We start from the raw sequence: 144,179 nt of genomic DNA on the forward strand, positions 1-144,179 counted from the left end.
TTCCAGAGCTGTAAATGAGAAAAAGTAAAAATAAAACATTACCAATTATAAGCTTCCAAATTACCTCTCAGCTTCAGAATAACTTCCCATCAGTGAAGGAAACACAGATGATATCACCACCAGTAAAATGAGAGCAAAGAGAAGCACCAACAGCAGTGAGTCCAACCTCAGGGGTAGAAGTTTGCAACAGAATCTGAGCACTGGATTGGAACCCCGTGAGGGTGTATGGGGGAGAGAGAGAAAAAAATGAATAAGTGAATGGAGAAACCACTGGGGTTATTAAATAAGAATTAGCAAAGAAAACGCCCCATCAGAGCAACTTAAAAAAAAAAAAGTAGGATTTATAATCTGATCATGAGATGGTTTCCAGGTTGACCTCTCAGGTGTGAATCAGGAATAAGTGTGACCCGCATCATCAATATATCCATGACACACTCTTATTGTTTTGTGGATCTTCCCAACTCTCATGTTTTCTGAGTCTTTGATTCTGTGTCCCTCTCTCTCCCCGGAAAACAGGGTGTCAGAGAACATGCTCTGCCTGGAGTGTCAGCTATTCTCCTTGGTCAGGTTCATCACCAAGCCAGCTGCTAGCAATCTTTCTCACCTGAAAGACCTCAAGCTGCTCTCACCTGGGCGTTGGTTCCCACCAAGGAGCAGGAGGATGACACAGCTATATCTGAGAGAGCAGACTGTCCAACTCTTCTTGTAGCAAGTTTTGCTGAAGGCTGATACAGTGTGTCTTATACTCACTTTTCTCCTGGCCCAGGACTTTCTGACTTCACAAGGCAGCCAATGTTCCCAAATTGTCTTTATTCCCAGTTCTACTCTGAGGAAGAAGAGTTGAGTTTCTTCCTTGCGTGTACGTCTATCATCTCAGCCTGACTCATTGACCCTTACTACTATTTTTGTTTGATTCTGGAAGCTTCACTATGCCTTTGCCTAATGGGTCTGTTTATTTGATACCCCAGTCAAGTCTGGTCTGCTTTCCCAGACAAGTTACAAATGGAGGCCTGCATAAATGCAGCCTGTAGCCCCCAACTCTCTTCTTTGACATATTAAGAATGTCATCATTTTCGTAGCGTTTTTTCCTCTTTGCCAACTTTGATGACCCAAAGGAGGTGGAAAGTGTAGCCGTCCCTGACACAGAAGGGTTAATAATCACTGGAAAAGGCTTGCCAACAAACTGTGACCTGGAGGTGAGAAGGCCGGTTAACCAATGACAGGTAAGACCTCCAGGGGTAGGCAACCTAAGCCAGGCACGGTCGCCTGGGGGCACAGATGGAGACACAATATCGGGAGCAGAAGGGGCCGTTGCCTAGGAGGGCTTGCATGCACTGAAATAAAATATACGAGCACAGCAATAACATGATAATATCAAAACAGAGGCCAAGGGAGGGATCCTTGAGAAATCACTAAGAATTCTTGGCATTCACCAATCACATTGTCCAGAACACCTGTGTATGTTTAACAGATGTAAGCTATGTATATATTGAAACGCTGGTTATAATAAACTCAGAGGGCCATCAGCCCTCTCCGCACCTATCCTGATGTGTACATTGGATTGCGACACCGACAGAGTCTTTTCATATGGTATCTGGAGATGTTCCAAGTCAAAGCAGCAAGATACATACTGGGTTTGGAATTGGAAGACCTGGAGCCCAGTACTGTTTTCAGTCATAACTAGTTGTATAACCTTCAGTACACAGGTACAGCCTAGGTACAACCAAATTTCCTTGGGCTTCAGCTTCCACACCTGTTAGATACAAACAAGAATACTCAAGATGTGCTCTCACAGGACAGTGGAGAAATTGGAGCAAGACAATGAAGGTGGAGGTCCTTCAACATCCATAAATTCCTCTAGAAATGAAAAGGTTACGTTATGGTACCCAACTAAAGAAAAGTTATAGAGAATGACTCTATTCTCCTCCTTTGTCTTTAGACTCTTACATTAAAGGAAGAAATTTGGAAGAGAAATAAGTGGGGAGAAAGGTCTTGCAACTTGAAATTTAAGAGGAATTTTATTCATTCAATATTAATTGAGCAACTACTGTATATCTTTTGCTAAGTACAGTAGATTCATATCTGACTAAGATTTTGGTCCTCACTCAAAAAGCGGAAAGTTTAGTGAGGGACACAGATGGGAAAATAGACGAGTTCAATATAGTATTATAAGAGCCACGATCAAAACATACTTGTGTCACTACTGAAAGCACAGAGAAGGGCCATCGGACCTGACCTGAGACATGAGCTGAAAGAAGACGTCTCAGAGGCGTTAATCCTCAGGCAAATCTTGAAGAACCAAAATTTGAATGTTGATCTCTGTACTTGTGTTTCATCTTCCTTTTCAGATGGAGTGGGGAGCTGGCAAGTGGGGGCAGGCAGCAATGTTGCAGGAGGCTGAGCTGAGCCCTAGGCTCTGTCTTGAATATGGGTCAGCAAAGCATGACACAAATGGGTAAATATTAGCAGCAATGCTCAATGGGACATTTGAGTCATCCAAGAAGCAGGCAGCCCAGAAGTATCCCATAAACTCCAAATGGGCGAGATGAAAAGCCAAGAAGGTTCTGAATTTGTGAGCTTACCTGAAGGGTGTTATGACGTGGGGGAAGGAAGCAAGAATGAGGCGTTCACTGTCAGGTTAGAAATGAGCTCCATGTGGCTCGGGGCCATGCCTGGGGGATCAAGAAGCAGATCCTGGGGGAGCAAAGAGAGAGAGCTCGTTTACAACAGATTGTTTTCATGGATGATAACATTAACACTCAGAGAAAGATGAACGAAACCCACATGAGCCTAAGTTGAAGACACAGCATTACAGAGTATAAATACAGCTGAATCATTAAATGTTAGGGATCAAAGGGACCTAAATCCAGTCCAATTCTTTATTTTATGGATAAGAAAACAAAATCCACATTTGAAGTTTCCTGTCCAAAGTCTCACATTTAGTTAGTAGCAGAACTGAGACCGTGAACAAATAAAGCCACCATTTTTACTGAGTGCTCACTCTGTACCAGACACTTCATCTCTGATCTCCACAAGTCATCCCGTCCTGAGGAACCGGAATTCAGAGAAAGCAAACAGCTTACCTCGACTCACAGAGCCAGTAAGTCACGGGTCAGAGAGTTCAAGACTGGTCTGGCTGCCAAAAAAATCTGAGTTCATTTTGCTACACTGTGCTGTTCTGTGGCTCTCCCAGGGGTTAGAGAAATGCAGAGGTTCACACAGCTCCCAGATGTCCAAGTCAGGATTTGAACCAAAGCCTACGCCGTTCCAGTACTCTGAATTTACTTATATGGGCTAAGGTTTTTTAGCCCTTCTGAGCTACCCTAGCCTGAGTGAGACTTTATTCTCTAGAACATGTGCCATTAGACCAGCATAAAAAACTCCTCATCATGTCCCACAGTAATAGCGGCTGAGATATGGCTTTGTTTGACCCAAATTCAAGCTTTTTCAGCAACAAAAACATGAAAACACAACTTCAGACAAATGTTCCTCCACCAGCATGCTGTAATTACACATGGTTATTAAAATTGTCTTTTACTGGATTTTTCTTTTCTGTACATATGGAAATTGGATTAATTAAAATAATAAAACACTCCATCGTTTATATAACCCCACCGATACATATCAGTTTTCTCAAGACAAGAGGGAAAATAACTTTTAGAAGTAGCAATGAAGAAGGAATACTGGCAATTCTTGAATATGTTTCTGCTACTTTGGGTTAGGAGAGAAACGTAAGGGTTTTGGGTTTGGTGGACATCGGTGGGTCAATAAGCATTGAACTGAGATAGCCCTGAGCACTGGAAGAGGAGGCAGAAGAGCGAAAGACACAGACCCTGGACTCCTGGAGATTAGCACCTGGGAGTGGAGACAGGCCTCCTGGAGATAAAACCACAGTCATACAGAACAAAGCAATAGATTTATGGGTGAAAAAACAATATGGCAGAGTGTAGATGAAGTTAGGTAGGCTTCTAAGGGAACAAACATATGCCTGTTGACATTCCCATTCACTCATTTATTCATTCATTCACTCATTCATTCATTCATTCATTCATTCATTAAATACTTATGGGAACTTACTAGGTCAGTTATTATCGAGGAGCTGGAGAAAATCATGAAGTAAAACAAAAACAAAAAACTAGCCTCATGAAGGTCATGTTCTAGTGATTGGAAATGGGGGTGGGATGTATATACACACACTCATACATATATAGGTCAGGTGGTAGTAAATGCTATAGAGAAGAATAAAGCAGGAGAGAGGGATGGGAGGAATGCTAGGAGGCTGCAGATTAAACAGGGCGTCAGAGAAGGTGCTATTTGAACAAGAACCTAAAGTTTGTATGAAATCGAGCCATGTCATTATCTAGGGATAGAACATTCCAGACAGGGGATAAAATGTGTTCAAAGGCCCTGAGGTGCAGATATTTAAAAAACAGAAGATCTATGTAGATGGAATGGAGCAAGTGAGGGAGAAAGTAGTGAGAGACAAAGCCAGAGAGATAATGAAGGAACAGACCCCAGAGCCACTCAACAGAACTTTCTGTTATAATAAAAATATTCTATATCTGTGCTGTCCAATACAGTAGCCACTAGCCACATGTGGCTACTGAGCACTTGAAATGGGACTAGTGTGACTGAAAAGCTCAATTCTTAATTTTATTTAATTTTAATATTTTTAAATAGCCACATGTGGCTACTATATTGGACAGTGAAGATGAGCCTTGTAGGCCATTGTCAAGATTTTAGCTTTTACTCTGAATAAGATGAAAAGAAACTGGAGAAGAGCAGAGGAGCGACATGACTGACTTAGGCTTTAAAAGGATCCCTCTAGATCCTCCAACGAAAACAGACTGTAGGGTCAAGAGCAGAATCAGGGAAATCTGAGATAATCCAGATGAGAGATGATAACGTGGGCTGGATGGTAACTTAGCTGGGGCTAGGGGTGGGCAGTGCTGGAGATGGTGTGAAGTGGTCAAATTCTAGATATAATTTGAAGGTAGAGCCCATGGGATATACTGCCAGATTGGGTGTGGGATGTGAGAGACAGAGAGAAGTTATGAATGGCTCATAGGTTATTGTCAGAGCATTGCACAGAACATTCACAGGAAAAGATTCTGGGAACTGTAGGCTAGGAAACCTCACTTCTTCTATCTTTGGTGGCATGGAAAGTTCTAGATTAATTGGAGATCATGCCCATGTTGCAAGGTCACTTCAGATTAAGTGAGATCACATATGTGAAGTGTCTAGCATGGAGTTCAGCACTTAGTAGGTCCTAATATGTTAGTTTTCTTCTCCAGGAAGCCTGAGTACAGACCCTTCCAATAACAAGAGCCCTGTGGACTAGCAGGGGTTGGTGCTTTTCCCATAAAGAGGCAGAAAGTAAATATTTTTGGTTTTGTGGGCCATACAGTCTCTGTCACAACTACTTAACTCTGTTGTAGCAAAAGCAGCTAGAGACACAAAACATAAATAAACAGGCATAGCTATGTTCCAATAAAACTTTTTTTCTAAGAACAGATAACTGTCTGTATTCGGCCTCCGGGCCATAGTTTGCCAACCCCTGGATTAGAGGAAATATTCATTTACTCTACAAGGTCACTTTAGAGAGACATATAGGGTGACCCATACGTCTCACTTATCAGTGACAGTCTCAGTATACAGCTGCTGTGCCAGCATAATTATTAATATAGATTCCTTTCACTATTAAGGGTGTCCCAGTTTGAACAATAAACTATGTGGTCATAAGCATACACCTCTTTGTCCTACACAGAGAGAAGATGGGGTAGTGTGATCGTTCCAGAGCTCTTTTGGTAGTTATGCATTTTGTTTTAATTTATCAAACAAAATTAAGTCTTATTGAGTGCCTATTCTGTTTGATGCCATAAAAGGACCAAAGCAGGACCAGATAATACATAGCATACCCCACTCTTTCATACCCAAAGCAGGCGTCACTAATTGATCATGGAATTCCATTCCTGAGCCAGCTCAAATACAGTCCCACCTTTTTTTTTTTAAGGAAGATTAGCCCTGAGCTAACATCCACCACCAACCCTCCTCTTTTCAATTGAGGAAGATTGGCCCTAAGCTAACATCTGTGCCCATCCTCCTCTATTTTATATGTGGGACGCCTGCCACAGCATGGCTGGATAAGTAGTAGGTAGGTCCACACTCAGAATCTGAATGGAGGAACCACAGGCTGGGTTCCCCAAGCACAGCATGTGAACTTAATCACTGAATCACCCAATTGGCCCCAGGGCCACCATTTTTTTCAACTCATTGCTCAGGGCAGCCACTACCAATCATACCACAACGCAATCTCGTTGTTATCCCAGCCTAAGAGGGCAGAGTATGGCTCCTTCTCACCAAGACTCATCGCCCAGCTGGGAAGATCAAGTTGCAACATATATAATTCTAAAGTAAGTCTGACTATGATACATAGTGCAAACAATAGATATGATAAGAGTTCTTATTGGAAATTTCCATTTTCTGAGCCTCCCATGAAATAGTGGTTTTACTTCCCTTAAGAAAATCACAAGACCCCTTAAGAATTTGCCAAGGGGATGCATGCTATAGTATTTCATGGTCTCTTTTTTTAGAAATTGGGAGATTGAAAAATGTCATCTCAGAGAGGACAAAACGACTGAGTTTAAAGGTTTGGCCAGTCGATAAGAATATCCTGAAGGCATGTTGTACAAAGAGCACTAAAATAAGAATTACAAAAACGACACAAAAGAAGTAAAATAAAAAGAATGATGACACTGAGCTCCTGCTTTTGATCTCCAAGGCTCTGGGCCCCCACTGGCTGACAGACCCACAACTTCTCAAGATGAGTGAAGGCTGATGTCGGCCCCCCACGCCCTACCTTGACTAGGCGGCTTCTTTTCTTGTAGTACCAAAAAAACACAGGTCCACTCAGCAGCCCTGCAAAGGAATACATAACACAGTTGTAGGGTGAAAAGCAGAATGTGATTGACCCTCTTTTATGAAAGGACCCTAAGTTTGTCTACAAAATGAGTTTATCTGTAAACTGACATATCTGTGTTGCTCACCTAGCTTGCCTCCTGTGTGACAGTGTGGGATAGTTTACTGTCAAAAACAAGAACCACGCATCAAGGTTTTCAGGCTCCTTTTTTAGCCCTATGACTTGTACAGAATAGCTCTCTCAAGGATGAGGTGATGTGTGGGTAAAAGGTGTGAGCATTTGTCAATTGTCTCACCCAAGGATCCCCACCACCACCACATGCACACACATACAACACATGCACACAAATCAGCTGTCTCTGGGGGACCCACATCTTCAAGCCTTCTGGGAATCATTTGTCCTTTACTTTTCAATCAGAACTACTGATCCTACTTTCTGGGGAAAGTCAGCACCGACACTCTTCCTCTTCACGCTGCCCCCTGCAATGTTTCTGAGGATTCCCACAGAGCTTCACCTGTCCCTTAGTCATCTCATCTTAGGGTTCAGCTTCCTGCTTCTGCTGAGCCCTCAGCCTCCCTTTGCATCCCTCCTCCTGCAACTGCTCTGTCCTTCCTGCTCGTCACCGGCCCCTCGGGAATCCACCTTAGTCTTTCATTCCACACAAAGCTCTGTTGATCTAGGGCAGCTCTGTACAACAGAACATCACTCAAGATTTGAAGCAATGGAAATGGGGACTACAATAATTTAAGACATAATCTCAAAATTAAAAAGCATGACGTTTTGCTCCAAAATGCAACCTTCCCTCTCACAGTCTCTCGCTGGCTGTGTTTCTTCCCTTAGGCACAGGCTTCCTGCCAACTTAGGGGCCTCTGGTTCTCTCTCGCTCCCCTTCACTATTTCCCTTCTCCTAGTTTCCTTGCCTCTCACATACCCTATCCCTTCCTACGGGACCCTTAGAAATTCAAAATTCCCCTCAATTTGTTAGGTTTATTGTACAGAGCATCCTGCTGTCCCCCTGTCTACCCTCCTCTCCTTTCAGACAATGTCCTGGGGGAAAGGGAGGTCAAGTTTCACCCTCTAAGAAGCCATCAAGGTAGACTCCTAATGCTCCACCTCCTCTGATGTAAAACAAAACCCTCCCCAGACTTCAAAATTGGTTACATTCAATTTTTCTCCTGTTTAAAATGGTAATTTTTCTTCCTGCCATGCAAAAAATTAAAGAGAATTTTGTTTCACAATTAATATGGCATCCTTTCATTCTCTACTTGTTGAGATTTAGGCAATGCCCTGAAAGAGAAGCGTTTAAAAAAATTCTGTAGTCCAATGGACCAGTTCTATACATACCCGAAAATAACTACAAGTTTCTGATGACACAAATATGCGTTTCTAGGTAGGGATTTTTTTTTTTTTTTGCCTTTCTTTAACAGTTGTTATGTATTCTATTCTCTTGAGATAAGAAAAAACTGAGTCCCAACAACATCAGTATCTAAAGAAAGCAGAGGATGAGGAATTGGCACCCAGAAGCTGTAATTTGGAAGCGGGTGCTGTCCTTAGATTGCTGGAGGTGGGCTGGGGAGGTGTATTTGGCTTTGCATCATGATCTGAAGTTAGAACTAGAAAAGAATAAAATTAGGAAGTGTTTCTTCCTCTGTAAAATGGAGGATTTCCAGATCCTGCCACTTCACCCTCACTCCCCAATCCCAGCAAAACAGAAAACGTCCTACACAGAATTTTCAGGAACATTTCCCTGTCCACCCTTTTGGAATGGTCTCAACAAATCCAACTCTGACAAGCCAAATGATGAAGGTATGCCAGAAGAATAGAATGGGGACAAGGCTCTGGTTGACTTGAGAATTTTCTGTAGTGTCAGGTGACTGGAACAGGGACATATTTTGAGGACTTCCTGATTCAAACTCAGGATTACTGAGTCATGGAGATGTCACTAAGGGAACATTAAGGATGGGGTAGATTTGGGATTAAGGATTGTCTTTTCCTTTCTGCCTCACTCCTTAGAAGGATAATAAATTTAGCTAACTTGTGTCCACCTACTATTTGAGAAGCTCTGTGCTATTCTATTTAGATCACTTATCCTTTACAATGAACCCATGAGACAGATACTATTAGATTCTATTATTATCTCCATTAGCTTAAAACAATTGGACAAATAACCAAATGAGTTTTAAACAATCTAAATCTAAACAGCAGTTGTGGATGGAGAGAGTTGCCCAAGGAAAACCCAACAAGGGGAGCCTGAAGCAGGAAGGGCGACAGGGAGGAGAACCAACATTTACTGGTACCTACTCCAAGTCAGGCAACATTTGTGTGTTTTCTCCCCTTGTTCCACAAAACTACAAAGGGTTATCATTATCCACATTTTACAAATGAAGAAACTGACTACAAAGAGTTTAACCATCTTGCCCATGATCTCAAAACTAGTTAGTGGGATTTGAAGGGAAGTCTGTCTAGTTCCTTTGTACCAAAATATCTGGGAACAGAGCTGAAGAACAATCATAATTCAACAGCTAGTTTTTCTAAGTCCTATTGTGAACAAAGACTTAGGATTTGCCTGATGAAAAGTCAAAGAATTACGGAGCTGCTCTTAGATTCACGTACCTGGTTTAAATCACACAGGTCTAGAATAGCTAATAAATGTCCCAGCCATGCCCCTGTAACTCAGAGTAACCTGATTCCAATTTCCTTGATCAAAAGAGAGCATGCTGGGGCCAGCCCGGTGGCGCAGCAGTTAAGTGCACATGTTCCACTTCAGATCCCGGGTGCAGACATGGAACCGCTTGGCAAGCCATGCTGTGGCAGGCGTCCCATATATAAGAAGTAGAGGAAGATGGGCACGGATGTTAGCTCAGGGCCAGTCTTCCTCAGCAAAAAGAGGAGGATTGTGAGCAGATGCTAACTTGGGCTAATCTTCCTCAAAAAAAAAAAGAGAGAGCATGCTGAGTCTATACTGCTGCTCTGGCTTCTGCCTCTATTGAACTAAATGGAACATTCCAAGAGCTCGGTGGATGGGACTTCACTCTGTTCTCAACCATTCACATGAGATAATAGCATGAAGCCACAGAGGTGGGAACAAAGCTGAGGAACCAGTCCCAGAAAGTCTACACCAGGATGACAACAGAGCCTTAGCATTTTGAGATCTAACCCTGATTTCTGATCCAAAGATGACCCTGTCTTTGAGGATGTCCTGTCTCTCTTCCTCCTTCAGACTTCACAGTCACCATGAACTCCCAAGTCAGCACGCAGGCACCAGCTCATAAGGCACCAAAGCTGCTTTCTCAGGTGTCATTACGAATAGCTGTAGGAGAAACAATCACATTTTTTTCATCACATGATTTAAAGAAATCATAGCTCTGAGATTTGGGGGGAAGGGATGTCTGTGTTCACGTGTTTGTGTGTGCATATCTGTGTGTGTGCAGAAGTGTGTATGTATACCTTGGTCCCTTGAATTTCTGCTGTCTTTTGAACAGATCTCAGGATTCATTTAACAGATGGTCTGCCAAGAGCCTGATAGAGCCTAACCTCCCACGTTAAATGTTTATGGAACTGCCAATCAGGGGTGGGAACAAGGTTAATAAGGATAATTCAAAAAATCCCAGAGAACAAGCAAGTCTTCTTTATTTAAAATACCAAATCAGAACATTTGTTTGTAGCACTTTATTGTTTTCAAAATGCCTTCACATCCACCATCACATTTGACCCCCTCAACCACCCTTCAATGTACATATTTATTTCAATTTTACACATAAGGCAAATGAGGCTCAAAGGCAGAAAGGATGAGTCCAAGGTCACACAGTTACTGAGGGGGAAAGAGAAGGTCTCCTCATTTCATGGTCTTCTGACCTCAAGTTTCATGTCCTTTTACCATTTCACCACCCTGCCTATTCCTATCCCCCAAGAGGCACAATGAGAATAATGAAAGGGACAGACAATCATTCTGGATAGGACTCCTCATCCTCCAAAGCTTTCAATACACCCTTTAAAAAATTAGAATCAAGGCCCGTCCTGTGGCCAATTGGTTAAAGTTCCATGCACTCTGCTTTCATGGTCTGGGTTCACAGACCTGCATCCCAGGCGTGGACCTGCTCCATTCATTGCCCATGCTTTGGAGGCATCCCACATACAAACTCGAGGAAGCTTGGCACAGATGTTAGCTCACAGCCAATCTTCCTCACAAGAGAAAAAAAAAGAATCAGAGGCCTTTTTTCCCATGTAACAACATTTTTTTCCTTTTCAAACTGATTTTTAAATACCAAGGACACCTATAATAAAATAAATCCAAGGAGGCAGAACAGTACATAAGAACAGGTCCAATTGTCAAAGATTTTAGGAAGGCCACCTCTCCCCAATCAGGGTTCAGCAAGAAGTTAACTATTTGTGGATGAGAAACTCTAAGAAAACTCTTCTTCCAATGCATGAAATATTTCTTTACTCTGACACTTGCACGTGAGTAGTGGAGACAAGGAATAGAATGTGGGTGTGCAGAGTGTCTTGTTAAATTTATAGCTGTCTGTGAATTACAGCTGTATATTTCTTTGCAATCCATGTAATGAAAAGAAGGCAAAAGCAGGAACCTATGAGTCAGCCATATGAACTCAGGAAATGTAGTAACCATGCTAAGAAGAGAAAGGAGAATCTATGTAAGGGTCACACACTCAATAGGTCCAGATGGAAACAGGGTCTATCAGGATCCTACAAGATGGCAGATTAGATAGCAGTCTCAAGGGGAGGGCTGGCTTAAAAGACTCTGGAAGACACAACTAATCTCAATGCTAAGGAAGCAATAGAAAACTGAGGCAGAGTATCCAGTGATCAGGACCTGCTGGATACAGTACTGGGAGAGAGATGTTGGGGATGAGTCAAAGGTAGAGAAAGGCTGAGGAAAGAAGGAATCATTATGACTGGATAGTGCAGACACAGGATTCCCTACTGTGTCCTAGAGTCATGAACAGACTACAGTTCTATTAGTACCCATAAAACATACGCTCTCCGGAGAGAATAATGAGCAATTAATTCCGGTTTTGAAGGCTTCAACTCATTTATAAGGAAGGTATATGAGATAACACAAAGAATCAGATAGTCAAATCAGACTAACATGAATCAGAGATCTTACCCCAGTCATCAAGTTTTTCTAATAATTTCAATGATACAGATAATCATGAGTCACAGTCAAAGCAAGGAAAGGCTGGAGACTTCTGATACTGTCCCCCAAGTCTCTTGGTCTTGCCACATCCGGTCACACTCCATGCCCAGATTAACCTATGAGTCTCTAAGCATTGTGTGCAGTTCACATCACTTACACAGAAGTAGTCATCTCGTGCTCAGTTAGTCACATAGCTTACCTGCCATTTTCCCAGGAGCTGTGACCTATAAACCCATAGGTTCAGGTTTGTTTAGGATAAGAGTCCTAGAATCCTTCTAAAAGTGTTCTATAGATAAAGACTAAGTTTCTTTTCTTAGAAGACTGGCACTAGCATGTTTATTAGGAAATTTGACTGAGTCTCTTGCCTTCTTCCTTTCCCAGGAGTATCACCCCCAATAAAGAGAGAGATAGCTCTGCAGGCCTCCTCCTGCTGACCCTTCCCTTCTAGCATATGACCATATATGAGATGGCTGTGAATGGTCCTGCTGGTTGACCTTAGCTCCAATGAATTTGTACCTTAAAGTATTGCCCTGCTTCTCTCCAGATTCTGACCAGGGTTAGAGTTGCAGGAGGTGAATCAACTTAGAGGACAGATGGTCCATTATTTCAACTGTTGTTTCCAATCAGTAACCGTAATTTTTGTTTGTGCAACACTTTTCACTCTAGAGAGCGTTTCCACTTGTATCATTCCACTAATATGCAAAACAATCCTAGAAGGCAGGCGAAGAAGATACTGCTTTATAAATGAGGAAACTGAGGATCAGCTTCAGCTAATCAGCGGTGGAACTGGGATTTAAGCCCAGGTCTGTTTGGTCCCCAAGTCCACGCTCCGTCCATTGTACAACACTGCAGGTGCTTTGAAGAGCAGACAGATGGTTTGACCAAAGTAGGGAGAAAAATAACTGTACCCGTGTTCCTCTCAAACTCCAAGCATTTTCCCCGTAACTCTGCTTGCACAAAACTTTTCTAACTTTGTCACGGTTGTGGTAAGGGTTAAGAGTGCTGTGATGGAGGACCACTCTGGCACCATGAATCACTTTTTTAAGAACACTCTAGTGGAAAGAGATGGATGGGCTATCTCTGCCTCCTTCATCGACCTTCTGACAGGTACGACACTGGCAAAGGGAATCAGATGCTCTTTCCTTCTCAGCCTTCTCTGTTCATCCTCTTCAACAGGACGTTGATGACTGGCTTCTGGCAGATAAATGAGCAAAGAGAAAATAAGAGGGATGGATGGAAAATTATCTTTATAATCAATTTATTCATTCAGAAGACAGGATGCTGTGCTGATCCCAAACAGGGACAAAAGCATAAACTGCAACATCCATGCCATTCTCCTGGTTTAGAGTCAGGCCTGCTTGGCTCCCAATCCCAGCACAACTGCTTCATCCCACAGCAGGGCCTTTGACCCATCAGCTGCCAGCCTGTCCTAGGACCACACCAGTTCTGAGTCAGGAGGTTACCTAAAGTTCTTGCCCAACACTCAATGATCCAGCTTTGTCACCTGGATTATAAGGTAGCACTGGCCTTAAACTCTGTTTAGGTTATAGAACTCCTCTTTTCTAAATCAAGTGACAACCTTAGGCCCTAGTCTGATTAATTGGCCTTCTGCCCTTTTGCCAGCCTAAGACGCCAATCTCTCTACGTCCTTCAACCACCTTACTCTTCCAGGTAGACAGGAACTAGAGTCTGGGTCCTATATTCATAATGTCTGGACACAAGCAAGCTTCCAAAAGCCTTCCCTGACGTGCTGACCACATTGGCTGGTTCACAAGAGCCATCTATTTTCACACTGTATTTCACCACTGTTGAGACATCCTCATTCTTTCCACTTGAAACCCACCTCTTGTATCACCCAGTATTATCACTTTATCTAGTGTTTGTTGCCGTGTTATTTAGGAACCACATCATACACTTAGGTTGCATTTTTTCCAGCTTCACACTGTCTCCTAAACTGCTAGTTCATCCCACTAAGCAGATAATCCCAGCTCTGGTCTCATCCCAGTCTACCTTACTTCACTGTTCTCAGCAAAAAAAAAAAAAAACAACAACCCATGCCTGGCTGTGTAAAAACAACCCGCACAGAAGAAGGTCCTTTGCCATTAAGGAAGTATTCGCCAATCTTTAGGGAGCTGAGCGACCCTACTTCATTGGTTTCATTTTATGATACTCCCTTCTCGTCCTAAAAAAGGTTTTTTGAATTAATTTTCAAATTAAATATATTTAATTACCTTTGAAAAAAAGATTTTGTGGCTACCCTGAGTAAAAAAAAAAAAAAAACTCACTAAAAATTTGGAGGTATTGCAAAACCAAAATTAAGGCTCTCTTCTTGAAGTTAATTTTCAGTCGGGGTCGAAACGCTGAGTGGGTTAGAAAGTCTTGATGATCTTTCCTTTCCTGGATCCTAATCAGCACCACCAAGTCATATCATCCCCCAAGTACATTCTGACTTCTTTATCAGCCAGAAGGAGAAGAGAGAAATCATCATTTCATCAAGACAAGTGTTCTGAGGGCGTGAGGGTGAGGAAGAGCACAAATCATTTATAACATCTCTTGGCAGCAAGATGAGGGCGCATCAGAGAATTCGGGAAGCAATGATGGCTTTCTGGACCCTGATTCACTCTCTTCACCCTTCTCAGGGAAATAGTCAGAAAGGGTAATAAACATCCAAATACAACAAGAGGCTCTTTTTAGCCTTCAATAAATAATTCAACAACTAATTCAACAGTAGAAGAATTTTTTAAATAATACACAATATTGGAGAGAGTGTAGTTTTTCAATCACTTACATACATTGCTGGTGGGGGTGCATTTTGGGACTTGGTCTGAAAAAAACAAAACACTTTTTGTAGTATGGCTCAAAAGCCTTTAGAAGTTACAACCCCTAAACTCAGTACCTCTTCTAAGAATCTCTCTAAAAGAACAACCAGAGATGCAAAGAACATTCATAAAAGCACTATTTATAATAAAGAAAAATCATTAGAAATGGTCAAATAAATTAAGACACACCCAAATCACAGAATGTATGTAGCCATTAAAATTATATTCTAAATATATTTAATGATGTAGGAAAGTTTTCAAGACATAACATTAGTGAGAAAAGCCTGAAACAAACAGTGTATATCTTGTAATCCTATTTGTATACAAGACTGTGTCTGGGAGCTTAGATTATAGGCGATAGAAAGTCCTCCTTTAGACTTTCCTATATTTTCTGACTACAGAGAATGGCTCAGACCCTGACCAAGCCAAGGATCAGACTCCCTGCTCTGTGACTGTCTTGTCTTTTCAGGAGGAAACTCCTTATACACAGACTCAACTCCAAAGTGATTTTGTTGCCTCCATAGGAGCTCACATTGCACCACTGGAGCTGGCTGTTGGGAAAAGAGAACAAGTCTAATCGTTCCGGAAATTTCTCAGCCACCAGCACGGCTTGAAAATGGGGCCCTCCTCTTCACAACCTTGGCCTTACATCTGGCCAGTTTACAATGCTTATTTTTGGAAATGCAATGGCTGAAGAATTTCATGAAAGCAGAAGAGATTTGTCGTTAGGCTGGCTTCTGGGTCCATGGCAGGTACTTAATAAATGTGGATAAACAAGAGAATGAATGACTGAACCAAGCAATCAATCAATTTATCAGCGATACTGGAATTTTGCCATACACGGAAGTTATTCAGGGAACCAGGATAAACCTCTCATCTGCCAGATTTCTCTCCTGTATCCTGTCGAGGTCTCCAGTGACAGACAGGAATCACTACCTATCAAGAACCTCAGGATCTTGACTTCATTTCAATTCTGTCCCCTGCCTTCCCCCCAGTCCTTTTCAGTCATGGGCTCATGGACAGGCTGCTCTATTTTGTGGCAAAATCCCATGGGTGCAGATGTTGAAAAAGGTACTTTGAGAGGATGCCTTGAACGCCCCCCTTCCTCTTATGAGGAACCGTGAGTGGCCCAGCTGCTGCCAAGGACCTTTCAGGCGGCATGATGAACAGCAGGGGTATTACAGCAAATTCTGAAGGGGAAAGGCAAAGTTTAAACAGTAGACAGCCCTGCTACAAAGTCCTAGTTCTGAAGACTGGAGGTGAGGTCGAATTCATGGTTGGAGCCAAGAGATCAGAGGATGAAGATGAGAAACTAAAGAAGATCATGACCAGGCAAATGGTAAGGGGCAGGGGTGGGGAGTAGTTCCAGAGTGGTAGCTACAAGCACACACAGTTGTTTTGTTTTATTTTTTAAGTGTTTGGCTAAACTGGCCTGGCATAAAGAGCAGGAGGCAGAGTAGACAATAACAATGAGGCAGGAGGAGTTGATCAGGTACTAACAACTCACTGCTTTGGTCCTAAATACAGTGGATTGTTCCAGAGGATTAGGAACCCCACTATCATTCCTTCTCAATGGCCAGGTGAAGCTCAGAAGTTGGGAGCCAGCTGTGGAGAAGTAAGAAAATATGCAGATAGAAGCCCCAAGGAAAATACCAAGCTTATCCCTTACAGCCACGTGGCCCCGATGGCTTCCCTTGTGTGTATACACAGTGCCTGGCTCTCAGTCAACACTCAGGAGAGGCTTGCTGAGAACTATGTGTTTGTTTGTAATATTAGGATGTTAACTAGGACTGCAGAGAAGAACGACCCAAAAATTTCATCTTCGAATAAGCATCCAGAGGGTTGGGGACTACAGGGGGAGACACTTGACCTGAAACTGCAGAATTAACACCTCAGGCAGCCATGGAGATGGTACACTCTCCCCAACTCTCTCATGAGCTGTATTCTCTCTCTCTCTCTCCCAGTTTCTTTCTGGCATTTACTCTGTTCCCTTTGTTTCACTAACCAATTTTCCTGTGTCGAGAATGTCCACATCCATCACATCCTCTCTAGATCCTCTCTCTGCCCCAGTTAGTGCTCTCTCTCTCTCTCTCTCTCTGTCCGTTTCCTGATTTCCAAGAGCAAGGATCTGATGGGTCCAGCTCATCTTTGAAGTCAAGGCCATATTATAAGTCACTGGCAAGCCTATGGTTCAACTGAAAAAAAGAGCAAATATCTACCTTGTAGGACCATTTAAGGAATCAAACAAAGTGAAAATGTTTAATGTACCTAACATATGTTGGGCATATAGACCCTTGAAAAGTTTTTCCCTTTTCCTCTTTCTATAGTCAGCCAAATTAAATTTTAAGTCTTTCAATTTTCCTCAGAACATAATTCTTAGTCCCTATTTAATGACGTTCATAACTGCCTGTGTGTCCCACACCCACTTCTAGGTGAAATTGCCCATCTAGAAGCCCAGGACATCCCCCTCCCTGTTTCCATTTCTGTTCAGAACACGATAAGGATCTGCTCTTTTTACAGATGAGGAAATTTAGACACAGAGAGGTTAAGTGAACTTTCCCATGCAGACAGTAAGTGGCAGAGCTGGGATCCGACTAAGCCAAGATCTTTGCTACTTTAATTGTACCACAAAAAACTGTCTTGAACAATGGTCAAATACTAATATGAGAGGGAGAGAGAGAAATTTCATCTAACCTGGCACAAAAGAGCCAAACTAAAATAATCAGAATCCCTCGTTTATAGATGTTTAAAATTTGTATCCAGGGATAGCTCTGACAGGAAGACTGCAGATCAAGGGAGAGACTCCAGGAGAAAGTTGTTGCCTGAAGCACACAAAGAAAAAATGCAAACTCTCAAGGTGTGATATCAGAAATAGGGTTGTTAAATCATACCTAGTTCAGCTTCTGGAATTCCAAAGTTTATAAAGCATTATTTTTTTAAGGCAGAATGCTTAGAGAAGGGATGAAATAATTTAAAAGAAAATTATTTGACCTAACCAGGTTCAAATGTACTGTTCTACCTATTATATAATGAAGTCATATAAAGCTTTACTGAGCAATCAAATTAATCATTGCCTCCCACTTGGTCCATCAAATCAATATGCCATAGATAAGGATCAGTTCAGTTTCTTCCCTTTTTGAGGTTGCTTCCTCAACCAGGGAAAACATTGATGCACTAATTTTGGATTATCTGTAATTTTCTCTAAGTGGGTTTCTAAAAAAATTATTCTTAATTGAGATTATCCTAATCCAGTAAGATGGTCATCATGGCTGGGAAATGCAGCCACTGTGGCCCAGTAGATCTTTAGATATGTGCAGAGAAAGAAATGCTCAGTGTGCCAACAACCCTTGAGTTGCGCCCATTGGCCCAAGTCTCTGGAGCTTAAGCAAAGATGATGAAAATGACATCCACTGGCCCACTGCCACTGCTGCCTGAGGAGCCAGACTTGTAATAAAACGATTGAATTTACAGGAAAAAGACTTCAAGAAGACAAGAGATGACCCTTGTCAATCAGGAGAAAAGATAGATGTCGCAGACGTCTAGTATAACTGGTGACTCCCTGAAGAGCAGAGTTCATTGCTAGCAAATAGGACATTAATCTAGCTGAGGGATTTAAGAGGAAATCCTGGCCACTTTGTTATTTTCATCTATTTACAGTTTATCCAATACTTGACCTTGAAGGAATCAGAAGTCGTGCATTGTTATCATATTGAAGCAGTGATGTAATTAACAAGAAAACTGAAAACAGACATAAATAAAGAATATAGTTTGTGGTAGAGGAGGGGATGACCACTCATTGAGGTCTTCTGGGTTTTACATATCACAAGAGGCTTTACAACAAGGGTTTTCAACCTCAGCGCTACTTATTGACATTTTGGGTCAGATAATTCTTTGTTGCAGGGAGCTGTCCTGTACACTGTAAGGTGACTAGCAAGATCCCTGGCCTCTACCCAACAGGTGCAGTAGCACCATTCCCTTCCCCAACTGAAACAACCAAAAACGTCTCTAGACATTGGCCAATGTCCCCTGCATGGGGAAATTTCCACTGGTTGAAAACTGCCACTTTAACAAAAATATTAATAGCTAATATTTATTGAGAGTGTACCACATAGCAAGTATTGATTTAAACCTTTTCTTTTATTTTTTATGCTTTTATGGTCAAATATGTTATCCATACAGAGTAATGCACAAAGCAAAAATGTATAGCTTAAGAACTTATCAAATAGGGAGCAACCATGTAAGCACCAGCCAGGTTAGGGGGAAAAACAGAAGAACATTACCATCTTTAGAATTTTCCGTTGAACCCTCTCCCAAGCTCTACCCACTGCTTGCCCCACAAGGTAACCATTATCTTAATCTTCCTTGTTTTACTTTATTATTTTACTACTTAAGCACATATCTCTAAAGCTTTAGTTTACCTTTCATGCAACATTTCTCAGGCATTTACTGATGGAAGTGTGCTATAAAAAAAAAAAACAGCAAATTGAAAAGAAAAATATTTGAGTTCAGGAAACAGGGAAAACAACACCAGAATCCCCAGGATGATGGGGAAGGGAAATCCCAGAATAGCAGTTGACATCCAGGATAGAAAGCAATCAGTCTACATTGGAGCAAGTAAGACAGTTCCAGGACAGAATTTTTCAAGAAAACGAGATCAATATAATGTCTGATGCATCTGAATATATATTGAGAGGTGAATTGGACAGCTGGTGAAAATTTGGACTTGATTTTGGGAAAGGTACATAGAAAACTATGTGCACAAACAAAAAATTTCACTGTGGAAAACAAAAAGCAGTGCAAAATAGTTATTGTAGCATACTACATGACTCAGCTAGAAATAACTTGCATTGTCATAGTGTAAACCTTGAGTATTGACCTAACTGATATTATGCTGTAACTTTAGTGGTAGGACAGAAGAACGGGAAGTGCGGTGATGGGGGGATGGGGATTGAGAGAGAGTTAGGAAGTCAATAGACAGTGCCTAACAGAAAAGTGCTATTTAAAATATGGTGGTAATATCAAAAGAATCCACTAAAGGAAATGAAAATGGTTGTCTCTTAGGAGGAAGAAATGGGGGCGGAGTGAGGGTTACTGCTTTTCATATCAAACTTTGTAACATGGTTTGACTATTTAAATCCTGTGCATATAAACCTTTGATGAAAACAAATACTTTAGAAACTGATTTAAAAAGAGTTACTTATGATGGAGGTGAATCTATAAGTAGTGCTTAAAGCAAAACGAATAGGAAACAAGTTGGTGTGTTCATAAACCCAGATTTAAAGTAGCTTTTCTTGAGTGACTATTTGCAAATAGGTAATAAGGTGGTTTGCGATGCTCCAGGAATGAAATGCAGTGGCAGTCAACTTGTCTCCCTCCATTCAAATAAAGACTTTAAGGGATGTGCCTTCAAGATTCAGAGCACTGAAGTGCAGGGAAATTAACAGGCTCAGGAAGAAAGCTCTTCTTCCCAGTGATATGCACTCACTTTCTAGATTTTAACACAACCTTTGCTTTCTAGGTCACACCTAGAAGGAAAACCATCAAGAACTTGATAACTATTTCAGTTATCTCAACCCTGAGAATCTCTGGCACCCGAAACCTTCAAATCCTTTATTTTCCCAAGGAGGGATCTGAGATTCCTCAGTGGCTGCTGAAACGTCCTCCCATTTCCTAGGGAGGACATAAGATGCAGCCGAGTGAGCACAGATTTTGGATCAGATCCAGTCTGGTTCGAATCCCAGTTCTACTCTTAATAGGTGTGTGATCCTGGTAAAATTACTTAATCTTTCTTAATCACAGTTTTGAAATCTAAAAATATAAGGATCATAATGCCTACCTTGCTCAATGATTCTCAAGATCACAGAGGGAATTTTTCTAAAGCCCTTGGCACATAGATGTTTCTCTAGTAAATTTAGCTAATGTTATAATTATTGTCATCCTTAAAATATAATAACCATTATTATTACCACTGCTGTTGCCAATGGTGTGATACCCAATCCACTGCACGGTGACTTCACATCGCAGCTGCTGCTTCCTTTGTCTCACTCTCCATGGCCTCTGATCTTGCTGAGGCCAATGGTGTTACCCATGCCATTTCTGCCAACTGGGCTCAGGATCTGTCTCACCACTGTCACTAGCAGCTTTATAAGGCTTCCTATAAGGTTATGTGCTTTTTAGTTTTTGTAGTCCTCCCTCTTAATGAACTTGAAACAAACGTTCCTGAGGGTTGGGTCAGAAAGAATTTAAATGACACCATTCATTGTAAGATAAGCATTCATTGAGCAGCTACTATGAACCCAACACCATTCTCTGTGCAAAACCTTCAAAGACAGATAAGCCATGGCCTCTGATGTTCAGAAGTTCAAGTCTGCTAGAGATTAGTCACAATCTACACCAGCATTTAGAAGCGTCCCTTTCTAATGCCACCCAGTGGTTTTCAGGTTTCCCGGTGGGGCAGATTGTGTTTTCCAAGATGACCACAAGAAGATCTCTCATCCCACAAGTTCTGCTTACTATATGACATTGTTACTCCCGCCATAGAGAGTTTGGGTCTAGGTTCCCTCACCTTGAATCTGGTGGGTCTGTGATTTTAGAGAAAGTGTTGCTGTATGACTTCCAAAGCTAAGTTGCAAAAGGTGATACATCTTTTATATGTAAACACACACCAACACACCAAAACGTATTAATTGAAAACAACAATAATCATTTTGCTCCTGAATCTTCAACATGAGAAGGGCTCAATGGGAACAGCTTGTCTTGACTCCAGGTGGAATGGCACCAGAGGGGGAGGCCAGACTGGACTGGAGGATCCACTTCTAAGATGGCTCACTCACACAGCTGGCAATTGGATACTAGCTGCCAGTCCCTCTCTTCACAGGCCTCTTAACGGGGCGAACCAGCTTCCTCACAGCATGCTGGCCTCAGATGTTTTACACAGCAGCTTCGGGCTCCAAAGACAAATCTCACAAGAGAACAAGGCAGAATACGCATGATCTTTTTTTCACCTCGCCTCTGCAGTGTCGCTTCTGCTGCATTCCGTCCACAGAGGCAGTCACACAGAGCTGCACAGCTTCAAGGGGAAGAAATCTAGACTCCATCTCTCCATGGGAGGAGCACCAAAGTCACATTGCGAAGAGAGCATTAGAATAACAGATAGTGTTGTGCCATTGGAGAAAATATCCTCTGCCACACTCTCAAGTTCTAGCACCCTCCTCTCTTTGTCAGAGGGCTGCCCTCAGGCTGCAGGAGATCATTTTGCCTGTGTGCCTGGAGAGAGCTCCAAGTGCCCAGGAAGTGTCCCCACTCCCAAAGTCCTTAACCAATTCCTGGCAGGTGCAGTGGTTCATCTTACTTGCCTCCTGATTGGGACAACTTTGAGGTGTGACCTGTACTGTCTCCAGACCTCCTCTGTGGATAGAGCCAAAGATCTCCTCTGGGGGCTTTCCTCAACACAACCCCCCTCCTTAGACTCTTCCTACCAGATCCCAGTTCCCACTGCCCCAATAACTTTTCCTAAAAATATTTTCACATAAATCCTCATCTCAGAATCTTCTTCTTGAAGGCCCTAGGAAAAGCCTATCTAAGACACATACTATCTCACCTTAGATATTTTTGTGGTTTGTCAAAAGAAGCCTTTAAGGAAATTTCACACTGCACTCCAGAAATAGTGGTCATTATTTTCTTCAAATGACAAGAGAATTTGCACATAGAGATGTTAACAAAAATACAAGTGGAAAAATGATTGAGGTATTAATTTTATTTTGGTCTCTGTACTTTTTCCCCCTCTCTCATTTTCATTTCAAGAAAGTAGCAAGGCTCTTTATAATTCCTTGTAACTGGGGGCTTTGCAGGGCAGAAAGCTGAAGTTTCTGGTGACCCATGTGATGACCCATATTCCTGTCTCTTTGAGAGCCCAAACTCCTTGAAGTTATACATCTCAGTGGAGAAGGAAGAAAAAAGAGGGAGAATTTCCTTGAGGGTGCTGAAAGAAAGAAATTGCCTCCACTGGGAAGAGGCTGGAGGTTGTCAGGACTGAGAAATGTGGGACTCTAGGACTGTTCTGGGGAAGGCCTTGAAGGGAGATGGTTTCATGGTGGACCTAGGGGCTCATTGCATGGGCCAAGAATCTGAGATCCCACCATACAAGGAGTGAGGTTTCCTACAAGGTGGATGGAAAACATGAAGGGTGGAACTGGAGCATGCTCTGCCAAAGAACCCCGCGGAAGGATCTAATACACCTATGGTTTTCCCTCGAGCATTGCAAAATGTCAAATTTAACCTACAGTTTAACATTTCCTCTCTCAACTCTTCAGTAAAGTGTAGCATCCCCACACAATCTTGACTAGTGCATGTTGAGGATAGCATAACCTGGTGATGCGTGCGGGAGGTAGTAAGGGATATGTTACTTGCTCCACATCCACCCTTCTTATGGAGCCCCTAGGGAGGGAGCCTTGTCCCTTCAAGCGGACTGTTTCAGGGAGTTCTACAAGTGACCAACAGCACGGCAAGAAAGGATCTATACCAATTAATAATGGTGGAATGTTGGATGGGCAGCTAGTAGTCTGAAGGAATCCATACTTGAACACAGAACAGATTCAACAGTGAATGCAACCACAAGCCACTCCGTGATTTGTTGGCAAATGGGATGATGATGCTGTGGCACCATCTCTAATATAGATATGATCTTAGCTCATTTTAAAAATGATCTCTCCTAGAAATGCAAGTACTTTCTGGTCGAACTTCTAAAATGCATTTCTAGTTAGAACTGCGTATCTAGCTTCGGTCAATCTTCACTATCTCGAACAACTTTAAGTCTCTAAATCATTGGAAATACATTAATTCACTAACAGAAGAGGCAAGGGAAAAGCCAACACAGTGAAAATAAGAGTCAAACTGTTGTGCTGGGAAAGCTTAAAAACGACAAAATTCATATTGTTTGAAATAACCCTCAGTTTTGAGGAAGGAGAAAAACTATTTAGAATGGAATACCTAGCCATCACATTTCCTAGGAAGGTTTCAATTTCCCCTTGTAAATAAAACAATCCGTAAATTCTATATTGCTCTGTCTTAGGTCCCTATGAATAAAGACAATGTCCGATTCATATTACACACTCCAAGCACCTGTCAGATGTTGAGATTCCTGCTGGTCCCTGAAAAAGAAATATTGACCAACGTTCTTAAGCTGATTCAAATGATGAATTGCCTTGGCTTGGATTTATTCTGAAAACACTACATTATAATAAAATGTTTTTAATCTAGTTCTAAGAAATAACCCAAATCAAATTTCTAGTCAACTGACTTATGAGAACAGTCTGCTTAAATAATGAAATTTGGGAACCTTGCGTGGGAGTGAGGCAAACTCAGTTTCACTGCTGGATTTTGGATTTCTCCTCTCTTATAGAACTTCTCAGTTAGCATCTTGACTGCCTATTTCTAACTCTCCATTGTTGCCTGCCAGGAACAGCTTTGAAGACTGTGGGATGAGCCTGATGCCTGGCTAATTCATTCATGATACCAACTTGGAACAGCACTAACTCTCCCCGTAGAGTTGACTGAGAAAAATTTTTGTCCCTCCACTTACAGATACTTACTGCTTGGTATGTTATAGACATGTAAGAGAAAGCTGGACTAAAGGAAGGAAGGAAGGGGAGAAGGGAGAGAGAGAGGGAGGGAGGGAGGGAGAAGGGGATCCTGCTATACTTTCCTAGTCCATTCACTTTCCTACTCTTTGAAAGGACTTTCTGGTACCCTCTCTCCTAAAACCCCCAAGACCCCTCCCACATTCTTACTCTCAGCCAATTCTCATTTTATTCTTCATGGAGAAATTGGAAACAATAGAAGTTTGCCAAACCCTTCTACCCACCTAGCATCTCCAAAGCCACATTTCCACCTTCTCACCTGCTAACATATGAATTAACCACACTCTTACTAAAAACAATCCCTCATCTTTGCACTTGATCCCATCCTCTCTGGGCTACTGAAGGATATTGCTCCAGAAATTCTTCCTTCTCTCTCCTACATCATCAAATCTTCACCCTCTATTAAATCATCTACACCAGTTTAGAAACGTTATTTCTCTCATCTTAAAAAATCCTCTCTAGAAGATCCCGCTTTCTTTCTAGCTGCCATTTCATTTCTCTACTTTCCTTGCAACAAAACTCTTTGAAAGTGTTCATACATACTATCTACAATTCTTCTCTTATTCTCACATAAATCCACTCCAGTTTGGCTTTTTCTACCACTGCTCCACCAATACTGCTCTTGTTAATGTCTCCTCTGTCTGCCTAAGTCCAATGGTCATTTTTCAGTCCTCATCTTCCTTGACCCATCAGCAGCATTTCACCCAGTTGTGCACTCCCTCCTTCGAAATCATACTTTCTTCACTTGGATTCCAGAACACCATATCCTCCTGGGTTTTCTCCTATCTCCCTGGTTGCACCTTCTTAGTCTCCTTTCCTGGTTTCTTCTTTTTCTGATGTCTTAATGTTGAGGTGCCCCAGGGGTTGAGTCCTTGGTCATTTCTTCTTCTCTAGTTATTCACACTATCCTGACAATTTCATCTAGCCTCATAGATTCAAATACCATATATACAATGGCTGCTTTCAAATTTACATCTTTGGTCTGGAGCTTTCTCCTAAATTCTAGACTTCAACATCTAATTCACTTGAATGTCTAATAGGCATCTCAAATTTAACATGTCCAAAACTAAACTCCTGATTTTCCCTCTCAAACCTGCTGCAAGACTTAATCATCTCAATTGATGGCATCTCCATCTTTCGCATCTTTCAGGTCAAAAACTCTGGAGTTATCCATGACTCTTTTCTTTCTCTCACACCACAATTCAATCCAACAGCAAACACTGCTAGCTCCATACCCAGAAAATCTCATCACCTCTCTGTCTGAGCACAGAGCCTGACTGGGCTTCCCGCTTCTCTCCTGGCCCTCTTACAGTCTGTGCCCAAACAGCAGACAGAATTATCCTTTGTTGATATAAATCAAATCATGTTATTTCTCTGCTTTAAACTCTTCTAATGATTTCCATCTTATTCAGAATGAAAAACCAAAGTCATTTGTGATCATTTACAACATTTAATTATAAGCCTGTCATTCATCTGCTCTTATCTCCTACTTTCCACTCTTTATTTACTCCACTCCAGACTCTCTGGACTCTGTCATTCATTGAGCACACCAGATATACTTCTACCTCAGGGCCTTTGCGTTGGCTGTTCTCTCTACTTGGCATACTCCAGGTGAGAATATACTAGAGAATATTCTAGAATACTCCACCTCCCCAGATATCCATCCACAGAGCAGTCTCTCACTGCCTTTAAGCCATTGCTCAAAAAAGCGTTTGTCCTAACTGCCTAGAAGAGTACCTGGAAGATAGCAGGTGCTTAATACGTATTTGCAGAAGGAAGGAATGGAGGGAGGAAGGGTGAGAGGGCAGGATTTTGGTCATTCTTGGACAATTCAGTTCAGTTGTCCTCTCTGGGCCTCCGTATTCATCTTGAAATGAAACAAATGAGATAAAGCAGATGAACTCTGATATCTTCCACTTCTATATACAATGATTCTGCCAACCATGTGAATCCAAGGGCGTTCACAAACAATGTAAAGAACATTTGGACCTTATTATGATGCAGAATCTCAGAACAAGTGGGAGGCCTGGTAGACTATGGCTAAGCCTCCTTCCCTCTTATTTCCAGCCTGCCATGAGGCTTTCTTGGCTGAGTCACTTCAGCCACCCTCCAGATGACACTGATCCCAGAGAAGCCGGAGTGTCTATCCCACGCCACCCCCTGATGTACAGGCTACACAACCAAAGACTTCTTCTTGAGATCTCAACACATGTCTCTTCCAAATTTAAGTCACTAGCAATTACCACTTGTTTCCTAGTTAGAGTGTGAGAGCAAGAATTCTGTCTTTGACCCTATCTCCCATTATTCCTTGATTTGCAGCCTCATGTCAGAGCTTCTGTGAATGAAGCCCCTGCCTGCTCAGTAGACCATCAGCTGCTCCATGTAAGCAAAGGGCCCTAGGAATCTCTCTGCTCTTGAGCACAGAGTCCCCGGAATAGAAACTGCCACCCTTGGTTTTCCTCCATCAGATAAATGCTATTTCCTGAAAGAATGATAAAGGCTGAGCTGTAGAAAACATAGGATCCTGGTCCTATGTCCAGTGGGACCCTCACTGATACAGCAAGACTAGATCAGCCTCTGCTGGCTGACTCCATCCCCACTGTAGGGGCCCATGGAGAATCGGTCGGGAGGATCCAGACTATCGAGAAGTCAGCAAGATACTGTGTCATTGTGTGAAGTGCAGATGCATCAGGGAGGCTTCTTAGTGTCACCCCAGGGTCACCCAGGAAAGGAAGTCTTTCAGCAACAGTAAGGCTGGGGCCTGGGTCTCATCACCCTACTCAAACCTGAAACACCACTTCTCCAGCATGGACCAAGTCACGGAAGTCGCGTGGTTTGGTGAGCCAGGCCAAAGCATCAAGAATTAAGGGATGCATATTCTCTAGCCAAAGACAAGGAAGCATATCTTTGTCCTGAGAACAAGTGAGTCATTCACAAAAGAGCCACCAAGCAGACCCAGAAAATGACCTGTTCCTAAAGGCTTGTCAAAGGTCAAATTTGCTGTGGACAATGAAGATGCAACTATGCATCTTCTTATAAAGTCTGAGCACTGACTCCTATAAGAGGTGAACTGGTCCTTCTGCCTGAAATATCTGCTACCTGCTTCTCCACCTAGAAAGCTCCTACTCATCCTTCTAGACCCAAATAAAATTTCCTCTGTGAAAACATTCCCAATCTTTCCCCAGCCTAAATACATGCACACACCCAAACACACACACACACACCAATAAATAATTGTCTTCTCTATAATATCTCAACACTTTGTTCACAATTTGACTAGTCAATCCACAAACATCTTGAAGAAATAGGCCTATACTAAAAATGCTTAATTGTGACGCTTTCTTATCTTGTAAATTGAATATACATTGTATATTTTAATGCTATTATCCAGTGATGAACATCTATAATAATAAGAGTAAAAAAATTTTTCAGAACAAGCAATAGCTAATATACATATACGTGGCCATTTCTCTTTGGTCCTCAAAATTAGCAATTCTCTTTTGCTTTTATGTAAAGATTTTACTTCCTTCCACAAGAAACAACTAAGAAAAAAATGCCAGACCGTGTAATGTAAGGTGACACAACTTCACAGTTTTTCTCTTTGCTTTACCTGATGAAAATTACTTTCCTGCTTAAAAAGTTTCAACTTTACCTCCACCCAAAGCTGCCCACACTTGCCAAGAACATAGATATCAGAGATAGAGATGACAGCCACATCAATGTTGAATTCTTATTCAAAGTCAGTTTTCAAGCCTGAAATCCTATCTTATGTCACTGCCATTTTGAAGATTGGAGAGAAGAAAAGTGCAGGAATGTTCAGTCCAGCTGGCTGGGGGATAATGAGACAGCTAGTTCCTGCAGCAAACTGACATTTGGTGGAGATCTATCAATTAGACACTGTGGCTTCAGCCCATGCATAAGCGAATTGTCTCTAGTCTGGTCCTCGCAGAAGGCGGAACAGTCTCTTCTCATGAAAGACACTTTTAAGGAGAAGGGGACTTGGATCATGAATGGGAACAACAGGGCAGTCTGTGGGAATGGACAAAACTGGGGAGTGCTCCTCCAAGCCAGGCGTTGCAAACTTTTCTGAAAGAGCATGTACTAAATATTTTCAATGTCGCAGGACATATGGTCTCTGTAGCAGCTACTCAACTCTGCCACTGTAGCATGAAAGCAGCCATAGACAGCACAAAACGGAATGCGCTTAGCTGTGTTCCAGTAGAACTTTATCTTCACAAACAGGCAACTAGCCAAAGTTTGCTGACCCAGGCTCTAAGCCAATGTTTCCCAAAGTATTGCATACATCCCACTGTGGGTACGTGGGCACACTATGTGATTTTAGGTAGCTCACAAAGAAATATTTTAAATTTTAAGTTACATTTGTGATTTAACGTTTACTAGAAACAAATATATAATTACCTCATCAAACACAATTTCATTAACATTATTGCTTAGGATAAGGCTAAATTTATTAAGTGAAAAAACTGAGTTGATTTAAAGAAAAATAATAAGGAACTAACAGGAGGATATTGATATTGCAAAAATCTTCTAGGTGATATATGAGTGGCCAAAGCCTGGGAACACTGTTCTAAGCTGCACTTATATCTTGCCCACTGGCGTATGTGACCTCACTTCATCTTTATGATCACTATTATCATTATACTGGACCAATGGACAGGCCACTAAGAGGCCACTTCAGACCCCTAGACTGGACTTTCCCTCCGGGAAATGGCCATTACTCACAGCTGGGTCCCAAGAGTGAACTATGGTTTGTCTTGAAGTCTTTTAACTATTATATGACCATATCTCTAATTCTATTTGAAATGTTTTTAAAGTTAAAGAAAAATAAACATCCCAGCTTTTTTTGGTAATTTCAAAAATAAAACATCATTCACTTTATTAAATCATAGAACTTTTGTTGAAAGGGAAATCAAAGACCATTACGGAAATGGCTGTTGGGGGGTTTGCTTGAGGTGGGGGGTAGGGAAATCACTTTTGGTTTATACTTTTAGCTCCTAGTATGCCACTTACGAAAATCATGTTTCAGAATATGTTATGTCCCAAACCATAAAGAGTAAAAATTAAAAGTTCAAAGAATGTAAGATTTTTCTCACTCTTACCTCTTTTCTGGATAGTTAAGCCTTTTGACAATTTATTCTCAAAATCCCCTTTGACTTCTGGGTGGAGGCTTAATTCCTAGGTGAGATAAATTGCCTTCTTCCTAGAAGAGAAGATTACCTCGGCACAGGTATCAATGCCACTGTATTCTCATTGGCCGTATTATTCGGACTTCTATAGTCAGTGTGGAATAAGGAATAACCAGAGCAGAAGTCCAGACTCAGGAACGAGACACAGCCGGATTCAAACTCCAGCTTGGCCGTTGCCTGTCATACGTTGTAGAATTGGGATATATATTTAAGATAACCTATGTAAAGTCCCTACCGTGGTTTCTGACTACGGTTGCTAGATTTAGCAAATAAAAATAGAGGCCATCTGTATTTTATCTGGCAACTCTAATTTGGCACAGTGTGCACTTGCAATAAATTTTAAAGATTGTTGTATTTATTGGAAACACATGACCTTTCTGTCTGTTCATGATGTTCGTTTCAGGAAAAATAAGAACACATCTTGCAATGAGCACTTAATTAATTAACTTATTCCTTTTCTCAGAAACAGAAACTTGATTTTAGATTTAGAAAGAAAGAGGAAGGAAAAACTAATCTGCCTTAAACAAAATGGATATTGAAAAAGAGCAAGTAAATTGAAAAACAAATAATGCTTATCAGAAAAGTAGTCTCTGGGATGGTGACATAGCTACGTCCCTTGACTGTAATTTTCTCAAAATTTTGCGTTGAATCCACACTGGAATCCAGTTCTTGATAGCTTTCAATGGCTTATTTAAAATGAGGCAGACAGACCTATTTTAGTAAAAGAGGGATGAGATTGAAGTTCAGGAGGCATATGACATACCCCACCAATTTTTCCAGAGTAGAGAACAGGGCCCAGGCTTTCCAGCTAACATCCCCGCTCCTCTCTCATAGAAGCTCTGACCGTAGAAGTCGTGCTTGCTTCTAACTGGGGGGCAGCGTATGCCAGTAAAGCTGCATTATTTACAGCATGTTTTTCTTTTTCCCAAGATGACCAAGTAAAAAGAAGCTAATGTTCTCTGATGAGGATTTTTAGGCTGCTTAATTTTAAAACGGTTTATGATGAGGATTTTTAGGCTGGTTACTTTTAAAACTACAGATGAGAAGGAGGCTCCAAGGAGTGGAATTTGCTTGTCCCTTTGTTGGGAAAGATTTACATTTCTAAGGAAAACCTCTATCTGTGAAGATGCTTCCCTCTCTGTGCCAGGAAGAAGGGGGATGGCCTTATCTCTAGAAACTCTTAATGAATGCCAGAGGCAAGAACTTAAGTTGTTTACTGTCTGGCAACCTCATGTAACTTATTCCCCCCTCCCCCCTGCCAAATCCTCCTTTGTCTTTAGCTGAGGATAATATTCAAGCGGTGACTTCTGCCATTTACTCAATCCGGTTTGATTCTTATCTAAAAGTTGTGGGACCGCCAAATGGCCGGACCCTACGGGCACTGATACCGGTTTAACTTTTTTACATATTCTTTGTCTTGTAAAGAGATAACTCACATACTTACGCCTTAAATTTAGCTCTAACCCTCAACTTGGGGCAGCAGAAGCTCTGACTGCCCATGGGTCCTGTCCCCATGCTATTCTACTCTCTAAATAAAAGAGCACTACTGCCAGATCTTAAGAGTCTAAGAAATCTTTCTTTTGACTCCTCGGCTCACCGACCCCACATCATTCTCCATCCCAAGGGAGTATTGAGAACCAATGACGCTCTGTAATTGACTTGTTCTTATAAGGTTTCTGAAGATGAATGACTGATGGTGTGTCTACACTCACACTGTCAATCAAAGGTGACTTTCAAAAGCAGGAGGAAAAGGCTACTCTCAAACCTACTTTGATTATGAACCAGAAATAGTGAATTACTTGTCTTACCCATAACAAAAATATTCAGATGCGACTTTTGTGACCATTTCCAGGCATGGTATTTAGGGGGAAAAAAAGGAATAAAACAGATCTCTGCTTCCTGCAGCATGGCTAATAAAATATTCTGAAAAGTGCATTCATTAAAATATAACTAGATCCTGAATGAATTACAAAATCGATCTTTTCAAAGCATTGCTGAGCTCACAAGAAAATAAGGCACATCACCAAACAGGTCATGCTAGGTGGTGGGAGAGTGGGAAAAAGAGAGTAAGCTACCAGAAAGGAACAATGAAGTAGAGCAAAGGTCAGTGTTTCCTCGAGGGAAAATGCCAAAACCAGCATTTGAAAAGGGAGACTAACACTAGGCGAGGATGCGAACCTAACCTCAGTATTAGGCTTAGATTCTCAAAGGAAGTTAAAGTGGTCCCAGATTAGTGGCCCCACTGGCTCCCAGTAGAAACACATACTGACAAATAAAAATGGCAAGCAATAGCATATATTGGAGAATATGAGGAAGCCATTTGTATAAACCTAATTCAGCCTGACCTTGTCTTTCCAAAGGGCCTGACGGTGGCTGTTGAGCATGCATTGTATGTCTGCTTTAGATATTCCCTATGGCAAGAACAAAGGCCCTTGAGATAAAGGTGCAACTTCCCTCCCCCTCCCAATGTTGGCATTCCCTTAAGGATTAAGCATCTTTCCTTAGGCTAGAAACTGATTGCTGCACTCACCTGTGACCGCCCAGCTCAAGACAATAGGCTTGCCTCCTGCTACACCCTCCTCCCAGATAGCAGACCCACTACCTGCTGTGTCCATCAAGCGCTGTGCCGACAGGGCAATCTTGTGACTATTGTGGGAGGGACATTTCAATCATATGTGAAATGTCCTGTATGGGGGTATATAACCACTCTGTATACCTCACTTCTTTGGTGCCCTTTCTTCCTTCAGGAAGAAAGGCCCCAGGCCATGGTCCTCAGATTTCAGCTCAGAATAAACTCACCCAAATTTTCATTTATAGATTGGTTATGGATTATTTTCGTTGACATACAAATCCTGTCTGGTGACAGTAACTCCAAATTCTATAATCTCAGTCATCTCACTGAATAAGATCAATTAAATATGATCTCACAGTACAAAATTACCAATACACAGGGAAACAAATCACCATGAATCATAGCAGCACGAAAATATACTGTATTATCAGATACAAAATATGAAATATGAATGGAATGATTAATGAAATAGACGAAAAACTAAAAATTAGCAAAAAAAAAAAAAAGGCATGCCAAAAAAACGTTCTGGAATTTAAAAATAAGCAAATCAAAGTTCTAGAAATGAAAAATACAATAGCTGAAAACAAAAACTCAATGATGGTCTTAAAGAGAAAATTGTTTAATATAGCTGAAGAGATACTAGTGAACTGAACAATAAATGATGTTGGAGCAATTGGACATTCATACAAAAAAAAAAGAACTTTGACCCATTCTTCACATCATACAAAAATTAACTCAAAATGGCTAATATACCTAAAGGTATATTGCTAACCTTATAATAATTCTAGAAGAAAATATAGAAGAAAAAATTTTGTGATATTGAGTTAGGCAAAGATTTCTTAAATACAATACCAAAAGCACAACTGATAAGAGAAAAAAGTGATAAATTGGACTTCATCAAAATTTATAACTTCTGCTCTATCTTTTGAAAGATACTGCCAAGAAAATGAAAAGATAAGGCACACATTTGTAAAAAAATATCTGCAACTTACATTTCTGATGTAGGATTTGTATTCCAAATTTACAAAGAACTCTCAAAACTCAATAATAAGAAAACAAACACTCCTCCCCAAAAATAGACAAAAGACATGAACATGCTTCACCAAAGACATACAGATAGCAAGTAAGTCATTAGTTACTAGACATCATCAGTCAAAATTATTAGCCATTAGAAAATAGAAAATTAAAACCACAATGAGATACTATTTCACACACAATAAAATAGATAAATGAAAAATAATGACATTACCAAGTGCGGGCAACAATGCAAAGTAGTTGGAAGTCTCATATACTGTTTATGGGAATTCCATATGTTACAGCCATTTTGGAAAACTGTTTATCCGTCTACTACAAAGTTAAGCATACACTTACCATATAGCCCTATGATCCCACTCCTAGGTATTTATCTAAGAGAAATAAAAGCTTATGTTCACAGAAAAACACATACCTGACTGTTTATACAGCTCCATTTATAATCATTAAAAACAATCCAAATGTCCTTCAACTGGCAAATGGATAAATGTGGTACATCCTTTCAATGGAATAATATTCAGCAATAAAAAAGAAAGAACTACTGAAATACGCAACAACATGGATGAGTTCCAAATGTGTCATCCACCATTTGTTCAAAAGACTATGCTTTCAGGGCTGCCCCAGTGGTGTAGTGGTTAAGTTCATATACTCCACTTTGGCGGCCTAGGACTCATTGGTTTGGATCCTGAGTGCAGACCTACACACCACTTATCAAGCCATGCTATGGCAGGCATCCCACGTATAAAGTAGAGGAAGATGGGCACAGATGTTAGCTCAAGGCCAATCTTCCTCAGCAAAAAGAGGAGGATTGGTGGCAGATGTTGGCGCAGGGCTAATTTTCCTCAAAAAAAAAAGACTATCCTTTCTCCACTAAATTTATTCTGCACTCTTGTCAAAACTAAGTTGGCCAAGGGCTGGCCTTGTGGCCAAGTGGTTAAGTTTGCACACTCTGCTTCGGTGGGCCAGGGTTCCACCAGTTTGAATCCTGGGTGTGGACATGACACTGCTCGTCAAGCCATGCTGAGGCAGCATCCCGCATGCCACAACTAGAAGGACCCACAACTAAAAATACACAACTATGGGAGCCGGCTCCGTGGCTGAGTGGTTAAGTTCGCGCACCCCGCTGCAGTGGCCCAGGGTTTGGATCCTGGGCGCAGACATGGCACCACTCGTCAGGCCACGTTGAGGCGGCGTCCCACATCCCTCAACTAGAAGGACCTGAAACTAAGATATACAACTATGTACAGGGGAGGTTTGGGGAGATAAAAGCAGAAAAAAAAAAAAAGATTGGCAACAGTTGTTAGCCCAGGTGCCAATCTTTAAAAATAAAATAAACTTAAAATTAAAATTAAAATACACAACTATGTACCAGGGGGCTTTGGGAGAAAAAGGAAAAATAAAATCTTTAAAAAAAATAAATAAATAAAATAAGTTAGCCTATCATCCAGACAGAAAAGCCATAAGGAAACATCAAACTTAAACTACATGTTAAGCCACATGGACTTAACACTGACAAAACATTCCATCCAACAGCAGCAGGATACACCTTCTTCTCAAGCACACATGGAACGTTCTCCAAAGTAGATCATATGTTAGGCTGAAAGCCAAGTCTTAACAAAATTAAGAAGATTGAAATCACATTGGGCATCTTTTCTGACCATGATAGTATGAAACTAGAAATCAACTACAAGAATAAAACTGTAAAATTCACAAATATGAGGCAATTAAACAACATGCGACTGAACAACCAATGGGTCTAAGAAGAGATCAAAAGAAAAATCAAAAAATATCTTGAGACAAAAGAAAATGGAAATACAGCATACCAGAACTTATGGGATGCAGCAAAAGCAGCACTAAGAGGGAAGTTTATGGTGATAAATGCCTACGTTAAGAAAAATATCTCAAATAAGTAACCTAACTTTATACCTCAAGGAACTAGATAAACAAGAACAAACTGAGCCCAAAGTTAGTAGAAGGAAGGACATAGCAAAGATCAGAGTGAAACAAATGAAATAGAGACTAAAAGGACAATAGAAATGATCAATGAAACTAACAGTTGGTTTTTTGAAAAGATAAATAATATAGACAAAACTTTAACTAGACTCACCAAAACATAAAGAGAAAAGACTCAAGTAAATAAAATTAGAAATGAAAGAGAAGACATTATCACTGATACCACACAAATGCAAAAGATCATAAGACTACCATGAATAATTATACACCACTAAATTAGACAACCTAGAAGAAACAGATAAATTCCTAGAAACATACAACCTATGAAGACTGAATCATTAAGAAATAGACAATCTGAACAAACAATAACTAGTCAAGAGATTGAATCAGTAATCAAAAACATCTCAACAAAGAAAAGTCCAGGACCAGATGACTTCACTGGAGAATACTACTAAACATTTAGAGAAGAATTAATTAATGCCAATCCTTCACAAACTCTTCTAAAAATAGAAGAGGACGGAAAATTTCAAACCCATGTGATGAGGCCAGCATTACCCTGATACCAAAAAAACAGACGAGGATACTGCAAGAAAGGAAAATTACAGGCCACTATCCTTGATGAACATAGATGCAAAGTTCTCAACAAAATATTAGCAAACTAAATTAAACAGTACATTAAAAGGATCATGTACTATGATCAAGTGGGATTTATTCCAGGGATGGATGCAAGGATGGTTCAACACCCACAAATCAATGTGATATATGACATTACCAAAACTAAAGGTAAAAATTATATGATCATCTCAATAGATGCAGAAAAAGCATGTGATAAAATTTGACATACTTTCATGATAAAAACGCTCAAGAAACTGGGTATAGAGAGAATGTATCTCAATGTAATAAAGGCCTTATATGATAAGCCCACAGCTAACATGACGTAATACTCAATGGTGAAAACCTGAAAGCATTTCCTTTAAGATCAGGAACAAGACAAGGATGCCAACTCTCATCACTTTTATTCAACATAGTACTGGAATTCCTAGCCAGCGAAATTAGACAAGAAAAACATATAATAGTCTACCAAATCAGAAAGAAAGAAATAAAACTATCTCTATTTGCAGATGACATAATATTATATGTAAAAAACCCTAAAGATGCCACCAAAAAAACTGTTAGAACTAATAAACAAATCCAGTAAAGTTGTAGAATACAAAATTAATATGCAAAATTCACTTGTGTTTCTATACATTAACAATGAACTATCAGAAAGAGGAATTAAGAAAACAATGCCATTTACAATCACATCAAAAAGAATAAAACACCTAGGAATAAATTTAACCAAGAGGTGAAAGATCTGTACATTGAGAACTATAAGACATTAAGAAAAGAAATTGAAAACATACAAATCTATGGAAAGATATTCTGTGATCATGGATTGGAAGAATTAATATTGTTAAAATGTTCATACTACCCAAAGCAATCTACAGATTCAATGCAATTTCTATCAAAATTTCAGTGGCATTTTTCACAAAAATAGAATTCACAGTCCTAAAATTTGGGACCATGACACACCCTGAATAGCTAAATCAATCTTGGGAAAGAAGAACAAAGATGGAGACAGCGCACTTCCTGATTTCCAACTAAATTTGACATTTGACCAAATTACAAAGATATTACAAGCTATAGTAACCAAAACAGTATGGCATTTGCACAGAAACAGACCTACAGATCAACGGAACTAAAAGAGAGCCTGGGAATAAACCCATGCAAATATGATCAATTCATTTATAACAAAGGAGCCAAGAATATACAGTACGGAAAGGATAGTCTCTTCAATAAATGGTGCTGGAAAAACTAAACAGCCACCTGCAAAAGAATAAAACTAGACCCCTACCTTACACCATACATAAAAGTCAAGTCAAAATGGAATAAAGGTTTAAATGTAAGACTTGAAACCATAAAACTCTTAGAAGAAAACATAGAACATAAGCTCCTTGACATCTTGGCAACTATTTTTTGGATTTGACACCAAAAGCAAAGGCAACAAAAGCAAAAATAAACAAGTGGGACTACATCAAACTAAAAAGCTTCTGCACAGCAAAAGAAACCATCAACAAAATGAAAAAGCAACCTACTGAATGAGAGAAAATATTTGCAAATCATCTATCTGATAAAGGGTCAATATCCAAAATATATAAGGAACACGTAAAACTCAATAACATAAAAATAAACAATTTGGGGGGCTGGCCTGGTGGCACAGTGGTTAAGTTCACACATTCCGCTTCTCGGTGCCCCAAAGTTCACCGATTCAGATCCCAGGTGCGGACATGGCACCACCTGGCAAAAGCCACGCTGTGGTAGGCGTCCCACGTATAAAGTAGAGGAAGATGGGCATGGATGTTAGCTCATGGCCAGTCTTCCTCAGCAAAAAGAGGAGGATTGGCAGCAGATGTTAGCTCAGGGCTAATCTTCCTCAAAAAAACAATAAATAAAAATAAACAATCTGATTAAAAAATGGGCAGAGGAATTGAATAGGTATTTTTCCAAAGAAGACATACACGGCCAACTGGCACATGAAAAGATCTCAACATCACTAATCATCAGGGAAATGCAAATCAAAACCACAATGAGACATCCCCTCACATCTGTTAGAACAGCTATTATAAAAAATACAAAAGATAACAAGTACTGGCAAAGATGTGCAGAAAAGGGACCCTTGTGCCCTGTTAGTAGGACTGTAAACTGGTGCAGCCACTATGGAAACAGAATGGAGGTCAAAAAATTCAAAAATAAAACTGGCATAAGATCCAGCAATTCCACTTCTGGATATATATCCAGAGGAAATAAAAACAGGATCTTGATGGGATATCAACAGCCCCATGTTCATTGCTGCGTTATTTACAACAGCCAAGACATGGAAACAACCTAAGTGTCCATCAACAGATAGATGGATAAAGAAAATGTGGTGTGTATATATATGTATGTATGTCTGTATATGTGAGTATGTGGATCTATATATATTTAGGATTGTATTATATATAATGGAATATTATTAAACCATAAAAAAGAAGGAAATCCTGCCATTTTCAATACTACAGATGAAACTTGAAGGCAGTTATGCTCAGCGAAATAAGTTGGACAGAGAAAGACAAACACTGTCTTATTTCACTTATACGTGGAATCTAAAAAAAACAAACCCTTAGAAACAGAGAACAAAATGGTGGTTGCCAGAGTGGGAGTGGGGATGGAGGAAATGGGTGAATCAGTCAAAAGTTACAAACTTCCAGTTATAAGATAATAAGTTCTGAAGATGTCATGTACAGCATGGTGACTATAGCTAACAATACTGTATTGTATATCTGAAAGTTGCTAAGAGAGTAGGTCTTAAATGTTCTCATCACAAGAAAAAAGTTATAACTGTGTGAGGTGATGGATGATAATTAAACTTGTAACCATTTCACAGTATATACATATATAAAATCATTATGTTGTACACTTTAAACTAATACAATGTTATATGTCATTTATATCTCAATAAAACTTGGGGCGGGAGCAACACAATGCAGGAAGGAGAGCCTTTTCAACCAATGGTCCTGAAGCAATTGGACATGCACAGGCAAAAAACGAAGCTTGACCTAAAGCTTTCCTATCACACAAAAATAAACTCAAAATAGATCATGGAATTAAATGTAAAATATAAAACTATAAAACTTTTTTTAAAATAGGAGAAAATATTCAGGTTCAAGGGCTAGGTGAATTGTCTTAGAAGTGACACCAAAACTATGATCCATAAAAGGAAAATATGATTAGTCGTATCTCATCAAAACTAAAAAATTTTGCTTTGTGAAAAAACCCTGTGAAGAGGTGAAAACATAAGCTGTAGGCTGGGAGAAAATATTTACTAACCACATATTCCACAAAGAACATATATCTAGAATATAAAGAAGTTTCTTTTTTCTTTTTTCTTTCTTTTTTTGAGGAAGATAAGCCCTGAGATAAGATCCACCGTCAATCCTCCTCTTTTCGTTGAGGAAGACTGGCCCTGAGCTAACATCGGTGCCCACATTCCTCTACTTTATATGTGGGACGCCTGACACAGCATGGCTTGACAAGCTGTGCGTAGGTCCACACCCGGGATCTGAACCAGCGAACCCCAGGCCACCGAAGCAGAATGTGCGAACTTAACCACTGCACCACCAGGCTGGCCCCAGGAATATAAAGAACTCTCAAAACTCAACAGTAAAAACCCAAACAGTCCAATTAGAAAATGAGCAAAAGACATAAACAGGCATTTCATTAAAGATTATACACGGATGGCAAATATGCACCTGAAAAGATATTCATCACCACTAGCCATTAAGGAAATAAAAATTTAAATCAGGATGAGATATCACTACACACCTATCAGAATGGCTAAAATTAAAAATAGCGACAAAACCAAATGCTGGTGAGGATGCCAAGAAACCAGATTCCTCATTCATTGTTGGTGGGAATACAAAATGGTGGAACAACTCTGGAAAAGTGTATGTCTATTTTTTTCAAAAACTTAACATATGATCCAGCATTTGCACTCTTGGGCATTCATTTCAAAGAAAGGAAAACTTATGTTTTCATAAAAACATGGGTACAAATGTTCATAATAGCTTTATTTGAAATAGCCAAAAACCGGAAACTTTCCAAATTTCGTTCTGCGAATGAATGCCTAAGCAAACTGTGGTACGTCCAGACCATTGACTACTACCCAGCAGTAAAAAGAAACAAACTATTGCTACATACGATGACGTGAACAGATCTCAGGAAGATTCTGGGGAGTGATGAAAAGCCAATTTCCAGTCATTACCGACTATGTGATTTCGTTATAGTACATTCCTGAAATGACAAAATTAGAGACATGGGGTACAGATTAGTAGTCACCTTTTTGAATTTATAGGTTTGAATTTTTTGCAAAATTTTGGAAGATTTGAGCTATTATTTCTTCAAATATTTTTTCAGCCCTACACTCTTTCACCTTTGCTTTTGGAACACCAATGACAAAAAATGGAGGATCTTTTGTTATCCTTGAGGATCTGTTTATTTTTTTCAATTCAATTTCTATCTGATGTTCAGATTTGATCATCCCTGTTGACCTATCTTTAAGTCCACTGATTCTTTCCTCATTATCACGTTTCTGTTAGTGAGCCCATCCTGTGTCTTTTTATAATGTTATATCGATTATACCTCAATAAAAAAATATTTTATGAAAAGTAAAGGATAGTGTTTCTCTCTGGGACAGACATGGGGGGAATGGAATGAAGGAGGGGCACACAGAAAACTTCATGGTACTGGTAACATTCTATTTCTTTCCTTCGGTGATGGGCTCACTGAATTTGTTTTATTATGCTCACTAATTACATATATATCACATATTTTTATCTATCAAATATTATGTACCTATCCTAATTAGATTCTATATATGCTGATAGGAAAATATCTGTAAGACACAGCATATAAAAACAAAACGAGGGGCAGCCTATATGTATAGCATAGTCCTACATTTAAAATATATCATATATGTTTACATTTGCATAATTATACAGAAAATCCTAGAGGAAGTCTGAAAGGATATATCTCACTCTTAAGAGTGCTTAAGATTTGCTAGTAGAACACAGTGGAGGTAGACTCTCCCTAATAAGTTATGTGCCACTATTCCTTTTAGTTTTGTAATAATATGCTAATGTTTTTATTTACATTTTTTTTTTGTTTGGTGAGGAAGATTGGCCCTGAGCTAACATCTGTTGCCAATCTTCGTCTTTTTTTTTTCCTCCCCAAAGCCCCAGTACATACTTGTATATCCTAGTTGTAAGTCCTTCTAGTTCTTCTATGTGGGACGCCACCACAGCACGGCTTGAGGAGCGGTGCGTAGGTCCACACCCAGAATCTGAACTGGGGAACGCTGGGCCACCAAAGCACAGCACGGGAACTTAACCACTACCCCACTGGGCGGGCCCCTTAAATTTCTTTTTTAAAAGGAAAGGAAAGGAGTGTTGTATCAACACCTGGCACAAAAGACGAACCCAAGATGTCAGAAGGTAACATCAATTTATTTCACCCATATAGTTTTCTTTTTATCGGAGACATTTCAACATCACTTCCCAGCCTAGGGAGTAGCTGGAGGAGATCTAACCACTAAAGCCAAGACTAAACGCCACGTCCTCCAAGCCCGGGCTTGCTGCTCCACCTCCCGACCAGAGAGGGCGACCCGCTGCCTTGGCAGAGGACTCTCAGGCGCGTTGAAGCAGAGGGGGAAACCTGGCAGCCTGTGGCAGACCCAGCCTGCAGATTCTGTCTTCCATACGTAGCGATAACTCATGTGATATTTAATTTTTTCTTAATGTGTTGCTAACATTAAAAGTTAATCATCTTCACATAAAAACCTTCATTTGCCATTTCTCTTTAAAAAAATCAAAATATGGCAACACAGAGCCTACGTTCTCACATGGCAGAAACCTGCTCCCGGCCTGTAGCAGCCGCCCCTGAAAAGAAGGCAGGAGCGTTTTAATTATTCGCAGTCGCTATCCGGCCCTTTTGTCTCCTTTACCCTGAGGTGGAGCAACCGTTTCCACTTATCACCACACTTGTGCTGCCATTTTTATTAAAGAGTTAAAAATGACATAGTTTTTGTCTCCATATCTCTAAAGCAAGTTGCAAGATTTTTTTTAAAAAAAACAGTGTTCTAAGAGAATAAGAGAAAGCATACTTCCTTGTGGGAGTGGTTTCTTTCCCTATGGGTTCAATATAAAAAAAGTGAAAATATGGGGCTGGCCTGGTGGCGCAGTGGTTAAGTGCGCACGTTCTGCTTCTTGGCAGCCCGGGGTTTGCCGGTTGGGATCCCGGGTGCGGACATGGCACCGCTTGGCAAGCCATGCTGTGGTAGGCATCCCACATACAGAGTAGAGGAAGATGGGCATGGATGTGAGCTCAGGGCCAGTCTTCCTCAGCAAAAAGAGGAGGATTGGCAGCAGATGTTAGCTCAGGGCTAATCTTCCTCAAAAAAAAATAAGTAAATAAAAATAAAAATGAATCTGAGTTCAATAAATGTAATTTAAGGTGGTCTAATGAAATGAATCATAGCAAAGACTTCAGATATTTGAGTTTGTGACTGTGGATTAAAGAAATCTTTGAATATTTCTCCCTAATAATAATATCTATAATAGTGTTCAACTCTCCTTACTAATGACTTCTGTGTTTGTCTGATCCAGTCCTTGCCATCTCGTCTCTTCTATGACTCGTTATATGACTGGGCTAAGAGAACGTGTCATTTATCTAAGTATAGGTACCAAATATTCTTAGTCATCCACTCGGACACATAATGCCCACATGTTTAAGTTAAGAGACAATGGAAAGGAATGACAATTACCTATTTCCTCAAGATTTTGTGCCTCATTTTAGTCCCGTTCTGATTCTCCTAAGATTCTGGATGTATAACAAAGGCTAACGCATCGGCCATAGATGCTGCAGCTGAAAAGCATTTGAGAGTTTTAGATGAGAAGTTTCCTGTGAAATACTTGGGTTCAGAAAGGTTTTTATTAAACTCACTAAAATTACATCCTTTCAGAAGGCTGTTAGAATAAGAGTTTATTTCCCTCAATCCTGCTTGTGAAATTACGGTCACTATCTACAACATAATCCATGATTTTATTATTTTCCTAGAATACTTCAAATGGAGAAGGCAGAGAACAAGGAAACAGAAAATGAATTTGAGCAGAATAGTTAAATCTGGCACAGAGCAATAGTTAAATCTTACAGCAACCACAGGAAATAAAGCATTTTTTGTCCTATTTATGGGTGAGAAAACCAAGGCTTAGACTGGCAAAATAACTTGCCCAAAGCCACATAAACAGTAAATGACAGAGTTAGACCTTTAACTCATGTCTGTTGCAGAACCACTGCTCCTTCCACTACCAAGGTTCTGGAAGGGTGGGCCCCGCACAGCAGCAGCAGCATCACCTGAGAACTTGTTACAAACGCAAATTCTCGGGCCTCATCCCAGACCTCCTGAAAAAGATGCTCTGGGGGTGGGACAGAGTAATCTATGTTTTGATAAGTTCTGGATGATTCTGATGCACACTCAAATTTGAGAACCACTGCATTGTGCCAGACCAACTCACAAAAAAGGGAGGACACAGGCTTAGCGTTTAAAAGAGAAAAGGTGCTGGGCAGGGCAGAGTCTTGATTAAGAGTGCAGACACTGGGTGGACTCTAGCTTGGACCCTGGGAATAGCCTGGGAAAATGATTCCTACTTATAAATACAGTCGTGTGTCACTCAATGACAAGAATATTTCTGAGAAAGGCATCCTCAGGCGATTTCATCATTTCATGAGCATCGTAGAGCGTATTCACACAAACCTAGACGGCATGGTACTAGTGTTACGGGGCCACTGTCATATATGTGGTCTGTCGTTGATCGAAATGTCATTGTGCAGCACCTGCCTGCACACTTTGAGACTGAGACTTAGAGAATCAGAAACAGGCATAGCTGATGCCCTAAAAAGAGAGGGAATCATTTACCTCTTCCTTTTGTAGAATTTTAAAACTGGAAAGAGGCTGATAACGAGAACAGCTACAAGATTCAGAAAGGTGAACTGATTTGCTCCAAATCACACAACTAGTTGGTTAGCGCCAGAGCCAGAAATAGGACACAGGTTTCCAATATCTAGCTTATACTTATTCTATCGGGCCTCCAATTCTTTTGCTCTCCTTCACATTAACCATTAGATACAGCATTGCATTTTTCTCTTCCGAGTCACGGCATGGAGCCTGAGATGAATTTAACTTTAAAATTCTGAAAAGGATTCCAATTTTTTATTCAACCTTTCTACTTCCTGGCTCTGGGCCAAGGAAGCCAGCCACCTGTTCTTCATCCATTTTTATCAGCTGGAGAATAACTGAGTGAGAGATGCCAGAAGTAACCTGGTCCAGAAATAGGGCATGGGGCCCCCTGTTAAGGGAGCTGCAGTCGGCAGGGAAATCGTGGGGACAGATGGCAGGCAGAGATGTAATCAAGAATGAAGACACAGCAAGTGCCTGCTGTCATCTGGAACTTTCTTCCTTCCTAGGTTTCCCACCTCATCATAAGCCAGCTTTGTTGGAAGAGGCACAATAGAGAAATTAAAAATTAAATATGAGGGACCAGGAATGTTGTTGCGAGTGACAAAAGCACAGAGGAAAGAGAGAGAAAAATAGGTCCAAGGTAGTAGGAAAGAATTAACCAAAACCCTGATCGGCTAGGCTCCTGGCAGAGAAGGGTGGGAAAACAGAATTCAAGTTGCTACATAGGTTTTCCAGATGAGAAAGGGATGGAGAAGAGGGAACAGAATTCATGCAAATCTTAAGAACTACTAGGTGGGTATGAAAAGGGGAGAAAGCTATTTCTGCAACTCCAAAGCAAAAGCAAGACAGCGAATCTGACTTCCCGATTTAGGGCTGGGAGAGGCGCTGCTGCAGGGGACCAGTGACAAGCTGAGCATAAGATGCAATGCCAGCCTGATAAGTTAGTCTTTGTTACAGATAATTAAAAGTTGGAAGGGAACTAATATTCTGATTATGTTTTATTCCAAACAGAATTGAATTGTGGATTTTAAGATGGTATAAAGATGAGGAGGCAAGTTGGTACAAAGGAGGTAGCATGACTTGCTCCCCGTAAGAGATGGCCTGGGGCCAGGTACCATGAGTGGATGGGGTTCACTAGGGCGGAGTAGGGCACATCAAACCGGCAAGTACGTTGGGACCCAGGTACCAAATCAAGAAGAGAATTAAAAATGGTCCTAAATGAGGTCAAATTACAAAGATGTGCGGAATCAAAAATAGGGATTCAGAGACAAGGTAATAAAGTAGGAGATGAGCATCAAATCACCAAAAATGTCAGCTTGCATTTGTGGCTTTCTACATTAAGCAGGAGCTGGTTCTGTAAGTGGGTTTCCTGGTTTAATAGGTTAGGGTCAGAAGTCGGGCAAATACCAGTTAGGTGGCCTTAACTAAGTTCTCTTTCAGCAGCAGTCTGCTTATCGACAAAGAGAATGATGGAAATTTTTCCTCCTGGTGCCAGACCCCAACACCCACCAAGTGAATGTGAAAATCAAATTAAAAGTGATGTCTTCAGAAAAGGCTCTGAAATGCAAGGGGCTCTTCAAATGCAAGGTGATGATGTCTTTAGTTCTCTAACTCTACGCTGGTTATCAGTTCAATGAGAGGAGTGGTACGTTTGTGAGCTGTTAGGATGCAAGGGGAAGAAACTCGGGAATGATGCTCTAGGACAGCGGGTTAATTCCAGGCAAACAATACAGTGCAAGTTCCCTTCTCTGGCCAGGATTTATACTCCTATTATCAAAGCCACCAGCTATCAGACTATGGTTTCCCATCGCAATAACAGAAGGGTTGATTTTCACATGCAAGGTGCAGCATGCACCCCAATTACTATCTCTGACACTTACTGCAAAGTGGATGAACATCTCATTCTTAGGGACTCTAGGGTTCTTTAAGCCAGATGAAAGAGAAGCAGGGAGTCTAGCTTACCTCCAGGACACTTTGCTGAAGCTACCCGCTGGGTGATAAACCCTGCCACATTCATGTCTGTATGAGCATAAAGCAGGACAGTCTCCAGGATATGTCCAAGCATGATAACACGGAAACTATCACTAAAACTACGTAATGAATGAATTCCTGACAGAGACACTGCTAATTGTCCACCCAATGGCCATTCCTCTCCTTCCCACCACCAACCCCTCCCCCTTCCACTTGCACACATACTTCTTCCTTACTAACCTAATTTGTTCAGGGTTACAATACAGCCACTTAAAAATGTGTAAGTTCTCAACCTCCCTTGGACACAGTGGTGGTCCTACAACACATGTGTGACCAGTGAAATATAGGCAAGAGTCCCTAAGACGGATAAAAAGTTAAGCCTTGCAAAAAGACTTAAAGGTAAACTCCATCATTTACCTTTCTTCCTGCAACCATGAGGCCTAGATATATAGCCGCCATGCCATCTTTGACCATGGCAAACATGAGGATGAAGCCCACCCCATAAGGAAAGAGAACGGGAAGACAGAGCCTGAGTCCCCAGGGGCGTCGCTGGGCAGCTGCCCCAGCCTGCCTCTATGCTTCTTATTAAGTGAGAAGAACAAACCCCTTATTTAAACTTCTCTTGGTTGGCCTTTCTTTTATTTTCAGCTGAATATATTCCTAATTGACAAGAGAAACTTTCTAAGGGATATTGGGACTTATTAGCCACATCAGTTCATTTGAGACATTTACTGGGAAGACAGTGAAGGCAAGTAAGATTGATAAAGAAATTCAGTCGAGATGACACAGAGGGGCTGATGTTTACCGATACATCATCATTCTGACATGAGTAGAAAAGGCTAAGGGCATTTTAAAGGAAGCAAACTGTGGACATGAGTCTGGCAGGGCTCTCAATCTATTAACCTGTGAATATTTACTAAGCCCTGTTCTGCGCCCAGCAGCCTCTGCCTCCTTCTTTTGTCAATACCATCCTTTGAAACTCCAAGATTATTCATTGGTAAAAAAGGAAGGATCTTACCTCCAAGGATCCTAAATTGCTTCAGCAGTATCTGTAGAGAGAAACGTCATCCATTGAGGTACTGGGAACTTTCTCTCTGTTACCCATTCACCCGGCAATGGAAGTAGTAATAGATACACGTTTATTCTACTTTTTTTGAAACTTCTGTTGATTCATTCATCCTATGTGGATAAGAAACTTTGAAAGCCAAGCAAAAATGAGCTGAGTTTCCAGCCCTAATAAAATAACACAGGGAATGCTAACCGTAATCTTGTGATGCTGCTTTGTAACTACGCTTAAGTGATCACTAATACACGTGAATGATGGTAGTTACTTGTATGCAAACAAGCCACTTTTTCGGTCTCTCTCCTTGTTTTGTTGATTTTCCAATGTCTAGAATTAGCAGCAAAGCCCATGGAATTATTATTTCAGCATCATCATATATGCACACACATATTCACTCAGAAAAATACAAAAGAGACCAAATACCTGGACCTTCTCCAGGCAGAGGAGAGTGCTTCTTGATCATGGCCTGCCTTCCCACGGCCCTGCCCGCTCCCTGACCTGTAGGGTTGAGATTTTCTCGCCTCTAACGGGACACCGGAATCCTATCAAATACTCCTCTCCTCTCTAATCACTTCAAAGTTGCTGGAACACCAAAGCAGCATGTCCCAGATGACAGAGAGCTAAAAAAAGCAAGACTCCCAGAGCACTGGACTATAGAAACAAAAACATCACCTCTGCAGCGCAATGTGCCCAGTACTCTTCCAAGTGGCTTACTGAGCTTCAGGCATTTAATCTTCACAAAACAACCCCAGGAGGCGGATTCTCTTATCGTGCTTATTTTGTAGGGGAGGAATGGAGGTATTGGATAAGTAACTAGTAACACAGCTAGTGAGTGGCAGAGACACGGTTTGAACCCAGGCAGCCTGGCTCCGGAATCTGGGCTCCTAGATGTTATACTCTACACTCTCCCTCCCCAGAGCATTGTAGGAACCCTGCTGTTTATTCTTTCTCCCTCTCAACCCCCAGACCCAGTTTTCACACTTCTCTGCCCTGCTGTGTCCTGGCGTGCCAAACCCTACCTGGCGTACCAAAGCATCACCCAGGCTCCTTTCTCCTGGGGCTTCCAGCTGGGTTTGGCCAATGTAAAGGGCTGGCAGGAGATAAGACAGTGGGAAGGATATTTATTCCCCTCTTCATCTTTCCCCACTCCCTCCTTACCTCACAACAGTTCTGTCCATGGCTACAGCTCTTTCTAGGCAGCCACTCTCCCATCACTCCTGTTCTCAAGGACTCTGGTCCACCGAGAACACTATCTTCTCTTCCCTCTCTAGGCCTAGGGAATTCATAGCACCCTCTGTGGCCCATCTTGGGATGTTTCTCCATCCTTTACTGTTTGCCTAACTCTGTTCACACTCTGTAAGTAGTTTCTTAATTAAACTCTCTTCACCTAAAACTTTCGAGTATGTCATCTCTTTTCTTCCAGGATCCCAGTCTATACAAAGGTTCAGATGACAAAGACGCCCTTGCTGGTCAAGGGTGGTGGTCTTGTGGAAAAGACACAGCACTCTGACACCAACCTCCATGTCCTTAGTAGCATCTCAGTTCTCTGAAATAGGTTAATGGACTGGAGACAAAGAGAGACACTTTAAAATAATAAAAGGGTCCATATGTCAGGAAGATATAATAATTATAAATGTATATACATCTAATAACAAAAATTCAAAGCATATGAAACAAAAATTGACAGAACCAAAGGGAAGTAGACAAATCCACAACTCTAGCTGGAGATTTTAACACACCTCTCAAAAATGATAGAATAGGTAGATAAAAAATCAGTGAAGGCACAGAAAATCTGAACCACTGCCCCCTCTTCACACCATTATCCACAATATCTATACCAGCAGACACATCTTCTATTGGTATTTAGAGATAAAATAACTTTAAATGCTGGCACACTAGTATTACTGTCTATCAATCAAAGTGCCAATGAACTATGAAATCCCTTAACCAAGAGGATGTGAAAAGTAGAGGGTTCCTGAAACTTGCACAAGCAAATAAAGGGGCAACTTAAGAAGAACCACATCAAGGAGAGGCTGGAGACTCAAAAGACAAGATCTGGGTTATGATTCAATCCATTTATATAAAGTCCTAAATTCCATCAATAGTGTTAGAAGTCAAGTTAGTGGCTACTCCTGGGAGATAATGACTGAAAGATAACATAGAGTGGGCTCCTAGTATACTGGTTATGCTTTATCAGTTGATCTAGGTTCTGGTTACACTGCTGTGTTCAATTTGTAAAAATTCCTTAAGCTATACCCTCATGATATATGCTCTTTTGGGAATGTATATTATTCTTCAACCACAAAACATTTAAAAAAGACAAACTCTGTGAACTTCACACTTTTATTTCAGTTCTTGGCTTATCTTTATGAATGTTAGTTGGAACAGAGAAATAACACATGCAAAGATATTTCACATCCTATTGTGCTTGGCAGGGGTGCACTTGAGGGAAACGTTAGCCCTCAGTGCAGCACCACAGTTCACAAAGGGACCTGCAAAGTGAGTAAGTAGGAATTACATTTAATAAAATAGAACTTCCATAAGTTTAGCTCTCCCTGTTAATTCCTGGCTGGGATCTCCAGCCCCAGTTCTCTCCACCTTTCCCTGTATCCATGAACTGTGCTATGAGCCTTTGAAAAAAGAAATTTCTTCCTGCCTCCATAGACAGAGTACATTTCCCCAACTCTTGCCTTTGAGCTTGATCATGTGACTTTCTTTAGCCAGTTAGAATTGAGCAGGAGTGCCAGTTCCAAGTCTAGGCCTTCAGAGGCCTTGTGTGTTTCTATTTAGTCTTCTGCGCCTCTGCCGTTACCTTAAGAAGCATTTTCTCCAGGTAGTGCTGTCCCTTTATCTTGAACCTCAGAATGAATCACATGGAGCATACCTGAGCCAGCTGGACCTTCAACTTGAGGCAGAGACACTGTAACAAACCAGCAGACATATGAGCTAAGTAAATGCTCATTGTAAACAACTGAGATTTTTGTAGCTGTTTGTTACACAGCAATAGTTACCCACTACACTAGCCAAGAGCCAGAAATATGTGATTGAAGCAAATTGTACAATTCTGCCTCATTCCTTCAAGCCATATGACCTATTCATACACAGTATAGCCTGCACTAGGTTTTTAAGTATTCTTATTCTTCCTGTTATTATTGCAGGCTTCTGATGTTCAAGCATGGTTCACAGTTTCAGAGCTGCTAAGGGCAATGCCCAGATCAAAACTAGAGAAGAGGGGTGGATGTCAGCTAAGAGATGCAAGGGAAAGTTGTAAAACAGACCACAGAGTGCCTGAATTTCCAAGCTTCTGGCTCTCTGGTCTATTTACAAACGTCTTCCTTCTGCGGTGCTGAGTAAAGACTTCTACCGTCCTGCGAAGCCTCATGTAACACATTCTTTGAAATAGGCCTCACCTTCCTCCTCCCCACCTTTGAGCCACACCGCACTGTGGAGGCTCCAGCATGGCAAACGGATCACAGGCAAATTGAGAAAAAGAGTCCCTTACTAGTGGCAAAGTAGGCCACTTCTTCACATCATGCGTAATGAGAGGGGTAATGCTTTCCTCCCCCAGACTGCTATTTATTCTCCTTCCTCAAAACTACCTGCTCTGATCCTATGGTATGAGAACCCCAGCTCAGGTCTGCATCTCAGAGTCCGTGAGTGAGTCACGCGTCCTCTTACCACTCCATATCTCCAGTCACTTCTCTCAAGTTGCAATGAGAAAGTATGAGCTCTGCCTTGGCAAGCCCTGGAAGCTCTTTGGTTTAAAAATTTTAGAAGGCACTCCTGAGAGCTTGGGCAGCATTGGCAAAAGAGAGCACATCGATAGCCTTTGGCAGAAGCACTGTCTTCCTGACATTCAGAAGCTTTTGGAAAGGCTTCATTTGCATACTCGGCCCTGTCACAGAACTGGGCCTTGTAAATCCAGAGTCTAGCGTCTGTCAAAATAAGAATGCACTTTGGTGTACCTGACAGGAGTCTGAGAAGGCTGCCCAATGTGGAATCAGACACTGGCACATGTGGCTTTCAATTCACAGAGCAACCTACTTTTTCTTGTGGATAAGTGAATCAGAAAGGAAGTAAAATTTACTACAGACCTACAAAGTGCCTGGCAAAGTACTTAGGATTTTCATGCATTATCTCCTTTAATCCTCATAACAGCCCTGTAAGGTCATTGTATTTTTTTCCTTTTATGGAGGCTCAAAGAGATTAACTGACTTGCTGAAGGTCATGTGGCTAGCAAAAATGAGAATGCAAATTTGAACCTGGATCTATTCCATTGTGTTCTTAGAACTCAAAAGACGAGTGTGACTACGGAGAGCTTGGGTAAGACTTAAGAACACTATCAATGGCAGGAATGCTGATGCATACTTAACCAATTCGTTGAGGTGTTTGTGCACCTTAACAAAATTCCTTGCATCGTTGTTTAGACTTGTGCTCTAGAAATATGAGTCACTCGTGGAGCCTATTTTCTTTCTTTCTTATTGCTCCCTGGCAACAAATGTAACTGGTTCTGATTTCTTTATTGGCTCGTTCATTAGGAGCCAGGGGGAGCCTGCAGTCTGGATGGTGATTTAGGACGTTAATTACCTCCAGTTATCTTTCTGCAGACCTGTGTCTCTTCCTGACTCGGTATTTCCTGGAATTTCTTAACTTACTCCAGGGATAACTGAGAAGCCGCAACAGAGCCACTGCTAATTAGGTTTCTACTTTGGTGGCAAAGGTAGAACGATGGGTTAGCATGGGTGGCCAGTGAGAGATGCTGTGTTTTCCTCCCCAAGACAAGCCCATGTTTCTCTTTCTCCTTTCTGTCTACAGCAAAGCAATTTATTTTATACTAAATTGGGGTGCAAGTTCAGATGTGACAATCACGGTTATTTGTATTGGTGACCTTTTCTCCTGGGAGGTGAGAATGGGACTAGGCTCTCAGTGGACACCTTGTGTGTCTTGGAGCTCTTCAGCAGAGTCACAGTGGAGAAATTGGGACTGAATGACACAATCAATGCTCCCTGTGATCCTGAGGGTTTCATCCAATTGTTAATGGTGAAATCTTGGTGGAAAGAGCCTGACCGTCATTATTAATCTCAGTGGTTTTCTATTTCCCCTTTTATTCTGCTCCTTCTCCCCACATCATGCAATTTGTACTTGATTCATTTGGACCTCAGATGCAGAGAGTGAAGATTGGCATTCTCAGTTCATGGCACACTATCGCCATAGTTTCCTTTCTTGTTTAAATACACATTAGCTGAAAAGTCCATCATATAAAGTATGGAGGGCACAAGGAGATTAAGAAATACATTACAAGAACTTCAAAGGTTAAATAATTGCTAGCATCCAAGTTCGCATTTAAAGTAAAGCTCCAGACACTCATTCAGTTAACACATACCGTCATATGGTGGCCTAAAAACCCCCAAATTGCTATGGATAGAACATTTGCAAATGTCACGTGAGAAAGTCATTTTTCAAACAACATATTATACATTGAAATACTTGTTAAAAGTGAAGACTGGAGTTACACAGAATTGAATCAAGTGAAAATTCAAGGTCAATGCTTAAAGCTGTTGTCAAATGTTAGAACAAATCTAGGAAAATTTCAAGATTTCTAGGATTAAGAGGATGAGGAAGATAAACAATTTCTAAGTCATCTAGAAGTTTAGGGGACCCTATACTACATATGTGACTTTATGTAACACTTTTTTATAGCTGGAAATCTTCTTCTTAAACAGCCCACATCCCCAAACACAACCAACACCACCTCATCCTTGTCCCAATTAGGTGCATTAAACATTCAGAGATATTTTCTTTCCTTTTCTGATGGGTTTTCATCCTTTACATGGCAGTGGCTCCTAACACTTTGCAATCAATCTTCTCCTGGCCCCTAATAGAAAAATTTCAAGTAATATGTGATCATTATATCTCTCCAATTCCCTAGGTGAACTAGAATCAAAATGAAATCTAAAGAACTCCTTACTACTGAAAGGGGAAAAATCCTGTACCTTCAGGTAGCTTAGAATCAGATGGGGAAGACACTGAGGTAAGAAAGACAATACCATACAGCGTGATAAATAATATAGCAGCAATAATTTTATGGAGTATTCTATGGGAAAATATAAACCATACTTGGAAAGGGAAGAAGGAAGGTCAGAGATAGCTGCCTGGAGGATATGATATCTGAGCAAAAACCAGCAAAGCAGGCCAGAGACAGGCAAGGAAAGAACAATATAGACTGAGTCATCGTCTCAGTTTTCTGTATCCAAATGTTTCAATGTCCCAGGATGTTTAAGATCAACATGGAATATAAGTGGAACTTTACAATAACAGACCAATAGGGCTAACGCTGCACGTATCCTTAATTAACACCAAAGCCCTTTATGCGGTTTATTTTATAGCCCATCAAGTGATGCCACATGAGCCAACACTGATTTGGAGCACCACCATTCTGGAAGTCTCACCCATCTTTGGTTTGCTCTAAGAAGCTGTAATGGTTCCCTACACCCTGGAGCAACATCCTCTTCCCTTCTCTGGAATCCAGAAAAGATAACATAGACAATCAATAGGAATTATAGTTTTTTCTCTATCCACATTTTCAGATATAGCTTTATTGCATAAAAAGAAGAACACTTGGTTAGAAATATTCAAAAATTGGGTTGTAGTGGTAGGTGTACAATTCCATAAATTTACTAAAACCATTGTACTTACCCTTACAATGGGCGAAGTTTAAGGTATGGAAATTATAACTCAAGAAAGCACGCTTAAATGTCAAATTTTTTAAATTGATATCTTATTTCTTTCAGTGCATTTTCCATGCTTTTCTATATCATTATTTATTTTATGGAAGCAGTGGCCTTGCTTCTGCATCCTGGCTCCCACCCCAGCCAGCTCTGTGACCTCAGTGCAGGGGAAACCTCTCTGAAACTCAATTTCCTCCCCTTAAAGATGGGTTTTCATATTATGTTTGCACCTCTCTCATAGAGGGGATAAATGAGAAAGTGCAAGATCAATGCCAAGCAGCGTCCTCATAATTAATAGAAGCTCCGTAAATATTAGTTTGCTTCCTTCCTTCTCTTTCTTGAAATATAACATTTGGTAACCAATTTGCACGTTGCATCAATAACACCCCTTCTAAGGGATTTGTATCCGTGCCTAAGAGCTATTAGTATTCCACAGCAATGGCTTGCTCCCCATCGTGTGGGCAGAACGCATCCCTCCACCTCTCTGGTCGATAACCTGCCTGGCCTGTGGCTCTGGGCTCCCCAAGAAGTGACAAATCCTCCCCACCTTCCCCCTTGCCAGTGGCCTTCTGAAAGTGATATCATTTTGCTTTGCACTTTTTGTTTAAGATACAAAAGCTTGTTTCAAGCAACAGCAGGCTTTCCAAAGCGCTTCCAGGATTCTTAAACAGTAGAGGTCATGAGAGAGAGAATTGCCACCCAGAAAAGAAAGAATCCGCTAGCATGCTTCTCCTCCGCTGGCACCCAGAGTTCGCCAGCTCCCTCGGACTGTATAGTTAATGCCTCACCCAAGGAACAGGGGGGAATTAAGATGTCTTGAATGAGAAGCAGCTGAGAACGGGAAGCTTCGGCCCTGACACCAATTGCAGCTTAGACCTGACGTGCCAATGTGCATTTCTCTTCTCCGTGACTCATTTTAGGCAAATCCTAACAAGTACCAGTCACTCTCCTCATCTCAACAGGCTCTGGTGAGGCACTGGGATCATTGCTGCAGCCTTCAGCCGTGCAAGCAGCTCAAAGCAACTCTTCCCCTGTGGGGGTTAAATTAAGCAAGGCAAGGCCGCTGAGTCCTTGGTGTCTCCTCTTTCACCTTCTAGGGCTGCAGCCCCCTTGCCGTCTTGGTCTGCTAAGTTCTCTCCAGCGACCTTCTGAGAACCTAGCCAGCCTGACATGGAAGAAAAAGACTGGTGTACTTTCCAGAACTGACATTTCCCATCACTTCTTCCCCCTCACTAACCAGCTGGCCCATACCAGGAATTTCACTGAGAGATCCTTATTCCTTTAGCCCAAGGCTTTTATTCTCAAAATATAACTGTCCAAATGTAATAATATATGTTAATAGTCTTTACAATGTTTATATCCTTCAACTTATCAACCCCAGTATAGAAATTTAGCCTGACAAAACAGTTATGTGACAAGATTTCTGCGCCAGGATGTTTATCACAGGATTGCTTATGATAGTTTTAAAAAATGGAACCAATGTAAATGCCCAAAAACAAAAATATAAAAGAAATTTGGCATAGCCGTATGATGGAGTATCAAGTAAATTTTAAAAATCATGTTTGCAACTCATATGCTAATAGCTAATAAAAAAAAGGACAAAAATTATATAGTGAGTCTGATCAAAACAGCACACACACACATCCCACACAATATTTTGCATAGAGAAAATTCTGGTAGGAAATGTTGAAAAATATTGACAGTGTTTCTCTTCAGGTGGTGGGACTATGAGCAACATTTTTTTGTTAAATTTCTGCTGTTCCATGTATTTCCCCTTTAGTGAGCATATGTTATTTGTCCGACGAAAATAAGACTTTAAAAAATAAACTTATGAAAAGTCCACAATCCTCTAGAAAAGACAGAACTTTATCTTGTTCTTGCAAAGGGTCCCTGGAAGTAATAGTCACCATTTATGTCCAAGGCGTTTCAGTTTCCAATTTTCTAAGGGAGAGAGTTGTTTTTTTTCCCCAAAGATTGGCACCTGAGCTAGCAACTGTTGCCAATCTTCTTTTTTTGTTTTTGTCTTTCTGCTTTTTCTCCCCAAATCCCCCCAGTACATAGTTGCATATTTTAGTTGTAGGTCCTTCTAGTTGTGGCATGTGGGACACCGCCTCAGTGTGGCCTGATGAGTGGTGCCATGTCCGCGCCCAGGATTCAAACCAGCGAAACCCTGGGCCGCGTAGCAGAGTGCCCGAACTTAACCACTCAGCCTTGGGGCTGGCCCCTAAGGGAGAGAGTTTTGATTCAAAGGAGAGAGGGGCTGGCCTGGTGGCGCAGCGGTTAGGTGCGCATGTTCCACTTCTCGACGGCACGGGGTTCGCCGGTTCCGATCCCGGGTGTGGACATGGCACTGCTTGGCACGCCATGCTGTGGCAGGTGCCCCACATATAAAGTAGAGGAAGATGGGCACGGATGTTAGCTCAGGAAAAAGAGGAGGATTGGCAGTAGTTAGCTCAGGGCTAATCTTCCTCCAAAAAAAAAAATTCTAAAAAAAAAAAAGAAAGGAGAGAAAACTTAGAGCATTAAGTATTAGTATTGAGTACTGAGGAGGAAGGAGGAGGTGTGGTGTTGGTGGCCTAGGAGTGAGACTGAGGTCAAACTCATAATACATCACCACCCCCGCTAATAGTGCTCCTTCTCAGAAACCCATAAGCCATAAGCCTTGACACGGTAAAGAGAAGACTGCAGGGCCCAGCCCGGTGGCGCAGCAGTTAAGTGTGCACATTCCACTTCCGGGGCCTGTGGTTTGCAGGTTCGGATCCCGGGTGCGGACATGGAATCGCTTGGCAAGCCATGCTGTGGCAGGCGTCCCACAGAAAAAGTAGAAGAAGATGGGCACAGATGTTAGCTCAGGGCCAGTCTTCCTCAGCAAAAAGAGGAGGATTGGCAGCAGATGTTAGCTCAGGGCCAGTCTTCCTCAGCAAAAAGAGGAGGATTGGCAGCAGATGTTAGCTCAGGTCTAATCTTCCTCAAAGAAAAGAAACAGAAGACTGCATATAGGCAGGTAAGGCAGTCTAGTGAGAAAAACACTGGATTAGAAGTACCCAGATCTTTCAGAAAGAAAAAAAGCAGCCCCTGACAGCTGTGACATGTGAGCTGCCTGGCACTCACCGATAGACCTTGGGATTCTGTAGTTAATCATTTCACAGAACATTAACATCGGATGAAATCAATCTTGTCAAAGACAAAAGAAGACCTCTCAAGAACAGTGCGCAAACCACAAAAATAGCCTCCTGTAGTGGTTAAACTGGTGACTGCGGCTTCATTATCAATTACAATTTCATTGCAACTCCATTCCTCCCACCTCCTAAGCAAAAATTAAGATGCTCAATGGTAGATTTGCCCAGCTTCCCGATCGTACTCAATCCAGATAAAGCCAGACTTCCTCGAAGCCTCCCACAAATCTCCTAATCCAAGACCAATCCTATAACAAGCTTCTCCCACAGAAATGCCCCTTGTTCCCCACGGTGTGTGCCCTCCCTTGTTGAAAGAAACACCAATAAGCCCGACCTGTCTGCTAGTGGTCTTTGGCTGGCGGATATGGCCACCTTATTCCTCCTCTTTGTTCTGTCATTTCCTGGATGTGGTCTTGGGCAGCTCAATTGTCTTTACTGAGCCCCCTTTTCTTCGTTCTTAAAATAGTTACAATAATTCCATCCCTCTCACCTCTCAGGGTTTTTGCATTTTGGTTCCAATAACAGCAAATGATAAAACAAAAATGCCAGGTCTTTGCTGAAGGCAAATTCAAAAGCAATGAATGGTCTGATGTAGTTTGGAAAGAGCAAATTCAGTGTGGAATAGCATTCTGGCTCCTCCCCTGCTTACCGTGTGATGTTGAGCAGTTGGCCAAATCACTTAACCTCTCTGAGTGCCGTCTATAGGAAAATGATGATAATGATAGTCCATCTACCTCACAGGGCTTTTGTGAAGCACGAATGAGAGAAATATATAAGAAACTTAGTTCAATACCTGGGACATAGTACATATGGCTAAAATGATGGGTCTTAAGCTTATCCATCTTGGCTTTCCAGGACCTGACACTTTTTTAGACATCAAAAGAAATTTTTTAAATGAATATAAATGAGTGAATTACAATTGGAATTATTTTATTCACTGAACAAAAATTTTTGAGCACTTTCTACATGGTATATAACCTGAGAGTGCAGTGATAAATGAAACAGTTACCATTCCTTTCCAACTAATGAGGGAGATAGACATTAAACAAACACACAAATAAACTATATCTACAACCAGCTCTCCATATCTGTGGGTTCTGCATCCATGAATTCAACCAACCATGGTCGGTGGACATAGTACTATATTTACAACCTGCAAATACAGAACCCGCAGAGAGGGAGGACTGTCTAAAGAATTCAAGCATCCTCAGATTTTGGTATCCAAGGGCATCCTGGAACCAATCCCTCATGGATACCGAGGGATGACCGTACAAGCTGTAATAAATGGTACAGCAGAGTTTCTCCACCTTGGTACTACTGACATTTAGAACCGGATAACTCTTTGTTTGGGGAGCCATTCCGTGCATTGCAGGATGCTTAGCAGCCTCTCTGGCCTGTACCCACTAGATGCCAATAGCACCCTCTCCCCTCAAGTTGTGACAGCCAAAAATGTTTCTTAGATATCGTCAAATGTCCTGGGGTGGGGGGGAAGTCTCCCTCCTCACTCCACGTTAAGAACTACTGCTATAAAGGAAAGAAAGCAGAGGATTCTCTGAGACGGCTGAAGACAGCGACCAAATTTAGGTTACAAGTTAAGAGAAAGTCTGTTTGAGGAAAGAACTCTGAAGTTGAAAGCCCCAAAATGGTCAGGATATCGTTTGGCAATAGAGGAGGAGGACATTCAGGCGGGGCCAACGTAAAGGCCCTGAGCTTGGAGTTCCAGAGGAGTTAGAAGTCCTGTGTGGGAGATGAGACTGGAGAAGACAGGCCATCGTGTGGTCTGTAAAATAGGAGGGCCGTTAGGACACCTGGCTTCTGCTGTGGTTCCACCCACTTGCCACGTGCAAACATCCTTTCTCATCTTCATTTGATCTCTGTGCTTCACCATCTCTACAACAAGGAATTATGGAAAGTTGAAACTAAAGGGGCAGTGTGACAAGGATTGCAAGCTGTCCCTCAAAATCTGAATTCTCCTCTTTTTCCTGAACAAACAGCCAAACTAAACGTACCAATGTTTTAGTCCATTCAGTTTGCTATAACAAAATACCATAGACTGGGTGGCTTATAAACAACAGAAATTTATTTCTCACAGTTCTGAAGGCTGGGAAATCCAAGATCAAGGCACAGGCAAATTTGGTGTCTGGTGAGAGCCCACTTCCTTGTTCATAGACGGTCATCTTTTCCTTGTAACTCTCATGTGGAGAAAGGAGCAAGGGATCTCTCTGAGACCTCTTTTATAATCCCATTCACACTAATCCCATTCATGATGGCTCCGCCCTCATGACCTAATCATCTCCCAAAGGCCCCACCTCCTAATACCATCACCTTGGGACTTAAGATTTCAACATATGGATGGGGAGATGGGCGAACAAAGATTCAGACCATAGCAACCAGCCTCCCCTGCATCAGGTATGCCCATACAGCTGAGTTCTGGCCATTGGAAGACGAGCAGAGGTGATGGGCACAACTCCCAGGCCCAGCCTATGAGACACTACCATGCATGATCTTCCTCGCTCTTAACCATCCTCTGGCTCAACGGCAGCGTCAAGGGTGATTATGGAAAGAACATACTGAAGATGGCAGCTCCTCTACCAGTCTGGGCCCCTCAGTGACTGCACGAACTGCATGGAGCTGACTCCCATTCACCCATCAGCCTCCCGACCAAGAATAGCCACACTGGATTGTTACATAAGACAGAAGTCAACTTCTGTTGTGCAAAGCCCTGAAATTTGGAGGTTTATTTGTTACCAAAGTTTGCATTATCCTAATAAATCTAAGCAACATCTCAGGAAACAGCTCTCTCTGGATGGAGGACACACGTTTCCTTTGACCAACAACTCAGTGTAGAAAAGGTAAACATCCTCCAGCTTTATTAGGCATCTGTGGAGCATTCAGGGAACAGCAAACTCTCAGACAACTCGCAACCATAAAAGGGATGATTTTAGCCTTAAACTTTTGATGTGCAAAATATACTGAAAATGAGCAGGGAAGTCCTCCCTTCTTTCCAAAATAGCATGTGGAGAATTTCTTTTGCGAACATTTTAACACTGTAACCAGACAAAGGAGAAAATCCCAGAACAATAAAAAGTTCTGAAACCAAATATGATATAGCTGATAAACTCTAAAACCTTCTGGTTTTACTACCACTACTACTACTACTGCTTCTAAATTTAAAATTAATTAATTACAAGTTGGTTAAAGGACACAAAATATAATTTGAAAAGGTGCATAAAATCACCTATTTTCCTATTCTAAAGGTCTTTTATGTCACGCGTATCTCCTTTTTTCCTATCAGACTTTCTCATCTAAGTTTATGAATCCAAATGTCAATAGCTAGAGAAGACTTCCACTTTTCAGCAATCACACACTTCGCAATCAACCAAGCAAAATGAACAATCTTCTGTATATTTATTCAAATGCACAACTTTGATCTATGTATAATTTAAGGAGTGGTATATAAAGAGGTTGTCCCAGGAAAGAGCTGTCGAAGCATAAGCCAGAATAGATATGCTTTCAGCTGTAAGTAATAGAAAACTCAACTTTCAATGGGCTGAAGATTTCAAGGAGGATATTATCACTCAATAAGAAACCTGATATTGAGTGATCATAGAGGTATTTAACATTGCAACACAGTGCATATGTATATGTGTGTATGTGTGTGTATACACACATGCATGTGGCTACGTGTGTGTATACCAAAATAAAAGTTTAGTGAAACAAAATATACAAGATGCAATGTACTCTGATTTTATCTATCCTGTTTTACTTAGTTTTATTTTTAAAAACTATCAGTGACAAACAACCCAAGTGAAAAATGGGCAAAATATTTAAACAGACACTTCACAACAGAAGATACACAAGTGGCCAATGAACCTATGAAAAGATACTAATTAAAAGATATTCATCAGATAAATGCAAATAAAATCCACAATGAGAGACCAGTAAAATACACTAGAATGGCTCCAATTTAAAAGACTGACAGCACTATGTGTTGGAGAGAGGGTAGAGCGCTCAGTACTCATCATCAAGTTGCTAATGAGAACGTAAAGTGGTATACTTTGGAAAACAATTTTGCAGCTTTTTACTTTATATATATACAGGTTATATATACACTTATAGGTTATATATATACAGGTTATATATACACTTATATAAGGTTATATATACACTTACCAAAAGACCCAGCAATTCATAGTATATACCCAGGGCAAATAAAAACATATCTTCTCACAAAGACTTGCACGTGAATATTCATAGCGGTTTTATTCATAATCCCTTTAAAAGTTGGAAACAACCATCACCTGTCCATCAACAAATGAATGGGTAAGCAAATTGTGATATATCCTAACAAAGGAATCCCACTCAGCAACTAAAAGGAACTGTTGACACACACAATATTATACTGAGTGGAAGAAGCCATGAAGAAGACATGAATACTACTAATTGTATAATTCCATTTACATAAAATTCTATGTAAGAGAAACCTATTCTTAATGATAAGAAAAAATATCAGTGGTGCCTGGGATCTGGAGGAGAAGACTTCCTACAAAGGGGCACAAGGGAATTTTTGGGGGGATGGAAATATTCTCTATCTTGATTATGGTGGTGGCTCCATGGGTGTCTACATTTGTCAAAACTCGTGGAACTGTACACAAAGTGAGTAAATTAATTTTGGCTCCACTAATAGGTAGTGACTTACCGTTTGAAAAACACAACTTTATCACTCAAAGTATTTACACTCAAATAATATCAAAGGGCTTTCTAGAATCCAAATAATTGGTGTAATAATCCAATAGGCTGTCCTATTACTTGTGATGAGATTAAATGTAGTGTGTCTATTGAACATAGAGACCTGGTACCCAATAATTCCAATTAGCACAGGCCTCAGAAGTCTGTTTTCATCCTTACTTAGACTACAGCTAGTAAAGTACACTAGTAAAAGCTCTTTACTGTTTAAACAGAACTTTCAATTGCATATTATCTGAACTAAGCAGTAGTCTAGTAAGGCATACATTTTTATTCTTCTTTTACAGTTGAGGAACCAGTTTAGAGATTTAGTATATACAAGATGGACTAAAATCCACTGTATCTGTGGACTGTTTTCCCATTGCATCACAGATGGCTTTAAGAGCACTGAGTCATGGGCTCTTGACTTCTGGTTTTAATTTCCCTGTTATTAGGACACTCAAGCACCAGGAGACGTATTTGGTACATCATATTTGCTTTAAAAAAATAGAGTTTAGTTCTACTGCTATCATTCCAACCCACAAATCTATACTTTATGGGTTTTATAAGATCAAATGGAAGTCACCTAAAACTGCAGCTTTAAAAAAAAGATGTCCTTTACCTAAACATTTCCATTTTTCTTCCTCTGAAGAGTTGAATGCTCTTTCCTCAATGGATTTGGCTAGTTAATCAAAAGAAGAAACCATCCAAAGAGGGGATCTATGACCTGTTTGTCAAGGGAAGTCAGATTATTCTATGCCAAGAAAGGCTATTTTTATTTTCATCTGATGGCCTGCAGGATTTTTTAAAGGTCAGCATCATGGAAGTAAAAGGAGAAACTGTTTCAGAAGAGCCCCCACAAATCTCTCTCCTCTTAATGGCCTCAAGCCTGTGTTGTCAGTAGCCAGTTACCTTGGGTAGTTAGAGCGTGGTTATATAACAAGGACAAGGAACTAGGTCCATCCCTCGGGAGGTCATTGAAGTGGGTTTGACATGTTCCGGCACCACCTAAGCCATCGTTGACACCAGCAGTCACAATGTGAGTCCAGAAAGGTGGATCTCTTTCACTCATGCTGCGGCTAGAAACACAGTCCTTTGGCCAGCTAAAGGAAGGTAGGGCACTGGAGTGTTCACGTCACCCTTAGAGCAGGACTCTCAGGGCCTGGTCTCAGGAGATGAGAAGGATGGGATGTGTTTAGTCAACAAAATGCAATCACTCTAAGCTGCAGCAAAGGAAAACTTGCAGAAGCTACTCATTAATGCTATGATTCTAGGCAAACTATTTTGTTTCTCTGAGCCTCAGTTTCCTTTTTGTGTGTGTGAGGAAGATTCACCCTGAACTAACATCTGTTGCCAATCTTCCTCCTTTTTTGCTTGAGGAAGATTGGCCCTGAGCTAACATCTGTGACAATCTTCCTCTACTTTGTTTGTGGGATGCCTGCACAGCATGGCTGATGAGAGGATCAGGTCCACACCCGGGATCTGAACCTGCAAACCCCAGGCCGCTGAAGCAGAGTGCGTGGAATTTTAACCTCTCGGCCAAGGGCCAGCTTCCAAGAGCCTCTGTTTCTTCATCTAGAAAATGAGATACTCGTTCCCTACCTCATGAAGATGTTGTCAGGTTTAAATGAGACAGAGGTGAAAGAGCTATGGGAATTGTGAAGAGTGGTATAAGCATTCATGGTCATTCTTTTCTTTATCGGAATCTGCTCTTTGTCAGAGGAAACTATTTTTTGCTCAGGATCCTTGTTGACTCATTTAATAAAGGTTTGTTGAGTGCATGCTATGTTCCAGATGGTGGGCTGTGTGTTGGAAATACAGAAGAAACAAAATGAGATCCTGGTGCTCAAAGACTATTCAGTCTGTGGGGTGGGGTGGGGTGGGGAGTGTGGGAGTGGGAAGCCAATAGAGAGGGAGGTTAAGTGTGGTAGTTGCTGTGATGTGGCACCTAGATCCACCTTTGGTGTCAAAAGACTTATTCCCTCAGCTTCGGGAAGTACTGTCAGCCCCTTAGAGGAAGGCCTGGGCTGAAGAGAATCACCTTGCGCAAGGTCATACCCCCTTCCTGGGGAGTTCATACCAATAACCGATTGACTTAAGACGTAAAGGCAGTCTCCTTGCTCCAAACTGGGACACTTCTGAAGGGTCATTCCTCGTCAGAATTCCTCATAGAGCTGGCTGACAGTGGGACTGTATCACAGCTCACCTTATTCCTCTGACCAGTCCTGCTGCCTTTCCTTCCTTTCCACAAATATTGATCCCAGAGAGCTCCTTAATAAACCTCCTGCATACTGATGTCCTTCTCAGAGTCTGCTTCTGTGATGATTAATTGGATGTGTCAACTTGGCCAGGCTATGGTATCCAGTTTTTGGTCAAATACCAGCCTAAATGTTGCTATGAAGGTATTTTTTGGATGTGCTTAACATTTAAATCAGTAGACTTTGAGTAAAGCAGATTATCGTCCATAATGTGGGTGGGCCTAGTCCAATCAGTTGAAGGCCTTAAGAGAAAAGACTGAGGTCTCCTGAGGAAGAAATAATTTTGCCTCCAGACTGTCTATGACTCCAACTGCAACATCAACTCTTCCCTGGGTCTCCAGTATATGTAGAGAGAGAGAGAGAGATTTGTTCTGTTTCTCTGGAGAACCTGACTAACAAGTTCCCAGAACTCAACTACAATAGCAGGCATTTATGATACAGTGATTAATGATCTGACTTAGCACAAGGGCTGGCTTCATGGCCATGTAGCCTGTGCAGTCACACAAGACCCTACCCTCAGAAGGACCGAGTTATATGCTTTATTGTCACCAGCTTGAAAGTCTTGGTAATTCTATCTTCAAACTTGTGTTTGTAAGTGAAGTCTGATGGGACAATGGAACATGTGTGTGAGAAGGAGATATGTTTAATAGGCATATTCATTGCTCCTTGCCACTGCATTCACGTATAGCATTTGTGATGCTCTGTGACCAACTCATTCCAGTGGACTTACAAGGCATGGGAGCTCAGTGAGACTCAAGGTGAGTACAAGGTAAGAATGTTGCTTCTGCAACTGAGTAAGGGAGTAGGAGGAGGGGCGGCTGACAGCTCTGAGAGGACACACTTAAAAAGTTCTAACCAGAACTTGCTCCAAACACAGAAAGAAGGCAATGGTATTCTAACAAACACGTGTGACCAACACACACCGTTATATTCTTTTTTATTCATATTACTTCTCAGCACTAGCCAACCACTTATGCTGAAAATGATGACACAGAAGGAAAGGAAGATATCCAGCAACCCATAGTCCCTTTCCCTCCAGTCCTTTCTTATTCATCAATAAGCGGAAGGTAGAGAGTGTTGGAAGAATGAGCACTTATCAAGAAATGGAATTCAAAATGTTGCATTAATTTTGTGCATATTTTCCACTGTACAGTAAGAACAAAATACATATACATGTACAAGCCATGAAACACAAATTCTGTAATTTTGGTGATCCTACATATGAGGTAAATGCTCGTATCCAAAACTGGCATTGTACAATATAAAGATGAATGGTAAATTTCATGTTTATTAACAATTTAAAATTTTGTTTTTTCTTTGCTTAGCGTGGCATTAAATAGCAAATAGCAAACAAATGGACAAGTCAAGAGAGTTATGGAAGAAAAGGAAAAGCTTTATATTGTAGTACCTTTAATGGCACTTTTTTCGCTACTTTTTAAACAAAGAGTCCCACATTTTTATTTTCCATTAGGCTCTGCAAATTATGTAACCAATCCTGATTAACAACATGTTTTATAGGTACGTAGACTTTAAGAAAGCTTCTCAAAAGCTGAGTCCTAAGAGACTGTCAGAAATAGCTGGGAGAAGTGAGTTGAAGGAAATGGAGGAGGAGGTTCCAGGCAGAAGGAACAGGATGTACCAAGTCTTATTGTCTAGAGAGAGCCTGGCTCCCACAGAAAATCAGAAGCCATTTTGTTTATCTGGATCTTGAGTTGGGGCAGCAGGGGCAGGGGATCTGGCAAGAGATGAATCTGAACACGACAAAACACATCAGATCCTGAAGGTGCTGGTATGCACTTTGCAGGTGATGGGAAGCCCATGGAAGATTTTAAACTGGAGTGAGACAAGAGAACATGCATTGTAGAAAGATCTTTAGTACCAGGCTTTATTCTAAGGGTCTCGTGCACAGAGCTCTGGTTGCTGTTGCCCTGTAAGTCTCATACTGTCTAACCTCCTGGCCGTTGACTTTCCTTTCACTCAAATGTTACAGTCCTAGTTGTCAAGCAGAGTACCACACACCAGTTATCAATCCCTGGATGGTGGATGGTCGGGGGGCTGGGACCTCTAAACACTTCTGCCCACTGTGTCTTGGTATCAGAGTTGCCAAGCAAAGCACAATGCAGACAAGCAGTGGATAGAACAGTGCTTTCCTTACACAGAGAAGAGACAGAGCAAGATCAGCCTCAATAGTGGGCATCAGTCCCTCATGGCGAACGGGTTTTTCCCAGCCGCCAGATGCAGGGCAATTTGCCTATGTTCACCCCTCTTGTGCTACAGTGGAAGGAGACCTACCCTTCCTCACAGAGGACAGATATAACAACAGGGTTGGCCAGGTGCCACATGATGCACATACTTTAAGAAGAGACGAAACTATTCATTGCAGCTAAAAAAGGTGAAACATACTCCAGTCAAGACAATAAGTCCAGCCCAGGCCGTGTGGGTTCTTTATCTCCCAGTAAGGCCCAGGCCCATTCTCACATGGCTGAGTGGGAGTTGAAAGACTACTGGCATTAGACTGCCTTTCCCAAAACTACTTATCCTTCAAAGTCTGGATCAAGTGCATCTCCTCCTGGACTCTTCCAGAATCATTCTAAAAAGTACCAAGGCAATTCACTGGAGAAAGGATAGTCTTCTCAATAAATGGTACCAGAATTATTGGATATGCAAAGAAAATAAACGTTGATCCATATCTTGTATCCTACACAAAAATTAATTCAAATGGATCATAGACTCAAATATGAAACCTAAAACTAAAAACTCTAAAAGATGACATAGGAGGAAATCTTTGTGACCTTGAGTTAGGCAAAGTTGTCATAGATATGATAGAGAAAGAATGATCCATAAAAGGAACAATAAGAAAACTGACTTTACTAAAATTAAAAACACTTACTCTTCAAAAGCCACTGTTAAGATAATGAAAAGGCAAGCCACAGACTGGCATAAATATTTGAAGATTATATATCTGATAAAGAACTTGAATCCAAATACATAAAGAGCTATAAAAAATAAATAACAAGAAAAACAACCCAACTTTTAAAAAAGTGGGCAAAAGATTTGAACATACAGTTCACCAAGGAAGATGTATGAGAGTCAAATAAGCACATGAAAAGAGGTTCAACATAATTAGCCATTATAAAATTGAAAATAAAATCTCAATTAGATAACACTACATATTTGTTAGAATGGCTAAAACTTTAAGAACTGACCATATCAAACATTGGCAAATATATGGAAAAGCTAGAACTCCTATACTGCCGGTGGGAATGTAAAATGCTACAACCACTTTGAAAGAGTGTTTGGCAGTTTCCTAACAAGTTAAATATATACCTGACATGTGATCCCGTTGTTCCACTCCAGAATTTACCCAAGAGAAAAGAAAACATAACTCCCCACAGAGACTTGTACACAAATGTTCATAGCAGCTTTGTTTGTAATAGCCAAAAGCTAGAAACAATGCAAACATTCACCAACAGGTGAATAGATAAACAAACTGTGGTACATCCATACAATAGAATACTACTTATCAATAAAAAAAGGAATGAGGACGTCAGCATCATGGTGAGTGAGCTCTTCCCTTAGACTCTCTCCCCTAAGAAACAATGAAAAGGACATTCATAAACCAACAGAGGACATTCACAAAACAAAACAGACATCTGAGAGACCCACACAGGCATACATCTTAAGGCGGAGGTGTTGGACCCTCCAGGAGGTAGTGAAAGGAGGTAAGGGGATATTCTCTCCCTCCTCCAAGTGTAATGACCTAGAGCACAGGACCATGCATGGCCCTGAGAGGAGGGAGGGAGGGAGCATTCCTCCACAGAAATGCCTTCACTTTCCAAGTTCCCTCACAGTCCGTAGGAAAGCTACACCCAGAGGAGGCAAAGCAATCATGGGGGCATATTCACAAAGCCAAGCAGCCCATAAGGGCAGATAGCAAGGGCAAAGAGGGAGCACCATCAGGATCACATGTGAAAGAAAGCGCCCCCCCTCCTGACTAGCATACCAGTTCAGCTGGTCACCAGAGCAAGGGATCCCTGCAAGAGCTCCAGCACATACAGTGTGTAAAGCAGCAGTGGAAAGCCATCAAATGGAGATGTGCTCTGTCAGCATAGCTACCAAAGGTCAGGCACAGCTGCTGAGGACCATGGTGGGCTCAGAATACACAGCTCCTGCCACCCTCAATCCCCTAGTGGTGGTAGGTAGAATCTGCAATCTGATACTTCCACTATGCAGAGGGACACATCCACCCCATCAAATAGAGTGAGGAGCTATATTAATACTCCAGACCAGAAGGAAAATGACTAGCACCCAGAAATCAATCCTGAAGGCACAGAAATTTACAATCTAAATGAGAGAGAATTCAAAACAGCTATCATAAAAAATCTCAATGAATTACAAGAAAATTCAGAAAGACAGTTCAATGAAATCATGAATATAATTAACAGAGGAAATTCTTCACAAAAGATATTGAAACTATAAAGAAAAACCAATCAGAAATGTTGGAGATGGAAAACACAATGAATGAGATAAAGAAAAACCTGGAGTCCTTGAATAACAGAGTTGATATTATGGATGACAAAATTAGCAATTTAGGGGACAGAAACATAGAAATGATTCAGATGGAGGAGGAGAGAGAACTAAGACTAAAAAGAAATGAAAATTCTCCAATAAATATCCAACTCAATTAGGAAATGCAACATAAGGATTACAGGTATTCCAGAGGGAGAAGAGGGGGAGAAAGGAGCAGAGAACTTATTTAAAGAAATAATGGCTGAGAACTTCCCAAACCTGGGGGAGGAGCTGGAGTTACAAGTACAAGAAGATAATAGAACTCCTAAGTACATCAATATAAAAAGACCTTCTCCAAGGCATATATTAGTCAAACTGGCAAAAGTCAATGACAAAGAAAAAATATTAAGGGCAACAAGGCAGAAGAAAATGACCTATAAAGGAATTCATATCAGGCTTTCAGTGGATTTCTCAGCAGAAACCTTACAAGCAAGGAGAGAGTGGAATGCTATATTCAAAATACTTAAAGACAAAAACTTTCAGCCAAGAATACTCTATCCAGCAAAAACATCCTTCAGATATGAGGGAGAAATAAAAACTTTCCCAGATAAACAAAAGCTGAGGGAGTTAATCATTAAAAGATCCTCCCTAGAGGAAATTATCAAAAAGGCCCTCAGACCCCCTCCCCCAAAAATAAAACATTTACAAAGCCTTGAGCAAGGAGATAAATAGGCAGACAAAATCAGAAAATTGCAGCTCTCTATCAGAACAGGTTAGCAAACACTTAATTACAACATGAAAGATAAAGAGAAGGAAAATATCAAAAATAAATATAATCAATGCATTTTAACCACAAACTCACAACACAAAATGGAATACGTTGTGACAACAATAAATTAGATGGGGAAGAGAAAAGGGATAGAACATGCTTAGACTGAGGAAATAAGAGGCTATCAGAAAATGGACTATCTCATCTATGAAACCTTTTATACAAACCTCATGGTAACCACTAAACAATCAGAACAGAGACACAAATTATAAATAATGAGAAAATAATCATAGAGAACCATCAAACTGAATTGGCAGTCTAAAATGCATGGGGTTAAAAACAAGGGAAATACAGAATAACTGGAAAAGAAGTGATAAAACAAAACAACAGTATTAAGCCCTCATATATCAATAATCACTCTAAATGTAAGCGGATTGAATTCTCCAATCAAAATACACAGAGTGGCTGGATGGAGTAAAAAACAAGACCCAACAATATGCTGCCTCCAGGAACACATCTCAGCTCTAAAGACAAACACAGGCTCAGAGTGAAGGGATGGAAGACGATACTCCAAGCTAATGGCAAACAAAAGAAAGCAGCTGTTTCCATACTTATATCAGACAAAGTAGACTTCAAGATAAAAAAGGCAATGAGAGACAAAGAGGGGCAGTATATAGTGATAAAAGGGACACTCCACCAGCAGGACATAATACTCATATATATGCACCTAACACAGGAGCACTGAAGTATATAAAGCAACTATTAACAGACCTAAAAGGAGATATTAATAGCAATATAGTAATAACAGGGGACCCTAACACCCCACTTACATCAATGGATAGATCATCCAGACACAAAGTCAACAAAGAAATAGTGGAGTTAAATGAAAACTACACCAGATATACTTAAGAGATATATATAGAACACATCAGCCAAAAACAACAGAATACACATTCTTTTGAAGTGCACAGGAACATTCTCAAAGATAGACCATATTGTGGGAAACAAGGCAAGCCTCAACAAATTTGAGAAGATTGAAATCATATCAACCATCTTTTCCAACTATAATGCTATGAAACTAGAAATCAACCACAAGAAAAAATCTGGGAAAGTGACAAATATGTGGAGACTAAACAACATGCTACTGCACAACCAATGGATTATTGAAGAAATAAAAAAATGTCTGGGTACAAATGAAAATTAAAATACACCATAACAACCCATATGGGATGCAGCAAAAGCAGTCCTAAGAGGGAAATTCATAGCAATAAAGGCCCACCTTAACAAGCAAGAAAAATCTCAAATAAGCAATCTTAAATGACACCTAACAGAACTAGAAAAAGAAGAACTAACAAAGCTCAAAGTCAGAAAGAGGGAAATAATAAAAATTAGAGCAGAAATAAATGAAATGGAAACCAAAAAAACAGTAGAAAGGATCAATGAAAATAAGAGCTGATTCTTTGAGAAGATAAACAAAAATGGCAAACTTTTAGCCAGACTCACTGAGAAAAAAAGAGACAAGCTTCAAATAAATAAAATTGGAAACAAAAGAGGAATTACAATGGATGCCACAGAAATACAAAGGATTATAAGAGAATACTATGAAAAACTGTATGCCAACAAATTGGACAATCTAGAAGAAGTGGACAAATTCTTAGATTCATACAATCTCCCAAAACTGAATCAAGAAGAAGTAGAGAATCTGAATAGCCCAACCACAAATAAAGAGATTGAAATAGTAATCAAAAACCTCCCCAAAAATAAAAGTCCAAGACCAGATGGCTTCTCTGGAGAACTTTACCAAACATTCAAAGATTTAATACCTACCCTTCTCAAACTATTCCAAAAATTTGCAGAAGACAGAAAACTTCCTAACACTTTTTACAAGGCCAACATCGTCCTGATCTCAAAGCCAGACAAGGACAACACAAAGAAGGAAAGTTACAGGCCAATATCGCTGATGAACTTAGAAGCAAAAATCCTCCACAAAATATTTGCAAATCTAATACGGCAACACATTAAAAGAATCATACACTATAATCAAGTGCATGTATACCGGAGATGCAGGGATGGTTCAACATCTTCAAATCAATCAATGTGATACACCACATTAACAAAATCAGGAATAAAAACCAAGTGATCATCTCAATAGATGCAGAGAAAGCATTTGACAAGACCCAACATCCATCTATGATAAAAACTCTCAATAAAATGAGTATAGAAGGAACATATCTCAACACAATAAAGGCCATATACGGCAAACCCATGCCAACATCATACTCAATGGTGAAAAACCAAAAGCCATCCCTCTAACTACAGGAACAAGATAAACGTGCCCACCCTCGCCATTCTTATTCAACATAGTACTGGAGGTTCTGGCCAGAGCAATTAGGAAGAAAAAGAAGTAAAAGTTATCCAAATTGGCAGTGAAGAAGTGAAACTCTCACTGTTTGCAGAAGACATGATTTTATATATAGAAAACCCTAAAGAATCCATTACAAAACTATTAGAACTAATCAACAACTACAGCAAAGTCGTAGGGTACAAAATCAACTTACAAAAATCAGTTGCATTTCTATACTCTAACAATGAACTAACAGAAAAAGAACTCAAGGATACGATCCCATTCACAAGCACAACAAAAAGAATAAAATACCTAGGAACAAATTTAACCAAGGAGGTCAAAGACTTATACAATAAAAATTATAAGACATTATTGAAAGAAATTGAGGATTATATAAAGAAATGGAAAGATATTCCATGCACATGGATTAGAAGAATAAACATAGTTAAAATGTCCATATTACCTAAAACAATCCACAGATTCAATGCTATCCCAATCAGAATCCCAATGACAATCTTCATGGAAATAAAACAAAGAATCTTAAAATTCATATGGGGCAACAAAAGATCTTAAATAGCTAAAACAGCCCTGAGAAAAAAGAACAAAGCTGGAGGCATCACAATCCCTGACTTTAAAGTATACTACAAAGCCATAGTAATCAAAACAGCATGGTACTGGTACAAAAACAGACACACAATCAGTGGAACAGAAGTGAAAGCCAAGAAATAAAACCACACATCTACAGACAGCTAATCTTTGACAAAGGAACTAAAAATATACAATGGAGAAAGGAAATTCTCTTCAATAAATGGTGTTGGTAAAACTGGACAGCCACATGCAAAAGAATGAAAGTAGACCTTTATCTTTCACCTTACACAAAAATTAACTCAAAAATGGATTAAAGACATGAAGGTAAGACGTGAAACCATAAAACTCCTAGAAGAAAATATAGGCAGTACACTCTTTGACATTGGTCTTAGAAGGATCTTTTCAAACACCATGTCTTCTTAGACAAGGGAAACAAAAGGAAAAATAAACAAATAGGACTTCATAAAACTAAAGAGCTTCTGCAAGGCAAAGAAAACCAGGAACAAAATGAAAAGACAAACCACCAACTGGGAGAAAATAATTGCAAATCATATATCCAACAAGGCGTTAATCTCCAAAATATACAATGGACTCACACAACTCAACAACAACAAAACAAGCAATTTGATCAAAAAATGGGCAGAGGATCTGAACAAACATTTTTCCAAAGAAGATATATAGATGGCCAACAGGCACATGAAAAATGTCCAACATCACTAATCATCAGGGAAACGCCAATCAAAACTACAATGAGAGAGCACCTTACACCTATTAGAATGGCTATAATCATCAAGACAAAAAATAAGTGTTAGAGAGGTTGTGGAGGAAAGGGAACCCTCATACACTGCTAGTGGGAATGCAAACTGGTGCAGCCACTATATACAGTATGGATATTTCTCCAAAAATTAAAAATAGAAATACCATACCACCCAACTATCCCACTGCTGGGTATTTATCCAAAGAACTTGAAATCAACAATTGAGAGAGTCTTATGCACCCCTCCATTCATTGCAGCACTATTCACAATGGCCAAGACATGGAAGCAACCCAAGTGCCCATTGACTGATGAATGGATAAAGAAGAAGTGCTATATATGTACAATGGAATGCTACTCAGCCGTAAAAAAGACAAATTCATCTCATTTGCAACAACATGGGTGGCCCTTGAGGGTATTATGTTAAGCAAAACAAGCCGGACAGAGAAAGACAAGCACCATAGGATTTCACTTATATATGGAAGATAAACAAACAGATGGACAGACTAGTAGTTACCAGAGGGGAATGGGGTTGGGGAGTAGGCATAAGGGGTAAAGGAGCACATATATATGGCGATGGACAAATAATAATGTACAACTGAAATTACACAGTATTATAAACTAGTATGACCCCAATAAAAAAAAGAATTAACCATTAATATATGCAACAACATGGATAAATCTCAAAACAATTATTCCGGGTTGAAAGAAATCAGACATGAAAAACAGTACATAATGATTCCATTTATATAAAGCTCTAGAACATGTAAGTCAATTTATAGTGATAGAAAGCAGATACTGGTTGCCTGCAAACCAGGAGAAGGGAGGTGGAGAGATCACGAGGAGCTGCCACAGGCAGAGATTACAAAGAGGCGTGAGAAAACTTGGGAAGGTGTAAAAGTTCTGTTCATTATCTTAATTGTGTTGATGGAGTCACAATTGTGAGTGTGTGCGTATGTCCAAACCTTTCAAATTATCCACTTTAAATATAGGCAAGTTATTCTACGTCAGTTACACATCAATAAAGTCTGGGGATCCATAGCACTATTTTGTCCCCTTTTGTATATGTTTAAAATAGTCCAGAATAAAAAGTTAAAAAGAGGGGTCAGCCTGGTGGCACAGCAGTTAAGTTCGCACGTTCCAATTCGGCGGCCTGGGGTTCACCGGTTTGGCTCCCAGGTGTGGACCGACACACCACTTATCAAGCCACTCTGTGGCAGGCGTCCCACATATAAAACAGAGGAAGACGGGCACGGATGTTAGCTCAGGGCTAGTCTTCCTCAGCAAAAAGAAGAGGATAGGCAGTAGATGTTAGCTCAGGGCTAATCTTCCAAAAACGTTAAAAAGTAATACCTTTGTCTTTTTGGTACAACATAATCAGAATCATGCAACTATAAGTGGCCTAGAGGTGACATCACCTCGATTGCCCTCCTCCACTTTGCTTATGCATGTTATAACCTCAGTTGTGTTGCTGGACTTTTAAGGAAGATGCTGGGCTTGCACAAATTTAATTTGACCCCTAAAATGATCCTCATTATTCCACTACCTGCCCCCTGTATCATGGCAATAACCAAACATCCATCGCTGCTGGCGGTAAAGATTTCCCTGGAGAGTCTGACTCACAGGTGAACAAACAGAGGTGCAGAGAAAAGCGATGCAGAATATATATTTGATTGCTCAATCAGCTCCCGTCTTGCTCCCAGGTAGCTCTGGCTAATTTAAAGTCAGGCAGAGGCTGAAACAACAATCAGACCTGATTTTTCATCCCAGCTCCACTGTTCACTAATCTACAACCTTGGGCAAGTCACTTCCCCTCTCTGCACTCTGTTCCCTTCTCTGTCATATGAACGGCTTGGTCTCTAGACCGTCTCCAAGGCCTCTTCCAAGACTGATATTTACAACGTTTCTCCTTCTCTTTTCTATATCCTTGTATAATAAACTGCAGGGTGAGACTCACCAAGGATTTTACAATATGGGCACCAGGCTGTGACTGGTGAGAGTTGGGAGAAGGAATGCTCCGAGATGGATGGGTCTCATGTGGGTTATAACGTCAAGTTCGTTATTTTCAAGTTGGAATATGCATCTTGATCAGACATGGTTTGTTGAAAAGGATAGAATCCCATTTGCACAATCCTCCTCTTTTCGCTGAGGAAGACTGGCCCTGAGCTAACATCCATGCCCATCTTTCTGTACTTTATACGTGGGAGGCCTGCCACAGCACGGCTTTTGCCAAGCGATGCCATGTCTACACCCGGGATCCAAACCGGCGAACCCCAAGCTGCCGAAGTGGAATATGCGCACTTAACCGCTGCGCCACCACCCGGCCCCATGCAGGGATATCTTAGAACTGAAGCACAGCTGGATGTTACAAGAGGCTGAAACCAGGGACCATAAATTCATAAAGTGCTACTCACCCCAGCTGCCTCACTCTTGCGCTCTTGCACTTTCTCTCACCCATATAATCTCTCTCTCTCATGCACATTCGTGTGTGTGTGCATGAGCACACACATGCATACACACACCCCTCTGACTGTCTCCACAAAAGCCTTACTCTTCTCTTTCCACAAAGCAGCATTCTGCGCTTCTCTGGCATATGGTGGGAAATGAACCAAAGCCCCACAGGACCTCCCACTCCAACACCCAGCGCCACCCAATTAGTCTCTCATTTGAAATTCCAGATTCCCAGGAGGGGAACTGCAGGTGGTTCCCCGGTACCAACAGCTGTTCTGGTGGAGGGTGGGGAGGTGTGTCGGGTGGAATACAGAACTGCCCTGTCTGGGCCGAGGACAAGGGGCAGTTCTTTTAGAAGGGGGCATGAACTGATTGCTGTAGAGACCACCTCTGATGAGGTTTGGGAATCCAACTTAACAGCCAGGGAGCAAGAGTCTTTCCCTAGTAACAAAAGAACAGAGTTCTTAACTCCTTAGACCTCTCAGCCTTGACAGATGATGGACTGAGGTCCAGTTAGTGGTGGCAGAGCCGGATCTGGAATTCTAGCCAATTTCCAGCCTAGACTGCTCTTTTAGGATGAATTCTGCCAGAGGCTCTCCTCATATCCAGAGGGTGTTGATGTAGTCAGAGTCTAGTCCCAGGAAAGATGCTGGTTATGATGATTCTACCATTAAATCCTAAAAAAAGGGATGGGCATTTGTGAGTGATTGTGTTTTCAAGATAACTGCTACATTATCACTTATCCCACATGCTCTTCTTACACTGTATCTTGCTATTCCTCCAGTGAGCAGTGAGGTCCATGTCCCCTCCACTCGAAATCTGGCAGATCTTTGTGGCTTCCTCAATCATTGGAGCAGGAGTGATGCTAGATCATAAAAATGCCATTCACATCCATCATGTTCTTTTGGGACACTTGCTCTTGGAACCTAGCCACCATACCATGAGGAAGCCCAAACTAGACCACATAGAGAGGCCACATGTGGGTGTTCAAGCTGAGAGCCCAGCTGAGGTCCTAGCCAACAGCTGGGATCGACTGTGAGACATGTGAACAAAGAAGTCTCCAGATGATTCCAGCCCTGCAAGCCATGGAGAAACCCCCAGGGTTTGAATCTGAGGCCCCAGATATCAAGAAGCCATCTTTGCTGTGTCACTGAATTTTGGGCTCACTTATTACACAACAATAATAACTGGAACCACAGTGGTAAATTATCCACCAGTAAAACCTTTGGGCCTTAGAGATAATTTTTCCTGGGTATCTTTATTCTATCCATCATTTTAAGAAGAACGCCTTCCACTGGTTGCTTGATTAAAAAAAAGAGACATATGCATTAAACCCAAAATCCTGTATCCATGGACACTTGTTTCATCACCTGTTGTATTAACTAATTAGCGTCCAGTGTCTGTCATTTTGTGATAAGGCAGGATTCCCTGGTGACCCATAGAAGCATCCCAAAGATTGTCTCAACCCCCTGTACTTCTTTCCATTCGCAGAATCTTCTCTTTTAAGTTATTACTGACTTTTCCCCAAGCTATGGCAAAACTAAAAGATTCCAGGTGTTTCCTTTGCTCAGTCCATGGGAGAAGCCTCAGTATTTATTCTAGCAACTCTAGAGGCCTTCAGAGTCCAGTTCCTTTGGGTGGAGAAAGCTGGGCTCCTGCTCCTCAACCTGGTAGCCATGGAATTCCTGGCTTTGACATCCATGTGCATTGTCCTATGACTCCTCCATGCCTCACGGTCGTGTGTTTGGTCCCCATCACTTCAGTCATGCTCTGATAATTACATACCAACGGAGCCTCCAGGTCATTATTTGCAGAATAATACATGATTATACCTCCAACAAGAATATTTATCATGTGCCAGGCACTATGCTGAGCAGTTGGGATACAAACGTGAAGGAGATGCAGGCAGGTCTTTAAGAGGCTCACAATCATCATCGCAGAAGGTGCAGCTCCTCCTCCATCAGCTGCCTGCAAGGGACTGCTGCTGTCCCCACTCGGTTCCTTGCCCACCAATCACTTGTTTTCAGGAATAAATAAACAACAGCAAAGTTGCCACTAACCAACTGTGAGACCTCGGCACATTTCTTCACATTACTGGGTCTCCATTTCTTCATCTGTAAAATGGGGATGATCCTACCTGGCACAGAGTTTGCAGGAAAAGTGAAATAGAAGATGCAGAGAGCAAAGCTTAGCATATGAGAGGAACTCAACAGACGCTACTTTTCTCCCCTGCTCTCTCTAACTCCATGCTACTATCCCCAACCTATTCTGTTTTTTAATTTGAGTCCCTTTTAGATCCCATTCCTCAGGCTGCCCCCCTTCTCTGATTTTGGGAGAAATTTTGTAAAAAGGAGCAATGGCAGAGTGAGTCAAAAAGACTATAAATTTGAAGTTCAATATGTAACCTTCTGACACTATCTTAAGGGCCATCCAGTCCTACCCTCTCATTTTACAGAGGTACCCACATCTCCTTCTTCCCTTTCGTTCACTTATCAAACAGTGGTCCTCATACACATGGTAAATCCAGTTTCTATGTCTCTTTTTTAGTGAAGCAGAGAATCCCTCTTCTCTGAATTCTTTCTGCGTTCTAAGCCCTCCTCCAAAGCAGTGGTTCTCAACTGGGCGGTATAGGTGCACGATGTGTGAAGGGACGGAGGATGGCGGGAGGTGAAGCAGTTACAAATATGGGGGAAGCAGGTATAGTGTAGAAAATGTTAATATAATAAAAGACCATATTTTGAAAAAAGAATTTTTAAGATGTCTCTATTTAAAAAAAAAAAAAAACCTGTGCTAAATTTTTTTGCAGAAATGGCCACATTTCTTCCTGTTTCGCTGTAGCCACACCTTTTGCAATGCGGCTCTGCAGCTCCCTCCCTCAAGAGGTGGAGTTGATTTCCTCATCCCTTGGATCTGGACTGATTTTGATGTTTTTCCTGTTCCAAGTCTAGGTCTCAAGAAGCTTTGCATACTTCTGCTCACTCTCTTGGAATCCTGTCACCACCATATGGACAAGCCTGGGCTAGCCTGCTGGAGGACAAGAGCCCACAGGGAGCAGAGCTCCGTTGTCCCAGATAAGACCATCCTAGACCAGCCTACAACCAGCCAACACCCAAATACGTGAGCAAACCCAGACACAATCAACTGAATGGTCATCCAACCCACAGCTGAGCACAGATGCATGCATGAGTCCAGCTGAGATGGAAGAAACACCCAGCCAACCCAGAGACTTGTGAGCAAAACTACATGCTTGTTGCTGGAAGTCACTGGGTTTTAGTGTAGTTTGTTTTGCTACTATACCAAACTGATACAAAAACTATAGAAAAATAAAACTGAACAAAATCTTCTTAGTTGGTGGAGGTCCTCAAAGCAGTGGAGGAGGTAAGTTGTCTGCTTTTCTGCAGCTTGCAAAGAATGAGGTTTTGATATTCTTCATTTTCTTTCAAAGAGAACACCAAATAAAACAGGCTGAGAAACATTGCTCTTAAATCGTAAAGCCTTAAGGGGCCTGAAGGCTGTTAAAAGAGCCTGATTAAAATCGAGCGTTCATTCACCTTTAAACTGAATGCCTGCTGTTAGAAGTAACTAGAAAATGAACCCGGGACTAGGGAAGCAGGGGTTAAGGTAGGCACCTATTGGCATTGCCTTTCCAACTCCACTCCTGCTTCTCAGAAGTGTTCCTTTTCATCATGGAATTTAAATGGGAGTTGCCAGCTTTCTACCTTGCTTCCTTGGCATCATCAGTGATTGATCCAGAAATGGGCACATGACCCCAGCAGACTCAATAGAATCCTTGCTTGAGATTTTAAAAATTGGAACCAAGAGGAAAGGATCCCGTCCTCTCTGTCGGCAGAAGTGGAGAATGGTGAAGGCAGGGCAGAAATATTTTCCAGCACTCTCCAAGAAACCCACTGTACTAAGAGAAGTAGAAATGAGAGGCAGTGACCATCTTGGGAACATCTGAGTTTCAGTCATTTCTGACCTTCCCACAGTTTGATCACATGAGCAATAAACTCCCCTTTTCTCCTAAGTAGGTCTAAGTTGCTCTCAAACACTTGCAACCAAGAGTCTGATGATGAAATCAACAGCAGAGAACATCTTGCATTTGCAATGCAGCTTTGAAGAAAATTGAAAAACAAAAGAAAGGACTGGAGAAAGATAAGTCACATGTGGCAGACGACAGAGAAGCACCACCTCAGATCCTCCTTCAAGAAAGAGCTCACTGCCCAGCTAGAAGGAATGTGGTTGGCTGGGCTGACAGCCTCCAGCTAAAAGCACTTTCGTAGGCTGCCTCTACTTTCAAGCCAAGGGCATGCTATTCTGGGGGCAGCCACCCAGCTAATAACTAAGCAAGACACGTGGTACAAGAACCAGCCATTTCCACCCAGTGCAAGACTCCTCTAGTGGACAATCACCTCCCACCCCCGCCACCTCCCCCCCCAGTAAACCCTCCATTGGGCCAGCAGAAGCTTTGCTTGTTCGGCATCACAGTCCAGACTCTCTGCTCAGTCTCACTCCTTCCTTCATCCTTTCAAAGGTGTTACTCCTCAGTAAACCTTTTGTATTTCAAACTCAGTGTCCTAACCTTTTAGGAAGCCCTAAATTTGGTGCTTAATGGCTTAGTGAATTTAAAATAATACAACTAAGACCATGAATATTTTCATAAACATCTTCTCTAGAACAGACAGAAAGAAAGGGACCTTTCTAGGAGCCATGAGCAGGTGGAGATGACAAATATCTTCTTCCCTCCTTAGCCCAAACTCTGGTTCCCTGGCTCTGGTTCCTATCTCTTCACACCATTCCGGAGGCCACACTGCAATGGTGTAGCTAAGTCAAGACCACAAATCAGGAAAGCCTTCCTGATCTGTCTGTTATACTTCTGGTGTCAGTGGACTTGCCTCCATGCCCCTGTCTTCCCCGCCTACCACAACCCCTTCATTTGCCTCACCTCCCACCCCATCTCTAGAGCAGAAGATTAGTTAATGAGCTGTCACTCTGAGTGATGCAGACCTTGCACATGTCTGAGCTATTTATTTTGAATGCTTCCCATCATATCTAACCTTGAAGCTCCCAAATACATGATAGATAGCTGGAAATTAGCCTGAACCTGATTCTTCACTTTATTTTCTACTGGTATATTTAGAAAGCATTAGAATGATAAGAAATCACAGCTTGTTCACACCTTGACTTACACAGTCACTGGTAGGATGGCTGACCTTCAAGCTGACAGAATTCCTAGCAGAACATCATATTTCTCCAAGTTGATTAGCATAGAGTACATTCATTTCATAATCAAGAATCAAACACTTTAAGTTCCGATTGTTGGAAGTTTTGCAGATACAATTTCTTCATCTTTGTTCATATTCAAAGATACAATTATTGTTTTGATAATATACAGTACTGTGTAAATAGTCTCCAAAGATGGCCACCAAATATTTCCAAGTCCTTTTGCCTCCCCCTTGAACCTGAGCTGGCCCTATGAGTGCTTTGACCCATGTTGGGGGAATGATGTGGTAGGACTTCAGAGCCCAGGCCTTAAGAGAACTGGCTGCTCTGCTCCCTCTCCAGGAACCCAGCTGCTTTTCCATGAGACATCAAAGCCACACGGAGAAGACGCAGTGGCAGCCACAGGAATGAGCCATCTCACACATTCCAGTTGAGTCCCCAGACAACTGCAGCCCCTGCCTGCATCACAAGAAGCAGAACCGCCCAAAGGAGTCCAGGAAAGCTCCAGAATCATGAGAAATAACAAAGTGATTGTTGGTTCAAGCAAGTAAGTTTTGGGGTGATTTATTTCAAAGCAATAGATAAATTAAACAATGGTTTTTAGATATTCTGACTTAAGAAGTAAGACGAAGATGTGAAGATGTTAGGAATGGGTACTCACACACTGTTGGTGGGCGCATAAATTCAGTTTATACTGAATACAAGAAGAAAAACAGTATGCAAATAATTAGACAGAACAGTTAATTTACAGGGAAATTTGGCAGTATTTATTAACATTTGAAATGCATATGCCCCGTAACTCAGCAATTCCACTTCTCAGTATCTATTTTAAAAAATCACCCACGCGTGAACTAGGGAACAGGTACAAATATGCTTATTTCAGTATTATTTGAGAGAGAAAATGAAAGAACAAGAAATGGAATATCCATCAATGTAGGATTGGCTGCATGCCTAATAAGAATACTTTATATCTGCTGAAAGATAGGGTAGATAGACATGAACTGACATAAAACATGTCTCCAATTCATTAGTGAGTGAAAATAATAAGTTGCACTACAATATATATGGTAAGGGAACGTTCATGGCAAAAATACACAAGGCAATACTGTGAACTTGTAATTGCCTACGTAACTAAGTGCATAGAAAGCCTGAAGGAGTTAACTGTATTCTTAGTCAGGATAGAATAGGCTGTTCTGTGATAACAAACAACTCCAAGATTTCAACAGCTTAACACAACAAAAGTTTGTTTTATCCACACAAAAAAGTGTGATGTGGGGGGCCAGCCCAGTGCCCTAATAGTTAAGTTCGCATGCTCCACTTCAGCAGCCCGGGGTTCACGGGTTCGGATCCCGGGCATGGACTTAAACATCACTCATCAAGCCATGCTGTGGCAGCATCACACATCCAAAATAGATGACTCAGATTGTTAACACTGACACAGATGTTAGCTCAGGGACAATCTTTCTCACAACAACAACAACAATAAAAAACATAATTTGGGACGGGTGGCCCTCCTATGTGGTTCTCCTTCAAATGGCAACTTGGAGATATGAGCTGCTTCCATCTTGTAGTTAAATAATCTGCTATGTGTGGCCCTCAAGGTCTCTGCACCAGAGGAGAGGAAGGATGGCGGAGGCACATTGGCATTTACCTGCTACGACCTAGGACTGACAACATGTCATTGTTGCTCACCATCCATTGACTAGAACTAGTCATATGGCCCCAACATCACTGCAGTCCCATTTTTGATACATTTACATTTAGTTCCAATATTTCACCATCATAGATAACACTATACTGCATGTGCATGTGATAAGCTGAGAATCTCTTTACATTTATACAACACTTTACAGTTTCAAACACATTTCACATCCATTATTTCAGTTTAAGCTACATAAAAATCCCACGTGATATACTGCAAGGTATAATTCTCTCTATTTTGCAAATAGGAAAATTGAGGCCTCAGAATCATGACCAGGGTCTCCTGGCTATCAAAGAGCTGAGACTCAAAAGGAACTGTGTGATGCTGAGTCCAGTTCTCTTTTCATTAGAGACATGTCAATCAGCTTCCTGTCCTACATCGTAGCTTTTAAAATGGCCTCAGTATGGGTGAATAAAAGGAACTTAGAGGAGAATAGATAAAGATTTTAAGGAAATGAAAGAAATAGCTGTTTTAGGAATCTGGGTCAGAGTGATTTTGAAAAATCTTTGTTTCCGTGTCTGTCTCCCTGACTAGAGTAGCACCTTCTAAATGGGATCGGGCCACATTTACCTCTACAATCCCAATGTCTGGCACAGGTCTTGACCCATGTTGAGCACTAGATAAATACGTATTGAATGAATGCATGAATGCTGACAAAATATGCCTTCCATATTCCCTACCATAAAATCATAACCCTTTCAACCTTGAAGAAATCTAGACCCTTGCTGCTCAAACGGAGTCCCTGACGCTGCAATGCCAACATCGCCAGGAACTTGTCAGAAATGAAGAATCTCAGACCCCACTCCGGAAATTCTGAATCAGAATCTTCATTTTGACAAGATCTTAAGATGAACCGTAAATACTTTAAAGTTGGAGCAAATTCAAATGCACTGGTCTTGAGTATACTCTTCTGTTGAATAGATAGGGAAGTTCTCCTGACAGCCCAAGCCCTGAGTGCAAGCCAAGCTGGAAGCAGTCCCAGCCCTCTGCCCTCCGTGAGCTGATGCATCTTTATACTGTACCCTCTTCTCAACAAAAAAGAAATGTACAATAAACGGAGTTTTTAAAAATTCAATACATGTAGTCTCTGTGCAGGGTTGGGAGAGGTAAGGCAGTCTTTAACGATATGACTCTGACACCAATTCCAATGTGTGGATTTTTTTCCATACACCAAGAAATTCTCAGACACCAGCTGAGTGTCCCACAATTCAACTCAGTTCTGACACTGTCTATCCAGAGACAGCATGGGATATCACAGATTAAAGGCTCGGTCCCACAAGACTACCCCACTTCAGATGCCAATCACAAGTCCAAGTTGTGCTTCTGACCGACTGGCTATAGTAAATCGGAGGTTCCCATGAGCCACTCCTTGGGTTCAATTAATTTGCTAGAGGGACTCACAGAACTCAGGAACTAGTTTACTCACTAGATTACTAGCTTATTACAAAGGATATTAAAGGATACAAATCAACATCCAGATGGAGAGATACATAGGGCGAGGTCCCAAACAAAGGAACTTCCGTCCTCATGGAGTGTGGGGCCTGGGAGAGCAGCAGACGGATGCGTTCTGGTTCACCAATCTGGAAGCTCTCCAAACTCCATCCTTTTGGGTTTTTATGGAGGCTACATTACACAGGCGTGATTGATTAAATCATTGCCCATTGGTGATTGCACTTGATCTCTAATCCCACTCTTCTCCCCTGTGGTCAGCATGTGGGACTAGAAGTTCCAACCCGCTAATCACATGGTTGGTTCCCCTGACAACCATCCTTAGGTACTTTACAAAAGTCACCTCATTAACACCAAAAAAGACACCTTTATAGGTCTCATCACAGGAAATTCCAAGGGTTTTAGGAGCTTTGTGCCAGGAAAGGACGAAAACCAAATGTATATTTATTATAAATTACAATATCACAAATGATACAACTAAAACATTATACTTGTAGAAAATTTAGAAAACACAGGAGATTGAGTGGAGTGCGGTGTTACAGGTCAATCTTCCTTTTCTCACCTGCTTTAGCATCCCCTTTCATCTTCCAGGACCTCCTCCCCAAGGCTAGCCCTAGTTCTCACTTCTTTCCATCATCGTATGAAGCCAACAGGGCAGAGCAAGTTAAGGACAGCCCAGAAGTGTACTCCACAGGAGAAGAAACTAATACTGACTCTGCTCAACATTCTCACAAAGGTGATCTCCAGAATCCATATACTTCCCAATAAAGTTGATATTATGTGCATTTCAAAGAGAGGGGAACTAAGCTCAAAGAAGGTAAGTAACTTGCTTAAGTCACTCTATAAAAGCAGAATCTTTGGTCCCAAAGTCTAAGATGGCCCATGATCAACTGTTCTAGGCTGGCTCAGGTGGGAAATAGTGAGGCCAACAACCTCCACTTCTCCCTTTTAGGATGATGCAATGGGGGCAGAGATCCGTTGGCTTTAGGATGACAGTTTCTGGGCCTCTTTGAAAACACTGGCAGGAGTGTTTTGAAACACCCCCAACTGGAGAACTGCCCAATTCTAAGCCTCCTGGCCATACTCCAGCCAAGTTCAGAGCCCTGGGGCCCTGAAAGTCTGCTCTGAATTCGGGACTGCAGATAGCTCTTCCCCTTGCGTGGGGATATGGCTGCTCTCCACATCCACTCAGATGACCATCCAGAGCAAGCATGGCCAATTGTTCAATGGTATCAGCACAAGGTGGGAAGGTGGCTAGGAAGCTAGGAGCCTCTAAAAGTGCTCTGAGATCCCAGCTTCATCTAGATCAAGCATGAGTTTCCAAATATTGGATCCCCAACCTTTCTGCTGCTTGATACACAAAGCTGGGCAATGATTTCGAGGGAGAACACATGAAGATCAGGGAGCTTTGGTCCTCCAAGTACAAGTGACTCATGATTTGACAAGAAACATGATTTGGTAAGCAAGCACTGTTTAAATCAGAGGCTAAAATCCATAGATTTTTAAGATTGTCAACATCAGGAAACTGAGGACCAAAGATGCAAGAGGGCCAAGGCTACGTGGCTGGTAAGGGGCTGAGAAAGAAATAGAATCTGGATCCAATTCATACTTTTCCCATCTGTGAGAATATATTTGCAATGTTTATACCTATTTGGTAACTTTTTCCTCTTTTCTGTCAATATTATTTCCCAAGGTGATCTCTTCCATTCCCGTGGCTATGAAAACCATCTACATGCCACAGACTCTAAAATTCTTATTTCCAAGTCGACATGACTCTGATTTTGCTACCACATCGAAGATATATATCCCATAGCTTACCCGACCTCTCCACTTGGATATCTAACAGGCATCTCAAACTTAATTTTCCCCAAACAAAACTCTTCATCCCCATCCCCCTCCAAATTTGTTCCACCCTCGGTCTCCTCCAGGTAGATAAATACACCACCCTCCACTTGGTTGCTCCATCCAAAAACTTAAGTCACCTGGAATCCTCTTTTTCTCTCACACCCCACATCCAATCCATTAGCATGTCCCATTGTGTGAGGGACTAATTGCCTCAAGGAACTCAAAAGTGGGTTTGGAAGCATTTAACTCTTTAAGAGACGCAATCATTAACCACCTGGAACCAGACCAAGCCCCACCACAAGAGCGAGGCCTAGCCTTTGTCTCGTTTTTGATGCTAAGATCTCCTCTCTGGGAGCAGCTTAGGCCTTATTACCATAACCCGCAGTGTATGTGGAAGCATGTTTTCCAACTGAGCCCACGCAAGCAAATGTCCACCTCTCCCTTTTGAACATTCATTCCCCATCTGAAATAAAAGGCCCCTGCTTTCCTATGTTCAGGGACAGCCCCAGCTTAGGAAATGATTCCACGTGTCCTCCTATTTGCTGCAAATAAGTTCTACTTTCTGTGACAACTACTTCTGGTCGAGAGTCTGATTGTAATTTGCCCGGAGGAGTGGAACCCACATTTGGTTTGGTAACAATTGGCCATAACCCCAAAATATCCCAGATCAATCCAATTCTCATCATCACCACTGCTTCCAACTTCTCTCACTTACATTCCTCCTAATCAGTGTCCTTGTTTCCACTCTTGTCCCCCTGATGCATTTCCTTTTACTTTTTGAGTAAGATTGGCCCTGAGCTAACATCCATGCCCATATTTCTCTACTTTATATGTGGGGCACCTGCCACAGCATGGCTTGACAAGCAGTGCATAGGTCCGCACCTGGGATCCGAACCAGCAAACCCTCGGCCCCCAAAGTAGAACATACGAACTTAATCAGTGCACCACCAGGCCTGCCCCAATGCATTTCTTAACCCCGAGAATGGTCATGTCACTACCCTGCTTCAAACTGTTCAAAGGCTTCTCAGTGTATTTGTTAGAGCCTATAAACATAGGTTCCCCACCCACCACACAAGAGCAGTCAGATAAAAACTGGAACGCCAGGCTTACGGCAAGGAAAGCGTTTTTATTTCCAGTGATATCAGCTAGGTGGCCAGAGAGATCCCTCAAATTTGTCTCATTTCATCTCATTTCCCCAAAAGATGGGAGGCCAGGGGTTTTAAAGGTTTGTGAGGAATGTGGCTGCTTGTAGATGGTGGTGGGGCGGGGGGGGGGGAGTCAGTGGTCTTGCTGGTTGGAGCTTTCCCACCAGCCTGCATTGGGCCTTGGGAGGCTGCTTACAGGAAGGAGGATGATAAGGGAATTTGCGGGTGGATGACCTTGGCTGTTTGTCTCCATGGCAGATAGTGGATTCTGGAGCCAGGAAGCCAGGGAGTAAGCAGGGAATCACTGTTTTGGTTTTAACCCCATATATGCTAGGTTTAATGTAAGGGAACTGATATCAGGGCCAGCATCATATTTAGAATAAACTCAGTCCTAACCCTGGCCCAAACGGCGCCACTGATCCAGCCTCTTACTGCCTGTTTGACTTCATCTCCTATCATTCTTCCTTTCACTGTTTCCACCCCAGACAAACTGACTATTCTCTGGACCTTGAACATGTCAAGCTAATCCCAGTCCAGGCCTTTGCACCTGCTCTTCCCTCGCCCCAGGCTCTTCCCCAGATCTCCTTACGTAGGTCCTCTTCCCATCGCTCAGATATGTCTGTTCACAAGGAACTCCCTCAGGAAGGCCTCCCCCGATCATTCAATCTCAAGTGGCTCCTCCATCCCCTTCCCATTCTCTAGTTCATCTCTCTGCTTTATTTGCTTTATAACAGTTAGCAGTATTTTCCTTTAATTGGTTCACTTATTTATTGTCTCTCTCTCCAGTACCACATCTCCTCCCAAAAATGTGAGCTCATTATGGTCATAGACCACCATGTCTTCATTACTGAGAATAGACATCCACAGCTCTTTCTAGAAAAGGCTTTATGGGTCAAAGAGACTCTGCTGCAACAACTCAACTCTGCCACCGCAGCGTGAAAGCAGCCACAGATGACATGTGAGCAAACGAGCACAGCTGTGCTCCAACAACGCTTTACCTAAAAAATAGGTGGTAGGCTGGATTTCACCCAAAGACCAGAGTTTGCAGGCCCCTTATCTAGATGAGCGCTTGGCACGCAGAAGATGCTCAGTAAATATTTATCAAATGCATAAATGAATGAGAGATCTAAACAGAACACTCTCTGAGAGGGAATATTAAAAAAAGCAGAAGGGAAAATAAATACTCAGCATTATGACTCCTGTATGCATCTAGCCATAGCTTATTATTAACAGAGCCTTATTGTCTCCTATGTACTTAGCATTAAAATTTGATATTTCTGTCTCTCTGAGACTTAGCAAAGAGCTGAGAATACACTTTATACTCAGATCAGACTCATCAGCTGGACCCTAAAGTCTTGAGAGACACCTGAGACCCAGCTTAAGGACCCCATCTCCGCTTAGACCAGACAAAGCCTGAATATGGAAGAAATGGGTGTCCCATCAGCTGATGGTAAAAATGATGCACAGTTTCTAAAACAAGATTTTTGGTAAGCTACTCACCATCAAAGCTTTCCTCTCATGCTGCTCCCGTTGAATTACATTTTTAGCTCTTTCTCACTTCAACTTTTCCCCAGATATCCTTTATAATAGATTAAAAAAAGTAATTAAAGCACTGTAATTTATTGTGGGGCTGCACCTGCCAAAGAAAGGATTACTCAGATAATGAGAGAAGATATAAAGACAGTTGGAGACTCGATTTTAAGGAAAAAGCACCTTCTGGTTTGAGAACAGTGGCTTCCCAAAGCTCTGGATGGGAAGGGAGCGCAGGTCTGCCCCTGGAAGGGTAAGTGCCTATCTTTAAGCCCCCCTGAAGAATAACAGAGTGCGAGGGCTCAGGAGATCTCCCTCTATAATCCAGGATAATGAATCAACAAGTTACTGGTGCCAGGAGAACTGTTTTAGCCCCTGAAGCTCCACTGAGAGGAGAGGAATTCAGAATTCATTTTCCACAGAAACAACAGCGCACACAGAGCCTAGATTTTATTGAAATAGCGCTGAGACTCTGAACGTCAGGCACACCGAGGATTGAGAAGGCATTTATAGGCACCCCACCACCATTTCTAAAACACCTGTTTCAAAAAGAAGGGGACTTTGAGTTGTAAGCAAATGATCTCCAAGGAAAACCTGTGGGGCGCCACGTGCTCAGAGAGGGGAGGAGGATACATTCAGATCCTCCAACTGGGAAAGAAAACAAAACGAGGGATAAGCAGAGAAGAACTGTTCTCTAAGTGTTTTCTTCTGTTTTTCCTCTGAGCCATAGAAGATACTGGAGTGAACAAAATTTTATAAACTAAAGAAAGCAACTTTATAAACTAAAGGAAAGCAATTTTCCCTCCTGCCCTCAGAATTCTGATTTCTGAAAGAATAGGCAATGAATCAGGAAATGAGCAAAAACGTATTTTTTACAAATCTCTAGTCTTCCAAAAGACTTTAAACTCAAAACCTTTCTGCAGTACTTTTGTGAAAGCGCAAAGATGCCTTTTCTAGAAAATTGCTGATGAGCGCCATCTACTGGGAATTATCTAAACTCTGTCTTGAGAAATTTCCATGCACTTAGCGATGAAATTCAGAACTCATTTCACACAATGGCCTCTTGGCACACAAAAAGAAACTCCTGGAAACCCAGGCAGCCTTCTGAGTTCACCTGGAAATCTTGTCTTGGTCTTTTGCATAGATACCGAGATACAGGTTGGGGTTCCATTTCCAGGGGAAAAGAGGCAAAATGAGCCCCTTAGGAAAGGAAGACTCCAGAACTAGAGCTTAAGAATAGAATCTAATGGGGATGGGGGTCTGTCCAAGCAGCCTTTCACTTCCTCTCTCTGCCTTCGGGTGACTGGAAAGAAAGGTTCAATCATCTGAAAATCAGATCACCCTCAAAAGTCTTTTCTCCCGTATTGACAAAATAGGATCATGAATATTCAGTTTGAATTATGTCCTCTACTGGACAATGACTGTCACTGTCTGGCGAATAAAATAATATGCATATGTGTATGTGATACCACAATGGCTGATGTCTCAAATTCTTAATAAATTATATTCTGGTTGGATCCACTGACAACGATGCCACAGTCCTGTGAGGTAAACAAAATTTTCATCTCTAGGTTTTCTCACCTCAGAGCTAGAGCATCTTCTGTCTGTGGTACTAAAGATTTTGCACCATCACTTCTGTTTTCCTCATAAAGCCTTTATAATTCTACGGTCCCTGGGGCGTTCTTCTCAAGTAAGTAGAAAATTTGGCTCACAAAAAAAAATTTTTCTTATAAAAGGGCAGCAATAGAGTCACCGTACCAACGACAATGGATGGTGGAGGATGAGGTTTCACTAAGCATGGACAATCATACAGTGGGAAGAACATGGATTTGAATTCCAGCTCTCTCACTTACCAGGAGGATGACTTCGATCAAGTCTTAACCTCTTAATCTTCATTTCTCACTCTATAAATGGGGTGATTTTGCCTTGTAACGTTGTTATGAGAATTAAAAGATTTTGTTTTATAAGTCGACTGGCATATATTAAGTATCAAATAAGTTTTCTCTCTCATTTTCTTTTTTATAGGGCCTTCATAGATCGTAGATGGAAGAGCTCTTCCCAGGATGTCTCATCGGAATTCAGAGCAGTTACCTTTGCTGTTCATTCCAGGGAAGAGCTGCAGTGCATTACTGCAGAGTCAGCTCGTAAAGTGGACGTGAACTCTCTCCAAACTGGTGTTTGTAACCAAGAAATAAACCACTTCCCTGTAGATGCCTATAAATTAAAAAAAGGGAAGATTTCCAATCTTTTTTTGTTTTTTGAGGAAGATTAGCCCTGAGCTAACATCTGCCACCAATCCTCCTCTTTTTGCTGAGGAAGACTGGCCCTGAGCTAACATCCATGCCCATCTTCCTCTGCTTTATATGTGGGACGCCTGCCACAGCATGGCTTGCCAAGTGGTACCATGTCCATGTCTGCACCTGGGATCTGAACCAGCGAAACCCGGGCTGCTGAAGCCGAACGTGCAAATTTAACTGCTATGCCACCAGGCCAGCCCCCCAATCATATTTTTGCATGTGCCAGAGGTAACTATCTGCATCTCTCAAGGGAATTGCTGACAAGCTATTAGGAGAAAAATCTATGCAGATAAGTCAAAAATCCCAAAATGCCCCCCCTAACAAAATCAATTTAGAAGAAATTGGCAGAAGTTTAAAAAGAAAGGGCCCTTTTTCTATTACAGATTTCCTTTCCTTGATTCATGAATTGCAGCCCCAAGGAACTTTATCTCAAACTCGCAAATACACACAAAATGTTGTTGTCATACAGACTGGTAGTTTAGGTAGATAAGCGTTTGCAAATAATCTTAGCTTTTAATATCAACATGTTGAAATTTCAATAGCTATGAAATGCTTTCCATTGTTCATTAAGCATTAATTCATAAAATACTTACTGAATATCTAACTTGAGCCAGGCAGGGTTCCAGGTGCTGGGAATAAAAGAGTGAATCAGACAGCAAAGCATTCCTACATTCACGGAGCTTAACATTCTAGTGAGAGGAGACAGATCATAAACATGTAAGCAAATAAGTAAGCAATATGTAATTTCAGAGATTAATAAATACTGTGAGAAACTAAAATAGGGTAAAGCAGTTCCCTAGGAGTCAGCACTCAGACTCTCTGAGGTAATATTGCTTGAACTGAAATCTGAATGACAAAATAGAGCCATAAAAAAATATGAGGACAGAACAATCAGGCAACGGGAATAACAAGTGCAAAGGCCCTGAGGCAGGAGCCAGATAAGCATGTTTAGGGGACAAAGAGAAGGGTACTGAGGCTGGGCAATACTATGAAAGAGGTTGTGGGCTACGGTCTCAAACTTGAATGTGAATACAAATCACCTGGAGATCTTCTTAAACTGTAGAGCCTGATTCAGAAGTTCTAGGGTGGGGCCTGAGATTCCACATTTCCTTTTTTTCTTTTTTTTTTTTTTCTGAGGAAGATTTGCCCTGAGCTAACTACTACCAATCCTCCTCTTTTTGCCAAGGAAGACTCACCCTGAGCTAACATCCATGCCCATCTTCCTCTACTTTATATGTGGGACGCCTACCACAGCCTTTTTGCCAAGCAGTGCCATGTCCGCACCTGGGATCGGAACTGGCAAACCCAGGGCTGCCAAGGATCAGAACGTGTGGACTTAACTGCTGCACCACCAGGCCTGCCCCTACACATTTCTGATAAGATACCAGATGATGCTGATACTGCTGGTCCATGGAGCCCACTATGAGTGGCAAGGACATAGGGCCTTGTAAGCCACGGGAAAATATTTGAATTACCTGCTAGTTGCAGTGGAAAACCACTTTATCTGATGCTCTTACACCTCTAGAGCCCTTCTCAGTTACACAAAGGTCTCGAACCCCTTTCGTATTCCCCCCTCCCCCCGCCCCAGCACAAAGCTGAGTACTTGATAGATACACTATAAATGCCTGTGTTAAGTGATAAGGCTGATTATCTTAACCCTGCTCTGTGGTTTGCCTGGTGCTAGAAAAGAGTAATAAAAATAATGTTGGAATGAGGTGAAACAAAGTTAGTGAATGGAAAGATTATAGATGGACTTTGGATCATGTATTTATGGGTTCAAATCCTACTCTAACAGCTGAAAGATCTTGGGCAAAATGCTCAACTTCTCTGAGCCTCTATTTTCTCATTTATAAAATACGAATAATATCCACACATCATTAAGGAGACACGAAAATCACGTGCAATAGTGAATTGTAAGCACCTTGTGATCATCAGTGCTCAATAAACATTCGCTCTCTCCTCTCTTTCCCCAGCTCCACCTGTCTGTCAGCACCATGGGATTTATATCAAAAGCATCATAATCTGCAAATTTTGCAACACAAAGCTGATTTCCAGATTAAGAATTCAAGGCCCACATCCGTGTAAAGCAACTGGTTATGGGCTCCAAACGTTTGCTTATTGCTGCTGTAAAGACAATTAGGTCTAGGTTCTAGCCCTAGTTTTATTACTAACTTGCTTGACAATCTTTGGTAAGTCCCTTATCAGTGTCTTCACCTGTGAAATGAAAGAGTTGGAGTAGACAGTCGCACCCAACTCTGGCATCTTCTGATTGATTGCCCCGGTGAGAGTTCGGAAAGAGGGGACTTGTCTCCCAGGAAACATGGCAGAAGACTTGTGGCTGAGGTATTTAGGCGATGAGGTCTAAATTCATTGAGAAGACGAGTAAAACCCGTGTCCAACAAATAGCTTCATTCGCTTCTGTCCCATCCCGTGATTCCAGGAACTAGAGTGCCAGAAATATTCTCTCAGCCTCACTGGAGCTTTAATATTTTTAAAAGCAACTGACATCACAAGGAACACTCGAGAACAAGACTTAACGGAATCAAATATATGCGCTTCTCTGTCTTTTGTGTTTTTTTGTCATACAATAATGTTATAACTCTATTTCCAAAAATACCTTTGAGATGAAAAGAAATCTATGAAAGTGCTAATATTTTAAACACTTGGAAACGTGAGGAGGATGGTTAAGGGTTTATATCTATTCTGGTCTTCATCCCTCCACTCCTTCCTCACTCCAACTTGGGATTTTTATTGGCTTTCATTTGTTTCTGTGCTTGTTTTTCATTGTTGTTGTTTTACAATTAAACACAATTAAAACAACTCCAGCAGCAAATGCCTCTGACAGTAGAGAATGACAACCCCCGTGAGAGGCTTAGGCTGAAAAAGGAACTTATGCCTCTTGTCTAAAGGTGTATATTTCAGGGAAATGGTTTTTCAATGAAGACTTTGAATTAAGTGGAGACCGTTTCTTAAAAGGTCAAATACTTCATCCCAGAATGTTTTCCCACATCTTACAGGGGAGACCAGCTACTTTCATACACGTCAACAAAAGTGCCCCTTCTCTCAGACCCAGCCAAAACGAAGAATCTCTTTTAGCCTCGTTTACCCTCTGCCTTCGCAGATTTTGCTGTTTGCCTTCTTTAAACTGATGTTTTGGAGACTTGGGATGCTGAATAAAATGGAGCAAAGATCTAAGAACCAGGTAATGGTGACACCCAGCATGAGTTCAGAGAGCCCACGGCAGCCACAGACCACACCACATTTAAGAGATTCAATTACATGTACCAAAGGCAGACACTAGATCCTGCAAACTATACGTGTGTCCCAGATCCACGGGTCTATGGAGCAGGCAAAGGAGCAGGTGCGCCTTACCCAAAATATTGGCTCCCTCAGTGTCATGTCTGCTCTTTCCTGGCCAAGGGCACCCATAATTACCTCCCGTAAACTGAACCCGCAACCCTACCACCCTCCACACACACCCACTGCTGAAAATTGTATTAGCAATTAATTTGTCAGGAAAATGCTAGGGGATGTGAACACCGGTAATTTTATACCATAGATATTCAAATTAAACCTCAAGCCTGAGCGTTTTCAGTGTCAGACTGTAGAATAGTTGCAAAAGAAGAGAGAGACACAACCTTCCTTCCGCTACCTCCTGACGAGGGGCAAAAAAGAATGTTCCAAGTGGATGTAATAACCTTGGCTCCATCTGTAGGCTTGACTTGGGAAGGTTAAGAACAAAAACACACTAATTATGGGTGACGCTCCTTGCGTTCCTCTCCGAGTGAAAGGGGTTGGGTGGCTGTTTGTTCTGTACCGTTCCTCCAGTGCTGAGAATCCTTTTAATGAAGAACAATAGTGTCAGATACCAACAACTTGCAGGAACCCACTCCAGTTTTGCACCTTATTTTCCCAGGATTACTGTGTTTTATAGACCCTTGCTCAACTGACAGCCACAAAAGAAGCACAGGACAAAAGAACATCAGCATAGCACCAACTGGAAAGTCCCCCAAACTATCTCAAGAGGAAAAAAAAGCCTCTGGGACATTCCAGCTGAAACAAAGGAGAAAACATAAAGCTTCAGACTCTCCTGTGGCTATAGTCTTAAAGGGTCACCTCATTGTTAAAGGAAGAAAGAAAACTAACATTGATTGTCTACTTCAGGCCAAGAACTGTGCATACATTGCCTCACTCAATCTTTACATTACGCCCATTAGGAATATGTTAGCCATCATCGTTTTACAGGTGAGGAAACTGAGGCATATAGGCTAAGTAGCTATATAACCCAGACAGTGTGTGTGCTTTGTGGAATTCAAACTCAGGTCTTCCTAGGATCTTCTCTATTCCAAATGACTCAACTTCTGTATCAAGAACCCTTAGGGCAGGATGGAGAGCGCATGGGTTTGCTCAAGGAATTCTTTCCTAGGGTTTCTTAATTCATTGTATGCAGATTAAGTAAACAGCATCTTTCACACATATGCGCACTAATGCTTTTGAATGTGCATAGATGCTGTTGGTAAAATATAAACGCATTTAAAAGTGCTACTGAACTCACAGCATCTTCTCATTATTGCATTTGTTTGCCATCAGTAGGCACCAGAAATATAATATTATTGCATGGATATGTGAATATTTTCCATTAGGGGTTATCATACACAAGAGCTGTTGCTGTTCACCATACAGCTTCTTGAATCTTCTCTTTAGTATATGATGCAAACTGAGCGCCATAGAGTTAAATTATGGCACCACGTGGCTTACTTACATGAAAAATGGAAGCCATCAACACCCGGTTTAAAGCTCAGGAAAGAACTACTACCTCACTGTAGCAAAGACAACTGTTTCTCAAACTGTGATCTAAGGACTGTCTGGGACTTGATAAAAAATCATATTCCTGAGCACTTATTAAGACAGACTGTGTGGAGATGGGGGCCAAGAAACTGCACTTTCTGCAAGCTCCCTAGGAGATTCCATCACCCGTAATGTCTGAGAACCGCTAGTGAAAACTGACACCATGAAATGAGTATGGGCCCAACTATACAATATGCATCTAAACAAGGTTCAAGGGATGAGCATAAAAGTATATGGGATGTGAGGCCTTGAACGTGGTGGTTCTTGTCCCTAAAGAACATAGACTATGGGCTGTGCTGTCCATCAGTTTACACCAAAGCAAAGAAAAATCTTCTAAGTAACACAGAATGGTTAATACATTGTTCTCCCAAGGGATCTTCCCCCTGTTCTGTGATGGGAGGATGCTTTGCCAAACTAGATTTGGAATCTTTTTTTTAATTCTCTCTCTCTCCTACATGATACAGCACAAACGTCATTCATTACTATTGATATAGTCTCTGTCTTTACTGTTGCTATTTATTCCATTTCATTTGTTTTCACATTCAGACCTCCTGTCCTGACATACGCCAAAAATTGGGAATAGAAGTTTATCTTACTGAGTCTATTAAGATGACTATTGTCATGAGCAACTAACCAGCTTTAGCAGCTGTTAATAAAATGGAAACTACTATGTGATGAGAGGTGTGAAACCTTGAACTCTCACAGTCCAGAATGGCAAGAAGGTTCCATCTTGTAGGCCAACTTCAATTGCTGGGCAGTGGCCTCCTGAGGCATTGTGTTGAGAAAGATTCCGAGATGACACCCAGGCTCAACAGAAAACAGTAGTGGGATTAACTATGGGCATGACGGCAGGAAAGTGCCAGGCATTTGGTATTCTTGCTCTTACTGATTCAGTATTTGCATTGGAAATGCCTGCCACGTTATACAGCACCCAAAGTCAGAGAATTTTGGAAACTTCCCCTCTTTCAAATCCTGCATCTGATATAAGAGAAGCAGTATCCAGAAAGAATGAATTCCCAAAGCTACATAATTATTTGGAAATGCAAGACCATTGCTAGAATTCCGTTTTCTTTTCTCCCCATCCAGTTCTCTTTAGGACCCCCAGTGAAATCTCACGAAGAGATAAGTTGCCTTTAATCTTAGCCATACCTGTTAGGTAGCTTCTGGAAAGAAAGTTGAGTAAATCTCCACTATTCCAGGTCAGTGGGCAGTTCTCCCAAGTAACAGGCAGTGACCTCTTGCCCCCAATACCAAGTTGGCCCACAAACCTCCAAGAAATAATCTGGAATAGTCCAACCCCAGCAGAACAAACAAGATAATGACTGGTTCTGTTCTTCTGCTCAGGAATATATTTCCAGGAATGTTGGGGAGCAGGGGGATTCTCTGGGATAAAATGAGCTCTGTGAAACAGGACAGAACTGAGTGAATCTTGCACGTCGTGATGTGCTCTCTTCCCTGGAACCTACTGGATTGAGGGATGGAGTCTGGCCCTGCCGGGTGTGGTTAAAGATTCTCCTTCCCAAATGCTCTCTAATGCATTATGACAGAGTCAATAATCAGAAGGCTGCATCCCTCCTGATGGATGCTCACACACAGAGATGCTCACAGCTTTATAGGTCTCTCTCAGTTAGATATGATTCCACCAGTCCAGACAGCTGGGCCTCAAAGGAAAATTAGCATCACAAGCATTTCAGCACCTTCCTTCTCTTGGAACCACTAAATAGCTCCCTTTCATCTCTTTGTTCCTTCTTTTTAATGGTCTTTAATGGCTTCTCTTTACAAAAAACCCCAAAAAGTCCTACATAGAATGTTCCTCCAATCTCCAGGGCCTTGTACCATTGGTGCCCATACAGGAACCAGTTTTCCGTACAAGGAGCCTTAATCAGAGTCACGATAGAGTACAGTGTTGTCTACAGATGAATTACAAAAAGCCAAGGAATGAGACCAGAGGGCGAGGATTGAGGCAAGGTTAGGGGGTGGTCCATGCAGCCGGACCCTGTGATGCTTGGCAACAGGAAATAGTCAATAGGAAGTGTCTCATTCCCCAAACATGAGGCTTTTCCTATTTATCACATCTTCTGTACACCTGGCCAGGTACACTTAACTACAAGGATAAGGGGTAAGAGGAGAGGGACAAGAAACGACAACCAGACTCTCCTGCTAGATTTGCAGGCAGACCTGACCGGCGGCCCAGACGCTAGCTTATTTGGGGATGTTGTGCACACTAGAAAAAGGCACCCTTTGCTCAAAACACATTCCCACCATCCGCTGGAATGTGGTCAAAATAACGATTCCTATCTAGGGGGACCGCTAGTGAGTGTCAGCCCCTGGAGGTGTGCCTGTCACTGCACAACCCAAAGAATTAAATTGAGGTCAATTTAGGAGGAAATCTAGTCTGGTAGGTGGAACAGGAAACCCTAAGCACAGTTGTGGGCTAGAAATCAGTCTACACTGGGGAACCACAGCATGTAAATCGAGGAAAGACATAATCCACGATGGAGCACTCCAGGAAGCCAGGATCAGAAAGCCAGTGAGGCCATTGTTGCCTCTGGTCACACAGCCAGTTGTTGACAGAGGCAGAAGGAGCTTGACAAACCCAAAACAGACCTGAGCACTAACAAGACTGAGGAAGCAGGGCAGGTTCCAGCTCAGAGAATCAAACACAAGTCTTCAGAAGGGGACTCTAAGTCTCAAAGACTGAGGGAGAAACTGAGGCTACAGGTAGAACCATCCAGCCTCAGCTGTAAAGACAGAAGAGCCGCAAAGCCTGGGGTTGTGGCAAGGTTTGATAGTCATTCAACAAACGTTTATTGAGCGCCTACTAGGTGCTAAGCATTGTGCTAGGTGAAGAAACTACAGAGATGAACAAGTCACGATACTTACCCTCAAGGAACTCTTATTCTGATAAAAGCTCCAAAAACAAGTATTTTGGTGAAATTAGTAATTCACCAAAAAAAGCCAATACATATTTAATGAGTGCCTATGACATGCCTGGCCCTGTACTAAGCTCGGGACATATAACAGTGAACTAGAAACAGCCCTTGCCTGTAAGGAGCCTATAGGCAAGTAAATAAGGAATTGCAACACAGGGTATGCAAGCACCATCAGAGAAGTTAGCACAGAGGGTTGCAGGAGCACAGAAGACTGGCGCTTAACCCAGTCTTGGGGGGCCTGGGAAGGGTTCCAGGAGGAAGCCATAACTAAGGGGAGACCTGCGTAGGACACAGTTCCTGCCCTCAAGGGGTTTAGAGCATAGGCCTGAGCTAGCCAATACAGTAGTCACGTGCAGCCACTGAGCACTTGCAATGTGGCCGCGCAATAAATTAATTTTAACTAATTTAAATTTTAAAACTGAAGCAATGCAAAATATTTCTTTTCTGTTAAACACACTTTATTGTTTGGGTAGGATTACATTTCTTTTCAACCATTGCCTTGCATGAGATATTTTTGCTGCATTGTAATATGCACGCACTTTATCCTTTTAGAAAATTTGAAATTACATATGGACTCTCATTATATTTCTGTTGGATGGCACTGGCCTCAACCAAAGAGGCAGTCATATAATCAGAGGAGTAAAGCAGAGCAGTCATTATAATTGCTGGGATAGAAATAGGTTCACCTGCCACCTGCTGTGCCTGGAAATATTAAGACAAAATGCTGAGAAGATCCTGGATGGCAGAGAAAAGAACACGAATTAAATGCAAATTAATTCAAGCTAAATTTATGAAGAAATAGGTGCCACATGCTTAGCCAGAGGGGAAAAAATCCAATATATTTTAGAGGAGGACTCATAATCAGGGCAGAGACAGCTCCTCATGCTAGGGTAGAGTCCCTGACTGCTACAGATGTGGAAATCCGATAACCCACTGCACTGCATCCGTCATTGGCATTAGACTGAAAGTAACAAAAAGTCTAATAAACAGTTGCTTAAACTTTAACGACATTTACAGTTACTTAACAAGCCCAGAGGTAGGAGTCTATGGCTGATTCAGCAGCTCAAATGTGTCCTCAAGGATCCAGCAATTGCTGGCCTTCCCTCCACCATCCTAAGGAACTGGCTTTTTAACTTTAGGTTTGTCACCTCAAGGTGCCAAGGCAAGAAGCCATGGGGATGGGAGCAGCCATGTTAGAGAAACTTTCCTTTAGCTCATTGACACTCAAACTTCTACCCCTAGCTTTCAGGGAGGCAGAGAAAGGAATTTTATGGCAAAGGAGAGCCAGAAATCCTTGACATACTAACACTAATCACAGTGTTCTGTCGAGGCTGGACATATTCTTCCAGGAATTACACTGGGGTTCTGTTAGCAAGGACTAGGAGAGAGTAACCCATAGTGCCTACCACATACACCAACACTGAGAGTTGTTTCATGATATTTGAGTGCCCCATAGTCTAATTCTTAGCAGGTAATTGTCTAAAAGATACTCCCTTAACTGAAAACACAGGAAATTTTTATCACCATCTATGAAGGAAGAGAGATCTGAAAGCACTAGTCAAAACAAAGCTGTAGGACTCCGACGGCAACCTGCCTGCAATTCTCTTATTCTCGTTTAGGAAAAGTAGAGTCATCTCAGACCATTCTCTTCACTGAGAAGGAGAAGTGTGGGATTCAAAATGACTGAGAAATTGTTTTTACTGAGAAAATAAACTGGTTTTAGCATTGCTATAAAGAGATGAGAAAACTGCAAAATGTCCAGCACTCTTGAGCCAAGAACAAGTCACTTTTCAAATTTCTTCAAGCAATAAGGGCTGTAAATTGGACCTTATACACAGTAATTGTTAAGACAAATTTTATAGAAAAATATGCTAATAGCAGCTATAAACTGAAGACTAAAGAGTGGGAAGTAACAATAAATACCAACAATCTTGACCGCTGAGGAAAAAGAATCTCATTCTGACAACCTTGTGGAAATTAAAATACATCTTCATGATCTATAGAAATGCTGGTAAATCACTCTCATGGAATTGGCATAACCAGGAGAGGCCAAATAGCTCATCCTCTGCATGGCTGTGTCAGTCCATAGAAAGGAGTGACATGTTCGTAAATCAAAGGAAACTGAATTAGGTTTAACAATTAGAAGCACATGTGGGCCTTTCACTTCAAAAGGCATTTATTAAGTTTCTGCTTGGTTCTGGACACCGGGGTAGGTCCTGACAATACAGACACAAAGAGCACCAGTTCCTCCCCCTTAGCCTGTTCACAGCCTGGTGGAAAGACAAAGGGGAAAACAGGTCACTGTCATTCATTAGAACAACAGGTCTTCTTCTAATAATAAAGACAGGTTCTAGGACTATCTCACGGAGGAGGAGACGCTTTGCCTGAGTTCTAACGATGAAGAGACACGTGCGGGGGCGGCAAAGAGCTGAAGGAGATTCCTGGATGAGAACACAAAGGCAGCAGTTTGAGAAGCAGAATGGTGTTGGGAGAGCAGGTAGACAGCTCCACAGGGATATAACAGAGCAAGTTAGGATGGCTCTGGAAGAACAGCAAGAAAGAAGGCTGGGAAGACGCTCACGGGGTTGTACTACCATATAGTAGAGCAGTAAGTATATACCTTTGATGTTGAAAAGACCAAATTTGTGCCCCAGCCCCTTCTCTACCAACCAGCTGATTTTGTATAAGACATTTACATTTTCTGAGGCTCAATTCTCTTCATCTGTAAAATGGGGGTAATAAGTACTTCCCAGGGTTCACGTGTAGGTGAAATATGATAATGATTCTCAAAGTCCCCAGTGAACTGCAAGGTAATATACAGACATCCATTATTATTTTTCATAATTATACATACATTATTGTTAAGCTGGGTATAAAAGCAGAGCAAGCTGCATTTATGTTGCCACCCAGCAAAAAAACGGGTCTACTGTTTCCCAGCAAATGAGTGGCAGCAAAAGGGGCAGCAAACTGGCTTAAGCTGTGAAAACTCATCTCATAGACAAAACAATGCTACTTAATTGAACCGCACTGTGACTACAGGGGCAGACAGATGCTAAAGACAGCTATTAAAGAGAGCTCTGAACACTTGGTAGATGGGTCTACTAATGTAATTCAGTGGTGATTTTCTAGGAGACTTTAATGAAGTTATTCATTTCCATCTGAAACCCGTTAGCTGCTGGTCACGCCCCAGTCCTCTCCCAGGGAAAAATAGGGCAGCCTTGTTATTGGAAGCAATAGTGAACTATACTGGCTACAGCTTCACTACCACTACCATCATCCCAGTTGCGTCTGGTTACCATGGAACTGATTTCCATGGCAACTATTTACAAACCTTCCAAAAGGACCTTTCTAAGGCACTCTGCTGAGGTATGAGATGGTGACCCAAACCAGGGCTGGCTCAGACAAGTAAATCTGAGCTCTAGCCTCAGTTGTGTCATTAAATGTTCAATATTCCTAAGTATTGAAAAGTGATCTCAGTTTGTTAGGCTCAGATTGCTTCTTACACAGAGAAAGAAGGTTAGTCTGCTCTAGTCCACCTTTGTAAGGCTACATGAGCTCCCTCATTCAGATGAATACTTATTGAAGACACTTTACAAAGTGCTCTACCAGGAGTCCACGCAGCTATAAGTTTTGGTGGTTGCAGTGGTTTCCTTCAGTCTCTTGTCTCAGCCATCCAAGTGAGTTTCTCAACCCAAGTTAAGCCTTTTTCAAAAGAGGCAGTTACTCTTTCAAATACTTGCATCTTTATAAATAAATGGCAATGCCTTTGTAAGGTTTCTGAAAGAGTGAATCTGGCTGTCAAAATTGTCTCATAGACTTTCCACCGAGCTCTGGTGCAGGAATTCATGAAACTAAGGCCCCAGGGGGCTAATGTGCCCATATTCATAAAGACCCCAACATCATTTATTGGTGCACTTAAAGTGGACAAAAGACAGGCTTGCATGGTAAAGTGTAAGTTTAAAGTTGTAATTCTTTCATTCATCGCATGTATAACCTTGGATGTCACTTAATTTCTTGTCTGCTATTATTACAATATCTGAAAATATTAAGACTATCTCTCAAGGCTGTTCTGAAACTCAAATAAGATGTAGTATATATAAAAATTCTTTTTTTTTTTTAAAGATTGGTACCTGAGCTAACATCTGTTGCCAATCTTTTTTTCTTCTTCTTCTTCTTCTCCCCAAGTCCCTGCCCGCCCCAGTACACAGTTGTGTATTCTAGTTGTAGGTCCTTCTGGTTGTGCCACATGGGACGCTGCCTCAGCATGGCCTGATGAGCGGTGCCATGTCTGTACCCAGGACCCAAACCGGCGAAACCCTGGGCCGCCGAAGCAGAGCACGTGAACTTACCCACTCGGCTACGGGGCTGGCCCCTACAAATTCTTTTTTAAGAGCTATGTGTTGTTATTTTCTCATACACCAACCCTTCCTCTAATTCTAAAATGGTAGCGTTATCAACACCAAGAACCAGGACTGGTCAGACAGCCAGACCAGATGAGGAAAGGGGGAAGAAAATAAGGGTGACCCTCTGAAAAAAAGAGATGAATTGTGATCGATATTTAGGCCAGGCAGGGGGGAACTACCGTCTTCAAACTCTTGAAGGACTATCATGTGAAAGCAGGAAGAGATTTGTAAAGTTCGGATTGTAGAATTAGCTGACTGCAAAACAGTACAGCAATGTGGCTAACAGTTGGGCTTGGAATCAGACTGAACTCGAGTCAGATTCCTGTTCTGCCGCTCTTTCTGGATGACCTTTGGCAGGTTATTTAACCGCTCTTAGCCTTAGTTCTTTCATCACTATAATGGAGTTACTACTACCTGCTTTATAGCACAGTTGTGAGAATTAAATAAGGGGTGTGAAAGGCTTAGGAGAGCCAATGGCTCATGGAATTTTTCTATAAACCTTAGCTATTTTTATCAAATGATGAAGAGGTGGAGGAGGAGGAAGAGGAAGACAGACTAATGGTGGGAGTTTCTGGGAGATGGATTCAGTTGCATAAAAGGGAAACTGTCCCATAGATAAATGCCATCCAACAACGGAGAGGGAACGGCTGCTCCAGTCCCAGTTCCCCTCTCTGAGCAACTGGAGCCCTGGGTGGTCCCTCAAGCCAATGGTCTTTACCCATGAAGTTTGGTCTGAGGGTGAAGCTGTGCCCTTTCCTTATTTGAGGGCTGGGATGCGTGAAGCTGAGGGATCAGCTAACGGACAGTAGTACATTGCGAAAGAACTAATTCACAGTCCCAGAAGACCATGCAAATATGTCACCCAACCAAAGGGAGCTGGACAAAGAGGGAGGATCCCAGAAGAAAGCCAAGAGTGGAGCCAATAGGGAAGGGGGAGAGAGATAGAACCTGGAGTTACTGCTCACCAACAAGGAAGCAGCCACTGGGATTTGTGCGTGTGCGTGTGTGTGTGTGTGTGTGTGTGTGTGTGTGTGTGCGCGCGCGCTCAAGGTTATGCAGTAGGGATTGTTGGAGCAAATGAAGGCCTAGCCGGCGGCAGATGCCCTCTTGAGGCACTAGTTCCAGTCACTAACATGTTCCTGCAGAAGCAGGGCACCATCCATCAGGAAACCTAAAGGTGGTCTTCCATCACTGGCAGAGAACTTGGTTTATGGAAATGACTTCTACAGTCCCTTCCAACTCTAAAGGTTATATACAGTTCCATGGGTAATAAGCTCCCACTCAGTTGTTCCCTGTATAGCTATCATCTTTCCTCCACCCTTTTCCACACGTTCAGTCAACATGTATTTACTGAGTCCCTACCATGTAGCAGACACTGTGCTAGTTACTAAGTAAACGTAGTTCCTATCCTCAAGGAGCTTAGAGTCTAGCAATGCTGTTCAAAAGACTTATAATGTGCCACATGTGTAATTTTACATTTTCTAGTAGCCACGGTAACAAAAGCAAAAAATAAAAGATGAACTTAACCTTAATAATATATTTTATTTAACCAAGCATATCCAAAATATTATTTCAACGTGTAATCAATCTTTAAACATCATTAACGAGATATTTTAGTCTTTTTTTCGTATTAGGTCTTTGAAAATCTCGTGTATATTTTACGCTTACTGCACATCTCACATCTCAGAACTAGCCACATTCCAGATGTTCATTAGATATATGTGCATAGTGCACCCCTATTGGACAGAGCAGGTTTACTGGAGAAAACAATTATTTTAGAATATAATAACTATATAGACCCACAGAGGAGAGAAGCTCTGTCTTATAGGGTTTGTAATGGGTACTGGTAATTGTTTAATAACCAGCTGGGGGGGGTGAATAATTTGTAGTATTTGCTGATCCATGGTGCCTTAATCGAAATTTTGGGCCAACTAGGAATAACACCTTCTTCTGGGACCATGAAACTGTTCTTCAAATGCTAATAAAATAGATCTGTGAAATGGGGATTACAGCAATAGCTATGAAGCCACAAAGGGATACAATGCATGAGGGAGCCTTGCAAGAACCTTCCCAAAAGTAAAGTTTTATTATTGACTTTTGCAAACTTCAGTCAACTAGTTTGTATTAATAATTCCAGTTTTCCCACTAAGTGAGGAGAGACTGTTACTAAGAGAAGGAAGGCAGGTGACCACTGAAAGCTGCAGAACGTCATGTTCCTACTGCAAAGATGAGGAGCAACTGGCACCGCTGAGATTGTCCGGTCTCCAAAACATGTTCCAGCTGCCTGGGAAAAGTAGCTTCCTAGAGAGATCATTAAGAAACCGCAGCAATTTCTATATGTCTCTGTGGCTCTAATTGTTAATGAAAGGGGTAGGGGGAGTGCATGATTTACTCATGGTTGTGTAATTATCACAAAGTGATGCAGCTTCCCAATAAATATTGTCAACTAATTGCCATCGATCCTATTCCCCAAAACCCCAGCTGTGATTAACGTGCATTTCCATCAAGACTTCTCACACAGTGGAACTGGAACAGATGGTTCCTGGTGATCAGCAGATCCAGGTGATACGGGGGCGAATATTAATAACTGCCATTATTTATCAAGTATTTCCTTGAGCCGGCTTTAGCCACAAAGACAAGTATATTCTGAGCTGCCCATTTAAGAGCTAAGGATTATGATGACGCTCAACGTCTGAGCCACGTAGAAGCCCACCAGCCAGGACCTTCTCATTGATTAAACAAAGCAGCCTCATTATAACCCACGCTCTAGAGTTTCATTTTGGAAGATTTTGCTTTTCCTGGTGGCAATGTATGAGCTCCGTAATTCAGGGTATTTGTTGCTGATCTTCTGATATGGACGTGGGAGACGAACGCAACCACCAAGATGTCCTGTACGATGCCTACAGCAGAAAGCCACTTGGTGGCAAGATCTCAAGATGGGAGGTACAAGGGTTAGGATTGCCAGATAAAATGCAGGATGCCATGCCACACTTGGGGAATGCTTACATTAACAAACCATTTGTTGTTTATCTGAAATGTAAATTTAACTCGATGTCCTGTATTTTTCTTTGCTACACCTGGTAACCCTAAGAAGAGTACCTTTCAATGTCAAGGTGCAACAGTTAGCTAATGTGTCCCACCTCAGCTAGCAATGTCTCCCTCCCATGCCTTGCACTAGGAAAAGGGATTTCCTGTTATGAATATTAATTTCAGGCCAAAATTTTACACTTTGAGGAAGACTTGAGGTATCTCATTTTCTGTCTTCCCTTTGACTTCACAAAAATAATAAAAATTTTCCCTTGTTACCATAAGCCAGAATGGGCTGTGTCTTCTTTTAAGTTATTTCAAGACCCCAAGGTCAACACCCCATGATAACTAAAGATTGGTCTTTAGTACACAAATTAGTGCTCACAAACAGCTCATAAAGAAGTTATTTATTATCCCTATTTTACAGACAAATAAATCAAATTTCACAGAACTCAAACACCTTGCCCAGGTCACATAGCTAATTAAATGGGAGAGATAGGATTCGAATTCAAGTGTGACTCCTGAACACATGCTGGGATCTATCAGGTGTAAAATCAACCCACTGAGCCTTCCTGTTAGGGAATTGTAAGAATCTTCTGGAAATAGGAATTATGTCGCCTCCTTTGTAAGGTGCTTCCTTCTTCAAAGAAAACAGATCTGCTTGATTTTAAAAATCAGTTGCCAACTGGGCTTCATGAGTAGGGTGGCAGGGGTCTGAGAACGGGCCCAAATTCTGTTCACTTTGGGAGCTGGGTTGCTGGGACAAGCCTGAATGGTACTAGGACCAGGAGAGAGAGGCCAGCTTGAGGGGAAGTGTGGTGCAGGCTCTGAGGGGTGGAGGTGCCCGTGAGGAGGGCATGTCACTCCCCCTCAGATTGTTCCCTCACCTCTGTAGACTCAAGTCTGAATCATGGGGAAAGAGGGCTGCAGTAAACAGTGAGTAAATACAGCTTTTTTGTTTGTGATCTCCTTGGGCCACTAAGAGGACATTAGTAACAGCAGGTTCTGTGGTGACAAGACACACTGGGTTAGCGTCAGTGGCTTTGGACAGGGACTGGCACCACGGAGACAGCAGTAGCCCACTGGGTAGTGGCAGCTCAGGGCAGGGCAGGGCTTGGAGGAAATCACCACAGCAGATCAGAGCATGATAGGAAAAGGCTAAAGGCAGATTCAGTGGAGGACCGAGAGAGCGGGCAAGACCTGAGCCAGGGACTTCCAGAACCCTGTGGAGGAAACCAAGATCCCACCAGGCAGGTGGGGGCAGAGGTGAGAACAAACTGATTTTGTGTTATTTTTATAAAATAATCTTAGCTTCTGGCTGACTCTCCCTGGAGTAATTAGGGTACATTAAAAACAATGGAAACTTCACTTTTTTTACATAGCTTTCAAGTTCAAAAATAGTCTTCTCCCTCAATTCTAACAAGACAACGAGAAAGAAAATGTAAGGAATAATTAGTGGGAATTGTCTCAAAATGTACATCCTAGAGAGTCTATCACATGCAAGGAATCTATGCTAATATAAACACATTAAGTTTTTCTTGGGTCATTAAAACTTATTACTTCCCTTTAGGATCACTAAAGGGATCGCGTTGCTTAACCCTATCACGGATTCCATAACCTTTCATAGGAATCAGTCAAAATACTTTTATAAATGTCTACTATATTTTTCTCATACTTCTTTGAAAATCACAAATGCAGCTATCTTTTGCCTTGCAGATTCCCAGCACCCACAGGATTATTTTCTCTCTTGATTTCCTATAAACTCCATGGGGTGTGCAGGGTAGCATGAGTTGGGAGTAGTGATATGTTATTATTTATTGAACCTCCATTAAGGGTCAGGCACCATGAAAGTGATGAACAATAATAGTTAACATTTGCTGAGGGTTTATGACATCCCAGACACTATTATAAGCCCTTCCTATGAATTAATTTATTCCAAGAAACTTCTGCTAGAGACCATAAAGCCTGACAGCCATCAAGGTGTCCCGCCTTGTAGGGTGAAGAGGCTCTTAAAGATGGATCATTTTCCTGGGAAAAGGCTGAACCCAGCCACGTTCTTACACACCCAGGTGGCAACCTATCCATTGAGCTGGTGCTACCAGACAGATCCTAGCTGGAAGCTGAGCCAAGACCGGCTGGTATATGCTCTGAGGGAGTCCATATGTCGATTGGCTTAAATACAACCAGAGGCATGATGGAGTAGAGTCTAGCCCCCATGTCTCTTGGGTGGCTAAACCAATTCTTAACCCAGGGAAGTCATAAAAAGAGACAGTATCTCAGCTGTGTAGGGTCTGGTCTTCTGAGGCCCAAACTAAGAGAAGGGAATAGATCCAGGATCTTGGGCTTCATCTCATCAGGATTCTCCAAAGGGGCAATTCACACATGGGGATCCCAAGGGTAAACTGAAGCGGTGAGTGAACAAGCCAGGACACAGGGGTGAGTTGCAAACCAGAGCCTGAAGTTGAAGGGCTGGGAAGTGAAGAAGTAGCTTATACTAATCATGTTCCCTCCTCTTCTATTTTTTGGAAGAGTTTGTGAAAAACTTGTGTTAATTCTTCTGCAAATCTTTGATGGAACTCACCAGGAAAGCCATAGGGGCCTGAGATTTTCTTTGTGGGTATCTTTTTAAACTACTAGTTCAATCTCTTTACGTATTATAGGGCTATTCAGACATTCTACTTCTTGATTTAGTTTTGGTAGTTTGTGTCTTTCTAGAAATTTTCCATTTTATCTAAGTTATATAATTTATTGGCATACAACTGTTCATAGTATTCCTTTAACATCTTTTTTTTTTAATTTCTGTAGGGTTAGTGTTAAAGACTGAATGTTTGTGTCCCCCCAAAATTCATACGTTGAAATCCAATCCCCAATGTGATGTTATTTGGAGGTTGAGCCTTTGGTAAATAGGTGATGAGCACAGAACCCTCATGAACGGAATTAGCGCCCTTGTAAGAAGAGGCCAGAGAGCTAGCATGCTCTCTTTCTGCCATGCGAGGACACAAGGACAAGTCAGCTGTCCACAACTCGAAACAGAGCCCTCACCAGAACCCAACCATGCTGGCATCCTGATCTCAGTATTTCCAGCCTCCAGAACTGTGAGAAATAAATTTCTGTTGTTGATAAGTCATCCACTTTATGGTGTTTTGTTATAGCAGCCCGGCCTAACTAAGACAGTCAGTCATGTGTCCCTTCTTCATTCCTGATATTAGGAATTTGAGTCTTCCCTTTTTTTCTTGGTCAATCTAGCTAAGGATTTGTTAATTTTGTTGATCTTAGAAAAAAAAAACCCCAACTTTTGCTTTTGTTGATTTTCTCTATTGTTTTCCAGTTCTCCATTTCATTAGTTTCCACCCAAATCCTTACTATTCACTTTCTTTTGCTTGCTTTAGGTTTAATTTGCTCTTTTTTTCTAGTGTCTTAAAGTGAAAGGTTAAGTTATTGATTCTAGATTTTTATTCTTTTCTAACGTGGGCACTTTACAGCCGTAATTTTCCCTCTAAGCAGTATTTTAGCAGCGTCCCATAAATTTTGGTATGTTAGGTCTTCATTTTCATTCATCTCAAAGTATTTTTTAATTTCCCCTGTGATTTCTTCTTTGACCCATTGGTTATTTAGGAGTGTTGCTCAATTTTCACATGTTTGTAAGTTTCCCAAACTTTTTTCTGCTATTGATTTCTAATTTAATTCAATTGTGATCATGAATGTATTTTGTACAAAATTAAATTTAAAACAAATATTCACAAAAGTTGACTGTGATGAGTAAGTAAAATTTGAAATTAAATTTTAAGTTTAATCTATTTTAATTTAATTAAAATAAAATTTAATTTTGCATTTACATTAGCACCCCCAAAAATGAAATACTTAGGTATAAATCTAACAAAATATGTACAAGTTCTAACTTCAAAACTGATGAACAAAATCAAAGAAAAACTAAATAAATGGAGACATATTCCATGTTCATAGATAGAAAAACAATATTATCAAGATCTCAGTTCTTTTTTTTTTTAAGATTTTTTCCTTTTTCTCCCCAAAGCGCCCCTCTGATACATAGTTGTGTATTTTTAGTTGTGGGTCCTTCTAGTTGTGGCATGTGGGATGCCACCCCAGCATGACCCAACAAGTGGTGCCATGTCTGTGCCCAGGATCCAAACCGGCAAAACCCTGGGCTGCCAAAGTGGAGCATGCGAACTCAACCACTGGGCCACGGGGCCAGCTCTAAGATGTCATTTCTTCTCAACTTGATCTATAGATTCAATGCAATCCCAATCAAAATCCCAGCAAGTCATTTTATGGAAATGAACAAACTGTTTCTAAAGTTTGTATGGAGAGGCAAAAGACCCAGAATAGCCAAAACAATACTGAAGAAGAACAAAGCTGGAGGACTGACAATATCTGATGTCAAGACTGACTATAAAGTTACAGTATTTAGGATGGTGTTCAAGACAGGCAAAAGAACAGACAAAATAGATCAATGGAACAGAATAGAGAGCCCAGAAATAGACCCCCATAAATGCAGTCAACTCATCTTTGACAAGGGAGCAAAGGCAATACAATGGAATAAAGATAGTCTCCAACAAACAGTGCTGGAACAACGTGACATCCACACAAAAAAGCGAATCTACACACAGGTCTTTCCCTCTTCACAAAAATTAACTTAAAATGGATCTTGGACCTAAATGTAAAATGCAAAACTATAAAACTCCTAGAAGATAACAGGACAAAACCTAGATGACCTCGGGTATGGTGATGCCTTTTTAGACACAAGACCAAAAACATACTCCATGAAAGAAATAATTGATAAGCTGGACTTCATTAAAATTAAAACTTCTGCTCTGTGAAAGGCAATATCAAGAGAATTGGAAGACAGTCACAGGGTAGGAGAAAATACTTGCAAAAAACACATCTGGTAAACGGCTATTATCCAAAATATACCAAGAACTCTTAAAACCCAACAATAAGAAAACAAACAACCCGACTAAATAATGGGCCAAGGAGCCAGCCCAGTGGCACAGCAGTTAAGTGCACACATTCCACTTTGGCAGCCTGGGGTTGGCCGGTTCAGATCCTGGGTGTGGACATGGCACTGCTTGGCATGCCATGCTGTGGTAGGCATCCCACATATAAAGTAGAGGAAGATGGGCACAGATTTTAGCTCAGGGCCAGTCCTCCTCAGCAAAAAGAGGAGGATTGGCAGCAGATGTTAGCTCAGGGCTAATCTTCCTCAAAAAACAAAAAAAAGGGCCAAAAATCTTAATAGACACCTCACCAAAGAAGAAGGACAGATGGCAAATAAGCATATGAAAAGATGCTCCACATCAAACGTCATCAGGGAAATGCAAATTAAAACAACAACAAGATACCACTACACTACTAGAATGGCCAAGCCAGATGACTAGGAAGAGTTCAAAGGATTTTTAGGGCAGTGAAAATACTCTGTACGATTTTACAATGGTGGATGTATGTCATTATACATTTGTCCAAATCCATAGAATGTACAACGTGAGTGAACTCTAAGGTAAACTACAGACTTTGGGTGATTATGAAGTGTCACCATAGGTTCATCCTTGGTAACAAATGTACCGTTTTGATGAGTGATGTTGATAATGGGGAGGCTCTGCATGTGCAGATGCAGGGGGTATATGGGAAATCTCTGTACCTCCCTCTCCAGTTGTAAACCTAAAACTGCTCTAAACAAATAAAGTCTTTTAAAAAACAAACATTTTCACTAAAATTGATAGAACATAAAATAAACGAATATAAAATAAATTTTTAGTTTTAAAATAAGAACCAAAATGGTTCTGCACTTTGGAAAAATGGAAATTTTACATTCATTTATGCACTGCATCACCCAGTATGCACCACTATGCCTTGCATATGATAATTATTCAAATATTAATTGAAAGAGTGAATAAGGGAATGGATAGATGAATGAATCCATAGATATATAGATATGTAAAGAGAGAGGGAGAGGAAGAAGGAACGAGAGTATCTTATTGCCATTTTGGAAGAAGGCTAACCTTAAAAGATTTGGCTTAACATCCTTTCTGAAAAATCTGTCATAGCACAAAAGAAACTTCTGGCATCAGAATTCTGTCCTGAATTCTTCCTGCCCTGGTCTATCAGTCCATCCAAATAAGCATTTCCCATCACATTATACAGGAATATAACAGCTGCTGTGAAAGAGAAAATGAGTTCTTTACCCAAAAAGTTTAGGAAGTGCTAAAATAAACAAAGTTAAGCTTATTTCTTTCTTGCTGGACTTCTCAGAACCTTTAATATGCAAATGTGGTATAGGGAAGATCGTAGCATGCAGTATTTCCCAATTTTCTTTGACCAGTGTAAGTTTGGAGAACTCACTTGGGAAACCCTGCTCTCCACACTCAACGCTTGGCAAAGAATTGGCACTCAGCAAACACTTGTTAACTTGGCAGAGAGAGGTGCTCTAAAGCTTGAGTACAAAGATGTCTCAGACCTTACAAAGGTGTCGGGGTCAGAAGCAGACCCCAAATCCGACGTAAGTGGAATCAAATGCAAGTAATTTTGTGGGAGGTGAAGGAAACACTGATAGGGGACTTGGGGACCAAGACAGGGAGAAGGAAGGCAGCACACAAAGGGTGCAGGATCAAGCCAGCTATCACAGTAAGTGCCTGGGGCTCAGTCGCACTGGAAAAGCTCTGGAGGCCACCTGCCTCAGAGTTATCCCGCCAGAGGGGTGAGGGAGCTGGAGTATTTATGCAGCAGCTCCCATCAGTGGTTGCTTGAGAACCGCTCTCAGAGGATGTTAACCCCCTAGCATTTCTAGCTTGCGCAGTGGGTGCTAAAGTGGACTCTAGCGGCCAGAGAAAGCCCTCAGGCCTAGGAATGTAGGTGTCATCAGCTGGATGGTGAGCCAGCGGGATACGGGTGCAGCATCCAGACCATCTTCCACAAAAGAGCTCATTGGCAGTTTCTGAAAATTCCAGCAAAGATCTTCTAGGCCGCATTTTCCAGAAGCAAAAAATGAAGGATGCCAGCTGACTCATATATTAAATATACATGCACTTTCTGGTTTGGGATTTAAATATGGAACAACTGTATAATCTACTGGAGACAAAAAAGACAAGATAATAAAATGGGAGAACAGGGTGGGGGGCAGAGGGTAGCTGTTCATAGCGTTAACACGTTGGGAAATAACAATAAATACATACATACCCCTTATACATGCATACCCCTTTATTGATCCTGCTAATATTTGGTCTTTGACCCAGTTCCTGACACAGAGCCCCTGAATACCTTGTAGTTTCCTGGATAACAGGAGCATCTTTTGTCATCCAGGCAACCCTTGATGGTCTCTTGGATGGGGCCTGGTCACCAGAAAGACCAAGCCATGATTAGAAGCTTGGAATTTTTAGCCATAGCCCCCATTTTCCAGAGAGGGGAGGGGGCTGGAAATTGAGTTAATAATCGATCGTGCCTACATGATGAAGCCTCCATAAAAATCCCTAAAGTATGGGGTGTGGAGAGCTTCTGGGTTGGAGAACACATTCACATGCCAGGAGGGTGGTGCAACCCAGCTCCACAGGGACAAATGCTCCTGCACTCAGGACCCTTCCAGACCTCACCCTATGTATCTCTCCATCTGGCTATTCATCTGTATCCTTTATCATATCATTTATTATATAATAAACCGATAAACATAAGTAAGTGTTTCCCTGAGTTCTTTGAGATATTCTAGAAAATTTCGGACCCAAGGAAGTGGTCATGGGAACCCTGACTTATAGCTGGTTGGTCAGAAGTATAGGTGACAACCTGGGACTTATGATTGGCATCTGAAGTGGGGGCTGAACCCTTAACTTGTGGGATCGGATACTAACTCCAGGTAGATAGTGTCGGAGCTGAATTGAATTGTAGGACATCCAGCTGGGGTCAGAGAATTACCCAGTGTGGGAAAAACCCATACATCTGGGGTCAGAAGAGTTGAGAGTGTGAACAGAGAAACAACAGAAGAGTTTTTCCTTATATACATCTATATGTCTAATTGCTTTGAAGCATCCCCATGTCTGCGGAGGCTTACCCGAACTTTCTAAGCCATTTTCAGGGGAAATCATCGTATAATAATGTCCAACCCCACAATCAAATCTCAATGTTCAGACAGTGTTATAGCTACATACTTTGATGGATGTTTGCCTGTTTTCTTCCTGCTTCCATAACTCTACTCCCACCTGACAACCATCAAATATCCCAAAGAGCAGTGCCTGGTAATTCTAAGGATGAAATGGGGTACCCGAGGCATGCTCCAAACAGAACTTATCCAGCTGACCCCCTGCCCTTTCCATAATGTTGTAGGAGGAAACAGATGGAATTCTAGAAGCATACTGACCCTGGCCAAAGACCTCAGCATCCTTTAATTAGCAGTATGACTCTGAGTCACATAAACTACTTGAACTTCAGGATCCCCAACTGTAAAATGGAGATAAAAACACCTTCATTACAGGCTTGTTGTGAGCAAAAATGAGACACGGGTATAAACAAGCTTCACGAACTGTAAAGTGCTGCGTGAATCTTGGCACTTGTTGTCTGTCTTAGGCCTCATAAACCTACTACCTGGACCTCAGCTCATGAGGAGAGGATGCATTCCACAAGCCCAATGAGAACTAAACAATAATTCATGGAGGGCGAGAAGAAAGAGGTTTCCAGTCAACTCTACTTCTAGGGGGAAAAAACGACTCGAACTTGTCCTGAGCTTCCGACCTTTCATTATGCTCGAAAGGTTAAAAAATGTGCTCCAGAGCACACCCCTCCCATCCAGAGTGAATCACGGTGCTAATCACCAATAGTAAAATCAAACTCAAAGGGAGGAATGCTGGGTTATTTTTCTCAGCATTTGAAACAGGGAACACTTAATTATGCATTCTGTAATTAGTTGTAATTCTCACAAAAGGCACAGGAGGAATGTTAATGGTGGCTGCATGCCATGTGGAGAGGGAACAGCATATTTGATATTTGAGGCCCATGCTGTGGAAGGGGTTCACTGAGTACAGTGGAACTGTCACCAGCTTTGCTCACCTACAAAGAAGTCTTCAAGGCAGCTCCTACCAGCACAGTGATGGCGGAGGAAGAAGGCAAGATTCTTTACATGTTAAGCTTGACCAAGGGCATCACGTAGGAAGTTTACCACCTAATCATATCAATTTTGTGGTACTGTTGGTTATCTCCTGAGAAGGAGATCAGGGAGTGTGTCGAGATGACATTTTCATGTTGGATGTTCCCAGAAGTCACGGGGCTCCATTGCCTCTTTCTGCTAACATTATACTTCCTCCCAGAACTGGTTCCCTTGGGTACCAGACCATTACCAAAAGAATTTCAAGTTTGAAGGACTACAGAGCATGCTGGAGATAATCAGGACCAAGAAGCCTGCTCTCCAGACCTAAGGCCAAGCAGTGGGGATATATTCACTGTGCTGCCACCAATTCGCTCAATGGATGCCTGGAAAGACCTCGCTCCTGGGGAAGAAGAGTTGATTTTTTATGCAAACTAGGAAGTGTGACTTACATTCCAATATGGCGGGCTCTGCCTCCTCACAGAAGCAGAAGGACGACTGGGTAGATTGTTTGCAAAAGTGGCCCCAATTATTTCCCTCCCTGTATCCGCACCTGTTAGCAATGCAGTTTCTCAGTCCTCCCATCAAACATCTATTTCCTAATCCTTTGAGTGTGAGCTGACCTCGTGACTTGTTTTCGCCAAGAGAATATGGCGGAAGTGACATTGTGCCAGTTTTGAGCCTATGCCTCCAGGGAGCTTGCACTCTTTTTCTTGGAAGCCCACCAAGCCTCCATGTGAGCCAGTCGGCTGGGTAATGAGAGATCCATGGCCCAGTCACCCCCCATTGCCTCAGCCAACAGCCAGCCAAACCTCAGAAGCAGAGCCCCCCAGCTGACCAGCAGCTGACCACAGACACACATGAGCCCAGCTGTGCCCATCCAACCCACAGAATCGCCCGCTAAATAGATGGTGGTGGTTTTAAACCACAGCACTTCAGAGTGGTTTGTTGTACACCAAAAGCTCCGTAGAGAGATACATCCCACACTTAGCCCAACCTGGCGGCAAATGCTTTGGGCAAGATGATGCCAGAGGAACAGAAAACAGATGGCTTTTGAGGGACAGGTCAAATACTAGTCAAAGGTCAGTTCTAGAAAGAGATTCCCCATCAGAGCCATCTATGGAGCTCCACCCCCTGTAGCAACTCTTGGCCCGCCCACTTGGGTGGGTGTAAACACCAGCCTCTGGGTGTTGCTCTGCATCTCCGGAAATAACTCCAACTGCAGCTCTAACCCTCCTCTCCTTGGGCTCAATTTCCCTGTCTCTTCAGCCAAGTTTTGCTCCCTACCTAAGTGCCCACCATCTACCTGTCCCCGTCTGTCTTGATGACCTGGTTGAGGTCAGCACAGTTCTCCTGCTTCTCCTCAGGTCCCCTTCACCCTCCTGCCTTCTGGCTTCTGTCCACACCGCTGGACAGGAACTGCTTGCCCCAAGGTCACTAATGGCCTCCTCAGTCCCACGTTCGATGGCCTCGTCTCCATTTTCCTCTTATCCAATCTCACTGCAGCACTGGACATCGTTCTCCGTGACCTCCTTCTAACAGAGCTTACTTAGGGACGCTTCCGAATAGCCTTATTTTAAAGAATCTTTTCATTCAAGAAAGTCTCAAGGCTTGAATGCGATTACAATGAAACTCAGAGTCAGAATCATTTCCAAATGACAGCAGTATTTCTGACTCCAAAGAGATGGCTACGACATAAAAAAGGTGGTAAAGATAGGCTGAGTGTGATTTCATGTTCTTGGCATGTTCCAAGCCAAGTCTAACTTTTTTTAAAAAATGGACATCAGTACATGTAAAAAGACGGAAGGTGGACTCAAAGGAACTCTAGACCAGGATTCAGGAGTTCAGAACTGAGTCCCAGTTCTGCCACTTAACAGCAGTCTATCTTCGTTAGCTGTATAATATCTTCGAACCACAGTCCATCATCTATGAAATGGAAATAATTGCCAGACTGTGACTTCTTGAGGGTAAGGCTTCTTTTTATACTTCTGGAAACCCACAGAGCCTAGGACAATGCCTACAGCATTGTAGGTGGTCATTAAATGTTTAAATGTTTGTTGACTGAATTTTGAAAAATGAGGGAAAGACCTGAAGTTTATATACATAAAATCATAAACCCTGCTAGTATCACTACCATATCCTTAAAGGCCAAACCTACCAGAATACAAGTCCCTAATTGTGATTTTAGCCCCCCATAAATTTGTTCTGGATGGTTATGTAAAAACACATTTTTCGGGCCGGCCCGGTGGCGCAGCAGTTAGGTTCACACGTTCCGCTTCTTGGCGGCCCGGGGTTCGCTGATTCAGATCCCGGGTGCAGACATGGCACCACTTGGCAAAAGCCATGCTGTGGTAGGCATCCCACGTATAAAGCAGAGGAAGATGGGCATGGATGTTAGCGCAGGGCCAGTCTTCCTCAGCAAAAAGAGGAGGATTGGCAGCAGTTAGCTCAGGGCTAATCTTCCTCAAAAAAAAAAAAAAACACATTTTTCCCTGGATGTGGTAGATGGCCATGGAGCAAAAGAGGAGCTAAGTCACTGCTCCTGAAATATACACGCATCAGAATCACCTGAAGAGCTTAATTTTAAAGTCTAGATTCTCGGGTCCCACTCTCATAGACTCTGATCTGGATTGAGTTGGGGCCCAGTGGTCTTTTTTTTTTAAATCAATCTCTCCAAGTGATTCTGATGCAGATGGTCTTTTGTCACAGTTTAAGCAATGCTGCCCTCACCCTTCAAAAGCTTGCATTTCGTCCTGAACCTTCCCTCCCACCTGCCCGAGGAAGGGCTCCTGGATGTCAGCCTTACTCTGGGTGTCTTGCATTTTTAACTATCTCAGCCCAGACCCAAGCCTTCGAACGCATCTAACTGCTCTGCAGCACAGAGAGACACAGGTTTCTGGCCTGGTGGGTGGGTTCTGCCCAAAATAGTAATTCCGAGCTCATGGAGAGGACTTCACGACACAGGCTCAGTCCCCTACGAAGTTATGAGTCAGAACATCTTTTTCAGTCTTGAAAGTGATTAGCAAAGCAGAACAGAGTCTTTGAAGCATTGTTTTCCTCCATAACAAAGAGATGAGGTGCACCTGTTCAAGTGAGGACCGTCGTTATGGAAACCACCTGTTTCAAGTGAGGGATGAAGAAGAACCGCATACTCCACTCAAGTGAACAAGCTTTCAGGAGAGCTCGGCAGGGCTCACTAGTTCTTGGCTGACGTACTGCACATCCAGATGTGTTTGTTTCTACACACGGAGACTTTGAGTCGTGGCTCCCCTCTGGAGCCCCTCACTCCCTTCTCACACAGGCCTCGGGGAGCCAGGATATCCCAAACCCTTTATTTCACAGACCTTGTTTAAACACAAGAGAGACCGAGTTGACCACCCCACCCTCTTTTCCTACGGCACATGAGTTTAAAAATATAAAAATATAAAAACATATAAGCCTCTCATGAATCTCGTTGTCTCAGTAAAAATAATCACAGACCTTGCTCCTTGGATCGCGTAGAGAAAAGAGAGAACCCTGAGCCAGGCTGCAGGTCAGCACAGGGGGTGCTCTGGGAGGTGACATCCTTCTACCCAAATGGCTTGAGGGGAATTTTTTAATGAGGCCTCCTGCCTGAGCTGGAATGTTCCCCTGGTGTTGACTTTCCCCTCCTTCAACTCCACCCCCTCCTACCCCGTATTTAGAAAGTGTCACAAAGACGTTCTATGGAGAAGACCTTGGATTGGGCTGCTTCTCGGGTGTCTGCAGCAAACTTCTTAAAAGGCCAGATAGCAAATATTTTAGGCACAACTCTGCCATTGTGGCAGGAAGCAGCCATAGACAATACGCAAGTGAATGAGCATGGCTGTGTTCCAGTGGAAGCTTATTTTCTAAAACACGTGGCAGGGTGCATTTGGCCCATGGGCCATAGTTTGTCACACTTTGCTGTAGTGGATGCTGTTGGGTGCAGCCTACATTGTCCCCTCCAGGAATAATGTACTCACAGTTCTGGGTGCTTGGAACGGCGGAGGCTGAAAGCTCTCAGCTGAGTCCCTCTGTAGGGACTGCTGTCAGCTGAAGAAAGAAGTCACCTTACCCAAGGCATGTTCTGTCTTCTCAGGAGCAGCCCACATCCAGTGATTGGTGATGGGGAATGTAAAGGGCGGGTCTTCTTGGCCCAGGACAAGGACGATGTGAAAGGCCGTCCCAGCTCCAGCGGCCCCTGCAGGATTGACTGGGGCCGGTTGTGACTGCATTGCAGTTCAGCATCTCTCTCTTCCCAGTCTTGTTTCCTTCACTCCCCGGCAGAGGTTGACCCTGAGAGGACAGCCCAGTGAACTTTCTGCATTAGAATCTCCAAGTCGGAGTCTGCCTCCCAGAAAACCCAACCGCAGACAAGCACTATTCCACTCCTCCCAGCCCCGCTCTCCTTTGACCCTGGCCCACCCTGGGGGGGCTTGCTTACCTCCTGGGAAGCCCCTGTCATGCTGTGCAGGCTACTGTGCACATGACCGGCCAACAGAACTTCTGGTGCTCTTCTGGAACTCATTTTCATCGCTCTGCTCGGGCCACCACCGCTAGCATGGGGCTATCACCATTGCCCATCAGGACGGCTGCTCACAAGTGAGTTTCAAACTGTGTCTTACATAAAATGCAGATTCCGGATCTGGGGTGAGGCCTAGGAATCTGTATACTTAGCAAGCATTAACAAGCACTACAGATGGCTCTAAAATTGCTGGTTTATGAAACACTGTGCACTATGCTTTACTTGCACAGAGTAGCTACTTCCCAAACATTGATTCAAGAGACATTTCTAAGCACCGACTGTGCTAAGGGAGTTATAGTCAAAACACTTGTTACATATGTACAGGATATGCGAGTAACAAACTAAGAACAACTAACTCCATATATTTATACAATATGAATTGACGTGGAACTTCAAAAGTGTATCTTGCCTGAAGATAAAAGACATTCACAATAGGTCATTGAGATGAGAACAGGGTTAGAATGGTTGAACTTGGGAAGAGGTTGCAAACTCAAATACTGGACAGCAGGACAGGTAAAGGCATGACACAGCCGGATGCAAGATAATAGGGAATGCTAGGGACTGTGACATACCCACTCTGAGGGGGACACCTGAAACTCACAGCTACCAGTCGTGAAATGTGAGAATGGGGAAACATTGTTGCCAGATCATCTAATTTTTTAAAGAGAAGTCTAAAACTGGATACCTGTGATAGAAATCTACAGGTTTTTAAATATTGGCTCATATTTACTTCTTCTTAAGTCTGTAAATTCAGTTAGGCCCTCAGGACATCAGCACTAGCTGAAGTCTTCTGGGAGTAGCAAGTAGGATAATTGCTCTATTTGTGAAAAAGAAATCCTCCAGTGTTGCCAAGGAGCACAGAGGAATCCCAGGGGCCATCTGAGGGGACAAACACCACAGACGTCCTTTAATGAGGCAGATGGGACCAGAGGCAGAGGTTTATAAGGAGAACTCGAGTTCAAACCATATGTAAAGAGTCCTGGGAAGAGAGTCCAAAGAGGGGCAGAAGGGAAGTGAGACAAGATTTTGCATCAACCCTGGGGAGGATCAGAGGCTCAGCCCAAAGTGGAGAAGGTGTCTGCGTGAACAGAGGCCGACTCCAGGAGAGATGGGAGGGGACCTCAGTCCCCGGGTCCTGGAGGTTGGACAGGTTAGACGTCGCTGTGAGAGCTGGGGTCAAAGTCAAGTTATCTGAAGCCATTGGGTAGGATGGACCCACTTTTGGGGTAACAAAGACCAGGGAATCACAGGCCCATCACACAGCCATATAGGAGATGTTATAGTTTCACTCAGATTGACAAGCCAAGGGCCTGTTACAATGACTCTTATTTTTGTTTGTTTGTTTGCTTGCTTGTTTTGGTTGGCAAGACAGTTGTGATTTTATTTTTGGAGATAAAAGTAAGAACTGACATCAGAACTGGTGTATTTTAATGAGAATAAGTAAAAAAGATTAATCAACTTTCCTGAGTGTGTCTCATATTCTAATGATGGATATAGTTCTTAATTTAAAGGCAGGAAAGGAAGGAGTCCCAGATGCTATGCCTACTTCCACCAGCAGCAGACTGTGTGACCGGTGCCAAGTCAGAATCTCACCTCTGTGGTTTACGCATTCTGAAAATAAGGTGATGGAAGGGATCATCTCTCAGGTTCCTTTCAATATGAACAGTGGTCATGTAGCTCTGAATATTTAGGCTTTGTTTGCTTACAAGTAACAAAAAAATATAAGCCAAAGTGGCTTAAGCAAGAAGGAAATTTATTATCTTATATAATTGAAAAATCCATGGGGAAATCAGGTGTGGATTGATCAGGACTCCAATAATGTTACAGAAAACTTGCTTCCTCTTCATTTCTTGGCTCTGCGCTCTAGATGTTGAACCCATGCTTAGCATTCACAGGAGAGCAACATGGTTGCAACAGCACAAAGAACTACATTGTCTTCTATTAAACTCCAGTAGAAAATATACTTGCCTCTATCTCATATGTCTCAGGGATAGTCTAAAGATATCTCATTGGCTTAGTAATGAACCAATGGCCCAATTAAAAGTAATCTTGGGAGGCTGGCCCCTGGCCAAGTGGTTAAGTTCGTGCGCTCTGCTTCAGTGGCCCAGGGTTTTGCTGGTTCAGATCCTGGGTGCAGACATGGTACCACTCATCAAGCCATGCTGAGGCAGCATCCCACACAGCACAACCAGAAGGGCCTACAACTAGAATATACAACTACATACTGGGGGACTTTGGCGAGAAGAAGAAGAAGAAAAAGAAGATTGGCAACAGATGTTAGCTCAGGTGCCAGTCTTAAAAAAAAAAAAAGGATTTACAAAAAAAAAGTAATCTTGGTAGCCAGAAGGCATGCGATGATTTGATTGACTTAAGCTACATGGAGCTGGGTAACTCTGGAGTTGGAGAGTGGAATTTTACTCAAAAAGGGGACAGTGGATTCCCCAAATTGTTGGTAGTAAAAGAGAGATGAACAGACACTGGATGCCGAAACAAAGGCAAACAAAATCTGACCTGTGACTTCATGAGACACAATATGTGATACTCATAGACTGTCTTTTAAAACGTATCCCTTCTAATGGGCTCTTTAGGCCACACAAGGTATTACTCTCATAAAAATGCAATAGAAGAAGCAATTATAATAATCTTCTTTGTGGTGATGTTTGAGTCATTTCCAAAGCCTTTAGCACATCGGACAGACTACTTCGCGGCTTTTCGTTCATTTGTTTCGTCGGAAAGCCTCTCTGTCTTAGGTACTGAAATCAAGAACTAAGCCAAAGCACAGGTCACCAGGCTACTGGTTCGGGTTCTTTTAGAAGAAAGCCTACCCCTTCTCCTAATTGGGGCTGTTACCCGTGATTTTTCACTCCGGAACCGGCTTTGTAGACCTCAAGTAGATCCGCTGATAAGCGTAAACCCAATTCCTCTCATTAGGCATTGAAATAAGAAGATACAAAGACACATAAGTTCTGGGGAGAAAATCAGACAGAAAATTGTCTAATTAGATTTCCTAGAGTTGAAGAGAGACAATAGGATAGAATTTAAGATAGAGATTTGCTAATTAGCAGCCAGAATTCTCCGCTTGCCTTCTTCGTACTCCCATTGTGTCTAGAGAAACTGCTCGCTGTGGAACTGAGAGATGAAGGTGCCAAAGACCTTCCGCCTTTGCAAGCCTGAAAATGAATCCATCGGTACCGAAAGGCAGAAAAACGCAGCGACATGCTGGCAACAGTCAAATCTCGCCCCTTGATTTTGGCTCTGTTTCTTTAGAAAAGTTTTGGGGTTACCTGATGGGTCATCTAGCAAAGCTGGCAATTAAGTGGATCACAAACAGCAGGAATGACTTCTTGTGTAACTCTATTTCAGCTTGCTTAAACGTACCACCTGCAGTTATCCTATGAGAAATAGTGGTGACACGAAACTTAAGAGATTTATAAAAGGGAAGAAATCTGGGCCATGTTTTAAGGTGGTGTCATTAAAGTTTCAAACACACAGAAATGCAGGAAGGCTATTGTACAAATGCTGTGGGTCTCATTAGCGTGGAGTTGAATCCGTAGTTATCCCTACTAACCTTCCACAATGCTAAATATTCTTCTAATGCACGAGCAACACACCACTGTCTTATGTCTCATGATGGTTATCTTGCAAATTTAACTTGCCTTTTTGCAATTAAATTGTAATATTTGTAATATTTAATTTGCTGCAATTTATTCTGCCATTGAATTTTTTCAACATGTCTTTTCTAGAAAAATCAAAAGTAAATGTCAAGCATCTGTAAAAATAGGTACAAAATTGTTATAGGTACAGCTTACCTCACAAGAGCATACAAGTTTGTTGTTGTTGTTGTTGTTCCGTCTGTGAAAAAGGAAGAGATAAAGGTGACATGAACTGAGGATCTGCAAATCCAACATTTTGTGCCACAGGTTCACGAGCAAGATGTACAGAGGGGAAACCTCAGAAAAATGCATTTTCTTCACAACGTGCTTTGGTTGGCTTGAATCACAGTGGTATATTAGCCCTAAGAAATCATTTCCCAAAGCAGAGGTCAGCAAGCTATGGCCCGTGGGCCAAATTCATCCCCCCACCTATTTTTGTAAGTAAAGTTTTATTAGAACCCAGCCACATTCACTCAGCTAAGTATGATCTATGGCTGCCTTCACACCACAACAACAGAGATGAGCAGTTGTGATACAGACTGTATGGTCTGCAAAGCCTAAAGTGTTTACTATCCAGCCCTGGAAAAACAGAAAAAGGTTTTCCAACCCCTGTTGCAAAGGCTAAAAGCAAATGGCCTCCTTGGTCTCTGTATCTTAGCATCCAGGTTTCATCACACCAATGGCAAGAGTAGGCAAGGAAAGAGAACCCAAGAACATGTGTATGGGAGGAAAGTGGAGCATTTCTCCCTGAGACCTCTAGCAGAGCAGCCCAGGGCCACCCATCCTAGACTTTCTCCGGGCAGGAGGCTCCTACCGATGAGGCTGCAGCTCCATCAGCCCTCATGAGAAAAGAATGCACTGGAAAAGCTTAGGAAGGAAACATACCCCGGTGTGGCAGAGAGTGTGGTGATCGGTTGGATTACTCTGTTGTCACACCTCATAGCTCCATCCTTAATTCCTGACAGCTGGGTGTCTCCCCGTCTCAGATAGATTATGTATTTTCACCATTTCATATCGTCTTTTGTATCCATCTCCCAAGGAATATATTCATTGCTATAGATAGATTAACAGCTATGTGCATGAATATAAAATATGGAGCAATCTCAAAAATTTCACCTTTCCCCTCTCCACACCCAAAAGTGTTCTTCCCAACACCATGGCCCCATAACCATCTGGCTGTAACCCATCATATCAGCAATCCTGACCAGGTAGATTTCTGTGTGTGTGTTGTATTAGGCAGTAGGGGAAGGGGAGGGTTAATTACCCTCTCTCTAGAGGTCAACTCTGTTCATCTCTCTGCCTGCCTCTGTGTTATAAATTGTTCTGAAAAATAAAGGTCTGGTAGGAAATGCCACTCATTCTATGGCCATATTAAAGATTTGCCATGCACATAGAAGATTAAGGTCTCTAAGAAACAAAGCAATAGAGAAACCTGTTTAACTCTGCTTAACCCAGTATATTAGGCAGCTATTGCCATGATAGTGCTGCGTAACAAACAACTCCCAAAATTCTGTGGCTTACAGAAAGCACTTATTGTAAAACTCACAAATCTGCAGGTTGACAATAATTTTGCTGAGCCAGGCTAAGCTCAGTTGGGCCTCTCTGCTCCAGGCTGAGGATTGGCTGGGCTTGGCTTTGAGCTACGGGTTGGACTCAGGTCAGCTTCTGGAGTATTCATTCTTGGACCCAGACTGAAGAGGCAGCAGCCACCCAGGGGAAGCTCTTGTACAAGCATATTTCAAGCCTCTGCTCATGTCAGGTCTGTTAACATCCTATTGGCCAAAGCAAGACACATGGCCAAACCCTAGTCAATGGGCAGGGAAGTACATCCTACCCACTATGAGGCTGTGGCTTGAGCGTGGGTGTGTTATTCTACTACCTTCTGACAGTCCATTAGCTTTCCGGCATTCCTTCCACCCCACTCTGACCCCACCATTATTGCAACTACCATCCCAGCAGTGTCCATCTTGTTTTGACCACAGGACTCTCTTCAGACTTATATCTACCAAAATTAGTTCCATGAAATATACTTCATGCTAATCTATACATAAACGACTATATGAATAACTATAGAACGAGGCTTGATTTTCAAACACAGTGCACACGAGACTCTTTCCGCTGTGAGTAGGAGGAAGAGGCGAACGAATCTCTGAGACTCCATCCTCTCTAAACACGCGTGTGTTTTATCTTATCAATGTTACCAGAAAGAATCGGAAATCGCAAGACTGGCCTCACACAGAATTTGACAAATTTTCCGAGACTATGCCAGGAAAGGATGCAGAAATCCTTTGCAGTTTGTCTTCCTTTTGGGTTTGCAAAGCCGAGTCTTTGCCTCTTGCAGCTGTCATCAGGCGATCAGCACAGACTCATTAGAGCAGAGTCACTTCAGTAATAGTCCAATTCTCGTCAGCGGGAGTCTCAGGCACCCGGCCTGGGAGCTGAGCCGGGCTGTGAGGGGGAGATGTCAACCTCTTGGTCTTCTGTTTGGTGCTCAATTTCAAGGAGAGCTAAGAGGTAGCATCTGGGGTGAAACTGAATTGAGAGGCAAGCATTGGCTGAACTGGCTGATTAGACAGGCAGAGAACCAGGACTAGACACAAACACAGACACATAGGGCAGAGCAGTGGGTCCAGCAGAGGGGAGGAGGACGCTTTGCCTGGAGAAAGTGCTGTAGATTCCAGGGCCCTTGACCTTGCTGGTGAGTGAAAGGAATCTGGGTCCGTTTGGACCAGTTCTGAGCCACCAGGTGGAGCTTGGGTCACCGCAAATTAGAGCCAGCAATCATTTCACCTTTAAGATGGGGGGTTATTTTAGAGTAGAATATTCTAAAACATCTTCCAGAGAACACAAGTCTGACGTATGCTGATGGATATTACATGAAACAGAGTTCAGTGGATGCACAAGTTTTAGAGACCCCTGTTAGGTTATCTTGGAGAGACTTCTTGGCAGAACTTTATAATGATAATGTTTATTGTAAGCCTCCAAGAGGAATATATAGTTCATAGCATTTTGCAAATTGATTGATTATGAAGCCCACTTTTTTAGAGCATTTTGGCAAACCACACTCTAGGAAGCATGGATATAGTCACGTAAATCAACTAACTGTGCTTTCTACTTATAAACTGCAGAGTACCAAAGTAAAGTTATGAAAGAAAAACTTAAGCATAACAAATTAAATTATCGCCAACTTAACTGTATTACCTCACCTCTCACTATTTTCTTCTTTTTTCTCAAAATGTGTTAGGGATATTATTTTAATATGATTAAGTAGCTTTCTCTTCTGCATTTCCTCATACTGAGCTTCCTACAGGTCATCAGAAACGTCTATTTCCCTTGAGAAGGTTAACGATTATTACAGCAGGAGTGAAAAAAGAAAAACAGCTAATATTGAGCTTTGGAATTCCAAAATAGAATTTTGCAGTAACTTAATGGTCTATAAAAGCAAGCTTTTTCAAGAGAAAAAGGATTTCCTATATCTCTTTAACTCCCTTTAACTTGCTAAAGGCTGAGCCTAAGTGAGCCACATCATACAGCTGCTTCTACACCCACGCATCTCAAACTTCGAGTGCACATAAATCACCTGGGGACCTTGTTAGAAATGCAGATTCTGATCCATCAGGTCGGAATGGGGCCTGGGATTCTGCGTTTCTAATAAACTCCCAGGTGATTCTGATGCTGCAGGTCCATGGACCGCACACTGAGTGAGAACACAGCACAGAGAGGCTGCTCCTTGCACAGTTGGTGGCTCCTCATGAGACTTGCTGCCCTTGTGTAGACAGAAGAGAAGGCGTAGCAGAAGTAGAAAGCCCAAAGTTTTTCCCTTCCAACCTGAGGGATGGGGGAAGGAACAAAGGAGGCAGAGGAAGGTAAGAAGTGTTTCAGTCTCCCCTCTTTGGACTAGAGTCCCGGAGAACACAGATGTATTAGGAAGGGGTGGAGGAAGCTTCTGAAAAGGAAAAGACTTGTGTCCAGCTTGTGGTTCCCAACGCTGAAATGAAAATACCCAGTGTGGGCACCATGCCTCAAGGAAAATTTGATAATGAGAAATGATTAGACAGAGGGAAGACCTCTGTTAACTCTTCAAAGCTGCCTTCTTGTCCCATGGTTGGAACCCAAAGCTCTCCAAAGCCCCTGAGAGTCAGTCTGGGAGTTTCACAAAAGCCATCACAAGAGGGAGTTCCGGCCAGACTGCAGGAGAATCCACAGCACAGTGGGAACCAGGGCGGGGCTCAGACAACAGGGAAACCCGGGGCAATGAGAGGCCAGACCACTGGCGCTCAGAGGAGACATCAGCTGAAGACTCCCTGATGGAGCTGGTTGCCCTTGGACTTCTCCAGCCCAAGCTCAGCCTCTCTGTCACAGAGATCAGAACAGTTCCAGAAAACAGTACAGTCCAAGAACCCCATCCCCACCCCACCAGCCAAGGTTACACAAGCCACAACCCCTAACGTACCCACCAGGACTTTGAAAAGGCACCATGGGTGGGGGAAGGAAGAGAGTGTTTATACAAAGAAAATAAGCATAAACTTATAGAGATTGTTTAAATTACTGGATTGGACTGAAATTATTCCATTGGACTAAACATTAGGATCCAACAGGGTGGATCAGATCAGTTCATTAGGAAATAAACGATATACTTTGCACGTAGAGGGTAGTCCCAGCTACAGACACAGGCAACCCTAGTCTATCTTAGCACGGCCTGGACTCTCTGAAGCTGGATTCAGCTGTGATTTCAGATTTGTTAATTACTTCTAACAACTCTCAGCCGTGTGGAGGTATTAAATGCCTCCAGGTGGTTAATTTCTTCTCATTTAAGTTGTCCTTCTTGTTACGTGGAACTTCAAACAACTCTTTTCTATTCCTCAAATAATTTCTTATGGATGCCCTGATACCCTGAGGAATGTCCTAAAGAGATATGTCTTTTTGAGAGAATGCATATCCCAACACTGGGCATTAAATGATTGAATAATACTCTCTCTGACTCCCTCTTATGCTGCCGGGAAGAAACATAGTGTTATCCAAGAACAGCCCCAGCATCCTTGGTACTGCCCAAAGGGAATGTGCTTCCCCTTGGATCCCAAATGGGAGTGATTTGACCTACAAAAGGGATTCACCCAAAGGATTTAAACCTCCCTCGCAAACCAACAGCAGAAAGAGAACACTGATTACTGCAAGATACCTACACAGACTAATAAGTAAAGTTGAGAAACTCTCCATCAGAGAAACGAGCTGCTGTGTCAACATCCAAAATAGAGGCTAGCGCTTTACAGAGCGTATTGGAGGGACTTGAAGCCCTCTACAAAAATTAACTGACAAGGAGATGGTATTTTAAACAAGTACATAAGTAAAGACAAAAAAGACCTATTGGTGATTAGTAACAAAAACAAGAAGCTAACATCTCAGGAGAGATGGCACACACAATGAAAGTCTACCGGGCTACATCATAATTACTCTCTGGACCACAATTGTAAGGAATAATCGCCCACCCGTTAGTGGGTGGAAGATGGATCTCTTGTGTCCTTTGCAGCCTAAGTGCATAGTTAACTGTGCCTGGTTCTCAGGACAGAATATGGTTTCAGGAATTCTCAGTAAAACCTTTTATCATCTTCACAAAATTCTGGGTATAATTTTATACATCCAGACATGTACTGAGCAGATCTTACCTATTCCCAGAGTCAAGATTATGGTGCCCCAACTGGAAGAAATCAGGCAGCATCTCCTCGCTGGCAAACTGTCTCATGAGCTACTTGTGTCAGATGCATGTGGCCTCAGGGTTTATTTCCTCCAAATAAATGATACACTCCTGTTGCTTAAAGAAGCTGGACCCTGTTCCCTCAGAACATGTTGAAAACCATCAACCAAAACAAAGTTTAACAAAAGTCAAACAAATGTCTTTATGCCCCAGGCCACCGTGCATGCTCCAAGCAGCCTGATACAGACAAGTGGCCCCCTCACAGGCCTGCAAACAGACTGAACTTTTTTCTCTTGGCTCATTGAGTGTCCTTCCTCCCTAAATCACACTCATCCATTAAGGCTCAGGCCAAATTTCACTTCCTTACAGGAGCCTTCCTTGGCCACTCAAACCTTCATTGATTTCCCCCTTCACTGACACTTCTTGAGCAAGTATTGATTGTACCATAATTGCAATATTTAATCATGCACTGACTTGTATTCCTTAAGTTTTTTTTTTTTTTTTAATACTAGGGCATTTTCCAAAAAGAATTTAAAGATCTTGCTAACAAAGCGTGTCTCAAATAAGGGATTATGTTCCAGGCATTTTAATGATCTGGTCAAGTGATGTTCTTTGTTGAGAGCCCTACTGTTTCCTGATCCTACCAGGGCAGTGGTCCCTGAAATTCTGTAAATCAGGATAACTGCCTCAGAAGAAGCTGGCGCATCCCGACAGCCCCTTAGCTTCCTGATGACTCCACCATCCCACTGTGACAGCCCCTGCTTACCCTGCTCCTGACTCACCCAGCTTGAGTTTCTGACTCCAGCTCCCCTCTTCTACCCACTAGCCTGGGCATTGCTCTTTTTCGTGAGAGGTAACTGCCTCTGCTTCAGACCCAGCTCTCCTCATTTAGGGCTAAGCATCAGGCTGCCCAGGTTAGATGTGTCCTTAGCAGACCCTCCTGGAGTAACCAGCTTTTGACTGCTGATCTAACCCCCCTGACTGCTAACCTTGGCTCACCTGGCCGTTTGGCAGCTCTCTGCTGCCCCCTCCTGGTAATTTGATGGCATTATGTCAGATCTTTCAAGGAACTCGGCCATTGCCTTAACTCTTTAAATTCCAGTAAAATGCTGTGGATTCAGCATGCCTCGTGACAAATGGTCACTTAAATCTATCACATGAAAGATATTCTTAGGTTTAACTACTGTTTATTTAGCACTTGCTTGACTATCTCACATTCAGCTACTCACAATCAGCTAGCCCTGCCTTTGTTAGATACTCATAGATCTAATAAGGCTCTCCTAAAAAGACTGCCTTCTAGACCAGACTTATATATAAATAAAAGAAAATGAGAAATGTTACTATATTTTGGGCACTGAAATTTTAGGCAAGTCATTATATCGCTCTCTTTTTCTGATTCCTCATCCTTACAATCACAGGCTTAGGTCTGATAACAGGCAATGGAAATTCTCAAAAGTTAGTTTATGTTAAAGAATTACCTGGTAAGCTTGTTAAAAATTAAAATTTCCGGATATCACCCCTAGACCTCCATTTTCCAGGTGGGGCCCAAAGAACTGTATTTTTAACCAGCACGAGACAATTCTAATGCAAATGGTCCATGAGAAACACCAGTCTACCAGCCATATTCTATTTCTGTTTATTCTATTCCTTGATTCAGCCAAAACCACACACTCTGAGGCTTAGCAATAGAGTACCAGCCTAACAAGGGCCTAGGGCAGAAGCAGGCTTCTGTGAATAAGCATCTTCTATAAGCACAGTAACCACGATCTCTCCTCGCTGTGCGATGATTGCTGTGCCCAAAATATGCCTGACACCAGCATCCGATGTAAGAGAGAGTGCTGTAATTTAATAACTCTCTTCCATAATTTATCACCCTGGGCCTGCAGCACACAGAGATGATAAATAACCGAGTCAGCAAATATTTTAGCGCCCAGGAGACAGTAACTGCTATTTAGAGCACACTGTGGTGTCCTTCCTTAGTCCTGGAGACAGGAACACAGAAAGGTGGTATTTTTTTTTAATTCTTGTTATTTGCTTACTCAGATGAAGACTTATCAGACTAACTGGGCTCCCTAATATTGTTAGAGCAGACACTAAAGAAAGAGAGAGATCTCTGCCAGCTGCCACAGCTGCTGACAAGGTCCTTCCACTGCATTTCCAGGGTGGGGCAGGCAGCTGTGCTTCTCCAGCTTGAAAGAACGTTCCTTTGAATCCCTGGGGCTCCTGTTAAAATGCAGATTCTGATGCAGCAGGTCCAGGGTACAGCCTGAGATTCTGCATTTTTAACAAGTTCCCCGTTGATTTTGATGCTGCTCGTCCGCAGACTGCATAGCAAGGCTCTCTTTGGGGCTCTGCTCTGGAGGGAGCGGCCTGCCTCGTAATCCTGGGGTTACCATTTATGAATGTGTAACTCTGGGCAAGTTGTACTTTGAGCCTTAGTTTTTTCATGTGTAAAAGACTAACTCCCTCAAAGGGTGACTGAGAAGTAAAGGAGGAATGCCTGTAAACAGCTGGCCCGTGGAAACCTCCCATCCTGTCTGGATCATCTTCCACCTTGCCTCGACAGTCTTCACTGGCCCCAAACTATCTTCAGTTATTGATACAGTTGGAGAAGGAAAAGGTGACATCATGGGAGCAGAGAGATTTGAAGACACTATGCTGCAGGCTTTGAAGAGGGAGGAAGGGGCCATGAGCCAAGGAATGCAGGTCTAGAAGCTGGAAAAGGCTAGAAGGAAGATTCTCCCTGGAGCCCTCAGAGAGACCAAGGTCCTGCCTTTAGCCCATGAAACTGACTTTGGATTTCTGGCCTCCAGAACTGTGAGAGAACAGTGCAAATTATTGTTTGAATGACTCAGCACTGTATTTTTCCTATTTCATTAGGGCCCCACCATGAGTGTCCCCTTTTTACTCATCCCACTCGAATGCAAATTGCCTGAGGACAATGATCCTGTCTCATTGTATCTCTAGCGGCTGGAGCAGTGCCTGGTACAAAGTCGTGGTCATAGAGATTTGCTGAATGAATGAATTACAGCTGTCTCCTCATCACCCCCTTTCTTCAGGAGCCTGCATACAAGCCCCTGAGCTCACCATTATTCTTGTTTACCCAAAACTCTACACTAGAGATGCACTGGATTCTGAGAGATGAATACAAAGCCACTTTCCATTTGCACTGACAAACATGAAGGAAAGGTGAGCCATTACTCCTAAAAGCAGCAAGTCATTATTGGAAAAGGAGAAAGAATGAACAGTTGTTGATCACAGACGAGGACACTAAATCTGAGGGGTTAAGTCATCTGCCCAAGGCCATAGAATAAGGATTTGTTCGTCTTCAGGTTTATATAATCAAAAAGTTTTTACTACCCTTGCGGTTCTCAGTGTGCTCTCTGGACTACCAGCAACTGGTCCCCTGGGAAGCTGTAGAAACACAAATTCTCAGACCCCACCCCAGAGCTACTGAAACAGAAATGGTGGGGGGAGCTCAGGATCTGTTTTAACAAGCCCTGCAGGGGATTTGGGGCCCAATAAAGTTTGAGAACCATTGTCCTCTACCAGGCTGCTCTCAGAATCTTCAATCCTACTCCTAGCAACGTACAAATGTTAAATCAGGGGACCCAGTAGTTACCCTGAGAAGTACAGACTTGCTTGATGCTTAAAGCTATGAGTAAAGAGAGAAGAGATTAGTATTTCTCACAGGAAGGAAGTTTGGGTGTGTGGGGGATCAGAATTTGCCACCCCAAAATGTGTATCTTTGGCTTGATTTTCTTTTTCCTTTTCTCCCAAAGCCCCCTGGTACATAGTTGTGTATTTTTAGTTGTGGGTCCTTCTAGTTGTGGCATGTGGGGTGCCATCTCAGCATGGCTTGATCAGCAGTGCCATGTCTGCGCCCAGGATCCAAACCGGCGAAACCCTGGGCTGCCGAAGCAGAGCACATGAACTTAACCACTCGGCCACGAGGCCTGCCCCTGGCTTGATTATTTTTAAGGACAAAAGACTCTGAAAGAAACTTTGACCTTTCCCTTAACTGCCTAAAAGAATTTAAGATAGAAGGCCTGTCCCAGGAAGGAGCTGTCGCCATAGATAACGCACAGGTGTTGCTCTTGTGGTGGGGCTCAGTCTGTTTCGGGCTGTTGATTCTGCGTAGTCTCCATTTGCTCCATTTGGATTGTATATATAGCCTAGGTGTGTAGCAAGCTATACCATCTCAGTTTGTGTGAGTACACTCTATGATGTTTGCACAACAATGCATTTCTCAGAATGTATCCCTATTGTTAAGTGATACGACTCCAGTAAAAAATTACTCATTATTTATTGATAATCCAAATTCATTTGGGTGTCTTGTGATATTGTGCTTTACAGTAAATATATATTTGGTCATTCTGTTACCAAACCAAAGTGGTTTCTCTCCCTGGCAAGGTAAAATCAGACTCTCCTCCAGAAGCAGAGGTTCTTTGCAGCAAATGGAGACCACACAGAATCATTTCCAAAGTCATGGCTGTCCTGGAGCAGGGGACCATAGGGGCCTTTTATTTTGGTTGGGGAATGAATATTCAAAAGGAAGGGGGGTGTTCACTGCGCAGGCTCGCTTGGCTCATCTGCGCAGGTGTTGCTCTTGTGATGGGGCTCGGTCTGTTTCCGGCTGTTTGGTGATTGCATCTCTTAACATAACAAAAAGGAAAGAAAGCAATTTAGGGAAACAGTTAAATTCTTCCGAAACCTCCCTTGAGTTCCTTGGGGCAATTAGGAGGTGACAATTCGATGACCAAAATAAATTTCTCAGATAGATTTGGTCTTTGTAGTTCCTGGCTTAGTCTTGAGAATGCTAAAAAATGTCTTTTGTTATGTTAATAAGGTGGGTTTTAGAAAGCACTAAGGATGGGGGCTAGTTGCCAATGGAGTCAACCTCGTGATTAAAGGGTTGGAACTTTCAGTGCCGCTCCTGACCTCAGAGGAAAAGAGAGGGGCTGGAGGTTGAATCAATCGCCAGTGGCCAATGATTTAATCAACCACGTCTATGTAATGAAGGCTCCACAAAACCCCACAGGACAGGGTTCTAAGAGCTTCTGGGTTGGTGAACACATGGAGATTCAGGGAGAGAGACAGGCCTGGGGAGCTCAGCGTCCTTTCCCCATACCTTGCCCTGTGCATCTCTTCCATCTGGCTGTTCCTGAGTTATAGACTTTTACAATAAGCTGGTGACCTAGGAAGTAGAATGTTTCTCTGAATTCTGTGAGCCACTCAAACAAATTAATTGAACCTGAGAAGAGGGTGGTGGGAACTTCTGATTTATAGCTAGTTGGTGAGAAACACAGGTGACAACCTGGGCTGGCATCTGAAGGGGGGAGTGGGGCATTCTTGTGGGACTGAGCCTTCAACCTGTGGAATCTGATACTATCTCTGGGTAGCGTCAGAATTGAGTTGCATTCTTGGACATGCAGCTGGTATCCCAAGCATTGATTGTTGGAGGTGTGGGAAAACCTTCCCTCCCAAGAATTGGAATTTGGACCTGGAAATGTTTACCTGTGTTTTTATTTGCTAAATCTGGCAACCCTACCAATATTCTATTATCTAACCAAAATTTGACACCATCATCAAAGGTTGATCCAAGTATATTTTCTGCCTTAATCCATCTGCCCTCCTGTCCTTTCTGCTCCTCTTCTCTCCATCTCTCCTCTTTCTTCCCAATACATTTTCATCCTCCTTTTTTTCCCTGGTGTCTGTATTGTATGGTTAATTTCCTCCACAGTAAATCTACTTTAGTCACAAAAATCAATGGAACACTTTCTCAAAATGGTATCAGTTGGTGGTAAATCTGAATTCAAAACAAAGTCAAGTTACCATCCCACTGGTGTTGGCACTTTCTTAATAACTACATTTCTTTCCAGTATGGGAACCCAAAAGTCAGGAACTTGGGAAGACAGAGAAAGAAAAGTGAGAGGAGAGGAAAGAGAGCCTGTCTGGCCCTGGAGCCTCCCCTCCCACCAGAGACAGGAATACTTTTCATCTAGCTGTTTACACCTCAAGAATTAAATCTAGATAATTGGTCTTTTTTTTTTTTTAAAGAAAAGACAAATTTTATTTTGCAGAAGAGAAGTGGTTTTTTACCCCAAAAAAGGCAGGAGAATCAAGAGAAAGAGATATTAATACACAGAGCTCTTTTGCTAACATTTTTTGAAAACAAAGAATTTCACAAGTGTTCTAATTACTCCTCAACCCGGTAGGTGGTGGGTGGCTTGATTTATTATCATAGATTTACAAAGAGAGAAACAGCTCGGCGGCGGGGAGGGGTTCGCTGGGATTCTGATAGTAGGGTTTAGTGTGTGAGAAAACTGGGCTTTGGGTATGACAGAGCCCAGGCCTTACTGGACCTCTGTAATCACTGCACAGGATGGTATCAGGGTGCGTCCCCTAGGAATCTTCCTTTCATAAGTGACAGAAAATAAGACAAACAGGGAATTTACTGGGTCTCATGACTAAGAAGTCATTTGAGGAGTTTATCCTATTTCAGGCCGTAGGCTTTGGGGTGGCCTATTCTTGCTTCAGGGTCCTAAGCCAATCAGACAGTTGCGTTTCTCTCTCTACAGTAACTGATTAAGGAATGGAGCCACAACCCAAGCACAGCCAATGCTTCTCAAGGGAGTCTTTCTAGTTCTTTTGGAAGATGCAGGCCACGGTGAACTATTGTGGCAAAGGCTGAAGGGGAAATTGGCAGAGCATCCAGAGTGTTTGCTATACCTGGGGACCCTAGAACCTAGAGCTTGAGGCAAAAGCTTATGTGCTGCTATTTTTTTCAGAAAGTGCAATCCTAGGAAGCAAGAGTGAGGTGAAAGGGAGTGAGGCAGAGAAAGAAGGTGAAGTCCGTGCAAGGGCGCATTTCCAAGCTGGCCATTATTTGCTAACAAGTGCAGTTGATTGATTGATCCCGTAAAGCTGTCTCTCAAGAGACTTGCTTGATGTGTGAACTACGGCATCTCAGGACAATCTGTCCCAAGGAAGGGAAGAGAAGGCTTTAGCCCTGAGCTTCTGCGTCTCGTTAGTGAAAGGTTTCCCCGTGGTGCATGAACTCCTCAACTCTTCCAGATTCTGCATGTGGGGGCAGCAGGTGAGGCTCATGACCTCTCACACCTCAAAAGCAAGAGGGAAGCCAAGAGTAGGAGGCAAGAGGCATCCAGCTTGGGCAGACGGAAAGGGACTGCAGGGTATGCGTGGGTGAAGCTGAGTCCGTACATACTTGGTTATCCCCATGGCAGCTAAGTAGAAAAGGTGACAAGGGCCTGAAAACTAGTCAAGACCAAGAGGATCTGAGATGCTGCCGAAGACATGCCTGATACATTTTTAATAAATATTTCCACACGTCCACACATAAAACATATGCTCACGTTTACAAACACAATCACATATAAAAGAGACAACAGCTAGGGCCAGCCTGGTGGTGTAGCAGTTAAGTTCATGAGCATCTTGTCAGCGGCCTGGGGTTCTCAGGTTCAGATCCCTGGCACAGACCTACACACTGCTCATCAAGCCATGCTGTGGCAGCATCCCATATACAAAGTAGAGGAAGATTGGCACAGATGTTAGCTCAGGGCCAATCTTCCTCACCAAAAAGAAAAAAAAAAGAGAGACATAGTTAAAAAAAGACAGTGATGGAGATCCAACCAAATTGTATTCCCTCCTATATTCTTTGATATATGTTTAAAGTTTTATACAATAAGGTATTTTGATTTTATAATGGGTAAAGGTCATGTGGATGGTTTTAGAAAGGAAGGCAGACTAGTAAATATCTACTTTTCCAAGCAAAACAAACTGGTAAAAAGGTTATTATTCTGCGTTTTATTTGATGGGCATAGACAAAGTTGTCTTCTTCAATAAAAGTCTGAATCTTTTTAAGAGATTGTTTAGAAAAACAGCAACAAGGTCTTTGGGTTTTTTTGGTGAGGAAGATTGGCCCTTAGCTAATATCTGTTTCCAGTCTTCCTATTTTTGCTTGAGGAAGATTATCCCTGAACTAACATCTGTGCCAGCTTTCCTCTATTTTTTTGTATGAGGGATGCTGCCACAGCATGGCTTCATGAGTGGCGTGTATGTTCACTTCCGGGATCAGAACCTGTAAACCCTGGGCTAACAAAGCAGAGTCCACAAACCTCACCACTATGCCACCAGGCTGGCCCCAGTGAGTTGTTTTTTAAATGTGGGAAGCATAACTGCTTGCCTTATGATAAAATTAGTTTCCAAATAACTTAAAAATACACTTTATATATCTTGCCCCATTCATTTATTCACTTGCTCCATTAGCCAATAGCTGTTCTTCACCAAATACTTTCTGAGCCTCTACTATGAACAAGTATTTGCCAGTCGCTAGTGATAACAAGAAGAATCAAAAAGAATGGCCACCATCTCAGGGCCCATATTGGAGTGGGTAAGACAGGTTATGGAAGAGAAAATTGGTACTCACCAAGCATCCAAATGCTTTCTTGCGTTTCCCAGCCTCCATTGCAATGAAGCTGGAGCCATGTGACCCATTCCACCCAGTGAACTGTGAGCAGAAGTGATGCGTGTCACTCCTGGGCTTAAGGCAGCTACGAACTGATGTGACTCCTCCCAGTTTCTCTACCCATGGAGCAATCCCCCTGGAGGCCACCTTTTGCTAGATGACACATCTACAAGATGGATGAGGACCACCAGACCCTCATCAGATCTTGCATGAATAAGACACAAATCTTTACTGTGTTAAGCTCCTGAGATCCCAGGGTCGTTACCACAGTATAGCCAAGGTTAGCCTGACTAATACATAGACAATTACAATACACCATGTAATAACATAAAAGGGAGGTAAATTCAACGTGCTGTAGAAACAAAGAAAAGGTGAATTAACAAAGCTGGAGTTGCCACTTAGACTTCCAACGCTAAGTCATAATCCCCCTGTGGAGGGGCAGCTTTCCGCACAGCCTGGCCTGAGTACAGACCCTCTCCTTACTCTGGGAGCCACAAAAAACTGACAATCTTATGGGCTACCGTCTTCCAGTAGATATGCCAGAGAAGCACATCCAAATACACTGCCACCAAAACCCAAAGAGAGCCACCAAGGATGCACTCTGCTCTGTGTGGCATCTCTCACATTCAAAGGCATAACCCGACAAGCTCAGACACCGGACCCTTAACACTTTGACAGTGTAGCAGACCCTGAAGTTGTTGCAGTGTTTTTCTTCCACCTCCAATAAGATGCAACAATAAGATGAAATGACAAGGGCATAGCACCTTTGTGGCATTTTCCCCCAAAATCCCTAACCTCAGTCTAGTCGTGAGAAAACATTAGACAAACCCAAAGCCAGGGGCATTCTACAAAATATCTGACCAGGAATTCTCCAAAGTGTTCAGGTTACAAAAAAACACAGGAGAAGACTGAGCAACTGTCAGAGATGGAAGGAAACTAAGGAGACCTTATGACTCATCGCAACATGGTGTCCTGTACTGAATCCTAGAACAGAAAAAAGATAATAAGTGGAAAAATTAGTGGAATCCGAATGAAGTCCATGGTTTGGTTAATGGTGTTGCACCGATGTATATTTCATAGTTTTGATAAATATGCCACAGTTATGCAAGATGGGAGCATTAGGGGAAGCCAAGGGAGGGGTATATGGGACCTCTCTATACCATCTTCACAGCTCTTCTGTAAATCTAAGACTATTAAAAGATAAAAAGCTTGAAGAAAGGAAGCTGGAAGGGACCTGGTTAATATGATTGCATATACAGAAAAGGAGCAATAAAGGTACACATGAAAAAGCACATGTGTGTGAATTTTTGTTTGTTGGTGTGTCTGTGTGATGGTGTGTGGGTCTGTGTGTTTACGTGATGGAGGGAAATCTGGTGGGGGGGACAGGTGTATGTCTGGGTGTGTGGCTGCATTTGTGTGTGTGTCTGTTGGAGGAAGGGTGAGTTTATGTGAACACATAGCTATACTGTGAGGGAGTTAATGAGTGAGGTGCTTGCAAGAACCTAAAAGTGAGCACGTCCTTAAATTTTGGGCCCGAGGCACCTTGCCTGCCTCCACTAGACTCAGTCTTTTAACAAAGCTCCCAAGAGCAAAAGAATATTGAGGGGGCACCTGGATTTGAACCAGGGACCTCTTGATCTGCAGTCAAATGCTCTACCACTGAGCTATACCCCCTGACAGTAATAAGCTTCACATAAATACTTATTCCACTTTTATGAGTTACATCATGCCTCATAAATACCTTTTGTGGATGAGATTCTTTCTGGATATGAACTCCTCCCCAATTCCCTTCCAGTCACACCACCTCCTGCTTTTCCCAGAGCACATATGCTCACTCTCTTCCCAACACCTAACGCTCAACGCTGTTTTCTCTGTCTAATTCTCCAGTTTTTAATACACCACCCATTGCCCATAAATCTCTGGGCACATGGATGAGTGTTTTAAGTATTATGGGCCACCAGCAAGTACTGGACATGGAGGGAATCGAACTGGGATCCACGAATGGACATCAGAGGTTTGTATACAACTCTGAAATTATAGGCAAATATTGTGTATGTGTATTGTATATTGTGCAGGTTTTCATCAGGTTGTCGAAGGGGACTTCATGCAGGACAAACTGTCTCATTTCACAGTTTAAAAAAAATTTGGACGTTTTAAAGTCCAAAATTCACCTTTGAACCCCTCTGATTCCTATTCCTTTGAGTTTCGACCTGAGGGCTTTTACTCTTGTGTATCTCCAAGATTGGGAAGAAAGGGCAAGGAGATCTCCGTCATTGCAACAAGTTCTCCTCAGAAGGACTGTCGGCCGCCATGGAGCTGAGGAGCAAACAGCAGCCAGAGCTCAGCCCACAGGCTCTGTGAGGGCCCCAGACACATCCCCAGCCTCTCCACTCCGAGGCCTTACAAGACCCTTAGATTTCAGACCCACTATTCCCAGAAACAAACTTGTCATCCTCCTGCCGAAACCTGCATCTCCTCCTATTTTGCCTGTTGTAGCAATAACAGCTCATATTCACTGGGCACTCGCTATGTGCCAGGCATGGTACTAAAACTTCCACCCGCGACATCCCAGGAATCATCAGAAAAATCCCATGACAAAGGTATTATTATTAGCATGTTGATTTTGCAGGTAAGGAAACTGAGGCACAGAGTGGTCACATAGCTAAGAGGTGGTGAGCCGAGGATTCCAGGCTCTGGGCTGAGTGCTGGGCCTGGCTACTTTATCATCTGATCAGCCTCCTCTCTCTCTTGGTTGGTGACACCACTGTGTACTCAGTCATTTGGCCAAAGAACTTAATATGATTCTGGGATTCTCCCACCTGCTCTTCCCCAGTTCCAGTTCATTGCTGGGTACTGTTGGTTTTACCTTTAACGTCACTTAGATCCATCCCCACCCCTATACCGGCAGTGCCACCACCTCCTAAATTGCCTCCCAGCCTCCACCCCTCACATCCATCACCCCACAGCTCCCAGAGCAGCCTGTTTTAAAACCAAGTCTCTCTACATCACTCCCCTTTAAATGCCTTCAGGAAAAACTCCAAGTCTCTTAGCACAACATGCAAAGTTCTTTGCATTTGGATCCCTATCTGCCTCTTGAGCCTCCACTTCATCTTCATCACTCGCCACATCACATTTCGTGCCCCAGCTGCCTCCAACTGCATCTGTCTGGCTCCAGCCTCTGCCCATGCAGTTTTCTCTGCCTGGAACTCAGCCACCTCTCCCCACACCCCTACCTCCGCTCCACCATCTTTCTGTCCAGTGAGAAATTACTCACCTTTGAAACCCTGATTTGCCATCAGCTCTGCTGGGAGACATGCCTCCACCTCCCCTCCTCCAGACAGAAGCAATCCCTGCGTCCTCTGCATTCCTGAACTTGGCACAGTCCAAGACAGCTCACATCACTCCGACTTCTTTTGTTACAGGCCTGCTTCTTGATTGAGAGCACACTGAGGCCAAGGGCTGTGTCTTATTCACCTCCGGGTGCACACTTTGCACAGTTCTGGCACATGGTAGGTGCTCAGTGTGTGTTGTTCAAGCGGATCTGCGCTGTGGGCAGGAGTTAGACCCAGCTGAGATCTGACCTCTGGCCCAAGTCTGGGTCCTGAATGAAGGCACCCAAGGTGGGGGTGCCGGGCTGCAGAAAATGAATCAGAAGTGGAAAGGTGACAGAAATTAATCAGGCTTTAGAGCAGGAAAAGAGGGCAGTCCCCTAAACTTCAGACCAGTTCATGTTTAACCCCAGCGTTGTCTTGTAAATAAAGACACTATTCCCCGACTTTCCCCCGGGCGCGGTCACTAAGTTGCTGGGTTGGCCTTGTAGCCAAAAGGTTCTAAAACTCGATGGACAATCCTAGCACCTTGGGAGCATTGCTAAGTGGAATTTTGTCACAAAGCTTTCAACACTAGGTGAGCAGTATGACTTGTATAAAGAAGTCATTGAGAGTGTGTGCTCTGAATTCTAATCCCGGACCTGCTCTTTGCAGCTCTTTGACCTTGAGCCAATTACTGAGCATCACCAAGTCTCTATCTTCTCAAGTAAAATGGAGATAGTGACAATATGTATCTTGTAAAAGTTTGGAGAGAAATGAAGGAGATAATTAACGTAAAGAACCTAGACTGGTGTGTGGCACACACGGGACAATAGTTATTATTCAACCAGCCATGAGCTACAGGAGATAAAGTCAAAGTCAATCTATATTCTTCTAAAGCAAGAAAAACAGATATACAGGGGGCACCTGGATTTGAACCAGGGACCTCTTGATCTGCAGTCAAATGCTCTACCCCTGAGCTATACCCCCAGTTGAAGATGTTTGTTTTTATAATCTATCTCTCTCTCAATCTTCTGGTTCTAAAAACTGATTCAGGGGAGCTGTAGAGAGAAGGCTGCCTGGAAGGAGTCTGGGCGTTACAAGTCTTAGAAGAAGTTTATTATGAAAAAAGACAGGACTCCTGAGAACTAAGTTCTCTGAGCCTAGAAACTCATCTTAGACTTCCGAATTCCCAAAGTCTCTCCCGTCCACCACATCTCACATAAAGCAAACCTCAGTTCCAGGTAAAAATCCTCAGGCTTTCCGCAAATGGCTACGTCAACACAATGCAGGTGACTGGATTCCTGTCACGCTGCCCTTAGCCGAGGCTCCCAGCAACTGAGATTCTCATTCCTCTTCATGACTTCACAGAACTGAGCTCATAACTGGCACTCAATAGATATGTGTTGCATTCAGTTGACGCTGGAAAAAAGATATATAAATAATGATTTGTGTGAGACAGCTTTACCAAGTCGTACAAAAACAGATGGTTAGTGAATTATACTCTTGTGTAACATAATTTGCCTTAAACTTGTAATATCGTCAACTCCAAAAGGTCATTGGATGAAGAGAAACAAGGCTCCAAACAAGAGCCTCTTAATCAATTAAAGAAATTATTTATCCTGGTCCTACTATCCTAGATACCTTTTCAACTTCCAAGCACAGCCACAATCGGAGCCACCTGTATTTCTTGGCCTCATAATCATCTCCTCTCGCCCTAATAAATTGTTCAGGTGCTTCTTATGGAAATCTTGCGTGTTTAAACCTGTTGGGAAGTCTCTCTTCTGCCAACTTCCCAACGCACGTCCATTATTCAGGTCTTTTCAAAGGATCCTAAGTTTGGGATGGTCTTTTGTGTTAGGGTTGTGGTTGGTTGGGAGCCCAGGAGAGGGGAGACTCCGTTCCATTCTTTGTCTCCCCTGCCCCAGGCTGGAATTGAGAGATGAGGAAGGGCACACTTTGCTCATTATCTTTTTCTCACCCTGCACCTCAGTGGGAGTTGCGATTTTGGCAGTAACAGATGCACTGTGTACTTCATAACAAAGAACCTCGGCGTTGGAAGGGATTTAGAGACCATTTCTTCCAACAACTTCTTTTGTAGACTAAGAAACACAGATGGAAGGAAGCTGTGAGCCTTGCTCAAAGTCACAGACATATCAGTAGCAGGATCAGAACCAAGGGTTCACCCTCCTTCCAGCTCCTCAGAGGCAGGGGCCCTTTGGGAGCCCCCAGTGCCTGGAGCAATGCAGGTGCTCAATAAATGTTTGTGGGATAAATGTCGAACTGTAGTTACGCAGAGGTAAACCAAACATTCTGACTTCCTGGGGACTCTCCTGGTTGTAGCTCTGAAGGTCCTGCGTCCCAGGACATCCTTCAGAAAACTGGATTGGGGTTGGTTGGTCACCCTAGATATTGCTTTATATTTTTCTCATCCATAGTATTTCCCAAACCTAATCATTCACTTTCCACTGTCACGATTTTTACCAGTTCCACATACCTCCTGTGCTAGTATTTACTTACTATTTGTCTTGAAATCAACCCACTGTTTTTTATTTAGCCTCATCCTAAACAAAAATATCCTGAAGTCATGCCAATTGTATTTCTTTCTACTGCACATGAAAACAAATATAGAGCTATTGAAATATGTTGAAATTGTATTTAACACATGTTGCGCTTACAACTTTCCATGATTCTAAGCACTTTTCAAATACTAATTCACTTAATCCTTAAAACAATCCAACATGAGAGGAACAGTCATCATCTTTACTTTACAATGAGGAAGCTGAGGCACGGTGAAGTTAAAGAACTTACCCAAGGTCACACAGCTGCTAAATTTGTCCATGTGTCCTGAAAGTCATTTTGGAAACCCTCAGTGGTAACCACAATGTGATGGTTAATTTTATGTGTCAACTTGACTGGGCCACAGAGTGCCCAGACATTCAGCCAAACCTTATTCTGAGTGTGTCCGTGAGAGTTTTTCTGGATGAGATTGATATTTGAATCAGTAGACTGAGTAAAGCAGATTGATCCTCCCCTTTTGGGTGGGCCTCACCTGATCCACTGAAGGCCTGAAAAGAACAAAAAGACTGAATAAGAGGGATTGCCTCCTGCCTAACTGCTTTGAGCTGGGACATTGTCTTTTCCTGCCTTCAAAATCAAATTGGAGGCCGGCCCCATGGCTGAGTAGTTAAAGTTCCTTGCTCTCCACTTCAGCGGCCTGGATTTGTGGGTTCAGATCCCGGGCACGGACATGTTCCACTCATCAGCCATGCTGTGAAGGCACACCACACACAAAATAGAGGAATATTGGCACAGATGTTAGCTCAAGGCTGATCTTCCTTAAGCAAAAAAAAAAAAGAAAAAAACAGGAGGCTTGGCAACAGATATTAGTTCAGGGTGAATCTTCCTCACCAAAAGAGAAAAAGAAAGAAAAAAAAAAAAAGAAAAATCAAATTGAAATATCAGCTCTTCCTGGGTCTCAAGCCTCCTGTGTTTCAGACTGGTACTCACACCATCAGTTCTCCTTGTTCCCAGATCTTTGGACTCAGCTAGAACTACACATCAGCTCTTCTGGGTCTCCAGCTTGCTGCCTACAGATTTGAGGACTTTTCAGCCTCCATAATAAATCTATCTATCTATATACACATCCTGTTGGTTTTGTTTCTCAGGAGAATCTTAATACACACAGCAAACTCTGGGAAGAAAAATTGGACCTGCACCGGCCTTGAGGATACTGTCCACATTTGTTGAGATTTTGAATGTCTCATGAGGCCCAGAAAAGCACCTGCCACAAGATACAGCTTCAATAATG

General features: G+C 42.1%; 1 long non-coding RNA gene and 2 other non-coding genes across 3 annotated transcripts; all 3 read right to left on the minus strand.

Annotated features, from left to right (window-relative positions):
* Positions 1 to 2,582: 2,582 nt before the first annotated feature.
* LOC124236717 (uncharacterized) lies at positions 2,583 to 47,390 on the minus strand. Its single transcript, XR_006887854.1, has 4 exons — positions 47,343 to 47,390; positions 46,875 to 46,905; positions 6,860 to 6,918; positions 2,583 to 2,694 (listed from the first exon to the last, which is right to left on the minus strand). It is a non-coding gene; the product is annotated as an uncharacterized LOC124236717 (long non-coding RNA).
* A 91,272-nt stretch (positions 47,391 to 138,662) lies between these two features.
* On the minus strand, positions 138,663 to 138,734 carry TRNAC-GCA (transfer RNA cysteine (anticodon GCA)). The gene has a single exon. It is a non-coding gene; the product is annotated as a tRNA-Cys (tRNA).
* A 2,552-nt stretch (positions 138,735 to 141,286) lies between these two features.
* Positions 141,287 to 141,358, minus strand: TRNAC-GCA (transfer RNA cysteine (anticodon GCA)). The gene has a single exon. It is a non-coding gene; the product is annotated as a tRNA-Cys (tRNA).
* Between the last annotated feature and the right edge of the window lie 2,821 nt (positions 141,359 to 144,179).

The sequence above is a fragment of the Equus quagga genome, chromosome 1 (assembly GCF_021613505.1).
Source record: "Equus quagga isolate Etosha38 chromosome 1, UCLA_HA_Equagga_1.0, whole genome shotgun sequence".
In the NCBI taxonomy this organism is placed as follows: domain Eukaryota; kingdom Metazoa; phylum Chordata; class Mammalia; order Perissodactyla; family Equidae; genus Equus; species Equus quagga.